This window comes from Pseudophryne corroboree, chromosome 3 (genome assembly GCF_028390025.1).
Source record: "Pseudophryne corroboree isolate aPseCor3 chromosome 3, aPseCor3.hap2, whole genome shotgun sequence".
NCBI classification, from domain to species: Eukaryota; Metazoa; Chordata; class Amphibia; order Anura; family Myobatrachidae; genus Pseudophryne; species Pseudophryne corroboree.
In genome coordinates this window covers 548,081,331-548,195,161 of record NC_086446.1, presented here as the reverse complement: position 1 = coordinate 548,195,161, position 113,831 = coordinate 548,081,331, and the positions used below count along the sequence as shown (strand labels likewise).

The 113,831-nt window shown below is 46.1% G+C and overlaps 1 protein-coding gene and 1 pseudogene across 1 annotated transcript; both read left to right on the top strand.

Moving 5' to 3' along the window:
• The first annotated feature begins 9,253 nt into the window (after window positions 1–9,253).
• LOC135058009 (nicotinamide N-methyltransferase-like) lies at window positions 9,254–66,055 on the top strand. Its single transcript, XM_063963672.1, has 3 exons — window positions 9,254–9,450; window positions 64,382–64,589; window positions 64,982–66,055. The coding sequence occupies exons 1-3, from the start codon at window positions 9,303–9,305 to the stop codon at window positions 65,412–65,414; spliced, it is 789 nt and encodes a 262-aa protein (XP_063819742.1). The 5' UTR covers window positions 9,254–9,302; the 3' UTR covers window positions 65,415–66,055.
• A 47,028-nt stretch (window positions 66,056–113,083) lies between these two features.
• The window catches only part of LOC135057336 (nicotinamide N-methyltransferase-like), a 30,567-nt pseudogene continuing 29,819 nt past the window's right edge, over window positions 113,084–113,831 (top strand).

Genomic DNA, 113,831 nt, shown 5'->3' with positions numbered 1-113,831 from the left:
AGATGAGCGCCTGAAATTTTTCGGGTTTTGTGTTTTGGTTTTGGGTTCGGTTCCGCGGCCGTGTTTTGGGTTCGAACGCGTTTTGGCAAAACCTCACCGAATTATTTTTGTCGGATTCGGGTGTGTTTTGGATTCGGGTGTTTTTTTCCAAAAACACTAAAAAAACAGCTTAAATCATAGAATTTGGGGGTCATTTTGATCCCAAAGTATTATTAACCTCAAAAACCATAATTTACACTCATTTTCAGTCTATTCTGAATACCTCACACCTCACAATATTATTTTTAGTCCTAAAATTTGCACTGAGGTCGCTGTGTGAGTAAGATAAGCGACCCTAGTGGCCGACACAAACACCGGGCCCATCTAGGAGTGGCACTGCAGTGTCACGCAGGATGTCCCTTCCAAAAAACCCTCCCCAAACAGCACATGACGCAAAGAAAAAAAGAGGCGCAATGAGGTAGCTGTGTGAGTAAGATTAGCGACCCTAGTGGCCGACACAAACACCGGGCCCATCTAGGAGTGGCACTGCAGTGTCACGCAGGATGGCCCTTCCAAAAAACCCTCCCCAAACAGCACATGACGCAAAGAAAAAAAGAGGCGCAATGAGGTAGCTGTGTGAGTAAGATTAGCGACCCTAGTGGCCGACACAAACACCGGGCCCATCTAGGAGTGGCACTGCAGTGTCACGCAGGATGGCCCTTCCAAAAAACCCTCCCCAAACAGCACATGACGCAAAGAAAAAAAGAGGCGCAATGAGGTAGCTGTGTGAGTAAGATTAGCGACCCTAGTGGCCGACACAAACACCGGGCCCATCTAGGAGTGGCACTGCAGTGTCACGCAGGATGGCCCCTCCAAAAAACCCTCCCCAAACAGCACATGACGCAAAGAAAAAAAGAGGCGCAATGAGGTAGCTGTGTGAGTAAGATTAGCGACCCTAGTGGCCGACACAAACACCGGGCCCATCTAGGAGTGGCACTGCAGTGTCACGCAGGATGTCCCTTCCAAAAAACCCTCCCCAAACAGCACATGACGCAAAGAAAAAAAGAGGCTTTTTACTGATATTTGGTGTTTTGGATTTGACATGCTCTGTACTATGACATTGGGCATCGGCCTTGGCAGACGACGTTGCTGGCATTTCATCGTCTCGGCCATGACTAGTGGCAGCAGCATCAGCACGAGGTGGAAGTGGATCTTGATCTTTCCCTAATTTTGGAACCTCAACATTTTTGTTCTCCATATTTTAATAGGCACAACTAAAAGGCACCTCAGGTAAACAATGGAGATGGATGGATTGGATACTAGTATACAATTATGGACGGGCTGCCGAGTGCCGACACAGAGGTAGCCACAGCCGTGAACTACCGCACTGTACTGTGTCTGCTGCTAATATATAGACTGGTTGATAAAGAGATAGTATACTCGTAACTAGTATGTATGTATAAAGAAAGAAAAAAAAACCACGGTTAGGTCACTGGTATATACAATTATGGACGGGCTGCCGAGTGCCGACACAGAGGTAGCCACAGCCGTGAACTACCGCACTGTACTGTGTCTGCTGCTAATATATAGACTGGTTGATAAAGAGATAGTATACTCGTAACTAGTATGTATGTATAAAGAAAGAAAAAAAAACCACGGTTAGGTCACTGGTATATACAATTATGGACGGGCTGCCGAGTGCCGACACAGAGGTAGCCACAGCCGTGAACTACCGCACTGTACTGTGTCTGCTGCTAATATATAGACTGGTTGATAAAGAGATAGTATACTCGTAACTAGTATGTATGTATAAAGAAAGAAAAAAAAACCACGGTTAGGTGGTATATACAATTATGGACGGGCGGCCGAGTGCCGACACAGAGGTAGCCACAGCCGTGAACTACCGCACTGTACTGTGTCTGCTGCTAATATATAGACTGGTTGATAAAGAGATAGTATACTCGTAACTAGTATGTATGTATAAAGAAAGAAAAAAAAACCACGGTTAGGTCACTGGTATATACAATTATGGACGGGCTGCCGAGTGCCGACACAGAGGTAGCCACAGCCGTGAACTACCGCACTGTACTGTGTCTGCTGCTAATATATAGACTGGTTGATAAAGAGATAGTATACTCGTAACTAGTATGTATGTATAAAGAAAGAAAAAAAAACCACGGTTAGGTCACTGGTATATACAATTATGGACGGGCTGCCGAGTGCCGACACAGAGGTAGCCACAGCCGTGAACTACCGCACTGTACTGTGTCTGCTGCTAATATAGACTGGTTGATAAAGAGATAGTATACTACTAATATTATATACTGGTGGTCAGGTCACTGGTCACTAGTCACACTGGCAGTGGCACTCCTGCAGCAAAAGTGTGCACTGTTTAATTTTAATATAATATTATGTACTCCTGGCTCCTGCTATAACCTATAACTGGCACTGCAGTAGTGCTCCCCAGTCTCCCCCACAATTATAAGCTGTGTGAGCTGAGCAGTCAGACAGATATATAATATATATAGATGATGCAGCACACTGGCCTGAGCCTGAGCAGTGCACACAGATATGGTATGTATGTGACTGAGTCACTGTGTGCTGTGTATCGCTTTTTTCAGGCAGAGAACGGATTATAAATAAAAGTGGTGGTCACTGGTCACTATCAGCAAAACTCTGCACTGTACACTACTGAGTACTCCTAATGCTCCCCAAAATTAGTAAATCAAGTGTCTAAACGGAGAGGACGCCAGCCACGTCCTCTCCCTATCAATCTCAATGCACGTGTGAAAATGGCGGCGACGCGCGGCTCCTTATATAGAATCCGAGTCTCGCGATAGAATCCGAGCCTCGCGAGAATCCGACAGCGTCATGATGACGTTCGGGCGCGCTCGGGTTAACCGAGCAAGGCGGGAAGATCCGAGTCGCTCGGACCCGTGAAAAAAAACATGAAGTTCTGGCGGGTTCGGATTCAGAGAAACCGAACCCGCTCATCTCTAAGTAAAAGGTACAAAATGTGTCATCTTGAAACATTCGTCAGCAAAGCCTAATGTGGTCAGCTCTTTAAATGGAAGAAATTTGGTCAAAAAGTCAAGAAAGATATTTCAAGGAGAAAAGGGAATTAACAGAGGTTATAACTGTCCACTGGCAGGATCATGGGATTGCTTATTTTGGGCACAAATTGAATTGTTGGATAGTTTTTTTTGAACTGTGGCAACCAGTACTGATGGACAACCCGCTCCAAAGTCTTAATAATGCCTGAGTGACCAGCTTTGCAACTGATGAGTTGGAACATTTAATCAGATTTTACAGTTAAACATCAGTCCTGTAATTCTTGACCTCATCTGAATAAAAGTGTCTTTCAAATATCCCTTTTAATTCTGCAAGTGATCATAGTAATGCATTTTCTAAGAGTCTGAGGTCAAAGTACTGACAAAAAAAAGCCAAAAAAGCAAGGTAGATAAATAAACACTATGTGAAAGTACAATATGACAAACTTTGATTGATATACACACATATATATATATATATATTCAAAAAGTCATACCGGCACTCCCAGAGGTAAACACGAGTTCCTTTGCTGCGGTGCCCTCCAAGTCAGCAATGTGACAAACATAGGTAGTGGAAAACGGCGGCACTCAAGCAGGCTTAATCGTTATGAAGATAAAATTTCCTTTAATCACCTACATGTTTCGGGGAAAATCACCCCGTCCTCAGGGCTCAGACAACAATAAAAACATATGCATATAACACTTAAATACACCACAGACAAAACGACATTAGTGCAAAGATTGTACTCACCTGTCCTCACGGCGCTGCCGCCCATCCACACATGCTGCACGCTTCCGTGTCGCTTGAGTGATGACGTCACGGTGCACCGCGGGACAGGGAGATCGTCATAGAAACCAACAATAAACAATTGCAGGCATCCAAAGGGCCTGTACAAAAAGCATAATACATTAAAAGACAACACATTTAAAATACATATAAATCATCGCTTATGGAGAGGTCCCAGCAACGTCTAATCCGAATAATGTAACTACCTCAATAGTAACATGTTAAGTGCTTCTGTTATTAATCGAACAGAGTATTAGTAATGAATAATTAGCAATTTAGCAAATAACAAATAACAGCAGCTTGGCTGCTGATGTTCTAATGATGATGTGACAGCTCTCTGATGCTCTTTGTGTCCCCTGATGACGGTCTGGATATGACCGAAAACGTTTGGGCTTTCTACAATGTTATTGGACTGTAGTAAACAGTCACGCTGTGCTGTCTGTGCTGTCTGGAGAAATAAAATTTCGTTCTGATACTCAAATCTATGAAAAGACTGGTGAGTGCTCCATCTGCTTTTTTCTTTAATTGGATCTTCTGGAGGGGATCTGTGGACGACACCCCAGCTGCTGCGTTGAGGATTTTTAACGTGAGTGCGACCTTTCTCTTCTATATATATATATATATATATATATATATATGTGTGTATAAGGAGCCGCGCGTCGCCACCATTTTCACTCGTGCATTGGAGATGATAGGGAGAGGACGTGCAGCGTTCTCTCAGTTTCTGTGTTCAGTGTGCTGCAAATATCTGTGCTCAGTGTGCTGAAAATATCTACGTTCTCTGCCTGAAAAACGCTCCATATCTGTGCTGCATTGCAGTATATAGTAGAAGGACAGTGCAGAATTTTGCTGACCACCAGTATATATATAGCAGTACGGTACAGTAGTCCACTGCTCTACCTACCTCTGTGTTGTCAAGTATACTATGCATCCATACCTGTGCTGCGTTTTAGTTGTGCGCAGTATATAGTAGGAGGGGACAGTGCAGAATGTTGCTGTGACCACCAGTATATATATAGCAGTATGGAACAGTAGTCCACTGCTCTACCTACCTCTGTGTCGTCAAGTATACTATGCATCCATACCTGTGCTGCATTTTAGTTGTGCGCAGTATATATAGTAGGAGGACAGTGCAGAATTTTGCTGACCACCAGTATATATATATATATATATATATATATATATATAGCAGTACGGTACAGTAGTCCACTGCTCTACCTCTGTGTCGTCAAGTATACTACAAAAGTTCAGTAAAATGACCCAAAAATCAAAATTAAAAGCGTCTGATGAGAAGCGTAAACTTGCCAATATGCCATTTACAACATGGAGTGGCAAGGAACGGCTGAGGTCCTGGGCTATGTTCATGGCTAGTGGTTCAGATTCACATGAGGATGGAAGCACTCATCCTCTCGCTAGAAAACTGCAGTGCCACTCCTAGATGGGCCAGGTGTTTGTGTCGGCCACTTGGGTCGCTTAGCTTAGCCACACAGCTACCTCATTGCACCTCTTTTTTTTCTTTGCATCATGTTCTGTTTGGGGACTATTTTTTAAATCTGACATTCTGTCTGACACTGCAGTGCCACTCCTAGATGGGCCAGGTGTTTGTGTCGGCCACTTGGGTCGCTTAGCTTAGCCATCCAGCGACCTCGGTGCAAATTTTAATACTAAAAATAATATTGTGAGGTGTTCAGAATAGACTGGAAATCAGTGGAAATTATGGTTATTGAGGTTAATAATACTATGGGATCAAAATGACCCCCAAATTATATGATTTAAGCTGTTTTTGAGGGGTTTTTGTAAAAAAACACCCAAATCCAAAACACACCCGAATCCGACAAACAATTTTCAGGGAGGTTTTGCCAAAAGGCGTCCGAATCCAAAACACGGCCGCGGAACCGAATCCAAAACCAAAACACAAAACCCGAAAAATTTCCGGTGCACATCACATATATATAACAGGCAAGATAGAAATGTAACCTTTTAAGAGCTCTTGAATTCCTTTAAACTGTCTGGAAAGAGCATCCACTTTCTGATTCCTAGAACCCATGTATATGTGACAACAAAATGAAAATGTTTGCAGAACATTGCCCGCCTGCTTGCCATTTAGTCATTTAGTGGATTGTTGCAACTTCTGGATGGAATCCTGGATCCTGACCCATACCTTGTGATGGGCAGATACCCAGAATAGAGACTCGGGAGTATATTTACTAATGTTCGATTTTGGGTGATTTTACATTCGATTTGCATCCAATTTTGTATATGGAGATTTATTAAAGGCAAAATCAAATTTAAAATTGAATATAAAACCAAATCCAACTCAAATATCAGCAAAACATCAATGTTTTTTCATAGTTTAATATAGGATCCCCTGATTTACTAACATTCAACTTGAAAATCGAAAACAAATCCCCAAAATAATAGACTAATAACAGACAGGCAATTTGAGCTTCTAAATAACATTCTATTACCTAAACCTTCATTATGATGTCTCTAAAAATAGAGATGATGGATGATATGCCAATGTATGTCAGGCACCGATTGTGGGTGTTGATGGGAGAGTGGTGGCAAAAATGCAGGTGTGTTGTGGTCATTTTTGGGGTGTGTCACTCACTGGGTACATCTGCGAATCTGTACTCAAGCAGCGTGCCTCATGCATCTCTGTTCAGGATGCCATGCTGCTAATTTACGTGATAATCTGGACAGCTAAAGTTTTGGAAGCCTTGAACCTCTTAGTTCTAGGCCAAGGCTCCCACTGATGACTATCTGACTTCATCTCTAATAGGGGCATATTCCTCATTAAAATATTGTGCAATGAGAATTTTTTAATTTTCAATTCTCATTGTAGTCTTTCACAATTTTTCATAATTTATCATTGCCCCATCATAAAATTATCCCTTCTGAGAAACTGGTCTTTTTGCAAAGACAGTTTTTCGGAAAGTGATAATCTGGCAGGGCGGCTGCTGCTCCACTACCTGCCTGCTCTCCCCACATTCTCACCCCCGTGTCTGCTTCCTCTCCCCACATCCTCCCACCACTGTCAAGCTGTAGTGTCTGCCCAGTGATCGCTACCCTCCTCTCCCGCAGCCTATTCTCAGTGTACACACAGCCTTCCCCCAATGTCCAGCACTCCCTCCCTGTAGAGTCTGCCCAGTGATCGCTCCACGCATCTTCCGCAGCCTATTCTCAGTGTCCCCGCAGCCTTCCCCCAACGTCATTACCTGCAGTGTCTGCCCAGTGATCACTCCCCTCCTCTCCCGCAGCCTATTCTTAGTGTCCACGCAGCCTTCCCCCACTGTCCAGCGCTCCCTCCCTGTAACTTCGGCCCAGTGTTTGCTCCCCCTGCTGCCTCTCCGCCACAAAGTGGAGGCCACTGCTGAAGCCGCTTGCAAAGCCACAGATGGAGCCTGTGTGCCCAGCTCAAAAACTAAGCCCTGCGCAGACGCCAGTATCTGTCTCCTGCCGCCGCTGCAATGACCGCTTCCATGCCCGCGGCTCACAGGAGGACTGCTCGGGAGCCAGGGGAATCTGCCGAAGGTAAGAGGACACTTCAGGAAGGGATCTTTTCAGACCCCTCTGCAGCATCTGGAAAATTTTCACCATTTCAGGATGGCAAACCGTTTCTCTTTCAAACTCTAAAAAAAATGATTTTTCAGAGTTTGATGGATGTCACAATTTCTACATCTCCTGAGGAATTACAAATAATTAATATGCCCCGTAGTCTATTTACCTATTTCTCAATACACGCATTGACTCTCCTTTCCCCCCACCCCTATTCCTACAGTACATTGGGCCTAAATCAGACCTGATCGTAGCAGCAAATTTTTTCTCTAATGGGCAAAACCATGCGCACTGCAGGTGGGGGAGATGTAACATGTAAAAAGAGAGGGGGTAATTCAAAGTTGATCGCAGCAACAAAATTGTTAGCAGTTGGGCCAAACCATGGGCGTCATTCCGAGTTGATCGTAGCTGTGCTAAATTTAGCACAGCTACGGTCATCTTCCCTGACATGCGGGGGGATGCCCAGCACAAGGCTAGTCCGCCCCGCATGTCAGTCCAGCCTCCCCGCACAAATACAAAAGCATCGCACAGCGATGCAGTATTTGTCGAGTAACTCCCGTCCAGCGCAGCTCCTGCAACTGGCCGGGAGTTGATCTTCGCAGCCACTGGCCGCATCGGCTGCATGAGACGTCACGCAGCTGCCGCGGCCCACCCCCCAACGGTCCGGCCACGCCTGCATTGGCCGGACCACGCCCCCTAAACGGCGGCTTAACGCCGCCGTCCAGCCCCCTCCCGCCCTGCGACCACCTCTGCCTGTCAATCAGGCAGAGGCGATCGCTACTGAACGACGGCCTTCAGCCGTCCGGCATGCGCCACCGCACTTGCGTGGCGGCGCATGCACAATTCCGACCCGATTGCTGCGCTGCGATAAACTGCAGCGAGCTATCAGGTCAGAATGACCCCCCATGTGCACTGCAGTGGGTGGTGAGGGGGGGGGGGGGGGGCAGATATAACCTGCAGGGAGAGTTAGATTTGGGTTGGTTATATTGTTCCTGTGCAGGGTAAATACTGGCTGCTTTATTTTTACACTGCAATTTAGATTTCAGTTTCAACACACCCCACCCAAATATAACTCTCTCTGCACGTTACATCTGCCACACCTTCAGTGCAACATGGTTTTGCACAACTGCTTACAAATTTTCTGCTGCAATCAACTCTGAATTAGGCCCTAAGTTAGATTTGGGTGGGATGTGTTCAAACTGAAATCAAAAATTGCAGTGTAAAAATAAAGCAGCCAGTATAACCCACTGAAATCTAACTCTCTCTGCACATGTTATATTTGCCCCACCTGCAGTGCACATGGTTTTGCCAATTAGAGAAAGATTTTGCTGCTGCAATCAGATATTAATTAGACCCCTTGTTGTCTCTTCTCCTTTTGCATCTCCCCTCACTCATCCCCTTCCTCCTCATTCTTTTTGTTTGCATGTCTTTTGTTGTGTTTTAATGTAAATCATCTATATTGTTTTATACAATAATGTTCAATAAAAAGTATATTTGAAAAAAAAAAAAAAAATCTGTGTAAATCTAAGATGATTTAAAAATAGTGCTCCCACACCATTTTTTCATTATATCATACCATGGTTGCTGAATTACATGCGGGCACACCTAAATAATAGATTTAAGGGTGCACATGTATAAAATGCATATCATTCAAAATACATATATTGAAATACAAGTGTGCAGACACATCTTTGCTCTAAGACCGAGCCTTCGTGGTTAAGTACAGCAGAACAAAGTCTGCTGCTGTTACAGTGTCAGCATTGAGTCCAGCTGTATTGTTTTCTGTGGGTTTTATAATCACATAAATCATTAGCTTAACTTGGCAGAACAAGTTGTTTGCATATATTTAGAAAGACCAGCATTGTAGTGAGCACATTCCTCACTGTGAGAGCACAGCCATTTCAGAAAGAGTCTACAGAGAGATAACTATGTCTAACTTCACTGGAAAGGAAGATTACCAGAAATTATTTAACCCAAAGGCATATCTACACAGTTATTTTCGTTTTGGGGAAGGGACTATGGGAGATGAATTCCTGCAGTTTGTACTGAAACACTTAGCAGATGTATTTACTTCAGGTAAGATGACATTTATTTTTCTCTTCTCTGAAGCTGTAAAGAGACTGCACCATACTTACCTACTCACCCGCAAGGCTGCAACATCTGGGAGACATCCAATCTATCATGTAGTCCACCGGAATCTAGGGAAGTGGGCAGGATAGGGAATGTCAAGCCAGGAATAGCAGATCTGTGGGTAGGTGGTGGGACCGATATGGCAGAATTATGCTCCAGTGGGATGAGAATAATTGGGGTGATTCCGACCTTATCGCTGGGCTAACTTTGCTGTCCTGTGTTGAGATAGTCGCCGCCCCCAGGGAGAGTGTAAATTCGCCGTGCAAGTGTGCGATCCCATGTGTACTCCGAGCTGCAAAAATCCACTGTGTGCAGTCTCTGCGCAGCCTAGGACATACTCTTCCAGTGAAAAAGAATCAGGCTGATCGGGACCGGAGCTGACGTCTTACACCCTCCCTGGGAACGCCTGTGTTTTTCCGGACACTCCCAGTAAACTGTCAGTTACCATCCACAAACGGCCTCTTCCTGTCAATCACCTTGCGAATACCTGTGCGATCAGAATTTTTGCACCATCCTGTCGCTGACCAGCGATGCCCGTTGTTGTTGTCCGATGTGCGTGAAAACGCACAACAATGATTAGGTTTGAATCACCCCCCATGACACAAAGCGCTCCTCAGCACCTGGCTCCACACCCACAGTGGTCACTTCAATATTCAGCAAGTATGGAGTGGACTGCACCTCTGTGCACATACAGAACACCTCCTTTGGTACATCTTCACATACAGATTATACTACAAGAGGGCAGGCTTTTATTTTAGGGGGGGGTTATGAATGAATCCTGACCCCTCCCCCTCCACTCATTACTCCTCCTACTTATCATCCCAGACAGAGAGGAAGACATGGGCCAGAGAGAGATCAATGGAGAGACAGGGGTGAGAGAGACACACAGGGGTCAGAGAGAGAGAGAGAGGGGTCAGAGAGAGAGACACGGGGCAGAGAGAGAGAGAGAGATCAGTGGAGAGACAGACAAGGGTCAGTGAAAGAGAGATCAGTGGAGAGACAGACAAGGGTCAGAGAGAGAGAGAGAGAGAGAGAGAGACAGGGGTCAGTGAAAGATCAGTGGAGAGACAGACAAGGGTCAGAGAGAGAGAGATCGAGAGAGAGATCAGTGGAAATACATACAGGGGTCAGAGAGAGAGAAATCACTTGTATCTGATGCAAAGACAGAGCTGGCATCTACAGTGTTCAGACACAGGCAGTCACACACCTAAAGATGAAAATTGTATAGACTAAATCCACCCCTACCTAACCACATGTGCTGATGACTGTCAATCATAAGATATTTGTACATGCAGAAACAAATTGTGTACCTCACCACACAAGTGAACCTAAGGATGACATATAAACACAATTTACTTTAATTTTTCTTTCAAAATTTCTCTAACGTCCTAGTGGATACTGGGTAATAGTATATTGCCATGTGGTATAGATCAGGTCCACTGGAGCCTGGCACTTTAAGAAATCAATAGTGTGTGCTGGCTCCTCCCCTATATGCCCCTCCTAGCAGACTCAGTTTAGAAAATATGCCCAAGGAGCCGGGTGCATTCTGTTGCTTTCCAGAGAGTTTTCTCACATCCCCAGGTTGTGAGCCCACGCCAGCAGCATTCCGCCACCTCTTAACAGATGCTGAAGTCGACATAGTGCGGTGAGTGTTACACCGGGGACCCGGTTAGTGGGTCCCCAGTGCAAATTAGCGGCATGATCACCCAGCTCCGGGCCGCGGTGCCCACTGGGTACCCAGCCTGGCAGAATGGTGAACGGGGGTTGAGTACACTCGTTTTCACAGTTCATGGAGAAAGCCAGTATAAATAAAATGCAGGGACTGCGCCCCATTATGGGAGCGGGACCAGAGTCTAAATGGCGCCATTTCCTGCTGTTGCTGATACAGGCTGCATGCGGAGACTGCTCCTCCACAGGATCCACTGAATCACCATTGTAACTAGTACCAGGGGGTTATAGTGAAAGGGGGAGCTCATAATCAGCGGTTCTACCACTGTGTGGAAAATTACACATAGAAAACACCTAGCGGGGTGCTGCTCGGTCTGTGGTGTAGTGTGCTGGTTCCAATTCTCTCTGTCACTCCATTTAGGGTAGTCTGGGATAAGTGTGCATATCTCACTAATACTGCACTGTGTTATCATACTAACTGTGTGTTTTCTGCTCAAGCATGTCTGTAAATAAGTCTGTGTACTTTATGCAAAGCGTTCCGCACAGGGGTCCCATATGTGTACCCAATGCTCAATTCCTTCACAGGGTAGTACTGTTCAGGAACCTGAGTGGATGGAATCATTTAAAACTATGATTTCCAGTATTAATTCAGAGTTAGCTATGGCTAAACAAGAAAGACAGACCCTGAAACAAACTAAGGACAGGGTCTGTCCACAGACATGCTCTTCATCCCCCCCCCCCCATTGGTTTCTCATAAACACACACTTATTATAATCTGATGAGGATAATTCCCTGTGCACAGCTGTTAAGGCCCTCATTTATGCCATTAGATAGGTGCTCAATATCCCTGATAAGGAGGAAGAACAGACTGAGGAATTGTTTTTAATGTGAAACCAAAGTCCTCTGCAACCTTCCCAGTTTCTAAAGATTTAGATACCCTGGCTAAGGCAGCATGGCTAAATCCTGACAAAAAATTTATTACCCCTAAACGGGTGTTAAATTCATTCCCTTTCTCTACAGAAGATAGGAAAGTCTGGGAAACCCCACCGACAGTGGATATTTCTGTGTCCAGGCTGTCACGTAAGATTGTTTAACCTGTACCTGGGGCAGTTTCCCTTAAAGACCCAGCTGATCGCAAAATTGAAACCACTCTAAAATCAATTTACTCTGCAGCGGGTGTATCCCAACGCCCTACCATAGTATGCAGCTGGATTCCTAGAGCCATGGTAAAATGGTTTGATGAGATTCTGCTTACACTACCTCGGGAAGAGATAGTTACATTACTAAAACACATCCAAGATGCTACAAACTTTATGAGTGAGGCTGTTAAGGAACTTATTATCATTAACGGCCATACCACTGCTATGGCAGTATTGGGTCGCAGAACCCTGTGGCTGCGACACTGGCCAGTGGATGCCGATTCTAAAAAAGGGGTTGAGAACCTTCCTTTTACGTGTGATGCCTTGTTTGGGGAAGAGCTGAACAAGTGGATATCTCAGGCAACTGCAAATCTACATATCTTCCGACTACCCCGCCACCTGTCAGACGTCCCTATCCAGGACCCTCCCTGCAGTCCTTTCAGGTGGCCAGATTCAGAGGCAAAGCCAAAGTTGCCTCCAATGCTGCTAGAGGATCTCGCGTTAAGTCCCGTAAACCAGCAGCTGCTGGACCTGCTGACCAGGCCTCAGGATCCTCTTCCACGAAGCCCTCCGCATGATGGTTGGCCCCAGCAGCAAGGCGACTTTCAGGTACTGTAGGTGCTCGCCTTCAGCACTTCGCCCACATTTGGGCAGAGTCCTGCCGGAATCTTTGGGTGAGGGACCTCATATCCCAATGATAACGGATGGATTTCCAGGAACTCCCTCCTCTCAAATTCTTCAGGTCAGGCTTACCAGCTTCACAGGAAGCAAGGGTTTCCTTACAGCAGTCAGTGCAAAAACTGCTTTCTACAGGATTTACTGTTCCAGTGCCTCCTCAGCTACACACAAAGGGGTTTTACTCAAGTCTCTTTGTGGTTTCGAAGCCAGGCGGCTCTGTACGACCGATCTTGAACCTCAAATTCCTGAACCCGTATCTTCAGGTGTTCAAATTCAAGATGGAATCTCTAAGAGCAGTGATAGCGAATCTGGAGGAGGGGGAGTTTTTGGTGTCCCTGGATAAAAAGGATGCATACCTACATATCCCAATTTGGCGCCCTCACCAAGCGTTCCTCAGGTTCGCAATTCTGGACCAGTATTTCCAGTTTCAGGCCTTACCCTTCGGTCTCTCCACAGCCCCAAAGGTATTCACAAAGGTCATGGCGGAAATGATGCTACAACTGTGCATGAGAGGTGTCCAAATAATTCCGTACCTGGACGATCTCCTGATAAAGGTGGTGTCCAGGGAACAACTACTGCACAGTATCGACTTGACTACTCGCTTGCTTACGGATCACGGATGGATACTCAATTTCCAGAAATCTCACTTGGAACAGTCTCGGAGAATTCAGTTCCTGGGGATGATCCTGGATACAGTATCTCAGAAGCTTTACCTCCCCATGGACAATGCCTTGACTATTCAGTCTATGGTCCATTCAGTGCTGAAACCTCGCGTGGTCTCTATTCATCTTTGCATCTGCTTGCCGGACAAGATGGTGGCCTCCTACAAGGTGATGCAGTACAGCAGGTTCCATGCATGACCGTTTCAACTGGATTTGTTGGACAAATGGTCGGGATCTCACCTGCACATGCATCAGCATATAACCCTGTCACTGAAAGCATGGCTATCCCGGCTATGGTGCCTACAAGTTTCCCATCTGGTGGAGGGTCAGAGTTGCAACACCCAGTCATGGACACTGTTGACAATAGATGCCAGCCTCCGGGGTTGGGTGGCTATGACTCAGGGAGCGCAGTTCCAGGGGACATGGTCTTTACAGGAATCTGCTCTTCCAATCAATATCCTAGATCTCAGGGCAATTTACAATGCTCTAATACAGGCCTCATCCCTCCTTCGGAATCAGGCCATACAGGTGCAATCAGGCAATGCCACGGCAGTAGCGTACATCCACCGACAGGAAGGAACAAGAAGCAGGGCCGCAATGCGAGAGGTGTCAAGAATACTCCTCTGGGCAGAAGCCAACACAAGGGCCATCTCAGCTGTTTACATTCCAGGAGTGGACAACTGGGAAGCAGACTTCCTCAGCAGGCACAACCTCCATCCGGGGGAATGGGGCCTCCACCCTCAGGTGTTTCAACAACTTGTTCAATGGAGAGGTTGTCCACAGATAGACCTGATGGCTTCTGGTCTCCACAAGAAGCTCCATCATTACTGCTCCAGAACGAGGGACCTGCAAGCGGTTGTGGTAGATGCTCTGAGGATGCCATAGCCTTACCAGTTTGTATACCTGTTTTCTCTAATTCCCCTAATCCCAAGAGTTCTTAAAAGACTCACAAAGGAAAGGGTTCTGGCAATTCTAATTGCCCCGGATTGGCCTCAATGGGCCTGGTATGCAGACCTCCTGACCCTGTCGTTGGAGAAACCCTTGCCTCTGCTGCTTCTCAAGGACTTTCTTCAACAAGGACTGTTCATCTAACCAGACTTACAGTGACTGCATTTGATGGCATGGAAGTTGAGAGGGAGATTTTAACCACAAAGGGTTTTCCATCCAAGGTGGTTTCCACTATGGTTCAGGCCCGTAAGGTGGTTACCTCCAATCATTACCACCGTATTTTGAAGAAATATGTTTCTTGGTGTAAGAGTCGCAAATGTTCTCCTGTGGAATATCGTCTGGGACGGTTTCTACTGTTCCTAAAAGTAGGAGTGGATAAGGGCCTAAGATTAGGCTTCATAAAGGTTCAGATTTCGTCTCTATCTTCTTCCAGAAACAACTGGCGGAGCTCCCTGAAGTACAGACCTTTTGTAAGGGGGTGTTGCACTATGGCGCCGGCGCATGCGCAGTTCCGACCTGATCACTGTGCAGTGAGCGATCGGGTCGGAATGACCCCCAATATTGTTTTTAGGCCAAAAGGTTGCACTGAGGTCACTGGATGACTAAGCTAAGCGACACAATTGGGCGGCACAAACACCTGGCCCATCTAGGAGTGGCACTGCAGCGGTAGACAGGATGGCACTTTTAAAAACTTGGCCCCAAACAGCACATTATGCAAAGAAAAAAAAGAAAAAAAGGTGCAAGATTGAATTGTTCTTGGTCCCTCCCACCCACCCTTATGTTGTATAAACAGGACATGCACACTTTAACAAACCAATCATTTTAGTGACCGGATCTGCCACACGACTGTGGCTGAAATGATTGGTGTGGTGTGGCCCCACAAAAAAATAAGCAATTAATCCCCCCACCCAAAAAGAAGCAATTAATCTCTCCTTGCACAAACTGGCTCTAAAGAGGCAAGATGTCACAGAGTATTAATGCGTCCCCATTGGAATCCACCACCACAGGTCCCTGTGTACTTTCTGGAGGCAATTGATGGTAAATGTCTTCCTGGAGGACTTTATAATTCATTTTGATGAACATCATATTCTCCACATTTTGTGGAAGTAACCTCCTACGCTGATCACTTACAAGGTTAACGGCTGCACTAAACAGTCTTTCGGAGTACACACTGGTGGGGGGGCAACTTAGGTAAAATAAAGCCAGTTTCTGCAAGGGCCTCCAAATTGCCTCTTTATCCTGCCGGTATACATACGTACTGTCTGACATGCCTACTTGGAAGCTGTCACTGATTTAATCCTCCACCATTCTTTCAATGGTGACAGCATCATATGCAGTGACAGTAGACATGTCGGTAATCGTTGGCAGGTCCTTAAGTCTGGACCAGATGTCACCACTTGCTCCTGACTGCCCTGCATCACCGCCAGCGGGTGGGCTCAGAAATTTTATCCTTATCCTTGCAGCCCCAGTTGCAGGAGAAAATGAAGGATGAGCTGTTGACGGATCACGCTCAATTTGAGTTGACAATTTTCTCACCAGCAGACTTTTGTCTGCCAGAAAGAGAGATGCAACGTACTTTTTAAACCTGGGATCGATCATGGTGGCCAAAATGTAGTGCTCTGATTTCAACAGATTGACCCCCCTTGAATCCTGGCAAAGGGAATGAAGGGCTCCATTCACAAGTCCCACATACTTAACGGAATAGCTCCATCTTAGTTCCTCCTTAAATTTCTCCAGCTGCTTCTGCAAAAGCCTGATGAGGGGAATGACCTGACTCAAGCTGGCAGTGTCTGAACTGACTTCACGTGTGGAAAGTTTGAAGGGTTGGAGAACCTTGCACAACATGGAAATCATTCTCCACTGTGCTTGAGTCGAGTGCATTCCCCCTCCTTTGCCTATATCATAGGTGAATGTATAGGATTGAATGGCCTTTTGCTGCTCCTACATACTTTGAAGCATATAGAGTTTTGAATTCAACCTCATTACCACATCTTGCGTTAGGTGATGGCAGGGCAGGTTCAGGAGTGTTTGGTGGCATTCCAGTCTTCGGCACGCAGTGGCTGAATGTCGAAAGTGGCCCCCAATTATTGGGCCACCGGCAGCATCTCCTGCACGCCCCTGTCATTTTTCAAAAAATCTCCCAGACTTCCTGATTTAAACAAACCACATCACCATCAGAATCCTCCACGTCAACTTCCTCCTCAGTGCCAGCAACACCCATATCCTCATCCTGGTGTACTTCAACAGTGACATCTTCAATTTGAATATCAGGAACTGGACTGTGGGTGCTCCTTCCAGCACTTGCAGAGGGCGTGCAAATGATGGAAGAAGTCACTTCTTTCCATCCAGTGTTGGGAAGGTCAGGCATCGCAACCGCCAACACATTTGGACTCTCCTTGGGGATTTGTGATACCATCTTAGAACGCACAGTTCTTTGCTGTGCTTTTGCCAGTTTAACTCTCTTCATTTTTCTAGCGGGAGGATGAGGGCTTCCATCATCATGTGAAGCTGAACCACTAGTCATGAACATAGGCCAGGGCCTTAGCTGTTCCTTGCCACTCCATGTTGTAAATGGCATATTGGCAAGTTGACGTTTCTTCTCAGACGATTTAAATTAAAAAAATTTGGGTCATTTTACGGAACTTTGGCTTCTTTGATTTTACATACCCTCTACTGTGATATTGGGCATCGGACTTGGCAGACGACACTGATGGCATTTCATTGTCTATGCACAAAATGGAAAGCTGCGCAATCAGATTGTAATGTCACTCAGGTGCTAAAAGGGAGGGGTAATTCTGTGTAGGAAAAAACAATGTGTTCCCTAATGCACACCGAGTGAAAAATATTACTACATAATAGTCAGATAATACGGAGATCTTAGTTGCGTATATCTGCAGATATAGGGTTAAGACCCCAAGCCAATCGACAAGGCTTCTCCGTCACTGGGGGTCCCTAACACTAGGTAGGGGTCCGGGGTGCAGGACCCCATGATGTCGGCACAGGCCGGCCACCCCAGGTCAGCACACAGGTGAGAATTAATAAGGGTTAATAAGAAGCACAGAAGTGCTATGTAAGTGGTGTGATTAAAATAATATATACAAAGTGATAGGGAAAATCATAAGTGTTAATAAAGTGTTAGGGTGTGCCGACCTGAAGCAGCCCAGCCGACACAGGGGCCACCGCACCCCACACCCTCCCCATAAATAATTACAAATATGTCTGGGTTAAATTCCCAGTGTAAGGCCACATGGTAATGGCTCCTACAGCATCTGAGAGCCAGCTTACCTGGAGATACCCCTGGCTTTCCCTATGGCACTCTGGAGTCAGCAATCTTTCCTAATGCTGACCCATCCATGCCTCTCTAAATACAATGCACAAAATGGAAAGCTGCTCAATCAGATTGTAATGTCACTCAGGTGCTAAAAGGGTGGGGTAATTCTGTGTAGGAAAAAACAATGTGTTCCCTAATGCACACCGAGTGAAAAATATTACTACATAATAGTCAGATAATACGGAGATCTTAGTTGCGTATATCTGCAGATATAGGGTTAAGCCTCCAGGCCAATCGACAAGGCTTCTCCGTCACTGGGGGTCCCTAACACTAGGTATGGGTCCGGGGTGCAGGACCCGATGATGTCGGCACAGGCCGGCCACCCAAGGTCAGCACACAGGTGAGAATTAATAAGGGTTAATAAGAAGCACAGAAGTGCTATGTAAGTGGTGTGATTAAAATAATATATACAAAGTGATAGGGAAAATCATAAGTGTTAATAAAGTGTTAGGGTGTGCCGACCTGAAGCAGCCCAGCCGACACAGGGGCAACCGCACCCCACACCCTCCCCATTAATAATTACAAATATGTCTGGGTTAAATTCCCAGTGTAAGGCCACATGGTAATGGCTCCTACAGCATCTGAGAGCCAGCTTACCTGGAGATACCCCTGGCTTTCCCTATGGCACTCTGGAGTCAGCAATCCCTCCTAATGCTGACCCATCCATGCCTCTCTAAATACAATGCACAAAATGGAAAGCTGCTCAATCAGATTGTAATGTCACTCAGGTGCTAAAAGGGTGGGGTAATTCTGTGTAGGAAAAAACAATGTGTTCCCTAATGCACACCGAGTGAAAAATATTACTACATAATAGTCAGATAATACGGAGATCTTAGTTGCGTATATCTGCAGATATAGGGTTAAGCCTCCAGGCCAATCGACAAGGCTTCTCCGTCACTGTGGGTCCCTAACACTAGGTATGGGTCCGGGGTGCAGGACCCCATGATGTCGGCACAGGCCGGCCACCCCAGGTCAGCACACAGGTGAGAATTAATAAGGGTTAATAAGAAGCACAGAAGTGCTATGTAAGTGGTGTGATTAAAATAATATATATTCAAAGTGATAGGGAAAATCATAAGTGTTAATAAAGTGTTAGGGTGTGCCGACCTGAAGCAGCCCAGCCACACCGACACAGGGGCCACTGCACCCCACACCCACCCCATAAATAATTACAAATATGTCTGGGTTAAATTCCCAGTGTAAGGCCACATGGTAATGGCTCCTACAGCATCTGAGAGCCAGCTTACCTGGAGAAACCCCTGGCTTCCCCTATGGCACTCTGGAGTCAGCAATCCCTCCTAATGCTGACCCATCCATGCCTCTCTAAATACAATGCACAAAATGGAAAGCTGCTCAATCAGATTGTAATGTCACTCAGGTGCTAAAAGGGAGGGGCAATTCTGTGTAGGAAAAAACAATGTGTTCCCTAATGCACACCGAGTGAAAAATATTACTACATAATAGTCAGATAATACGGAGATCTTAGTTGCGTATATCTGCAGATATAGGGTTAAGCCCCCAGGCAAATCGACAAGGCTTCTCCGTCACTGGGGATCCCTAACACTAGGTATGGGTCTGGGGTCCAGGACCCCATGATGTCGGCACAGGCTGGCCATCCCAGGTCAGCACACAGGTGAGAATTAATAAGGGTTAATAAGAAGCACAAAAGTGCTATGTAAGTGGTGTGATTAAAATAATATATACAAAGTGATAGGGAAAATCATAAGTGTTAATAAAGTGTTAGGGTGTGCCCTAACACTTTATTAACACTTATGATTTTCCCTATCACTTTGTATATATTATTTTAATCACACCACTTACATAGCACTTCTGTGCTTCTTATTAACCCTTATTAATTCTCACCTGTGTGCTGACCTGGGGTGGCCGGCCTGTGCCGACATCATGGGGTCCTGCACCCCGGACCCATACCTAGTGTTAGGGACCCCCAGTGACGGAGAAGCCTTGTCGATTGGCCTGGAGGCTTAACCCTATATCTGCAGATATACGTAACTAAGATCTCCGTATTATCTGACTATTATGTAGTAATATTTTTCACTCGGTGTGCATTAGGGAACACATTGCTTTTTCCTACACAGAATTACCCCACCCTTTTAGCACCTGAGTGACATTACAATCTGATTGAGCAGCTTTCCATTTTGTGCATTGTATTTAGAGAGGCATGGATGGGTCAGCATTAGGAGGGATTGCTGACTCCAGAGTGCCATAGGGAAAGCCAGGGGTATCTCCAGGTAAGCTGGCTCTCAGATGCTGTAGGAGCCATTACCATGTGGCCTTACACTGGGAATTTAACCCAGACATATTTGTAATTATTTATGGGGAGGGTGTGGGGTGCGGTTGCCCCTGTGTCGGCAGGGCTGCTTCAGGTCGGCACACCCTAACACTTTATTAACACTTATGATTTTCCCTATCACTTTGAATATATTATTTTAATCACACCACTTACATAGCACTTCTGTGCTTCTTATTAACCCTTATTAATTCTCACCTGTGTGCTGACCTGGGGTGGCCGGCCTGTGCCGACATCATGGGGTCCTGCACCCCGGTCCCCTACCTAGTGTTAGGGACCCCCAGTGACGGAGAAGCCTTGTCGATTGGCTTGGGGTCTTAACCCTATATCTGCAGATATACGCAACTAAGATCTCCGTATTATCTGACTATTATGTAGTAATATTTTTCACTCGGTGTGCATTAGGGAACACATTGTTTTTTCCTACACAGAATTACCCCTCCCTTTTAGCACCTGAGTGACATTACAATCTGATTGAGCAGCTTTCCATTTTGTGCATTGTATTTAGAGAGGCATGGATGGGTCAGCATTAGGAGGGATTGCTGACTCCAGAGTGCCATAGGGGAAGCCAGGGGTATCTCCAGGTAAGCTGGCTCTCAGATGCTGTAGGAGCCATTACCATGTGGCCTTACACTGGGAATTTAACCCAGACATATTTGTAATTATTTATGGGGTGGGTGTGGGGTGCGGTGGCCCCTGTGTCGGTGTGGCTGGGCTGCTTCAGGTCGGCACACCCTAACACTTTATTAACACTTATGATTTTCCCTATCACTTTGTATATATTATTTTAATCACACCACTTACATAGCACTTCTGTGCTTCTTATTAACCCTTATTAATTCTCACCTGTGTGCTGACCTGGGGTGGCCGGCCTGTGCCGACATCATGGGGTCCTGCACCCCGGACCCATACCTAGTGTTAGGTACCCCCAGTGACGGAGAAGCCTTGTCGATTGGCCTGGGGGCTCAACCCTATATCTGCAGATATACGCAACTAAGTTCACTGTATTATCTGACTATTATGTAGTAATATTTTTCACTCGGTGTGCATTAGGGAACACATTGTTATTTCATTGTCTATGTCATGACTATTGGCAGCAGCTTCAGCGCTAGGAGGAAGTGGTTCTTGATCTTTCCCTATTTTATCCCCCAAATTTTTGTTCTCCATTATTTTTCTGGAGTTATATAACACAATATGTGGCACAGGAGAGCGTACCCCTACGCCACACAGGACCAACCCCGTAAAAAATATTTGGATAATAATAACCCTTTTATTTGGAGTTATTATAAAAATATGCGGCACAGGAGAGCATAGCCCTACACCACACAGGGCAAACCCTCAAAAAATTATTTGGATTAAATATTAATAACCCCTTTAGTTGGAGTAAATAATATACAGCACAGGACAGCACCACTGGACTTATACGGCAATACCCCTGGAGTTATACGGCAGTACCCCACTCGACTTACAGGGCAATACCGCTGGACTTATACGGCAGTACCCCTGGACTTATACGGCAGTACCTCTGGACTTACACGGCTGTAACGTTGGACTTACATGGGTAAAACACTGGACTTACATGGCAGCACCACTGGACTGGACTTATATGGCAGCGTCACTAGACTGGACTTATACAGCAGCACCACTGGACTTATGGCAGCACAGGTCACCACCACTGGAGTGACTGGGCTGATGCAGCACAAGACAGCACCACTGGACTGGACTTATACAGCACCACTGGACTTATATGGCTGTACCGCTGGACTTATACAGCAGAACCCCTGGACTTATATGGCAGTAACCTTGGACTTATACGGCAGCACCACTGGACTGGACTTATACTGCAGTACCCCAGGACTTATACGGCAGCACCCCTGGACTTATACGGCAGCACCACTGGACTTATGGCAGCACAGGACACCACCACTGGAGTGACTGGACTGATGCAGCTCAAGACATTACCACTGGAATGGACTTATACAGCACCACTGGACTTATACAGCAGTACCCCTGGACTTATACAGGCAGTACCACTATACTTATACAGCAGTATCGCTGGACTTATACGGACTGGACTTGACATATATTGGATCGGACTTATATGGAAGCACCACTGGACTGGAGTTATTCGGCAGTACCGCTGAAGTTATACGGCAGAACAGCTGGACTTATACGGCATTAACCCTGGACTTATGGCAGCACAGGACACCACCACTGGAGTGACTGGACTTATGCAGCACAAGACAGCACCGCTGGACTGAACTTATACAGCACCACTGGACTTATACGGCAGTACCCCTTGAGTTATACGGCAGTACCTCTGGACTTACACGGCAGTATCACTATACTTATACGGCAGCACCACTGGACTGGACTTATACGAAAGCGCCACTGGACTGGAGTTATACGGCATTACTGCTGGACTTATACGGCAGTACCGCTGGAGTTATACGGCAGTACCCCTGGACTTATACGGCAGTAACCCTGGACTTATGGCAGCACAGGACACCACCACTGGAGTGACTGGACTGATGTAGCACAAGACAGCACCGCTGGACTGGACTTATACAGCACCACTGGACTTATGCAACATTACCCCTGGACTTATACGGCAGTACCCCATGACTTACATGGCAGTACCACTGGACTGGACTAATACAGCAGCACCACTGGTCTGGACTTCTACGGCAGTGCCGCTGGAGTTATACGGCAGTACCGCTGGACTTGTACGGCAGCAACCCTGGACTTATACGGCAGTACCCCTGGACTTATACGGCAGTTCCCCTGGACTTATATGGCAGTACCCCTGGATTTATATGGCAGCACCACTGGACTGGACTTATACAACAGTATCCCTGGACTTATACGGCAGCATCACTGGACTTATAGCAGCACAGGACGCCAACACTGGATTTATGGCAGCACAGGACACCACCACTGGACTACTGCAGCACAAGACAGCACCACTGGACTGGACTTATACAGCAGCACTAGACTTATGGCAGCACAGGACACCACCACTGTGACTGGACAGATGCAGCACAAGACACCTCCACTGGACTGCTGAAGCACAAGACAGCACCACTGAAATGATACAAAAGAGCAGGTCGCCACCCCACATGCCATGCCACTTTCCCACACAGACACAGAGGAGACACGTCCTCTCGCTACACTCTCCAGGACTGGAGTGAAAATGGCGGCGACGTGCGACTCCTTATATGGTATCCAAAACCTGCAAGAATCCGACAGCGGGATGATGATATGCCTCGTTCTAGTTTCCGAGTCTGGTGGAAAAACCCGAGCTGGACTTGGATCTGGACTTGGAGCATGAAGTTCGGGGAGGTTCGGTTCTCAGGGAACTGAACCCGCTCATCTCTAATCTGTAGTTGATTATGTGCTCATATTGCTTATTATACTAATGTATAACCTGTGACTGATTGCTAGTGTGATTGCTGACTTTACTATAATTCTGTCACTTTCTGTGTTTTCCGATCCTCAATGCTGGTGCAAAGCAGGGAGGGATCGGATTGTATGTCACTATAACAAAAGTTAAAGTGATTGCAGTCACAAATTGTGTAGTTAACACTGTACAGGTGTGTAATTTATTTATCACGTCTAAGAGAGGGTGAGGAGGATACACTCTCCACAGCAGTACCAACTCTCATTTCACGTTTGTCTTTGCAAAGCTGGGTTAACCTCTCAGGATCTGGTTTAAAATAGAATATGTGCAAATTGTTTTAGCTTCCATCAAAGGGACTAAGGGGGTCATTCCTACCTGATCGCATACTGCCGTTTTTCACAGTGCAGAGATCAGGTCACTACTGCGCATGCGTTTGCACCACAATGCATAGGTGCATCGCATGTGTACAAAGCGGATCATTGCTGGGCGATGGATTTAATGAAGAATCCATTCGCACAGCCGATCGCAAGAAGATTGACAGGAAAAAGGCGTTTATGGGTGTCAACTGACCGTTTTCAGGGAGTGGTTGGAAAAACGCAGGCGTATCCAAGCATTTGCAGGGTGGGTGTCTGACGTCAATTCCGGGACCGGACAAGCTGAAGTGATCGCAGCGGTTGAGTAAGTTTAGACCTACTCAGAAACTGCACAAACTGTTTTTGTACTGCTTGGCTGCACACTTGCAAAGCTAAAATACACTCCCCAGTGGGCGGTGACTATGCGTTTGCATTGATGCAAAACGTAGCTAGCGAGCGATCAACTCAGAATGACCCCGTAATTCAGACCTGATTGCTGCTGTGCATTTTTGCATGCGCCGGTGCTGCAGTGTGCCGGCGCATGCCAGACAGCCGACTGCCATCTCAGTCCTGCGATCACCTCTTCCTGATTCACAGGTAGATGCGGTCGCTGGGTGGGAGAGGGTGGTCCGGCGGCGTTTGGCCGCCATTTTAGGGGTGCAATCCGGGCAATGTAGGTGTAACTGAACCATGTGGGGGGCAGGCCGCGGTGGTTGTGTGAGGTCAAACGCAGCTGCTGCGACCCGGACAACGATGAGTAGCTCCCTGACAGTGTGCAGGAGCTGTGCTGGTAGGGAGCTACTCTTCAACTACAAAAGCTTCACCGTTGTGTGATGCTTTTGTACTTGTGCGTCGGGGTAGGGCCTGAAATGTGGGGCAGTCTAACCCTGTGCTGGGTGTCCCCCCAAATTTCAGGGAAGCTGATCGTAGATATGCTAAATTTAGCACATCTATGATCAGGTCACATTAGGCCCAAAGCCTCTTGAATAATCCAAGCAAGGCTCAGGTTCAGGTTGATCCCCCATGGGCTACTTTTGCACAGACATTATCCAGTATAGCTGAGCGGATAATGCCACCTCCAATACCAGGGATAGGTTACCCTATTAACCCTTATGTGCAACATTCCACCTGGGGTCTATGACATCCAGTACAGGAAATGAAGCCTCTCAACAAAAACAGGCTGAAAGGCTGGTGGTAATTAAATAACATAGACATGAAACAACACAGTCTACACATGTTTCAGATTAGGACTTGTCAGAGGATGAGGACTCATCGCACTCAGGGTCTGCATACAGAGACGAGGATGAAGGCCTCAGCTCAATTAGTGCTATAAAAGTAGTGATGTGCACCGGACATTTTTCGGGTTTTGTGTTTTGGTTTTGGATTCAGTTCCGCGGCTGTGTTTTGGATTCGGACGCGTTTTGGCAAAACCTCCCTGAAATTTTTTTGTCGGATTCGGGTGTGTTTTGGATTCGTTTTTTTTTTACAAAAAACCCTAAAAAACAGCTTAAATCATAGAATTTGGGGGTCATTTTGATCCTATAGTATTATTAACCTCAATAACCATAATTTACACTCATTTTCAGTCTATTCTGAACACCTCACACCTCACAATATTATTTTTAGTCCTAAAATATGCACCGAGGTCGCTGGATGGCTAAGCTAAGCGACCCAAGTGGCCGACACAAACACCTGGCCCATCTAGGAGTGGCACTGCAGTGTCAGGCAGGATGGCACTTCAAAAAAATTGTCCCTAAACAGCACATGATGCAAAGAAAAAAAGAGGTGCACCAAGGTCGCTGTGTGACTAAGCTAAGCGACCCAAGTGGCCGACACAAACACCTGGCCCATCTAGGAGTGGCACTGCAGTTTTCTAGCGAGAGGATGAGTGCTTCCATCCTCATGTGAATCTGAACCACTAGCCATGAACATAGGCCAGGGCCTAAGCCGTTCCTTGCCACTCCGTGTCGTAAATGGCATATTGGCAAGTTTACGCTTCTCATCAGACGCTTTCAATATTGATTTTTGGGTCATTTTACTGACCTTTTATTTTTTGGATTTTACATGCTCTCTACTATGACATTGGGCATCGGCCTTGGCAGACGACGTTGATGGCATTTCATCATCTCGGCCATGACTAGTGGCAGCAGCTTCCGCACGAGGTGGAAGTGGATCTTGATCTTTCCCTATTTTAACCTCCACATTTTTGTTCTCCATTTTTTAATGTGTGGAATTATATGCCAGTATCAATAGCAATGGCCTACTACTATATATACTGCGCACAACTAAAATGCACCACAGGTATAGAATCTAGATGGATAGTATACTTGACGACACAGAGGTAGGTACAGCAGTGGCCTTCCGTACCGTACTGCTATATATATTGGTGGTCACTGTCAGCAAACTGCAAAACTAAAATGCACCACAGGTATAGAATGTAGATGGATAGTATACTTGACGACACAGAGGTAGGTACAGCAGTGGCCTTCCGTACCGTACTGCTATATATACTGGTGGTCACTGTGTCAGCAAACTGCACAACTGAAATGCACCACAGGTATAGAATCTAGATGGATAGTATACTTGACGACACAGAGGTAGGTACAGCAGTGGCCTACCATACCGTACTGCTATATATACTGGTGGTCACTGTCAGCAAACTGCAAAATTAAAATGCACCACAGGTATAGAATGTAGATGGATAGTATACTTGACGACACAGAGGTAGGTACAGCAGTGGCCTACCGTACCGTACTGCTATATATACTGGTGGTCACTGTGTCAGCAAACTGCACAACTGAAATGCACCACAGGTATAGAATCTAGATGGATAGTATACTTGACGACACAGAGGTAGGTACAGCAGTGGCCTTCCGTACCGTACTGCTATATATACTGGTGGTCACTGTCAGCAAACTGCAAAACTAAAATGCACCACAGGTATAGAATGTAGATGGATAGTATACTTGACGACACAGAGGTAGGTACAGCAGTGGCCTTCTGTACCGTACTGCTATATATACTGGTGGTCACTGTGTCAGCAAACTGCACAACTAAAATGCACCACAGGTATAGAATCTAGATGGATAGTATACTTGACGACACAGAGGTAGGTACAGCAGTGGCCTTCCGTACCGTACTGCTATATATACTGGTGGTCACTGTGTCAGCAAACTGCAAAACTAAAATGCACCACAGGTATAGAATGTAGATGGATAGTATACTTGATGACACAGAGGTAGGTACAGCAGTGGCCTACTGTACCGTAATGCTATATATTATATACTGGTGGTCAGCAAACTGTGCAAAACTGAAATGCACCACAGGTATGGATGGATAGTATACTTGACGACACAGAGGCAGGTACAGCTGTGGCCTACTGTACCGTGATGCTATATATTATATAGTGGTGGTCAGCAAACTGTGCAAAACTGAAATGCACCACAGGTATGGATGGATAGTATACTTGACGACACAGAGGTAGGTACAGCAGTGGCCTTCTGTACCGTACTCCTATATATTATATACTGGTGGTCAGCAAAATTATGCACTGTACTCCTACTATATACTGTCTACAATGCAGCACAGATATGGAGTGTTTTTCAGGCAGACAACGTATACTGGTGGTCACTGGTCAGCAAAACTCTTCACTGTACTCCTCCTATATAATATTATACTGGTGGTCCCCAGTCCCCACAATAAAGCAGCACACTGAGCACAGATATGGAGTGTTTTTCAGGCAGACAACGTATACTGGTGGTCACTGTCAGCAAAACTCTGCACTGTACTCCTGCTATATAATACAGCTGCTCCCCAGTCCCCACAATTAAGCAGTGTGAGCACAGATATATGCAGCACACTGAGCACAGATAAGGAGCGTTTTTTTCATGCAGAGAACGGATAAAACTGGTGGTCACTGATCAGCAAAACTCTGCACTGTACTCCTCCTATATTAATATACAGCTGCTCCCCAGTCCCCACAATTAAGCAATAAGTAAAGCAAGCACAAATATTTGCATCAACAATACACGGAGAGGACGCCAGCCACGTCCTCTCCCTAACATTTCCAATGCACGAGTGAAAATGGCGGCAACGCGCGGCTGCTTATATAGAATCCGAATCTCGCGAGAATTCGACAGCGGGATGATGACGTTCGGGCGCGCTCGGGTTAACCGAGCCATACGGGAGAATCCGAGTATGCCTCGGACCCGTGTAAAATGGGTGAAGTTCAGGGGGGTTCGGTTTCCGAGAAACCGAACCCGCTCATCACTATATTGATAAAGTCAAATATTTACCTTTCAACATAAGCTATGTATTAACAACGTGAAGCCGTTATGGCCGCTAAACCACATGCACGTGCTACGCACTTTGTATGCTATTTGCATACAAAGACTTTGCACGTGGTACGCACGTAACGTACACACGCTGCGCTGGGTGTACGGAATACACACACAGCGGGCGCACACACAGTTGATAACCTTTAAACCTTTTAAATGAACGCAGTAAGGGTATGCTTATACTGTAAACCTTGGCAATGTAAAACCACAATGATGTAATGCTTAAACCTTTAACGATGTGAATATGGTATGAGCGGTTAATACGCTAAGAGAGAGACCCTATATAATAACTGGTGAAACACACAAGACCTGGTAAGGTTCCAACACCTTCTTAGAAGATTCTTTAGTATATATATATATAAAAGGGGAAAACAATTACAGCTTATACACTACAAACCTAACATCAATATCTAAACAGAATAACAAGAAATAAGATTTAAACATTAGCAATGCGATCGCAAATACAAGCACACAGAGAGAGAATGAATGGCATACACAAAGGGAATAAATGGCTACAGTGAACTTACACACATGGGAATGATTCGCAAGCGCTTCTGGAACCAGCCTCCAGCCTTCAGTGTGAAAACCTTGCAGAGAGTGAGTGACTGCCCCAGCAATGGTGGTCCTTATATTTACAGCATACATTCACAATACAATGGTCCCTACAATCTCATTGTTCATTGGACACAGGAATGTGTCTCCACATTATAGTAAAGGTCATAGGTGGGTTTAAACAGGTGGGCTGTGTCCTTCTCCAACTGCCCAGGTGGGAGGTATCCTCTGGATTCCCCCAGCATGTGTAATAAACTGCAAATACATTTAATGTTCCAAACATACTTTTGTGCATAACTATACGCAGCAGTGAACAATATCTTCCTAACCAACACTGAAATGTTACTATTAAAATACTCTACAGCTGGATACTAAACACCACCTTCCAACCTTTATCTGACCCTTCCTATCATGTAAAGAGGAATCTCTCTGTCCACAAACCATTTAAACTAAACATTTTTACTGACATTGTTAAGGGAAATATTATCTACAAAACACACTATATAGGTTAAATATGTTACGATCGAGTCGCCCGCTACACGCTCACAAACTCTACCGTAAATGCGCATAACACGCGCGTGATCGCCGGAGCGATCTTACGCAATTTGCGGATATGCACACGCACCGCAGACTGGGTGCACGTGCAGCGGGCATGTGCATGGGGTTAGTACAAGGCATGTGAATCAATATATTTTTCGACTTTGACAGTCCACCCTTTGGCAGTCAACAATAACTGCCACTATCTAAATAATCAAACAGAAAAATATACAATTCAATGAAATACCTATAAATGATTGGGTGGAGGGAGGAGAGGAGAAGGTGGAAAATTTATGTCCTAGTGAGATAGTAAAAGCATGTATGTATGAAATCCATGTCTGAGGGGCATGTATCATCGTGCCGTACATGTTTTAAATAAGCTTTGAGGTATTGCGAAGTATACATTGAATCCTTCTTATCCCGTATTAAGGGTCTGTGGATGGGCTGTCAAACTCTACCGAGCTCTTTTCGGCTTTTAGTTCCAACAAATGGGGTGCACATTAGTTGATGATACATGAAGGGGGAAAATATGTGAATGCTAATATGTGAAAGTCACCTGTCGACTATGTGTGGTACTACCTGGAGGTTGTAGAGATGAAGATAAGAAACATGCGTTATAAATGCATTCATATGATTATGTATGTAGTCATCGATTGGAGTCTTGTTTATGTCTTGTCTGATGTCTTGTCCGGATTGTCGTATCTTTGCTGTAACTTTGCTGTAAGTGGCAAGCAAAGCTCTTCAAGTGTCCATAAAATTACAGTCTCTAAAAGCTCATCAGGTGTTTATAAAATTACAGTCTCTAAGGGTCCATCAGGTGTCGGTGACACAGTTCATCAGTGGTCTGTATAAAGGGTCATCAAATTCTTCTTCCAAGTGGAGGTCTTTGTACCTTGGAGAAAACCAAAGGAGAAACGGGTGAAAGAAACGGACCGTGGAATCACATTTTATCACAACATTGTCTCGATTGACGGGTCATAAATCACTTCAGGCAACACTTTTCCAATGTAACACAATCCCTCTGAGTTTGGGGCAAGGAACCTATACACCTTCCTCCCACATATGAAATATGCGTCATCGGGGAGGACATATGGGACAGAATATGACATAACCATATTACAAACCTTCCAGGTGAAAAATCCTATCCCTAACTCTCTCATCTGTCTAGTACACGTATCAGGTTGTATGATATGTGCACAGTATCCGGGTGATACTTCTCCAACTCGCATGGGCCTATTCCCTAGAGTGTACCTATATTGGAAATATCTTCCACTGTTGGCTATTTGGCGTATAAGCTCTGAGTCGATGGGCATTCTATCGGCTCTGTGTGAAAATGTCATGGTTTGGTTGTTCCATGACACTTCCCAATTTCCCGGCTTTCGGGGATTGGAAATGTTAAAACATATTAAGGACCTATCCACATGGTATTGGTGGAGCTTCAAACTAGGAGGACTAGAAATATTAAATTTCTTGTCCACCGGTCTCCCACCCCTTAATTCAAGTACCTCATCTATCGTTAAAGAGTATGGCACTAGTCCTGACTTTCTATGACCTTGAGGTACTTGTGAGCACACCCAGCATTCTGTTTGGTTTAAAACCTTACCCACTAATGAGTGATAGTCACTCAATGGTTGACGGTCCATATCGATATTAATGCTGGACTGCCATCTCTGGATGCACCGGTCCTCAATTATATTTTCACAATTCCTACAGATGCAGTTCTCTTCAGCTAACAATCCTTCACAATGTCTTTTAATGTCATGGCTACCAGATCGTTTTCTGATACTCGCCTTTGCTCGGTGATTGTGTGGTTCTTGGAATTCTACGAGTCCGTCCTGATCATCAGAATCCATTCCAGATCCTTTCTCGACCTTACTGGTACTCTCACCGAAACAGACTGCTCTGGTCAACAACAGGGTCAACAGGAAAACACGGACTGCAGTCTCTTGAGGCGAGTCCATCTTACAGGAGGAGAAAGGGAAAGTTGTAATGGGGTACAGAAAATAATTGAAGGGGAAAGAAACTTGTTACGATAATTTGTCCTCTAGTCTTGTTGTTCTTCTTGCTCGGCTGTCATCTCAAAGGTGCTGTCTCTCAGTCTTCCCAAAACGAACACTCCGGTGATACAATATTCTTTCCAAATCAGCGATCTTTCTGTAAGGAGCATAAATCTTGCATTACCATTTGTCTAACTGAGGTGTGACATACTATCCGTACAACATGAAAGAACAAAAAGAGAGAGAGAACAAATAGAAAAGAAAAACATTGTCAGATTCATCAACAGGCTGTCGCATCAACATGTCCACCAGTATCTCTGCACAGTCTCCCCCACCAGTATCTCCACTCTCCACCCTTTGCGTCTGACCAAACACAACGATGCTGGTAAGATATACTGGGGTTGGGTAGACCTCTGAAAAGACCAAGTAGTCATGTGACGTTTAAGTTCCGTTGGTGAACGTTAGAGATGAGAAGAAAACATTTAAAGATAAATTACAAAGTTTACCCGGCCGTCCCTGTGTCTACAAGGAACTGACCTCCCAATTACATTGACTGTAACCTCAGGCTTACTATCAAGGCTAATGATCAACTTTACTGGCTGCAAATTACAGGTGCGGCCCAAAATTCTTCATATATGATCCCTGATTATAATTACGTGTGTCATAACTTTGCTCATGTTCTTGTCTAGGGGGTCTGACTTTATGTGGGCTGTTACAGTTGCTGGCATAATGCCCTTCCCTTTTACAAAGATAACAACCCTCGGCTTCCTCCATTTGCTAGGGGCCTGGGGTTTTGGTCGATTTGATGCCTCCTCTGGTGCTTGGATGCTCATCACCATCAACCGCTCTCCCTGTGCTTCCCTGGTTCTTTGGATATTATGGTCATGTTGTTGTCTAAGGGGTTGATATACCTGGTATGTGTCTTTAAACATACAATTTCGTGCATAATGACCTTCCCTCTGGCAACTATAACATCTTATCACATTTGACTCACCAACAGGGGACTGGGGTTTTGACTGAGGTAGCTTACTTATGGTCATCTGCTTACCGCCCTGTGTCTCCCTGTGTTTGCTGATGTTCCGCTCGTGCCCAACAGCGGACTTTCTTAACGCAGTCACCAAGATACTTCTCCAGTTAGGTTGAGTGGTCTGTACCCTTGTTCTCAACACTTTTGTTAAACCTTCCATCAATACATAAACTGCTACTTTTCTATGATGTACATTTTCCTCAATGTCCGCGATCCCAGTGTATCTAGCCATTACTTGCAGTGCTCGATTGAAATAATTAGAAGCAGTTTCACCTTCTTTTTGTCTTATGGAGAAGATTTTGTTCCACTTGACAACAGTTGGGAAGTATACTCCTAATTGACTGTTTATCTGCTTAACATTTTCCTGATTGTATGCATCAGTGAGAGGTCTCTCTTCGTCTAACCTACAATCAGAAATGAATTTCAAGGGGTCAATAGTAGAGGGCAAACATGCCCGCAGTACTGTTCGCCAACCTTTGTTAGTGGGTTCAGTGGCGATACCTAGTTCTTTAATGAAACTTTGGCATGCAGCTAGATCGCTCCTGGGATCGGGAAATTCAGACGTAATTGTCCTCAATTCTGTCCGGGACCAGGGACAATGCATAGCAATGTCTCTGACGGGAGTTACTCCCTGAGCGTCAGTCCTCCCATTGGGGACTGTGATCACCCTGACAGAATTTAGTTCAATTACACCATCTTGTGTTGACTCTACAATGTGAGGTGCAATTGTCTGTGCATGATATACAATACCGTACTTACCTGTGGACATGACCTCACCTGACCCTCCGTTAGGGGGCTTGACTACTGCCTTTACCAATTGGGCCGTGCCCACCTGGGTGTCTCATATGATGGCTGCTGGAAAAGGTGCCGACATCGTGCTGGGCTCACTTTCTTGCTTGTAATACTGAGGGAAGTTTAACATGGGGTGCAACTTGCACGGGTTAGAATTTGTACATTTATCAGTTTTCCTTCTATCATTATTAGATTTATTACATTTATTACATTTACTCTTATCATCGTTAATACAGTTACTAAGTGCATTATTATCATCATATCCCAGTATGCCATTCTCTGTAGCCATTGTTTCTCCAGTTGCCATGTGTTTCCTGCTAAAGTGAGAACAAGCTGTGTAAGTTAATACCCTTTGTATCTCACTTTCCTGTTGCCATAAATGTAAACAATTATAATGTCTATTCGGTTGCTTTCCGGATTTTATGAGTCCTATCCTTCTCCTTAAATTTTGCAACACCTCAGGATCAAAACTGCCCACCCTGGAGAACTGTTCTCCATCGTTCACAGTCATACGTTCCCACTCATTGCATAAAACCTCTGTGTGTGATCCATATTTTTCACACATTATATACCTCGCCGACCCAACTGGTCGTGGTACTAAATCAACCTGAACCTTAGTTGATCGTCCCTTACTTGAGCAACTGGCCCCCATTATTTGCAGGTATTGCCTTCTTAGCGAATTCCTACAAAAAACCAAGTTGCCTGAGGTAAGGCGACGGTGAAAGCTCAATGAGTGCCTTCACCCACTCTCGCCCACATTGACCAATACACCCAGAAACTGCATTAGCGCTGCTGTACTCAACCTAGGGCCCCTATGAACCCCTATTTACTGGGGTGTGTGGGAGTATGCTACCCTCCCCAGTAAGTATTGGCCGTTGAAGAATTCCTGAGTGAACAGCGAACCTCCCTTAAAATAAAAAAACCTACACAAATTATGTTAGAATGTACAAATAGCGTTTATGATCCCACAAAAACTGAATGGGTATCAAGGTAACCAACTAATGCACACAATTACGTGCGGTACAGTCGCACTTCGTATAAGTAACTATTACTTATCCGCCTTACAACCAGCGGAATCGGTTGTTTAGGCTGCGAAACCTTCAGCTGGAGCGTATTCTCAACACGGGCCTATATGGGTTTTGCGCCAACCCCCCTCTGGGTTGCGCTCACTTACCTCTGACTTTTCTTAAGTCAGGGTCTTCAGAACTTCGTATAGGTACTTTTAACGGATTTCTGACTTTCGCGGACCTCCTGGTCTGCTGTAACACTAATTGCTCCTCTTACCTTATGGACTTTTAACGTGAGATGGCCTTCTCCCATGCCACCACGTGTTCACTTCACGGGTATCCTTCTACGAGATCTCGATTTTTCTCAAGGTTCACCCAAAGAAAAATTCACTTGCATACACACGCTTCTTTCACTTCATATATACTTTGATTTTTCTGTACAGAAAATTACTTTCATTCAGGTAACACAGGTTAATCCTAGAGGAGATGCAGCAAGAGAAGGATCTTTTTTTTTTAACTAGTTTTAGGAAACTGAAAGAAATTGTGCTATTATCTCGAGGCTTCCGTATCGCCTAACTAAAACAATGCTATCATGTGATTTGTATCTAGTGGGCGTATCTGAACGCACGTTGCGTAATTTACGCCACGTGTGTAGGCCTTTGCGTTGCGTACGCTTGACTCGCACTCGGTGAGAGACACGTGTACACAGGCCGGATACGTTCACAGTAACACAAATAACACGCTTCTATAAATGTAAGCGATATTTCACTATAAACGCTTACCAAACACCACACAGTATCTTCTATGCTGCATGCGTGTTTTTACAATTACTCCCTTAAGTATTACTCTTTACTTTTAACTAAAATAGCAACCAATTTTCTCTCAGCACGTTTATCAATGCAAATGGCAAACAGGAAGGTAGATATGTGAAAATACACAAATGAAAATTCTAAATTAATCTAATAATCAATGCTTCCAATAGTATAATTCATATTGGATAGCCATCTTGCAGAACATACATTGATGTAAACACACACATAATTATAATATTATATCTATGTACCATCCACTGGTTTCCTGAGACTCATTTACTTATTCAGTGCTTCTAATTTGCATATGAATATGCTTTTGACTGTCTGTGAAGGTGATTTTTTCACTGCTAGGAAAAAAAACCAGTTACACAGGTTAATTTGCATTTCAATGGCCCATCTCACAAGCAGCAGAGTTCAACAGAATCTTGGAGGTAAAGAAGAGAGAAAAAGAGAAAAAAAAACAACAACTTTGTTTTATCTCTGTGTGTCATTCATTCAAATATTCATTTTACTATTAACTTTCATTAAGCCCCATCTAAACTATTTATAATTGATTATGACATGGGTTAAATAAATGCATTGGAAACTCATATGGTGATTTCCTTTTTGACCATGGTCGGCTGATTATTCCTGAGTAGACTGAAAATCATCTATTTTAGAAAAAAATGACTTTCCCCAAAATGGCCGCTGCTCCTCCCCCTTCCACATCCATGAGGGTTACACAAAATGGAGGACAGACCATGCGGCTTCCTTTTTCACAAAAAAAAATCACCATGCAAGCCCCTGAAGTTATTTTAGGCCTGGGTTAAAAATAAAACTATCAAGCTATGCAAATCTTTAAAAAATACTTTTAAACCTACTTAAACAGATAAGCAATCCAATCTGAATCAAACACAATATGACTCATTTGAACCTTGTTTTGCAACAATATGATCAGATATGCAGAGTACAGGTGTGTGCGTGTGTTACGTGTCTTGCGTGCGCAGTTGGCACCAAACAGAAATTAAACAGATTAAAAACAAAACAAAAACAAAGCTTTACGTTCTTACCTTCTGGAACCGGATTCCACCAGCATCCCTACAAATCAAGCGAAGCAGACGTAGACGGTTATCTGATCAGCACTACCGTATCCCCAACCACAAACACGGATACAGGGGATACTACCTTTCCGCCCTTTGCTGACGGATAAAGTCTGCCTGGTTTCGCTTGACTGCAGATATGAGGTGAACTGGACGAGCCGCCAATTGATAAAGTCAAATATTTACCTTTGAACATAAGCTATGTATTAACAACGTGAAGCCGTTATGGCCGCTAAACCACGTGCACGTGCTACGCACTTTGTATGCTATTTGCGTACAAAGACTTTGCACGTGGTACGCACGTAACGTACACGCGCTGCGCTGGGTGTACGGAATACACACACAGCGGGCGCACACACAGTTGATAACCTTTAAACCTTTTAAATGAACGCAGTCAGGGTATGCTTATACTGTAAACCTTGGCAATGTAAAACCACAATGATGTAATGCTTAAACCTTTAACGATGTGAATATGGTATGAGCGGTTAATACGCTAAGAGAGAGACCCTATATAATAACTGGTGAAACACACAAGACCTGGTAAGGTTCCAACACCTTCTTAGAAGATTCTTTAGTATATATATATAAAAGGAGAAAACAATTACAGCTTATACACTACAAACCTAACATCAATATCTAAACAGAATAACAAGAAATAAGATTTAAACATTAACAATGCGATCGCAAATATAAGCACACAGAGAGAGAATGAATGGCATACACAAAGGGAATAAATGGCTACAGTGAACTTACACACATGGGAATGATTCGCAAGCGCTTCTGGAACCAGCCTCCAGCCTTCAGTGTGAAAACCTTGCAGAGAGTGAGTGACTGCCACAGCAATGGTGGTCCTTATATTTACAGCATACATTCACAATACAATGGTCACTACAATCTCATTGTTCATTGGACACAGGAATGTGTCTCCACATTATAGTAAAGGTCATAGGTGGGTTTAAACAGGTGGGCTGTGTCCTTCTCCAACTGCCCATTTGGGAGGTATCCTCTGGATTCCCCCCGCATGTGTAATAAACTGCTAATACATTTAATGTTCCAAACATACTTTTGTGCATAACTATACGCAGCAGCGAACAATCTCTTCCTAACCAACACTGAAATGTTACTATTAAAATACTCTACAGCTGGATACTAAACACCACCTTCCAACCTTTATCTGACCCTTCCTATCATGTAAAGAGGAATCTCTCTGTCCACAAACCATTTAAACTAAACATTTTTACTGACATTGTTAAGGGAAATATTATCTACAAAACACACTATATAGGTTAAATATGTTACGATCGAGTCGCCCGCTACACGCTCACAAACTCTACCGTAAATGCGCATAACACGCGCGTGATCGCCGGAGCGATCTTACGCAATTTGCGGATATGCACACGCACCGCAGACTGGGTGCACATGCAGCGGGCATGTGCATGGGGTTAGTACAAGGCATGTGAATCAAGATAGTTTTCGACTTTGACAATATAAAAGCCTTTCTATTCTTAGAAGAGGCAGCAGAGCCTTTGTTAAAATCTAAGGCACCTGTGTTTAAACATCCCAAAACAGTTAGGACTGAATTTCCTGGGTCAGAACAACTGATGGAAATTATGCAAGTGGCTTGGGTTACACCCAGTAAGAAGTTTAGAATTCCAAAGAAATGGAATTCCAATTGCCCTCTTCCAGCTGGGGAGTGTTTAAAAATGAAGGTGGTTTCCATAGTAGATACACACGTCATTCGATTGGTGCGAAAATCTACATTATCTGTGCCTTCAACATCATTAAATGATGTCACGGATAGGAAAATAGATGTTTTTTTAATAACAATTTTCTCCTTGTCTGGAGCAATCGTAAGGCCAGCCATGGCTTCAGCTTGGATGACAAATGCAGTGGCAGCCTGGGCTGATGCATTGGAGGATGATCTTTGAATGGCATCTAGAGAGCATATTGCACATGTTAAGCAGGCGGTTATTTTTGTAGAAGAAGCAGCCTTGGATATGAGTACAATTGCCTCTCAAGCATCAGCCGCAGCAGTAGCAGCTCGCAGAGCAGTTTGTCTGCTTACATGGAAAGCTGACTCAGAATCTAAGAATGTTCCAGAGTCTTTGCCTTTTTCTGGAGATATTCTTTTTGGTAAAGAATTAAACAGTATTTTGTAATCAGAAGCTGACTCAAAGAAAGTGAAGTTTCCTTCCACATACTAATCAAAGCCTAGAATTCCAGCTTTTCTGTCCTTTCAGACTCGAGGAAAAGCAAAAGGAAGGGTTATGGCAAACAGTCTCAATCTGACAAGTCTGGTAGGTAAGACTAAAAAGCATTGGACTACCAGAGAACCGGCTTCCAAACCTGAAGATAAGCCATCAGCCTGTTGGTGTTGGCCTCAACCTGGGGGATCCCAGGGTGGGAGGTTGACTTTTTCATTTTGCAGAGATCTGGCAGCAGTCCACCACAGATGCCTGGGTGCAAAAAGCGGTATCCCGCGGTTATGCGTTTGCTTTCAAGAAGCACCCTCCTCAAAGGATTTTTTTGTACCAGCCCAACTTCAGTGGAAACAAAGGCCAGGGTTTTGCAAGAGGCAGTCCAGTAGTTGCTTCAATCAGGGGTGATAATTAAAGTTCCTCCTGTGCAATAAGGACAAGGTTTTTATTCCAACATGTTTCTGCTTCAGAATCAAAATTGGTCATTCCGGCCCATACTCAATCTCAACGTGCTAAAAAAGTACATTTGGGTGCCTTGGTTTCATATGAAGATTTTCAGTTCCATTATTTTGGCCATGGAGCCAGAGGATTTTATGGTATCCCTGGATATCCAGGATGCTTACCTATATGTTCCTATAGCACTGTTCCATCAGCGCTATCTCAGGTCTTCTATTCTCCAGCACCATTTTCAATTTCAGGCCCTTCCATTTGGACTGGCCACAGCTCACAGAGTGTTCACCAAAATTATGTTGGTAATGGCAGCTTATCGCCGTCAGGAGGGGATAAGAATTTTTTCATACCTCGATGACTTATTAATCCTTGCACAGTCTCATGAATTGCTTCAGTGTCATCTGCAACAGACAACAGCTTGTTTGCAGAGACACGGTTGGCACATAAATTGGGCAAAGTTGTCCCTGGTTCCGGCACAATGGATGACTCAATTGAGGGCTGTGTTGGATTCGGGTCTTCAGAGAGTAATTTTACCTCTGAACAAAATATCCAAGATTCAGTCAAGGATTCAGGAGCTGCTACTCAGTCAAAATATCCATTCATGCAGCAATGCATGTGATGGAATTGATGGTGTCAACATTCGACATGGTGGAGTATGCCACTCGAGGCCTCTGCAACATCTGATCCTTTCCAAATGGAATGGGTTACATCAAACAATAAATACTCAGACTTTGGTTCTCACTTTGGAAGTAAAGAGGTCACCTGGTGGCTACAGACATCCCATCTGGACAAAGGGAGACCCTTTTGGATATTAGATTTGGAAATTCTAACAACGGATGCCAGCCTTCAGGGCTGGATAGCGGTGTCAGGAAGGAGTTGCTTCCAGGGGCAGTGGACCAAGGAAGAAAGTTGCCTGCCAATAAATATATTGGAACTTCAGGCAATATATATGGCACTTATTCAGGCAAAGGACATCCTTCAGAGGAAACCAGTTCAGATCCACTCGGAAAATGCAATGGCAGTAGCATACCTCAACCATCAGTGAGGAACTTGCAAACAAAACGCAATGAAGGAGGTAAGTCACATGTTAAAGTGGGCAGATCTTCATCATCCAGCCTTGTCCGCAGTGTTCATTCTGGAAGTCCTAAACTGGGAAGTGGATTTTCTCAGTCGACAAGCCATTCATGCAAGCAAATGGGCTTTACACCCTGAGGTCTTCCAAACTCTTGTGTGACAACTGGGGGTTACTGGAGATAGATCTCATGGCATCCCCCGTCAGAACAACAAAGATCTTAAATGGTTGACAGCTAAAGTTCTCTTTCTACTGGCTATTGCGTCAGCTAGAAGAGTTTCAGATTTAGGGGCATTGTTATGTCGCCTTCCTTTTCTGATTTTTTTTTATCCAGACAGAGCGGTTCTCAGAACCAAATCTAGGTATCTTCCTAAGGTGGTATCTAAATTTCACCTTAACAAGGAAATTGTAGTCCTGGCCTTCCAATGGCCGGACCTTTCTGTGGGAGATGCATCATTGGACGTAGTCCATGCCTTAAGGATCTACGTGGTTCATACCTGTGCCATCAGAAAGACAGACACTCTGTTCTCTACAGATTTCACAAGAGAGGATGGCCTGCTATTAAGCAGATACTGGCGAGGTGGCTTCCGAGGACTATTTCAGAAGCATATTCTCAAGCTGATCTTCCTGTTCCGACTAATGTCTCTGCTTACTCTACTTGTAAGGTAGGTCCGTCATGGGCAGCACAACGTGGTGCTTCAGCAGAACAGATATGTAAAGCAGCCACATGGTCTTCCATTAACACATTTATTAGACATTATGGGGTATATGCAATTGCTGTCAAATTGCCGAAAATGTCGAAAAACGGGGCATTTTCGATAAAAAAAAAAATCGACAATGCAATACAGTACTTTTCATCAAAAAACTGACTTTTCAGATTCGACTTTTTCAAATTCGACAGTTCACAAATTCGACATGTCTGCAATGGTAAAAATGCGGCTTTTCAACAAAAGTATTTTCAATTGAAAAATGTCGATTCGACAACAGTGCTTTTTGACAGTAAATTCGTCCATTTCATTCCGCCTCACTTTGCTGGCGGAATCTAATAAAAAAAATGTAAAACGTTTTTTTTGTGTGTTTTTTTTTATTGCTAATAGCATATCTATTTATATTAGAAGGGATTAGGTACTTGGTTTGTCTATTAAGATTTTCAACTATTATTTATATATTTTTTAAAATAATATATTTTTTTTAACTGACTAAAATTGAGAGAGCATGGTTTTCAGTGGGAAGGGGTGGGAATGGGTTAAAATTCTGCCCCCCCCTCCTAAGCATAACCAGCCTTGGGCTCTTTGAGCCGGTCCTGGTTGTAAAAATACGGGGGGGAAATGGACAGGGAATCCCCCGTATTTTTAGAACCAGGACCGGCTCAAAGAGCCCGATGCTGGTTATGCTTAGGAGGGGGGACCCCACGCAACTCTTTTTGGGGTTTTTTAACGATTTTTGTGCCATCCGAAAAGTCGAATCCAGGACGCACTTATCCGTCAATTGGTCCGTTTTTCGACAGCGGGACTGTCGAATCCGTTTTTTATTGAATATGTCGAATTCCGGCACCCACCGGCCGGAATTCGACGGTCGAATTGTGTTGAATTTAAAAATGAGCGAAAAAATGCCGCAAGTCGCCCGGAATTGCATATACCCCTATGCCTTTGATACCTTTGCCTCTTAGGACACTGAATTCAGGTGAAGGATTCTCTTGTCCAATCAGGAGCGTCCCCACCACTAAATTTGCTATGGGACATCCCAATGTTATCCTGTGGATAACCTGTAGACCCTGCAGGAGAAATATTCATTATGGTAGACTTACCGTTGATAACTCTATTTCTCCTAAGTCCACAGGTTCTACAGGGATTCCACCCTGATGCACCCGATTTGAGGATCCTTTCACTTACTAACCTCTTCCTTCTTGTACGAAAGGGTGTGCATGTGTGTTCTTATCGCTTGATTAGGGCTCTCTATGATGCTCCTGCCTTTAGCTTTGAAAAAATAACTGGATTACCAGAGACAGGAGGCGGGGATATAGTGACGGGTCCGTTGCATTCTGGTAGGCCAAAAGCTTTGATCATTGTAGACTTTTTGCTCCAGAGTTTTGGCTATAAAAATTATTCGAATAATGCGAAGAAGATATTTCAAACATATTCTTTGTATTTTTCATATACTTTATACAATCAAAACTCTGGCAGAAACGTTAGTATGACAGGAAAGGCTCTGCCTCACCTGCCTCACCCCACTGCACATCACTGCATGATACCCACAGTAGTAGTGCCCCTTACGCACATAGGGGGTTATTCAGAGTTGATCACAGTTTATGCTAAATTAGCAAAAACTGCGATCATGCTACTCACAATTTGGGGGCCACCCAGAAAAGGGCATGGCTGCTAAGGCATGTATGGTGCCACCCCATGATGCGATCGCATCGTGAAAACCTCAAGTAGAGTTTGACTCCTGTCTATGCAGCATGGCTGCATATGCAGGGGTACCACCTGTGTCGGACTGGCCCATAGGGGTACAGGGGAAACCACCGGTGGGCCCCACTGCCTGGGGGCCCCACCCTTTCTTCTAGTGATCAGATTTTGCACTTGAATTACACATTATTCATATGTTACATTATACTGCACAGGACTATGGTGTACTTTCTACAGTGTTATTAATCTGGTACATTATCGTGCATGAACTAGCAGTATTTTCTATAGATATATATGTATCAAGGGGCCCAGAACCTGCACTACTGGTTAGCCAAGACTCTAAGCATGGGCCCCTATCACTGAATTTTCCCGATGGGCCCTCCATGCCCCAGTCCGACACTGGGTACCGCTGCTATGTTTCCACTCACAGGAAACGTAGGCGTCTCATATCAGTTTCAAGGCCAGCTGATGACGTAGCCTGCGTTTCCTGCGAGTGAAAACATGGCGGCGGTAACCCTGTGTACGCAGCCATGCTGCGTAGGCAGGGGTTAAACGCTATTTGAGGTTTACCCGATGCATCAGCTGGCTCCGAAAACGGCCATGACTGCTTTTCCCGCTGTCCTCCCCCGTTGCCGCCCACAGACGCCTGTCGCCTGTCAATCACTAAACGATCGCATCCTTCCGGGATGCGATCGCATAGTGAAGGGTCGCGCATGCGCACTACAGCAGCTGTGTGTTCGCAGACCTTTTGGATGTGGCTGTGCGTGCAAACACAACGACTGCGTCTAACTCTGAATAAGGGGGGTCATTCAGAGATGATTGTAGCTGTGCTAAATTTAGCATAGCTACGATCATTCACACTGACATGCGGGGGGGATTCCCAGCACAGGGCTATCCCGCCCCGCATGTCAGTGCCGCCCCCCCCCCCCCCCCACAGAAGTGCAAAGGCATTGCACAGCGGCGATGCCTTTGCACTTCAAGAGCAGCTCCGACCAGCGCAGCTTTAGCGTGCTGTGGCCGGGAGCTACTCATCGCTCCCCGTGTGATGTCACGCAGCCACTGCGGCCCGCCCCCCCCCCCCCCGCTCGGTCCGGCCACGTCTGTCAATCAGGCAGAGGCGATCGTAGCGCCCGATGGCGTTCGGCCGTCTGGCATGCGCCTGCGTACTGCGGCGCCGTAGCATACGCAGTTCTGTCCCGATCGCACCGCTGCAATAAACTGCAGCGTGCGATCGGGTTAGAATGACCCCCAAGGTCCATAGTGCAATAGTAGCGCCCCTTACACACATAATACCCACAATAGGAGAATTAAAGACACAGAAAAAGTGCAGCGTGGAGCTGACAGTGGAAGATTTGATGCACAGAGGAAACTGGTGGGAAGCAATGAATCATGAAAGTGCAGAGATCTGAAAAGGGGATATAAAACAAGCAGCTTTCCTCAACTTACCCTAACCAGGGCAGGGGAGCCGCAGGCCGCGGAAGGGGCGGGGCTAGCGGAAGAGGCGGAGCTTAGGCTACTAGATGGTTACTCTGAGTCTGCTCCTGTAGCAGGAAAACACCTCCTATCTACAGCAACAGCACTGGGGGATCGGCACTGAGGAGCCTTGATGCTGCTGCTCTTCTGCCTGTCAGTTTGACAGGCACAATAGCAGTGGAAGCTGTAGCTGTGTAGCAGAACAGCTGAGCGGGGAGAGCGCCTGTGTAGTTCAGTGCCTCCCTACATTGCTGACCTCGCTGAGAGCTTTGCGCGGGCTCTGATCATGGCCCAGCAGCAGCCCAGTCTCCACCAGTAGTGCTGATGGGACAAGAGGTGCCGTTCCTGGTGCTCCCCGATGTATGCCTCCTCTATCAGCCACTTCCTGCACTCCTGCCCCCGGTGTCTCACATGGGCCGCCGCACACACTGCAGCACGGCCACTACTCCACCTCGCCTTACATACAACAGCTCAGTACACTACAGGGAGCCCAAAATAAGCATCAGTGTGGCCGGCACCAGTCAGGGGGCTCCCTCTCTCCCGGTGCTTGAGAAACTTTATGCCACCTGTGTGAGGTGGTCAGCGGGAGCGATCCCGGGGCTGCTGCTGCTGTTTGTGCGTGATCCTTCCTGCCCAGGTCACCAGCATCAAATTCAGGAGGAGTAAGTGGGCGTGGCTTTGGGCTGTGTGTAGGGGGGCGTTCACCCTTATCGCCCCCCACTGAATCCGCCACTGCAAGAAGGTGTCTAATATTAAAAATTCACAATGTGAACAAACACATTTGAGAACTAATATATTCTTAACACTAACTATTTTTTAAAAGTGTGGTTTATCTACTGCTCAATAAGTAGGAATACAATGGATAAATATGACTGCAACATTAAGTTTTTATTGTGCATGCGTGTCGTGTCATAAAGAACATCTATTGTCCTGTTCTTGGTCAAAATTTGTAATTATTCTAGAATGGGTTGGAGGGGGAGTGTAGATGTGACCAAAGTACACTAAAGTCATGTTGTCATGAATTAAATCATTATATGGCCATCTAATAGGTACAAATGGAGGGGGAAGCCTTGTGGGTGGTCGACCTTTGGTGCCAGGGGCAAATGCAGGATTTTCATGAGGGGGTTTACGCACATAGGGGGTCATTCTGAGTTGTTCGCTCGTTGCCGATTTTCGCTATACTGCGATTAGTCGCTTACTGCGCATGCGTTAGTTATTTTACACAAAAGTTAGGTATTTTACTCACGGCATAACAAAGCTTTTTCATCGCTGTGCTGATCGTAGTGTGATTGACAGGAAGTGGGTGTTTCTGGGCAGAAACTGGCCGTTTTATGGGAGTGTGCGGAAAAACGCAGGCGTTCGAGTTGCAAAACGCAGGAGTGGCTGGAGAAACGGGGGAGTGGTTGGGCAAACGCTGGGTGTGTTTGTGACGTCAAACCAGGAACGAAAAGGACTGAGCTGGTCACAATGGCTGAGTAAGTCTGGAGCTACTCAGAAACTGCTAAGAAATTTCTATTCGCAATTCTGCTAATCTTTCGTTCACACTTCTGCTAAGCTAAGATACACTCCCAGAGGGCGGCGGCTTAGCGTGTGCAATGCTGCTTAAAGCAGCTAGCGAGCGAACAACTCGGAATCACCCCCATAGCATACACACACTGCATATACATGCAAACACACACACAAACACAGCATATACACACACACAAACAGCATACACACATATACAAAGAAACACACACACAAAGCATACACACACAGCAAATACACACATAAACAGCATACACACATAGAAACACAGACACAAAGCATACACACACAACACATAAACACAGAAACATACACACAACGCATATACACACATACAAAACAGCATACACACATATAATACACAAAAACACACACCACATACACATAAACACATACAGCATATAGACACACACGTCGCATATACACACACAAACAAACATAGCATACACACAGCATATACCATATACACACAAACAGCAAACACACACAGCACAAATCCCCCCCCAAACATCAGAACAGTGAATGCTACTACACCAAGACACCATAATAACTGTGGGGGTCATTCTGAGTTGATCGCTCGCTACCTAGTTTTAGCAGCAGTGCAAACGCTATGCCACCGCCCACTGGGGAGTGTATTTTAGCTTATCAGAAGTGCGAACGCTTGTGCAGCCGAGCTCTACAAAAACAGTTTGTGCAGTTTCAGAGTAGCTCTGAACCTACTTAGCACTTGCGATCACTTCAGCCTATTCCTGTCCGGATTTGACGTCATACACCCGCCCAGCGAACGCCCAGCCACACCTGCGTTTTTTTCAGACACGCCTGCGTTTTTGCAAACACTCCCTGAAAACGGTCTGTTGACACCCAGAAATGCCCCGTTCCTGTCAATCTTCTTGCGGCCGTCAGTGCAAAGAAAAATTTCGCTAAAACCTGAGCACAACCACAACGGGCTTTCCGCTTTTTCACCTGATCGCTGCGCTGCAAATATCGGCAGCGAGTGATCAACTCGGAATGACCCCCTATTCCCCTAGCACCTGGTCAGCTGAAGAGGACAGTCACTGCCTCAGCCTCACCCGTCCCTTCAGCACTGTCCTGAAGTCACATGGGGTCTGCCTGGGAAGAGCTGCACTCTGCCTCTGCTGCTAGCTCCCGCCCCCACATTCACATGATTCATCCAGAGGCCAGCCTGTGTCTCCGTGATTGAGACGGAGGCAGCTGCTAGCTGCACTGTTTTCAATGGAATAAACATCGGACAGCTAATCCGATAGGTCGGCGGGCAGGGGGGGTTTCTAGGTACTCAGAACCCCCCCCACGTGCGCGATTGGGTGCAAGTAGAAAGCTGATGATAAGGATGGCCATGTTTGATTCACTGAACTTGTCTAAGACATTCAGATGTGCAGATATAGTATAACTGCTGCTGTAGTTCTAATAGCAGGGACGTGCAGTCAGGGGAGGCAGTGCCTCCCTTGTCATTCCCCAGACATTAATGATTAAGATAATACAAAGAAGATACTTATGACACATATTCTGTGTCATAAGTATCCTCTTTATATTATTCTAATCATTGTAACAAATGAAAGTAGTTTGGGAGGCACTGAAGGCAGTGCCTCCCGTAGTCAATGAGAACGGGATAGAGAGGAGGGAGCGAGGCCAAGCGCTGGGCTGTAAAAGCCCATTGACATATTTTTAAAAAGCGGCACTTATAGAAGTGCCTCGTTGACAAGAAGCACGTCCCCTGTCAGTGAGGCACATGTGATTGGACAGCGTATCCAGTGCTGGATCCGCTGTCCAGTCACCCGTAAGCGGCGGCGGGACAAGGTTCTCGGAGCTGCCAATAATTATCACTTTCCCCTGACTCCTCACCTGCTGCTGGTGGTGGGAGCCTGCAGCCGCCTGCACCCGGTTATCACCGTTACCCCGCAGACTAGCCGACAGCACCGGGGAGCGGGAGAGCAAAGCGCAGCAGCGGCAGCCGGCGCACGGGGGTGGCGGCGGTAAGCCCAGAGAGAGCAGCGGCGTCCGGCACTCTCCTCCTCCTCTCAGGTGGGACATCCGCCGGCAACTGCAGCATTTGTGCTGCCTAAGGTCCGGCGCTGCCCGTCTCCATTGAGATCGGACAGCAGCTGGCAGGACAGCTCACACAGCTGAGCTGAGCCTGCAGCGGGAGGGAGCTCCGGAGAGGCTGCAGATTTCAAACATGCAGCTGAGGCCGCCAGCAGGGGAGCTTATTAAGCTGACCTGAGCCGGCAGCAGGGGGGTTCACAGCTGGCAATACCTTCCTGCCATTGCAGAGTAGGGTGGGGGAGGGCTGGCTGCCACTAACAATAACTGGGTCGGCTGCCATTAACAAATATGGCTGCTGGTCCTGGGGGAGGGCTGCTGCACTTCTGCACTGCACATGCCTAGATGCAGCATCCTTTGTGCAGTCAGCCAGCCACCGCATGCAGCGTGGATCCTCCTTCTGCCGACCTCCTCTGAGCTGTACCTGGGTCCGCAGGCTTCCCTCAGTCACACCCTGCAGCAGTGCAGCTCATCCTGCATGGTGAGTAACCTAATAACTTTGTGTGTGTGTATGACCCCCTGTACCTCCTTACCCCATACCTCCCAACATGACCCTCTCCAGGAGGGACAGAATGCTCTGCTTCTGGACTTTTCTCTTAATTTATGATTGCCAGCACCTGTGCTGAACATGTCAATGGATTAGAAAGGTGTTTCAGCACAGGTGATGGCAATCATAATTTAAGAGAAAAGTCCAGAAGCAGAGCATTCTGTCCCTCCTGGAGAGGGTCATGTTGGGAGGTATGCTCACCCTGGTGTGTGACCGCCTATACCCCTCTACCCCTGTGTGTGTGACACCTTGTACCCTCTAGCCAACCTTGATTGACACACTGTTCCCATTACCATTGTGTGTCTGTCACCATATTATACAGTACCATATGTTGGCCTTTTGCTCTTCTATATGCATGCGGGTGTAGTATGGTTTGCCGGCGGTCGGGCGCCCAGCATACAGTTGCCGGGATCCCGGCCACCGACATGCCGACAGTGGGGCAAGCGCAAATGAGCCCCTTGCGGGCTCGCTGCGCTCGCCACACTGCTGGCACGGTGGAACCCCCAAGAGGGAGAATAGTTGTCGGTATGCCAGGTGTCAGGATTCCGGTGCCAGTATGCTGAGCGCCGGGATTCCCACAGCCGGCATACTGAATACCACCCATGCATGCTTTTATCTGTAATATATACACTTACAGCAATGGACCTGTGAAAGGAGTTACATTGGATATTTTATTGTATTCCCCACCCACCCTCTCTCGACTCATACCCCCTGTCCCTGGCTCCCAGTCAGCATCCACAAATTCCTGTGTCCCCTGGTCACAACCCGTCACCCACACCCATTGTCCCCAATCACAGCTCATCACCCATAATCAATAATGTATTCACCTCTGTCCCCCGGCCACAGCTCATCACCCCAAAACCTCACAGTCATAGCTTGTCACTCCACACCCTCTACACCTGTTCACATGCTATCACCTCACACATTATGTCACCCGCTCACAGCCTGTCACCCCACACATCTACCCACTGGTCACAGTCCGTCACCCCACAACCTCTGTCCCCCAGCCTGTTACCAGACAACCTTTTTTACTTTGAACTGTATTTTTTATGTAGATCTGTTTTTTTTTGTTTTTTTAATGTAGTTTTATATGGATCTGTTTTTTTGTTTATGTATTTTCACTGGATCTGGTATTTTCAGTGTATTTTTTTATGTGGATCTAGCTTTGTCAATGTAGGCCTGAGTTTTGCATACTCTGCCATCCAGTCCAGGTTTTAAGGATAGCCATACTTGAGCATGGTGATTTAGTAACTCAGTCGATCTGACTTAACTATCTGGACTCAAGCATGGATATCCTGAAAACCTGGACTGTAATGGTGGAGTTTGGGAAACTCTGATGGGACCCATAGTAGTGGTGTCATCAGTTCAAATGAAAGGGGATGAGATCAATCATCACTCTTCAAGTCAACGGTGAGCTGCTGTGGCTAACTCTCTGGCCGTGCACAGCATGCTGGGAGGAGGGATGGGATTATCTGCTAGGAGGCACCAACAAAAATCTTGCCTAGTGCATCAAATTATCTAGGGCCGTCTCTGAGCAGCAGCACCGTGCCTGCTGCACTCTCCCACCGGGGGGGGTTAGCTCATACCCACATCCGAGACAGGGGGCACTACATGTAACTGGCACTACATGTAATTGGCACTACAGGACACATTACATGTAACTGGCACTACAGGGGAGCAATACATGTAACTGTCACTACAGGATGCATTACATGTAACTGGAACTATAAGGGGCACTACATGTAATTGGCCCTATGTGTAACTGACACTATGGGATGCATTGCGTGTAACTGGCACTACAAGGGGGCAATACATGTAACTGGCACTACAGGGGGGCACTACATGTAACTGGCACTACATGGGGGTACTACATGTAACTGGCATTACAGGGGGTGCTACGTGTAACTGGCACTATACTGGGGGCACTACGTGTAACTGGCACTATTCTGGGGGCATTACGTTTATCTGGCACTATACTGGTGACATTATGGGTAACTGCCACTATTCTGGGGGCATTACATTTGTCTGGCACTATACTGGGGGCATTATGTTTATCTGGCACTATACTGGGGGCGTTACTTGTAAGGAGTACTGCTGTGGGCATTATGTGTAATACTGCCAATTGTGTGTGTAGGGGGGCTGATAATACGGTATATATATTTATAAGTTGATTTCATAATATATAGTTGCGAGGCCATGCCCACTATTATAGGAGCGAAGGCGCGCACATTGGGGAGAGGGGGGCACTTCAAATGATCTTACTCAGGGTTCTAGTAGGCCTGGAGCCGGCATCTGGCCTCTCTCTGGGTACTTTGGAGTCTGTCCTGTAATCACAGTATATACACAATGGCTGCAGTACCAGCCGACCCCCCATATACCATAATGTATCTGCTGTTCCTAAAAAGTGAGCTGAGGTTTGTGTTCTTGTCCTGCTGGGGATGTACTGGAGAAGCCAGTGCCTCCGCAGCCATTGACCTCACCGCACGTCACTGGATAACAGTCTGTTCAACATTCATTTATTTAAAAAAATAGGCTGCTGACTATTTGCTTATTACACTGGCCATACACTGATTTTTACTAGAGATGAGCGGGTTCGGTTTCTCTGAATCCGAACCCGCCAGAACTTCATGGTTTTTTTCACGGGTCCGAGCAGACTCGGATCTTCCCGCCTTGCTCGGTTAACCCGAGCGCGCCCGAACGTCATCATGACGCTGTCGGATTCTCGCGAGACTCGGATTCTATATAAGGAGCCGCGCGTCGCCGCCATTTTCACACGTGCATTGAGATTGATAGGGAGAGGACGTGGCTGGCGTCCTCTCCATTTAGATTATAAGAGACTGAGAGAGATTTACTGGAGCTGACTAGGAGGAGTACTGTTACTGTAGAAGTGTAGAGACTGAGTGGAGAGAGTTTACTAGTGAGGACAGTGCAGTTTACTTTATAATCCGTTCTCTGCCTGAAAAAAGCGATACACAGCACACAGTGACTCAGTCACATACCATATCTGTGTGCACTGCTCAGGCTCAGGCCAGTGTGCTGCATCATCTATTATCTATATATAATATTATATATATCTGTCTGACTGCTCAGCTCACACAGCTTATAATTGTGGGGGAGACTGGGGAGCACTACTGCAGTGCCAGTTATAGGTTATAGCAGGAGCCAGGAGTACATAATATATTATATAGTGAGTGACCACCAGACACACAGTGCAGTTTATTTAATATATCCGTTCTCTGCCTGAAAAAAGCGATACACACAGTGACTCAGTCAGTCACATACCATATCTGTGTGCACTGCTCAGGCTCAGGCCAGTGTGCTGCATCATCTATTATCTATATATAATATTATATATATCTGTCTGACTGCTCAGCTCACACAGCTTATAATTGTGGGGGAGACTGGGGAGCACTACTGCAGTGCCAGTTATAGGTTATAGCAGGAGCCAGGAGTACATAATATATTATATAGTGAGTGACCACCAGACACACAGTGCAGTTTATTTAATATATCCGTTCTCTGCCTGAAAAAAGCGATACACACAGTGACTCAGTCAGTCACATACCATATCTGTGTGCACTGTGCAGTGCACTGCTCAGGCTCAGGCCAGTGTGCTGCATCATCTATATATATTATATATCTGTCTGACTGCTCAGCTCACACAGCTTATAATTGTGGGGGAGACTGGGGAGCACTACTGCAGTGCCAGTTATAGGTTATAGCAGGAGCCAGGAGTACATATTATATTAAAATTAAACAGTGCACACTTTTGCTGCAGGAGTGCCACTGCCAGTGTGACTGACCAGTGACCTGACCACACTGACCACCAGTATAGTTAGTAGTATACTTATATTGTGATTGCCTGAAAAAGTTAAACACTCGTCGTGTGACTTCACTTGTGTGTTTTTTTTTTTTTTATTCTATAAAAATAAAACTCATTCTGCTGACAGACAGTGTCCAGCAGGTCCGTCATTATATAATATATAATATATACCTGTCCGGCTGCAGTAGTGATATATATATATTTTTTATATCATTTATCATCCAGTCGCAGCAGACACAGTACGGTAGTTCACGGCTGTGGCTACCTCTGTGTCTGCACTCGGCAGGCAGTCCGTCCATAATTGTATACCACCTAACCGTGGTTTTTTTTTCATTCTTTATACATACATACTAGTTACGAGTATACTATCTCTTTATCAACCAGTCTATATTAGCAGCAGACACAGTACAGTGCGGTAGTTCACGGCTGTGGCTACCTCTGTGTCGGCACTCGGCAGCCCGTCCATAATTGTATATACCACCTAACCGTGGTTTTTTTTTCTTTCTTTATACATACATACTAGTTACGAGTATACTATCTCTTTATCAACCAGTCTATATTAGCAGCAGACACAGTACAGTGCGGTAGTTCACGGCTGTGGCTACCTCTGTGTCGGCACTCGGCAGCCCGTCCATAATTGTATATACCACCTAACCGTGGTTTTTTTTTCTTTCTTTATACATACATACTAGTTACGAGTATACTATCTCTTTATCAACCAGTCTATATATTAGCAGCAGACACAGTACAGTGCGGTAGTTCACGGCTGTGGCTACCTCTGTGTCGGCACTCGGCAGTCCGTCCATAATTGTATACTAGTATCCAATCCATCCATCTCCATTGTTTACCTGAGGTGCCTTTTAGTTGTGCCTATTAAAATATGGAGAACAAAAATGTTGAGGTTCCAAAATAGGGAAAGATCAAGATCCACTTCCACCTCGTGCTGAAGCTGCTGCCACTAGTCATGGCCGAGACGATGAAATGCCAGCAACGTCGTCTGCCAAGGCCGATGCCCAATGTCATAGTACAGAGCATGTCAAATCCAAAACACCAAATATCAGTAAAAAAAGGACTCCAAAACCTAAAATAAAATTGTCGGAGGAGAAGCGTAAACTTGCCAATATGCCATTTACCACACGGAGTGGCAAGGAACGGCTGAGGCCCTGGCCTATGTTCATGGCTAGTGGTTCAGCTTCACATGAGGATGGAAGCACTCAGCCTCTCGCTAGAAAAATGAAAAGACTAAAGCTGGCAAAAGCAGTAGCACCGCAAAGAACTGTGCGTTCTTCGAAATCCCAAATCCACAAGGAGAGTCCGACTCCAATTGTGTCGGTTGCGATGCCTGACCTTCCCAACACTGGACGTGAAGAGCATGCGCCTTCCACCATTTGCACGCCCCCTGCAAGTGATGGAAGGAGCACCCGCAGTCCAGTTCCTGATAGTCAGATTGAAGATGTCAGTGTTGAAGTACACCAGGATGAGGAGGATATGGGTGTTGCTGGCGCTGGGGAGGAAATTGACCAGGAGGATTCTGATGGTGAGGTGGTTTGTTTAAGTCAGGCACCCGGGGAGACACCTGTTGTCCGTGGTAGGAATATGGCCGTTGACATGCCTGGTGAAAATACCAAAAAAATCAGCTCTTCGGTGTGGAAGTATTTCACCAGAAATGCGGACAACAGGTGTCAAGCCGTGTGTTCCCTTTGTCAAGCTGTAATAAGTAGGGGTAAGGACGTTAACCACCTCGGAACATCCTCCCTTATACGTCACCTGCAGCGCATTCATAATAAGTCAGTGACAAGTTCAAAAACTTGGGCCGACAGCGGAAGCAGTCCACTGACCAGTAAATCCCTTCCTCTTGTAACCAAGCTCACGCAAACCACCCCACCAACTCCCTCAGTGTCAATTTCCTCCTTCCCCAGGAATGCCAATAGTCCTGCAGGCCATGTCACTGGCAATTCTGACGAGTCCTCTCCTGCCTGGGATTCCTCCGATGCATCCTTGCGTGTAACGCCTACTGCTGCTGGCGCTGCTGTTGTTGCTGCTGGGAGTCGATGGTCATCCCAGAGGGGAAGTCGTAAGACCACTTTTACTACTTCCACCAAGCAATTGACTGTCCAACAGTCCTTTGCGAGGAAGATGAAATATCACAGCAGTCATCCTACTGCAAAGCGGATAACTGAGGCCTTGACATCCTGGGTGGTGAGAAACGTGGTTCCGGTATCCATCATTACTGCAGAGCCAACTAGAGACTTGTTGGAGGTACTGTGTCCCCGGTACCAAATACATCTAGGTTCCATTTCTCTAGGCAGGCGATACCGAAAATGTACACAGACCTCAGAAAAAGAGTCACCAGTGTCCTAAAAAATGCAGCTGTACCCAATGTCCACTTAACCACGGACATGTGGACAAGTGGAGCAGGGCAGGGTCAGGACTATATGACTGTGACAGCCCACTGGGTAGATGTATGGACTCCCGCCGCAAGAACAGCAGCGGCGGCACCAGTAGCAGCATCTCGCAAACGCCAACTCTTTCCTAGGCAGGCTACGCTTTGTATCACCGGTTTCCAGAATACGCACACAGCTGAAAACCTCTTACGGCAACTGAGGAAGATCATCGCGGAATGGCTTACCCCAATTGGACTCTCCTGTGGATTTGTGGCATCGGACAACGCCAGCAATATTGTGTGTGCATTAAATCTGGGCCAATTCCAGCACGTCCCATGTTTTGCACATACCTTGAATTTGGTGGTACAGAATTTTTTTAAAAACGACAGGGGCGTGCAAGAGATGCTGTCGGTGGCCAGAAGAATTGCGGGACACTTTCGGCGTACAGGCACCACGTACAGAAAACTGGAGCACCACCAAAAACTACTGAACCTGCCCTGCCATCATCTGAAGCAAGAAGTGGTAACGAGGTGGAATTCAACCCTGTATATGCTTCAGAGGTTGGAGGAGCAGCAAAAGGCCATTCAAGCCTATACAATTGAGCACGATATAGGAGGTGGGATGCACCTGTCTCAAGCGCAGTGGAGAATGATTTCAACGTTGTGCAAGGTTCTGATGCCCTTTGAACTTGCCACACGTGAAGTCAGTTCAGACACTGCCAGCCTGAGTCAGGTCATTCCCCTCATCAGGCTTTTGCAGAAGAAGCTGGAGACATTGAAGGAGGAGCTAACACGGAGCGATTCCGCTAGGCATGTGGGACTTGTGGATGGAGCCCTTAATTCGCTTAACAAGGATTCACGGGTGGTCAATCTGTTGAAATCAGAGCACTACATTTTGGCCACCGTGCTCGATCCTAGATTTAAAGCCTACCTTGGATCTCTCTTTCCGGCAGACACAAGTCTGCTGGGGTTCAAACACCTGCTGGTGAGTAAATTGTCAAGTCAAGCGGAACGCGACCTGTCAACAACATCTCCTCCTTCACATTCTCCCGCAACAGGGGGTGCGAGGAAAAGGCTCAGAATTCCGAGCCCACCCGCTGGCGGTGATGCAGGGCAGTCTGGAGCGACTGCTGATGCTGACATCTGGTCCGGACTGAAGGACCTGACAACGATTACGGACATGTCGTCTACTGTCACTGCATATGATTCTCTCACCATTGAAAGAATGGTGGAGGATTATATGAGTGACCGCATCCAAGTAGGCACGTCACACAGTCCGTACTTATACTGGCAGGAAAAAGAGGCAATTTGGAGGCCCTTGCACAAACTGGCTTTATTCTACCTAAGTTGCCCTCCCACAAGTGTGTACTCCGAAAGAGTGTTTAGTGCCGCCGCTCACCTTGTCAGCAATCGGCGTACGAGGTTACATCCAGAAAATGTGGAGAAGATGATGTTCATTAAAATGAATTATAATCAATTCCTCCGTGGAGACATTGACCAGCAGCCATTGCCTCCACAAAGTACACAGGGAGCTGAGATGGTGGATTCCAGTGGGGACGAATTGATAATCTGTGAGGAGGGGGATGTACACGGTGATATATCGGAGGATGATGATGAGGTGGACATCTTGCCTCTGTAGAGCCAGTTTGTGCAAGGAGAGATTAATTGCTTCTTTTTTGGTGGGGGTCCAAACCAACCCATCATATCAGTCACAGTCGTGTGGCAGACCCTGTCACTGAAATGATGGGTTGGTTAAAGTGTGCATGTCCTGTTTATACAACATAAGGGTGGGTGGGAGGGCCCAAGGACAATTCCATCTTGCACCTCTTTTTTCTTTTCTTTTTCTTTGCGTCATGTGCTGTTTGGGGAGGGTTTTTTGGAAGGGACATCCTGCGTGACACTGCAGTGCCACTCCTAGATAGGCCCGGTGTTTGTGTCGGCCACTAGGGTCGCTTATCTTACTCACACAGTCAGCTACCTCATTGCGCCTCTTTTTTTCTTTGCGTCATGTGCTGTTTGGGGAGGGTTTTTTGGAAGGGACATCCTGCGTGACACTGCAGTGCCACTCCTAGATGGGCCCGGTGTTTGTGTCGGCCACTAGGGTCGCTTATCTTACTCACACAGTCAGCTACCTCATTGCGCCTCTTTTTTTCTTTGCGTCATGTGCTGTTTGGGGAGGGTTTTTTGGAAGGGACATCCTGCGTGACACTGCAGTGCCACTCCTAGATGGGCCCGGTGTTTGTGTCGGCCACTAGGGTCGCTAATCTTACTCACACAGCTACCTCATTGCGCCTCTTTTTTTCTTTGCGTCATGTGCTGTTTGGGGAGGGTTTTTTGGAAGGGCCATCCTGCGTGACACTGCAGTGCCACTCCTAGATGGGCCCGGTGTTTGTGTCGGCCACTAGGGTCGCTTATCTTACTCACACAGCGACCTCGGTGCAAATTTTAGGACTAAAAATAATATTGTGAGGTGTGAGGTATTCAGAATAGACTGAAAATGAGTGGAAATTATGGTTTTTGAGGTTAATAATACTTTGGGATCAAAATGACCGCCAAATTCTATGATTTAAGCTGTTTTTTAGGTTTTTTGGAAAAAAACACCCGAATCCAAAACACACCCGAATCCGACAAAAAAAATTCGGTGAGGTTTTGCCAAAACGCGGTCGAACCCAAAACACGGCCGCGGAACCGAACCCAAAACCAAAACACAAAACCCGAAAAATTTCCGGCGCTCATCTCTAATTTTTACATCACATCAGCAATAGGTTTGACAGATGCAAAAGATCACTGAGCAATAATTTGTCAGATATGACAGATATGAACAAATGTATGAGGAACACAGCCATTTCTCTTTGCAATACAGGAAGCTTTACTGCTGGAATGTACTAGTTGTGGGGAGCAAAAAGTCACACATCCATCGATGTAGGCACTTCCTGTATCAAATCAGCATAGTGCTGATGTGAAACATAGTGGGTGATTCAGCCCTGATCGCTGCTATACGTTTTCGCACAGCGGGCAATCAGGTAATAACTGCGCATGAGTATGCACAGCAATGCACACACGTGTCGGACAGCAACATAGGGCATCGCCGGTCAGCGACGGGATGGTGCGAAAAATCCAATCGCACAGGCGTTCACAAGGTGATTGACAGGAGGAAGCCGTTTGTGGGTGGTAACTGACAGTTTATTGAGAGTATCCGGAAAAATGCAGACGTGCCCAAGCATTTTCAGGAGGGTGTCTGACGTCAGCTCCGACCCCGATGAGCCTGTCGTGATCACACTGTAGGAGTAAGTCCTGGGCTGCGCAGAGACTGCACAAAGTGGATTTTTGTACACATAGGATCGCACACTTGCACAGCGAATTTACATTCCCTCTGGAGGCGGCGACTATCTGAACGCAGGACAGCAAAGTTAGCAGCCCAGCAATCAGGTCTGAATCACCCCCATAATTTGCTCCTCGGCAGCTTTGTTATGCATCTGCAAGGATGTCCAGAGATAGGAGGAGGGCATGTAGCACCATCCTCAGATAGCACTATGTCTTATTAGACAAGTGATGAAAAGTTTAGCTTTATGCCACTTAGTAAGTGGCCATCACACTTTGCCACTGCAGAGTTAGGGTTAAGGGGTCTTATCATGAAGCAGTGAAAAGAGTGGTGAAGTGAGCCTGTGGAGAAGTTGCCCATAGCAACCAATCAGCTGCTCTGTACAATTGTATAGTATGCAAATTATAAATATAACTTCAATTCTGATTGGTTGCCATGGGCAACTTCTCCACTGGCTCAATTATCCTCCCTTTTCACTGCTTTATGAATAGACCCCAGTATTTGGGTAGGGACTAAACTATTGTAGTAGGATTATCTTGAAAGGATAGACTTCCTTCCTTTTACTTGTCTTCCAAGAACAAAAATGGACTGTGATAGTTCCTATTTTATGGTATGGTTTAGGTTTTTATTACACTGAAGCCTTCCAAAGCCTGTTGTACTGGTGAGCAAAGGTTAGGTATAATAATGGTCCTTAGTGTAGGTTACATGACAAGGCGGTTAAAATAGGATTTTAATACCTACTGGTAAATCCTTTTCTCGTAGTCCATAAGGGATATTGGGGACACATTAGTACAATGGGTATAGATGGGGTCCAAAGGAGCCAGTACACTTTAAATTTCTTCAACTGGGTGTGCTGGCTCCTCCCCTCTATGCCCCCTCACAGGCAGTTATAGGTAAAACAGTGCCCGAAGGAGAAAGGACATACTCGAGAGAAGGATCATTAGCAACAAAAAACAGTGGTGAGATTTATACACCAGCACACCAACAACACGAACAAGACAAGAAACGGCTGGTCACAAAAACAGCAACCGGTGAACAGATAAGACCAGCAACAGCTGGCAACCAAACAGCAACCCGCTGAACAGGGAACCACCAATAGACAACCTGCAGAAAAGTCAACGCACAGTGGGGGTCATTCCGAGTTGTTCGCTCGCAAGCTGCTTTTAGCAGATTTACTCACGCTAAGCCGCCGCCTACTGGGAGTGAATCTTAGCATCTTAAAATTGCGAACGACGTATTCGCAATATAGCGATTACACCTCTCTTAGCAGTTTCTGAGTAGCTCCAGACTTACTCGGCATCTGCGATCAGTTCAGTGCTTGTCGTTCCTGGTTTGACGTCATAAACACACCCAGCGTTCGCCCAGACACTCCTCCGTTTCTCCAGCCACTCCCGCGTTTTTCCCAGAAACGGTAGCGTTTTTCCGCACACACCCATAAAACGGCCAGTTTCCGCCCAGAAACACCCACTTCCTGTCAATCACACTACGATCACCAGAACGATGAAAAAGCCGTGAATAAAATTCCTAACTGCATAGCAAAATAACTTGGCGCAGTCGCACTGCGGACATTGCGCATGCGCACTAAGCGGAAAATCGCTGCGATGCGAAAAAAAATACCGAGCGAACAACTCGGAATGACCCCCAGAGGCGGGTGCCCAATATCCCTTAAAGGACTACGAGAAAAGGATTTACCGGTAGGTATCAAAATCCTATTTTCTCTAGCATTCATAAGGGATATTGGGGACACATTACTATGATGGGGATGTCCCAAAGCTTCCAGAATTGGCGGGAATGTGCGGAGACTGCTGCAGTATCGCCTGCCCAAACTGGGTATCCTCTTTGGCCAGGATATCAAACCTGTAGAACTTCACAAATGTGTTCTTCCCCGACCAGGTAGCAGCTTAACACAGTTGCAGGGCCAAGACTCCAGGGGCAGCTGCCTAAAAAGTCAGAAAGACCCCACTGATCTTGTAGAGTGGGCCTTCAGAGATTGTGGAACAGGCAAGGCTGCTGACATATAGGCTTGTTGGATAGTGAGCCGAAGCCAACGAGCAATGGACTGCTTGGAAGCAGGGCAACCTTTTTTCTGCGCATCATACAGCACGAACAAGGAATCCGTCTTTCTGACTCAAGCTGTTCTCTTGACATAGATCTTCAAGGCTCGCACAGCATCCAATGCCTCTGGAGGAGTAGAAGCGCCAGAACTGGACGGAATTACAATAGGTTGATTCAAATGGAGACGACCTTTGCAGGAACTGCCGCTGAATCCGGAGCTCCGCTCTGTCCTCGAAAAAGACCAAATACGGACTTTTACACAATAAGGCACCCAATTCTGAGATACGTCTAGCTGAAGCATGGGCCAGTAACATCACCGTCTTCCACGTGAGGTAATTGTCTTCTACCATCATCAGAGTTTCAAACCAGGAAGACTTTAGAAAATTCGACACCACAATCAAATCCCAAGGTGCCGTGGGTGGTACAAATGGATGTTGTATGTGAAGCACCCCTTGCAAGAAGGTCTGAACTTCTGGCACCACTGCCAATTTCTTCTGGAAGAAAATTGAGAGGGCGGAAATCTGGACCTTAATGGAACCCAGACGTAAGCCCTTATCCACACCAGCCTGCAGGAAACAGAGGAAGCATCCCAAGTGGAACTCCGCAAGTGGATACGAGCATTCCTCGCACCAAGAGACATGTCTTCTCTAGATATGATGGTAGTGTTTTGATGTCACAGGTCTCCTGGCCTGAACCATGGTAGCAGTGACCTTCTTGGAAAGGCCCTTGTGAGCTAGGATGTTCCGCTCAACCTCCATGCCGTCAAACGAAGCTGCCGTAAGTCCAGGTAGACGAATGGTCCCTGCTGAAGAAGATCCCTTCTTAGTGGCAAAGGCCAAGGGTCTTCTACGGACATGCCCAGAAGATCTGGGTACCAAATTCTCTGTGGCCAATCCAGGGTAATGAGGATTGCCTGAACCCCCAGGTGTCTGATCCTCTTTAGTACACGGGGGATCAACGGGATTGGAGGAAACAGGTAGACCAGCCAATATGGCCAAGGCGACGTTAGTGCATCCACTGCGCTCACCTGAGGGTCCGTGGTTAGCGAGCAACAGTAGTGAAGCTTCTTTTTGAGGCGAGACGCCATCATGTCGATATGAGGGCAACCCCACCGGTCGATGAGCTGTTGGAACACCTGAAGGTGTAGTCCCCATTCCCCTGGGTGGAGATTGTGACGACTCAGGAAGTCCGCTTCCCAGTTGTCCACTCCCGGACTGAAGATTGCGGACAGTGCTCTTACATTTCTTTCTGCCCAGAGGAGTATTTTTGATACCTCTCGCAAGCAGGCCCTGCTCTTTGTCACTCCTTGTCGATTGATGTATGCCACCACCATGGCGTCCGACTGAACCTAGATTGCCTGATCCCTGAGTAGAGAAGAGGCCTGAATCAGAGCATTGTAGATTGCCCAAAGTTTCAGAATGTTGATCGGAAGTAGGGCTTCTTGGGCAGACCACCTGCCCTAGAACTGAGCCCCTTGGGTGACAGCACCCTATCCTCTCAGACTCGCATCCGTTGTGCGGAGGATCCAATCCTGAATCCCAAAGCTTCAGCCTTCCAGTAGATTGGATGACTGCAGCCACCACAGGAGTGAATCACCCGGTGCATCTGAAGATCTGAACTGGACCACTTGCTCAGGACATCCAACTGAAATGTTCTGGCATGGAATCTTCCATACTGGATTGCCTCATACTAGGCCACCATCTTCCTCAACAATCGTATGCAAAGACGGATGGATATTAGAGCAAGTCGGAGAACCATGCAGATTATTTCCTGGAGTGTTCTCGCTTTTTCCTCTGGGAGGAACACTTTTTGCGCCACAGTATCCAGTAGCATTCCCAGGAACAGGAGCTACTGAGATGGCTCCAGGTGTGACTTCTGTAAATTGAGGATCCACCCATGGTATGACAGAAGCTGGATAGTGCAATCTATATGGAGAAATCGAAGCTCCATGGATTCTGCCTTTATCAGGTAAGGGACAATTTTGACACCCGGGGCCGTAGACAGGCTGAAGGTTAACGCCTGAAACTGGTAGTGATTGTTCAGCAGGGCAAACCACAGATAAGCCTGATGAGGAGGCCAAATCAGGATATCAAGATAGGTGTCCATGATATCCAGGGAAACCAGGAATTCCCGTTCCTCCACGTCTGCAATCACTGCTCATAAAGATTCCATCTTGAACTTGAAAACCTTCAGGTAAGGGTTCAAGGACTTCAGATTCAAAATGGGCCTTACTGGCCTGTCTGATTTTGGCACTACGAACAAATTGGAGTAGTAACCTTGTCCTTGTTGTTGCAGTGGCATTGGAACAATGACTTGTGACTGAGCCAACTTTTCGATGGCCAGCAGCAGCGTAACACGCATATCCTCCAAAGCTGGTAAGCTTGATTTGAAAAATCGTTGTGTAGGAGCACCGTCAAACTCCAGCTTGTATCTGTGAGAGATGAGATCTCTTACCCAGGCATCCTGGCAGGAACTGTCCCAGATGTGGCTGAATTGATGCAACCAAGCTCCCACCTCGAGATTCCCTCAGGGTGGGCGTGCACCATCATGCTGAGGCTTTAGTGGAATCTGAACTGGTGTTCTGTTCCTGAGAGCCGGCAGTGGCTGTTTTTTTAGGCTTACCTCTGGTGCCTCTAGCTGTATTGAAGGCACCTCTGGCCCTAGATTAAGATCTGGAGGACCGAAGGGACTGAGTAGATGGCCCCGGGTAGGTCCTTCTAGCTGATGGGGCCCCAGAGGGGAGAAACGTGGATTTCCCTACAGTAACCATAGAGATCCACGTATCCAGTTCACCCCCGAAGAGCCATTCCCCTGAAAAGGGAAGAGACTCCACATTGCGCTTGGATTCTGCGTCCGCAACCTACTGACGCAACCACAAGGCCCTGCGTGCAGACACTCCCAAACAGCATACCGAAAATAACAAAGGTTGAAAATAAATTGAAGAAAATATCCTCTGGAGCTGCAAAGATGTGCATCCTGTCCTGAGGGCACTTTTTTCTAAACTGCTTGTGGGTGGGAGCATAGAAGGGAGGAGACAGCACACCCAGTTGAAGAAATTTAAAGTGCATCGGCTCCTTTGGACCCCGTCTATACCCATTGTACTAATGTGTCCCCAATATCCCTTATGGCTGCTAGAGAAATATCAATTTGCTTTTCCGCTGTTGCCAAATGAGAGCAGTCATAAGGGAGGGACTGGAGGGGGGGGGGGGAGGGGATCAGGGGTTTAAGATAGAGTGGGGATATGAGTAAAAAAGGCAGAGGCATTTCTAGAGAGGAGGGGACCTGTGTGCAGACTCCTCTCCTGTAGCCATCATCGCTGCGATTAGCTCTCTCAGCACTAGAGACTCTGGCACAGTGCCAGAGTTTACAGTGCATTATTATTTATTTATTAACAGTTTCTTATATAGCGCAGCAAATTCCGTTGCGCTTTACAATTGGAAATAATGATATAACAAGCTGGGTGATAACAAACAGTCATAGAGGTAGGAAGGCCCTGCTCGCAAGCTTACAATCTATAGGGAAATAGGCATGTATACACAAGGAAAGGTGCTATCTATTGCATAGTTGTCCACCAGATTGCAAAGGTTCTTGGTGTGCTGTATGATATGATCATACAGCAATGATGAACCGGGTTCAAGAGGAAGGGAAAGTGAAGAATGAGAATGTGAGGATATGTGTGGACTGTACAGAGTGGATGCAATTTGATAGGAAGGTTTATGAAAGTTATGTGGGCATTTCTGGAATTTAAATTTGCTTGCCTAAAGAGGTGAGTTTTCAGGGAACGCTTGAAGGCTCGGAGACTAGAGGAGAGTATTATTGTGCGTGGTAGGGCATTCCACAGAGTGGGTGCAGCCAGATGAAAGTCCTGCAAACGTGAGTGGCATGCGCAGGACTCCGAAAGAAATGGCCATCGTAACATTTTTTTGGAGTCCTGCGCATGCGCTGTAGACTCTGGCACTATGCCAGAGACTCTAATGCTCAGTGCGCTAGCAGCGGTAGTGACTGCTACAGGAGAGGTGGGGGCCCACACACAGTCACCGATGGACACCGGAAAGGTGAGTATAGAAGAAATGGGTGCAGTGTGTGCGGTGTGGCCCCCCTCTGGACCCAGGGGCCCGTGTGCACCGTACACACTGCACCCATTATAGATACGCCAGTGAAAAAAGGGCATGTACTTAAAGCCCTGAGACAAGATGAGAAAAAAGAGAAGGTCAGATGAAGTGGGGGAGGTAGGAGTGGATATGGGCTTGATGTTGTGTATAGAATACATTTTGGAGGTCAAGTAAGAGGATATAAGAGACTTAAAGTCTTACTGCTTAGAAAAATGCAAAACTCTAGATGAAGAAAATTAATTTTAAATACAGGAAGTCCACAAGAGAGTGTGATTTCCTCCAGAGACACTCAGCAGAGCAAGAGTATTTTTGGAGATAGCAGGATAAAGTGTAATGACAAGTTGAGAGGCGCTGACCTGTGCTGATAGCTACAGCTTTGGTTGAGGAAAGAGGTGATGACATGGTCATAAATAGAGAAAGCTGTGTTAGAGCAAAAGTGGTCAGTGATAGAGAGAAAAATGTCAAAGGTTAAACTGATGGAGTTAAGATTATCAACATTTTGCCTAGTGGGTGTAGCCCTAGGAGAATGGGGAGGACTAGAGAGATGATAGATGTTGAAAGAGAGGAGTTAATGGTCATGGGAGGTGGGGGTAGTTAATGAAAGTGACAGTGCAAAGGACCTGGCTGTTGTGGTGGGAGGGGGAAGAAGTCCATTGCTTAATTTTGTTAATGACTCAATGTTCACAAGCAGTTTGTTTGTCAAGCAACTTTTTTTTCCAATACACAGCTACATTCAGTTTAATAGATATGAAATTAAATCAGTGTCTGAAAATATTGCATCCATATTTACAAACGTTTTCTTTTAATTTAATTTATCATGTGCAGGGAAAGTGAAAGGTGAAACTCTAATAGATATCGGGACCGGTCCAACCATCTACCAGCTCCTGTCAGCATGTGAAGCCTTTAAGGACATCACTGTCTCTGACTTTACTGATAAAAACCGAGAGGAGTTTAATCTATGGCTCATGAATCAACCTGGAGCATTTGACTGGAGTGCAGCTGGGAAATATGTGTGTCACCTGGAAGGAGACAGGTACAGTGCAATACACAACATGCCACACTGTGGCTCAGACTACATCCCAGAGCAGCATTTCTTTTATATAAATAAGGCTAATTATTCTTATCTAGAATTTCCATAAATAACTGTAACCTTTACACCTTAGAACTGGGATTTACGGAATTGAAAAATTTGCACCAGCACTGCATTGTTATGGCTAATGTATTCTATTAAATGTACTGTTTTACAAGTGTAAATACATATTTAAAGAACTGTGAAAGATAGATACAGTAATATCTTTACAACTTTTTTGGCTTCACTAGTCAAAGATAACATCATAAGGTCATTAAATTCAGATTAAATGCAGCATACTCATAATTCTAATCATGTACAATAAGAAATAATTAACTTAGAGTCTTCTCTTCTAGGACAACTTGGCTTGAAAAGGAAGCACGATTGAGAAAGACCATCAAACAAGTCCTGAAGTGCGATGTTTTCAATAGCAATCCCTTGGAGCCTGTTGTTCTCCCACAAGCTGACTGTGTCCTGAGCTGTCTGTGCCTGGAAGGAGCCTGCTCAGACTATGAGGCTTATGTTACTGCTCTAAAAAATATAACAAAATTATTAAAACTAGGAGGTTACTTAGTGCTTGTTGGTGCTCTGGGCAACACTTACTACATGGTAGGCAATGTGAAGTTCTCTGGTCTTTCTTTAAGTGAGGTTTTTTTGAAGGAATCTTTAATTGGAGCTGGGTTTGTTATTAAAAATTTTATAATTTCTAACAAACCAGCAGAAATCTCAGAAGAAGCAGATTTCTTGGCTAATTATGTTATAGCTGCTCAAAAAGAAAGAGATGTGTAAGCAATGTAAATAGAAATAGCACTGTTTATAAGGTATAGAGGGGGTCATTCCGAGTTGATCGTAGCTGTGCTAAATTTAGCACAGCTACGATCATGAACTCACTTGATGGAGCCGGGTGGACACTGCCGTGAGCAGCGCGGCTGTGAGACATCCTGCTGCAGCATTGTGCTGTAGCGCTTCTCTCCCCTTTATGCCCGCGGATCCCCCCGTCTCCCCGCGGTTCCCCCCCCCCCTCCTCCTCTGGGTCCCACATCTCAGTCCGACATTTTTTAATGTCGGACTGATATGGTCGAAAAGGGGGCCAAAACCTGTCGGTTTTGGCGCCGTTTTCGACACAAGGACGTGGATCGGCAGCTATTCCGCCGATCCACGTGCTTTTCGACAAGTCGAATTCCTTGACTTGTCGAATATAATGAATAGATTGGAACCCCTTCCGACCTAAAAGAAGTCAAAAACTAACGTCTTTTCGACAGACGGCAGCTTTCGATGTCAATTGAATAAGACTTCTAAACAAATGGACATTTTAAAGATTAGCATAAATATGTAACACGGTGTGGCTGAATACAAAAGATTCTGGACTGCCAGAAATGTGTAGAGCGCTCAAATTGCTAAACACTTGATAAAGAATTTTTGAAAATGCATGCTTAGATATTTTATTTACTGTCTTAAATTCTTTTTACATCATCTTTATTTGGTATGGATATCCAATACTTAATAAGAATATTTGAATACCCTCTTCAGTAATAAAACTATTTGTGACTGTAGGTTATCATGTAAAAATATATTTAAAGATTAAATCATTTCATCTTTGAATAATTAAAAATGTTTCTACTCAACGCCAGCATTTTAGAAATGATCTAGAATGATCAATATTGATTTGTTAATTAATCAAAAGGGCAACACTTCTTACACAGAGACAAGGAAAAGAAATATATGTTATATATGGTGTTTTAATTATATTCTGAATAGTTTTTTTTATATAAAAACAAAAAAGTGAAAACTAAAAGCCAGAGAAAGAGATTTATATGAAAGAATAGGAAATTAGACTATAAAGTAGAATCATATATGAAAAAATAAATAAACACTGAAGCCGTGTGTATGCGTTCTACAGTAGCTGCTTCAGAGCTAGGCAGCAGAGATGTCAAATAGAGAAGCAACCTTTCTAGAGGAGTACTGTACAGCAATCAGATTCCATATCTAAAATACTGTAGTGCAGTAGGGTACCTCTGGTGGAAAGCAGCACTGCAGCTAGATTTCAGACTGTCACAGTGATACATTTTAAAATAAGTTATAATGCTTATTAAATTCACACTATTATAACTGGAGCAGGTTCCTAGAAACCAAACCCCCCTGAACTCTGGCATTATCCAAGTCCCGGCTCAGGCCTTCCCACCAGATTCATGGGGTCTATCCTCTGGTCTTGGATACATACCGTAGGCACTGATGTGGGCACCGGTCCGTTTGCGACCTCACTAGGCCACCAGGGCATAACTGTACTGGTGCTGGGGTTCAAAGAGGCCAAGGTCACCTCTCCCCCAGCGGCCCTTGCCCCAGCTCAGAGTAGGTCTCCACTGTGGCTTCCCCCTCTGAGCTGCTCCTCCTCCCACATAGAGATGCTCAGCAGTCCTCTTTGCAATACAGTAAAGCTGCAGATCTCTGGGAATGCTGGGTACGGTCTCCCTGTATACCTCTCCTAGAAGCCAGGTTATACAGCACTAAAATCCTACCTGCCACTGCGGTCTGAGTAGTTAATATAAGTGCTCATTGCAAGTGAAAATTGTCTATGCATTGAATGTGACTTGTGCTAGCTCTGCTGTTTTTTTTCTATTCTGTACAGCTATACCTATCCTTTTATTTCCTAGAGCCCTGCATACCAGTGTGCAAGGGGTCTCAGTACTACTCACGTGCAGTGTATTTCTGAAGGTTGTCACATTGCTATACTTGCTATACATTTATTGTGTACTGTTGTGTTACTGCTAACATGTCTTCCAAGGGCATGGGTAACAAGGAGACTACTGCCCTTGTGCTGGTCACATGCAGATCTTGTTCCATGGGATTATCCCCTCAGGAACATCTGAAGGATGGTTTATGTATGCCCAACCAGCCCCTGTCTAGGAATCATCCTGGGTGTCTTCCTTCTCACAGGTATTGATGCAGACAGTGGACCGCGTATCAGCCCCAGCTATGCCTCCCACTATGGGGTTTCCACAGCAATTACAACCTGCTGTACCAGCCCCCTTTATGCATCATTCCTTGATAGATGTACTTTCACATTCAGTCCAGAATCTAGCTCATACTTCTGTCACCCTCCAGATAATGTTACACGCTTACAGATCTTTACCCACCAAAGCACATAGCAGTAGCGGATCTTGCCACGGGCAAGCAGGACTTTTGCCCGGGGCGCCGCCTTCCGGAGGGAGCTGGCGCCGCACCATGGCAAGATCCGCCACTGCTGCCCGCTGTGTCCCCCGTCCGCCTCCGCTGCCCGCTGCCGTCCCCGTCCGCCTCCTGTGAAGGGAACTAGACGCTATGCGTCTAGTTTCCCTTCGTGGACAGTAACTTTGCTGAGCGGTGCGCGATGACGTCATCGCGCACCGCACAGCAAAGGTCCTCTCCACGAAGGGAACTAGACGCATAGCGTCTAGTTTCCCTTCGTGGAGAGGACCTTTTGCTGTGCGGTGCGCGATGACGTCATTGTGCACCGCTCAGCATTCAAGCGGCGCTAGCAATGTACAGGGGGCGTAACTGACCACGCCCCCTGTATTAGGTCACGCCTCCTTTCCTGCCCGGGGCGCAGAGCGCCCTTGAACCGGCCCTGCACATAGGCATACTGCGCCATCCTCATAGTCCATGCAGCTTTCTGATCTGAGGGAGCAGATGACGCAGACGCCTCTCTCCCTGAATCACCCTCAGATGAGGAGGAGCGTCATTCTATGGTGGATGTACCTGCATTAATGCGGGCAGTGAAATGCATTCTAGAAATACAAGAGGAGGAGCCAGCTCCTAAGCCAAAAACCACAGTGTTTAAATGTCAGAAGGTTGTTAAGGTTGTATTCCCTCAGTCAGATCAACTTTTAGCCCTTTCAGTCTGACAGAGCCGGGTAACACCCCGGAATGTGTTCCGGGACGCATCCCGGGATTGACCCCTTTCAGACTGCACTTAGACCTGGGATCGACCCGGGACAGCCACATTCACACTTATCCCAGGAAATCCCTGCAAATGCATGTGTATGTCATTAGAAATTAAAATTTTTCTGGCCAGCTCCATTCTTTTTACGGTTGTTGTCATGCACCTTCAAGAACTGCTTCTTTAGAGTCTTAATTTTATTTACAACTTGCTGTTGTGTATGTATAATGCCTCTTGCTTCAAGCAGCTTTGCAATATTTTTATAAATGACTGTATCCTTCACTGTGCCTTTTTTAATCTCCTCCTCACCCCTTATGCTGAGCAGCTCTTTCACCTCATGATCTGTCCAGGTCGCCATGACTGTCTCCTCCGCTTCCTGGATGCTTCCCCAGGATCTGGATGATGACAAAGCTCCAGTGAGAGGCCTTTTAACAGTCTCGGGTACTGCATACCGGGTAGGGCCCATTCACACTACACTGCATCCCAGGACGATCCCAGATTCAGCCCTGGTCGAGACCTGAGATTAAATCCCGGGACGCTCGTCCCGGGATATTGTTCCTGTACCCTTTCACACTGAGCAATTTCCCCGGGTTGATGTGCGTTCATGTGCAATAACCTGGGAAATTTTCGTCAGTATAAAAGGGGTATAACTGTCCTTATGCGTGAGGCATGGAATATCCCTGGTAGGAAGTTTCAGATACCAAAAAGACCAGCTTTCTTTTACCCTCTCCCACTGAGAGAATGTACTAAGTGGATTTTCACGTAGCACGTTTGGTTACAAGCTCTACTTTGCCTATACCATCTGCATCTTCTCTGAAAGATACTACAGACAGAAAATTGAGACTTGCCTTAAGTCTATTTATTCACTTACAGGGGCTATTACACAACTGGCTATGGCTTCAGCCTGGGTGGCCAGAACTATTGAGGCCTGGGCAGATGACCTAGAAGACAGTCTCCCCTCTGATGCTACCAGACAGCAGTCGTCCCACATCTCTCAGATCAGAGAAGTGGCATCTTATCTAGAAGAAGCAGTCTTGGATATGGGTCTCCTGGCTTCCATGGCATCTGCTACCTCTGTGGTAACCTGCTGAGTCACCTGGCTATGCTCGTGGATTGTGGATACTGACTCCAAGAATGCCCTGGAATCCCTGCCCTTTGCTGAGCATATTCTATTTGATGAAGAATTGGATAAAATAGTGGCTACTATAGCACCATCCAAATCTGTGTTTTTGCCTTCGGCTACTACCCCAAAGCAGGGGCCATCGTCCTTTCGTCCCCAGGGTATAGCTAAAGGACAATCCTTCCTATGGCATTCACCCTCTAGTAAGACCTTCAGGCCCAAAGCTAAGCAACCAAGGCTGACAACAAACCCTCCACCTGATGGGACAGGCCTCTTCCTTGGGGTACATCAAGGTGGGAGGCCAACAGTTCACAGAGTCCTGCCATCAGTCCACCGCAGAAACTTTGGTACAAGAAGTGGTCTCTCAAGGGTATGCTCTCACTTTCCTGGGGAGCCCCCTCCCCAGCAGTTCTTTTGTACAGGTTCCTGGGTATTTTATGATCTCTCTGGACATTCAAGATACCTACTTACATGTACTTATTACGTCCACTCATCAATGGTTTCTCAGGTTTGCTGTTTGTCAGCAACATTACCAGTTTTGGGCACTGCCGTTCAGTCTGTCTACAGCTCCTCGGGTCTATAACAAAATCATGGCAGTAATGGCGACCCAGAATTATCATCGGTGGGTCTGAATACTCCCATGAAACAAGAGAGAGAAAAGACTTTGCTGCGCCTGTGTTTAACCCTAAACTAGCAATAAAAAATATGTATAAATGAATATATAAAAATATAAATATAATGAGCCTGAAAATTCTGGTGCAGGGGACACGTTCGCCACTATGAGGAGATGTGTAATGCTCCTAAATGGTTAATCAGATGCAAGGGGTTAATAGGGGCGCTCATGAAAAACCTACACACCAGAATCTTACAGGTTCAAATAACAGCCAAGGAATCAATTACATTAATAAAAAACATACATGTTTATTAACAACAATACTCTACTAAAATAAAATCACTGCTTGGATACAGAAACTGATACACATATAGATTATAATCAACTTCGAAAAAAATGCTCACATTAGATAAGTTGACACTGAACTGAGTCTGTATAAAGGATCAAGGAAAATGTATCCAATTGTTACTGTCCTTTTTAAACAATGTAGCTGCAGCTACTATTTGGATGCCTTTATGAGTCACAGTGACTGGCTACACGCATAAAAAAATTGTTGTCAGCTTCTATTAATTTAGCAGATGTAAAAAATTATTATCTCACCGGGAGGGCTGGTGTGCCCGAGCGTCCTCGGGTTAATCCAGAAATGTGTCCGTGAGGTGGAAAGCTGAAAGGTTCAAATGGATAAGCCGTCTGCAGGCTTTTATCTTTCAATAGACCTGTTAATGTCACCTTTAAAGTGCTGTGCAGATAGATGGTGTAGAGCAGGTATGCGGCCACTGGTTCAGACGCCGTCTGGGGGATCCAGCCGTGTAGAGACTGACCTCCAAACTACCTGGACGTGCACCGTCCGCCGGTAGTGTACGAGATGGAGGGTGTTGAAGACAATTGTCGGGGCCGTGCGGCGTCTGCGGCTAGATGCAAGGCCAGGTTAAAATCACTCGCGGCTGCTGTGCACGAATGCCGGACGAAGCAGCTGTGACCCGAGATGGAAGGCGCTGGAGACAATTGTCGGGGCCGTGCGGCGTCTGCGGCTAGATGTCAGGCCAAGTTTAAATCACCCGCGGCTGCTGTGTATGAATGCCGGGTGGAGTAGCTGTGACCCAAAGGCGTCCAAAGGATAGATGTTCAGTGTACGAGCATAAGGGGAGGAGTCCTGACGCGTTTCGTCACGTGACCCGTGACTTTTTCAAAGATGACCATGGTCATCTTTGAAAAAGTCACGGGTCACGTGACGAAACGCGTCAGGACTCCTCCCCTTATGCTCGTACACTGAACATCTATCCTTTGGACGCCTTTGGGTCACAGCTACTCCACCCGGCATTCATACACAGCAGCCGCGGGTGATTTAAACTTGGCTTGACATCTAGCCGCAGACGCCGCACGGCCCCGACAATTGTCTCCAGCGCCTTCCATCTCGGGTCACAGCTGCTTCGTCCGGCATTCGTGCACAGCAGCCGCGGGTGATTTTAACCTGGCCTTGCATCTAGCCGCAGACGCCGCACGGCCCCGACAATTGTCTTCAACACCCTCCATCTCGTACACTACCGGCGGACGGTGCACGTCCAGGTAGTTTGGAGGTCAGTCTCTACACGGCTGGATCCCCCAGACGGCGTCTGAACCAGTGGCCGCATACCTGCTCTACACCATCTATCTGCACAGCACTTTAAAGGTGACATTAACAGGTCTATTGAAAGATAAAAGCCTGCAGACGGCTTATCCATTTGAACCTTTCAGCTTTCCACCTCACGGACACATTTCTGGATTAACCCGAGGACGCTCGGGCACACCAGCCCTCCCGGTGAGATAATAATTTTTTACATCTGCTAAATTAATAGAAGCTGACAACAATTTTTTTATGCGTGTAGCCAGTCACTGTGACTCATAAAGGCATCCAAATAGTAGCTGCAGCTACATTGTTTAAAAAGGACAGTAACAATTGGATACATTTTCCTTGATCCTTTATACAGACTCAGTTCAGTGTCAACTTATCTAATGTGAGCATTTTTTTCGAAGTTGATTATAATCTATATGTGTATCAGTTTCTGTATCCAAGCAGTGATTTTATTTTAGTAGAGTATTGTTGTTAATAAACATGTATGTTTTTTATTAATGTAATTGATTCCTTGGCTGTTATTTGAACCTGTAAGATTCTGGTGTGTAGGTTTTTCATGAGCGCCCCTATTAACCCCTTGCATCTGAATACTCCCATACCTGAATGACCTGATGATTCTGGCACACTCTCTGGAGGTGCTTCACCGCCATCTTCAAATGACCAATCCTTGGATCTGGGACTTTGCTTGGTATCTCTGAAAGTGCATGTTTCCGGCTTGTCAGTCTGGTTCCACTGCAGAGTCGCTCCACTGGCAAATGTTCATACCTTTCATCAGGGTGTCCTGCATATTCAGCCTCCCTTTATCCCTCCAGTGGCTCAGTGAGATCTGTCTTTAGTTCATTGGGCTTTACAAAGGCCCCCATTCAAACCTATGACCTCAGTGGACATCAAATGGCTAAAGACACTTTATATTCTGGTTATTGCCTCTGCCTGCAGGGTGACAGATTTAGAGGCACTCTCCTGTAACTCCCCCTTCCTGATCTTTCATCCAGACAGAGCTGTTCTACATACCCGTGCCAACTACCTCCCCAAGGTGGTGTCCAGATTCCAGCTTAAGGAAGAAATTGTATTTCTGGAATTCCACTCTCCAGACCTTTCAGCTGGAGAGGCATCCTTGGATATAGTTTGAACTCTTTGCATTTATGTGGATCGTACCAGCGCAATCATGGAAACAGATTCACTCTTTGTCCTCTTTGGTTTCCAAAAGAAGGGCTAGCCAGCTAACAAGCTGACTCTGGCCATATGGCTTCCCTCACAGGCATATATGCAGGGTGATCTTCTTGTGTTGGATTCAGTCTCTGCCAACACTACTTGCTCTGTGAGTCCTTCGTGGGCAGCCTGCTGTGGAACCTCTGCTGAACAGCTGTGCAAGGCAGCCACGTGGTCTTCTGTCCATACCTTTCTCAGGTGCGACACCTTTGAATCATTTGCTTCTCAAGATATTTCCTTTGGTCACAAAATTCTCCTCTCTGCTCAGGAACATCCCCTTAAGAAACTACTTTGGGACATCCCCGATGTAATCTCTGTGGATCCTTATGGACCCTGAAGAAGATAACAAGAGTTATTGAAGACTTACCTGTGTTAACACTCTTTCTTTGAAGTCCATAGGGTACACGGGGTGCCCAACCTGATGCACCTGGCTTCTGTGGGTTATGTCTTCTTGGTCACCAGTACCGTTCTCTTGTATGAGAGTGTGTTTCTTGTGTGTACCATTCTTCCTTCTCACCTCTCCTGCTCCTGCCTTGGGCTTGTTCGCAAAACTGCCTGGCCCAGGCTGGGGGTGGGGTATAGGGGAGGAGGGGCCAAAGCATATTGGGACTGAAAACCCAATGTCCTCCCTGTAGACCCTATGGACTTTGAAGAAAGAGTATTAACAAGAGATAAGTCTAACATAACTCTTGTTTTTTTCAATCGATTTACCTGTCTGCCACTACACATATTCCACCTCCATTTACCACCTCCATTTATTTTAAAACATTATTTCTATGGGGTCGTATAGTTTATTAAATTGCCATCCTGTAACTGCCATGTATTTGTAAATTACTGCCCTGCCCGGGTTTTACAGCCCTGATACTGTAATAACAAAATCATCTCCAAACTACATGATTTTAGCTATTTTTAGTTGGAAAAAAAAAAGAAAAAATCCAGATCCAAAACCAAAACACATGAGGGTGGTTTTGCCAAAACCAGAAAACTAAGCACAGGGGGTAGTTTTGACAAAACCAAAACACGAGGATCCGAGCAGATTTTTAATCATAGCAATGTGAACTAATAAAATTATAACAATCAAGACATGCAGATGGCTATTTATTATGAATACAGGTCCCTCACTTACTAAATTACATATCCGACAGTAATTATGAAATGTAAAGATATTATATAGTCAGTTATTTACTTTTCATTGTTAGTTTTATATTAAATATTACTACTAATGATATTGCGGGCCTAAAAATAATGTATTATTTATTTACTGCAAGTTATCTATATAGAGCTCACATATTCTACAGCACTTTACAGAGAATATTTGAAAATACACATTAGTTCCTGCTCCTGTGGTGCTTACAATCTATAGTCACTACCATATGTACACACAAACACTAGGGTTAATTTTTTGTGAAGAATCAAATTATACCAGTATGTTTTTGGATTGTGGGACAAAACCCACACAAGATTGTGGCTGAAATGCCGTTGTTCAGAATGCCAGCAGTCAGAATACCGACCAAGGCATCCTGATGATTAAAATCCCAACAGGGGCTGGAAAAGTATGCTAACCCTCCCCCCTGCCCATGCAGCCTAATCCTAACCCGCCCTTCCCACAGCATAAACAGAACCCCCCCCCCCTGCAACCTAAACCTAAACCCCCTTCCAACAGCCTTACCCTATCTCTTCCCCCACAGCTTAAACCTACCACATCCCCCCGCAGTTTACCTCTCCAGAAGCCTGGCAGGCACACAATCGGGATACCAGCTGTAAGGATGCTGGTGCTGGGATTGTGATCTCAATCGGGATGCCGGTGAGTAGTGTTGGTATTTTGACTGCTGGAATGCCGGCTGGATCCCTACTCAAGCACAGGGTGAATTTACATAATACAATTGTGAATGAGGTTTAGCGAAGTATAAAAACTTGTGTACCTCTTGCCCAGTATGCGCCATGATGCAGAAGAAACAGCTTTGGAAGGTGAGTAATTACAGACTAATTAATGTTATTAGAAACTTCTAATTGCTTAATTATTCCAGGGTGCCACCCTGAATAGTTAAACCCTACAAATAGCTAAACCCTACGGCTACAGGAAAAACAAGGGGCTGTTTCCTCAGAAGTGGCACTTCCGAGGAAACAGGCCCTTGTTACAGGCTCAGAAACGTGTCAAGCCACGCCCACTGGATGACGGGCCTTAAGATTGTGGACACAATTTTAAATAACTGATCCTCCGAAGAGTAGGACTAAGAGCTGACACTCACTCAATACCCCAAACACAGCAGCATCGTGGGACAGTGGGGACAGATGAGCATGGAAGGAGCCTGTATAAGCATTCCAACACCGCCGAATGCACACTGCCGTTGATATTGACCCTGGATGTATATCATTCTAACAGTCTGGAGAACTGGTAAAGTTATATAATCTATATGCTAATTAAGGTGCACCTTGAATAAGAGGCAGCGTGCTCTGATTAAAAACTGCCAAAACATTCCTGTAAATTTAAGGGACTGAGTACACTAATAAAGGTCCTTCGAAAAAAGTTCTTTACTAATTCCCTGCTGTGATAAATATCTCTATGGAAGTTGTTACTTAACAGCTACAAATTTTTAAAGCTGTGCTACACTAAAGGTGTGTACACACGATGAGATCCTTGCTATGTCCGATTTTGACTATGGGGGTCATTCTGAGTTGATTGCACGCTGCAACTTTTTGCAGCCTGTGCAATCAACTAGACGCCACCTATGGGGATTACGCCTGCATTTGGATCTCCATGCCCAGAAAACAGTGAGTTGATGCCCAGATCCGCCTTCCTTCTGTCAATCTTCTTGCGGTCGCCGCCGCGACCGCTTTCTTCGCTAGCGACGGGCAGCAGTGCATGCGCAGTTCCGACACGATTGCACGGGTTGGACTGACCCCATATGCAATGTCCCTTGAACTCCCCCAGAGCCCAGATAGCATAGATAGTACAGATTTTGACTATCTGTTCTTGAGATTTTGTCTATGGGGGTCATTCCGAGTTGATTGTAGCTGTGCTAAATATAGCACAGCTACGATCGATAACTTAGACATGCGGGGGGACGTCAGTGCTGGCCCCCTGCACAAATACAAAAGCATCGCACAGAGGCGATACCTATGTATTTGAGGAGGTCACGCAGCCGCCCCCCCAATGGTCTGGCCATGCCTGCGTTGGCCGGACTGCTCCCCCTAAACGGCGGCTTGACGCCGCCGTTCAGCCCCCTCCTGCCCAATGACTGCCTCTGTCTCAGAGGCGATCGCTAGGTAATGAAAGCTGCCATGCTCATGCGCACTGCGGTGCCGGAGCATGTGCAGTTCCGACCTGATCGCTGCGCTGCGGCAAACTGCAGCGAGCGATCGTGTCGGAATGACCCCCTATGTACGATTTTGACTAAGTGCCAATTTGGACTATACTTTGTACTAGATAGTCAAAATTGACTTGCCTGCACAGTCTATCTAGCAGGGCCGTAACTACGTGTGTGCCAAGTGGGCTTGGCACACAGCGCAGTTGCCCTGAGGGCGCACGGCCAGCGGCATGTAATGATTCAAATTGACTCATTACATGCCGCCTCTGCTGTGTGCTGTGTGCTGTGTGCGCCGCGCTGTGGAGGGAGAAGAGGACCAGCGCCGGGCAGCGGAGAAGGAGGAGGAGGGAGGGGGTTCCTCCATCCCAGCATCCACAGCAGCGCCGGGCAGCCAATACGGAAGGAGAGGGGGATGCTGCAGCGGCGCTTACTACCAATGACATAGCGCTGCTGCGGCTCCCTGCTCCCCCTCCCTCCTCCTCCTTCTCACCTCACTGCCTGCACCGAGGGAGCTGCACGAGGAGCCTGACTGCCAGCAGGGAGATGGTAAGTATATCTCTCTTTCTCTCTCTCTCTCTCTCTCTCTCTCAGGGGGTCACCGTCTGCCGCAATGTGTAAAAAGGGGGATGGCTGCCGCAATGTGTAAAAAGGGGGACTGGCTGTAAAAAGGGGGCCTGGCTGCCGCAATGTGTAAAAAGGGGGCCTGGCTGCCGCAATGTGTAAAAAGGGGGCCTGGCTGCCGCAATGTGTAAAAAGGGGGCCTGGCTGCCGCAATGTGTAAAAAGGGGGACAAAAGGGGGCCTGGCTGCCGCAATGTGTAAAAAGGGGGACTGGCTGCCGCAATGTGTAAAAAGGGGTCCTGGCTGCCGCAATGTGTAAAAAGGGGGACTGGCTGCCGCAATGTGTAAAAAGGGGGCCTGGCTGCCGCAATGTGTAAATAGGGGGCCTGGCTGCCGCAATGTGTAAAAAGGGGGACTGGCTGCCGCAATGTGTAAAAAGGGGGACTGGCTGCTGTAATGTGTAAAAAGGGGGACTGGCTGCCGCAATGTGTAAAAAGGGGGACTGGCTGCCGCAATGTGTAAAAAGGGGGCCTGGCTGCCACAATGTGTAAAAAGGGGGCCTGGCTGCCGCAATGTGTAAAAAGGGGGCCTGGCTGCCGCAATGTGTAAAAAGGGGGACTGGCTGTCGCAATGTGTAAAAAGGGGGCCTGGCTGCCGCAATGTGTAAAAAGGGGGCCTGGCTGCCGCAATGTGTAAAAAGGGGGCCTGGCTGCCGCAATGTGTAAAAAGGGGGACTGGCTGCCGCAATGTGTAAAAAGGGGGCCTGGCTGCCGCAATGTGTAAAGAGGGGGCCTGGCTGCCGCAATGTGTAAAAAGGGGGACTGGCTGCCGCAATGTGTAAAAAGGGGGCCTGGCTGCCGCAATGTGTAAAAAGGGGGACTGGCTGCCGCAATGTGTAAAAAGGGGGACTGTCTGCTGTAATGTGTAAAAAGGGGGACTGTCTGCTGTAATGTGTAAAAAGGGGGATGCTGTCTGCTGTAATGTATAAAAGGGGCTCTACCTGGTGTAGTGGCGCTACTGTGCAGCGTAATTTGAATAATGTAGACTACTGTGCACCGTAGTATGAATTGCTATTATTTTGTGGCCACGCCCCTTCCCCATGAAACCACGCCCCTATAAATTTTTTGCACGCCTACGGCGCCCACTGCCCCTATCTTACATGGGGGGTGGGGCGCCACTGTCGTTTCTTGCACACAGCGCTAATATGCCTAGTTACGGCACTGCTATCTAGCCTTACGATACCGACTCCACGGGAGAGCGCATCGGGATTGAATCTGTATCGCAAGCAGCCTAACACCTTGAGATACACACTAACTTTTCATAAGATTTTGACTATATAGTCAAAATCTTACAGATTTATCTCACTGTGGGGTACATTTACTAAGATTCGTATTTTCCAAATTCATGTCCAAGTTCAATCACGAATGACATCGACAGTGTAAAATTGCAACTTTTTGAATTGATTACGATGGATTTACTAAGCTGTCGTATTCGGGTTTTTCTTTTGTTCCGATGTCGATGTCATTCGTGGTTTTTTACCTATTTTTACGGCAGTGATTAGCAAAACACTGCCGACTTTTTTTACAATCAATCTCGGCCGGATCTGTGTGATCCGTGCTGGGGTTTATTTTTTTTTATTTTTTAATTAAACACTGTAAAATAATTAAAAAAAATGCGCGGGGTCCCCCCTCCTAAGCATAACCAGCCTCGGGCTCTTTGAGCCGATCCTGGTTGCAAAAATATTGGGGAAAAAATGACAGGGGTTCCCCCATATTTAAGCAACCAGCATCGGGCTCTGCGCCTGGTCCTGGTCCCAAAAATACGGGGGACAAAAAGAGTAGGGGTCCCCCGTATTTTTAAAACCAGCACCGGGCTCCACTAGCTGGACAGATAATGCCACAGCCGGGGGTCACTTTTATATAGTGCCCTGCGGCCGTGGCATCAAAAATCCAACTAGTCACTCCTGGCCGGGGTACCCTGGGGGAGTGGGGACCCCTTCAATCAAGGGGTCCCCCCCCCCAGCCACCCAAGGGCCAGGGGTGAAGCCCGAGGCTGTCCCCCCCCATCCAATGGGCTGCGGATGGGGAGGCTGATAGCCTTTGTTGTAAAAGAAAAGATATTGTTTTTAGTAGCAGTACTACAAGGCCCAGCAAGCCTCCCCCGCATGCTGGTACTTGGAGAACCACAAGTACCAGCATGCGACGGAAAAACGGGCCCGCTGGTACCTGTAGTACTACTACTAAAAAAATACCCAAAAAAAGACAAGACACACACACCGTGAAAGTATAATTTTATTACATACATACACACATACATACATACTTACCTTAAGTTCCCACGCAGGTCGGTCCTCTTCTCCAGTAGAATCCAAGGGGTACCTGTTGAAGAAATTATACTCACGAGATCCAGGGGTCCAGGCTCCTCGGGAAATCCAGGGGTAATCCACGTACTTGAAAAAAATAACAAAACGGTGTCCCGACCACGAACTGAAAGGGGACCCATGTTTGCACATGGGTCACCTTTCCACGAATGCCAGAAACCCACTTTGACTTCTGTCTAAGTGGGTTTCTGCAGCCAATCAGGGAGCGCCACGTTGTAGCACTCTCCTGATCAGCTGTGTGCTCTTGTCCTCACTGACAGGCAGCATACGGCAGTGTTACAATGTAGCGCCTATGCGCTACATTGTAACCAATGATGGGAACTTTCAGCTCAGCGGTGACGTCACTTTAGGTCAACCGCAGGGCAGAAAGTTCCCATCATTGGTTACAATGTAGCGCATAGGCGCTACATTGTAACACTGCCGTGTGCTGCCTGTCAGTGAGGACAAGAGCACACAGCTGATCAGGAGAGTGCTACAACGTGGCGCTCCCTGATTGGCTGCAGAAACCCACTTAGACAGAAGTCAAAGTGGGTTTCTGGCATTCGTGGAAAGGTGACCCATGTGCAAACATGGGTCCCCTTTCAGTTCGTGGTCGGGACACCGGGTTTTTTTTTTTTTTCAAGTACGTGGATTAACCCTGGATTTGCCGAGGAGCCTGGACCCCTGGATCTCGTGAGTATAATTTCTTCAACAGGTACCCCTTGGATTCTACTGGAGAAGAGGACCGACCTGCGTGGGAACTTAAGGTAAGTATGTATGTATGTGTGTATGTATGTAATAAAATTATACTTTCACGGTGTGTGTGTCTTGTCTTTTTTTGGGTATTTTTTTAGTAGTAGTACTACAGGTACCAGTGGGCCCGTTTTTCCGTCGCATGCTGGTACTTGTGGTTCTCCAAGTACCAGCATGCGGGGGAGGCTTGCTGGGCCTTGTAGTACTGCTACTAAAAACAATATCTTTTCTTTTACAACAAAGGCTATCAGCCTCCCCATCCGCAGCCCATTGGATGGGGGGGGACAGCCTCGGGCTTCACCCCTGGCCCTTGGGTGGCTGGGGGGGGGGACCCCTTAATTGAAGGGGTCCCCACTCCCCCAGGGTACCCCGGCCAGGAGTGACTAGTTGGATTTTTGATGCCACGGCCGCAGGGCACTATATAAAAGTGACCCCCGGCTGTGGCATTATCTGTCCAGCTAGTGGAGCCCGGTGCTGGTTTTAAAAATACGGGGGACCCCTACTCTTTTTGTCCCCCGTATTTTTGGGACCAGGACCAGGCGCAGAGCCCGATGCTGGTTGCTTAAATATGGGGGAACCCCTGTCATTTTTCCCCCCATATTTCTGCAACCAGGATCGGCTCAAAGAGCCCGAGGCTGGTTATGCTTAGGAGGGGGGACCCCACGCAATTTTTTTTAATAAAATAACAACTTTCCCACCCCTTCCCACTGATATACATGCACGGATCTCATGGATCCCTGCATGCCTATCCAATCACGGAAAAAAAAAGTAGGTCTGTTTTTTTTTAGCACTTTTTTACGAGTTGTAATTTTTCACGGCAGTGTTTGTTTGTTTTTTGCTTTGCACTTCTTAGTAAATGACCGAGATTCATACTTAAACAGCCGCGTTTTGACCGATGGTGTATTCATTCGTAATTTTTTACCTGAACTTGCAAAAAATTACGAATGCCCTCATCACTGCCGTGATTAGTGCTTAGTAAATTACCGAGATGACACTTTGATGAAAAAACGGCATCTCGGTCAAAATCGGGAGCTTAGTAAATTTCCCCCTGTGTGTACACACCTTAAGCTTTAGGCTTGAGGTTGCATTTGATGAACTGCTACAAATCAGCTACTGCTGCATGCTCCATAGGAGGAATTATTATTGTGGTTTTTTTAATTCTGTTCTGTGTACACATCTTTTGGCTCAGAAATCACTACTTATAATGTCATATATTATTTTATTTTTTTTATTGTTGCCAGTGAATCAATTTTAACAGTGTGTGAAAAATCTTTTATATATATGGTTTAATAAATACCAAATGCAATCAGATAGCGCTCTTGGTATATTTTAATAGTGTCTTTTTGAGGGTCAGCTCCTTAGTGGAGCTGTAGTCTTGCAATACAGTGTGATTTAAGAACAAGTGCAGTGTTTCTTTGCCATATTTTTTCCTTTAGCGCTTTTCTTACTTATTGATATTCAACTAGTCACAGATGCTTCCAGCAAAGGCATTGGACCTGAAGCATGAGATGTCTTCATTCGGTCCACTCTGCAATCAAGTAAACAAATGCCTCATTTTGATAACAAATCCCAATTCACAATGTAAACACTGATTATGATCATATCTTACGCATACTTATGTGTCTTCTTTAAACCCGACTATGGGCATTATTCAGAGTCGATCGCAGCAGCAAATTTGTTAGCAGTTAGGCAAGACCATGTGCACTGCAGGGGGGCAGGGGGGAGCAGATGTAACATGTGCAGAGAGAGTTACATTTGGATGGGTTATACTGTTTCTGTGCAGGGTAAATATTGGCTGCTTTATTTTTACACTGCAATTTAGATTTCAGTTTGAACACTCCCCACCCAAATCTAACTCTCTTTGCACATGTTACATCTGCCCCTCCTGCAGTGCAAATAGGGGGCAATTCCAAGTTGATCGCAGCAGGATTTTTGTTAGCAATTGGGCAAAACTATGGCCCTCATTCCGAGTTGTTCGCTCGTAAGCTGCTTTTAGCAGCTTTGCACACGCTAAGCCGCCACCTACTGGGAGTGAATCTTAGAATAGTAAAATAGTGAACGAAAGATTCGCAATATTGCGAAAAGACTTCTCTGTGCAGTTTCTGAGTAGCTCGAAACTTACTCTGCCAGTGCGATCAGTTCAGTGCTTGTCGTTCCTGGTTTGACGTCACAAACACACCCAGCGTTCGCCCAGACACTCCCCCGTTTCTCCAGCCACTCCCGCGTTTTTCCCAGAAACGGTAGCGTTTTTTCACACACTCCCATAAAACTGCCAGTTTCCGCCCAGAAACACCCACTTCCTGTCAATCACATTACGAACACCAGAACGAAGAAAAAACCTCGTAATGCCGTGAGTAAAAAACCTAACTGCATAGCAAATTTACTTGGCGCAGTCGCACTGCGGACATTGCGCATGCGCATTAGCGACTAATCGCTCCGTTGCGAGAAAAAAATAACGAGCGAACAACTCGGAATGACCCCCTATGTGCACTGCAGGGGAGGCAGATATAACATGTGCAGAGAGAGTTCGATTTGGGTGGGTTGTGTTCAATCTGCAATCTAATTTGCAGTGTAAAAATAAAGCAGCCAGTATTTACCCTGCACAGAAACAAAATAACCCACCCAAATCTAACTCTATCTGCACATGTTATATCTGCCTCCCCATAACTTCTCAGGTCCCTGGACCCATCACACATTCAAAATGTTGCAACATGCCCCTGTTTTGAGGAATGGTGCCAGGTGTTGACCCCGCTCTGCCCTGTAAATGCTGCAAATTATGTTTTTGTAGTTAGTTTAATAGTGCATATTTATGCCACAGTGCTTTGGTCATTCACATCAGTTACACCTGCTCCTTTTCCAGTAGCGGATCTTGCCACGGGCAAGCAGGACTTTTGCCCGGGGCGCCGCCTTCCGGAGGGCAAGATCCGCTGCTGCTGTGCCCCCCGCTGCCCTCTGCCCCCCGCTGCCGCTGGCCGCTGTGAAGGGAAACTAGAGTTTCCCTTCGTGGAGAGGTCCTTTACTGTGCAGTACGCGATGACGTCATCGCGCACCGCACAGCAAAGGTCCTCTCCACGAAGGGAACTAGACGCTACACGTCTAGTTTCCCTTCGTGGAGAGGACCTTTGCTGTGCGGTGCGCGATGACGTCATCGCGCACCGCCATTAAAGGACCTCTCCACGAAGGGTTTCACAGCGGCCAGCGGCAGCGGGGGGGCACATTTCAGTCTGTACAGGGGGCGTAAATGACCATGCCCCCTGCACGAAGCCACGCCCCCATTGCCGCCCGGGGCGCGCAAAGCCGCAGAACCGGCCCTGTCCTTTTCCCATCCCAAGTACACACAACAGGGTTAAACTTTTTGAAAATGCCAGTTAACCTACCAGTATATTTTTTGGATTGTAGGGATTAACCAATACAAACATGGTGAGAACACACAAAATACAACACAACCTTGGGGGGGATTGAAGCCCAAGACTGTAGTGTCATGAGCAGCAAGCTTACCATTGCACTACCATGCTCCTTTGAGGACAGGAAAAGGCCCAGACAATACAATTTCAAGTTGTTCCTCCACTGGGATGTTATATAGGTGCAGGTGCATAGGACATTTTTTTTTCATGGGGTGGGGGCAAAAGGCCATGGGCTACTATAGGCCTGGAGCCCCTTTTTCTCGCATTTGGTATTCTGTTTATGACAATGTAACAATTACTGTACATACAAATACTCCCAATCCTATGCTAATTTTTAGCAGTGTGTCTGGGGTTGGCCAACCCATTTCATTGTTTATTTTACTATAAAAATTTATTTAAACATTATTAAAAATAGATATTATTATTTTTCTATTAAATATCAATTAGTACAAAAGCTGTAAGATAGATAGATAGATAGATAGATAGATAGATAGATAGATAGATAGATAGATAGATAGATGTTTTGTGGTACTGAGAGGGTGAAATGATGGTAGAATGGAGATGAATAGGTTAGTGGATTCTCAGGAGGGGATTGATGGCTTTTTGACGGATTGGTTTCATAGGGCGTTAATTGATCTGTGATGTGTCATGTGTGTCACTGTTTGTATGGGGGGATGCTGTGACATGAGCCTGCTCCAGGCTATATGGCTCTATGCCTCTGCAAAGGCAACCATAGCCTGTCATGCTCGGCGTAAGTTGGGGTTCCGACAACCGAGTTTTGGCTGAAAGGACAGCTACCTGCGAGGAGCGTAAACGAGGTGGCTGAATGTAATTCCTCCTTATGGGGTGGAGGCCAAACTGAGTGTTAACGTTGGCTAGAGGGTGTAAAGAAAAGGAGGACTCCGTAAGATGATAACTGTAGCTTTAATGAATAACAGGCTGTACACGAATATGGGAGAAATTGACAAAACTGGAAGAATTAGAGTCTATGGTTAAATTACTTGAAGAGTGAAGCTGAAGAACTCCAGTAAAGAGGAGCTGAAGACTGTGAAAAAAAGACAAGGCTGAAGAACTTGGACTTTGAAGAAATGAAGACTTGTGATTTGTGATTGAAAGATGAGTCTGAAGAACTTAGAAGAAATGAAGACTTCTGCGAGAGCCGCAGTTAGCACCTGGAGCTCCTCTATGACCTGGGACCCCTTGAGCACTTCCACGAGTGGCGATGGACTTAGACAGCAGGACTGCAGCAGCGTTTAGGTAACCGATAGATGAGAGCAACCAGGACCAGGGCACCAGAAGTAACACAGCTGTAGAACCTTTCACAAGGAGGTAACTTGAAGCACTGGCACTCTCCCTCTGAGCCAGCCCCCTTTTGTAAAGGGAGAACATGCAGGATTGGCTGGACACAGAATGGGAACTTCATTGGTAATACTCTGGTCTCCAACATGGCTGCCCCCAGCACAGAAGACATACTCAGCTGTTAGCACACAGCTTTAGCCAGCTTCTGTCTCTGACATACTATACTGTGTCACCACTAGAGGACCTTACCGCAGCAATCCCTGCCGCAGTGCCCGGCTCTCCAGACCCCCAGTCCTTGGCAGCTGCACATCCATACAGGAGGACACACCAGCAGCAGCTCCATTCCGCCGCAGCCACGCTAACCAGTGGGACGGCAACCCCATGGGAGCACCAGCCAGAGGTAAGGCTCTGGAGCCTGACAGTACCCCCCTTTTTAGGGTGGCCTCCGAACACCCTTGTGCTTTCATCGGGTTCTTGGTATGAAAGGCTCAGACTAATCTTGGAGCGTGGACGTCCTGTTCAGAAACCCATGACCTTTCCTCTGGTCTAATCCCTTCCAATCAAAAAGATATTGGAGACGACCATATCGTTTACGACAGTCAAGGATCCTATGAACTTCAAATTCTTCTCCTTGAGCAGCTTGCACCTTTGGAGGTCTAGGGAGCACAGCCTGAAAACGGTTAAGTATGAGAGGATACAGTAAGGAGATGCATTTGGGATTTTCAAGTATGGAGGCAACATAACCTTGTATGCTACTGGATTCAATACTTTTTAAATAGGATATGGTCCAATGAATCTGGGGGCAAATTTCTTGGAAGGGACCTTGACTCTTAAGTTTCGAATACAAATCCAGACTTGATCACCCACTTTGAGACTAGGGACAGCCTTCCATTTCCGATCTGCAATAAAATTTTATTTATTGGATGTTTTAAGCAAAGTCTCATGAAATTGTCTCCACATCTTAGTGAATTGCTGAAGGGCTAACTCTGCGGCAGGTACTTCGAGAGTTGGAAGAGACTGGAAAAAAGGAACACGTGGATGAAGTCCATAATTCACATAATAGGTTTTGAATGGGTAGCAGAATGGTAAAGATTATTGTGAGCGAATTCAGCAAATGGAAGATAGTCCAGCCAATCGTCCTGAGAAGAAGACATCAAGAGTTGAAGGAAAGTCTCTAAGTCTTGGTTCACTCTCTCAGTCTGGCCATCTGATTGGGGATGATATGCAGAGGAGAAACTTAATTTCATTCCAAGGGCTGAACTCAGTGCTCTCCTTAATTTAGCCACAAATTGATGCCCTCGATCAGAAACTATCTCTTGTGGAAGTCCATGTAACCGGAAGATGTCTGATATGAACAATTTCGATAGCTGTGGAGCGGTTGGAAGACCTGTGAGTGGGACAAAGTGGGCCATCTTGGAAAATCGGTCCACAATGACCCAAATGGTGTTGTGTCCTCTGGAGACAGTCAAATCAGTTATAAAATCCATGGAGATGTGTGTCCAGGGTTTTTGTGGAACCGATAGCAGATGAAGAAGACCAGATGGTGATCCTCTTGGACTTTTATGTTGAGCGCACTTTGGGCAGGCAGCTATGAATTCCAAAACATCCATCTTTAGATGAGGCCACCAATAGGAGTGTTGGATGAACTTAAGAGTCTTGAAGCTACCTGCATGACCCATACAAGGTGAGGTATGAGCCCACGTGAGCAGTCATTTTTGGAGTTATGGTGCGTCTCGGTGGAGGAAGTGAAGTAGTACGAGTTGCAGCAAAGGAGGCAGGATCTAGGATGAATTGTCTGTCCTGAAGATCTGTGGACTCATCTGAATTCAATGAACGAGAAAGTACATCTGCTTTCCGATTAAGAGACCCTGGACGATAACTGAGCTTGAAAGAAAAACGGGAGAAGAACAGTGCCCACCTGGCTTGCCATGGGTTTAAACATTGGGTGGTCTGAAGATATAAAAGATGTTTGTGATCTGTGGTTACAGAGATTGGGTGCTGAGCTCCTTCCAGCAAGTACCTCCACTCTTCAAAAGCAAGTTTTATGGTAAGCAATTCTTATTCCCCAATGGCGTAGTTTTGTTCTGCCGGAGAGAATCTTTGGGAAAAATTAGCTTTCTGATCCTCGAAGAACTGGGATAAGACGACCCCCATTTCTACTGAAGAAGCATCCAACTCTACCTGAAAAGAACGACTCAGATCAGGTTGCCGAAGGATAGGAGCTGACATGAACGCTTCTTTCAGAAAGAAAAGGCATTTAGTGCCTCAGGTGGCCAAGCTGCAGAATTAGACCCCTTTCTTGTTAGTGCTGTAATCAGAGCAATGATGGAGAAGTAATCTTTAATGAACTTCCTATAGAAATTGGCGAAGCCCAAAAAATGCTGGATTCCCTTCAGAGTGGTAGGAAGGGTCCAATCTCTGATTGCTTGGACTTTGGCAGGATCTATCTGTAATTCACTTCCCGAAATTATGTAACCTAAGAAGGTGATGGAGGACACCTCAAATGTGCAACTTCTCCAGTCGACTTTTCCTTAGACGTCTCAAGACTTCTCTGACCTGTTCCCGATGGACCTTCAGATCTTTGGAAAATATTAGAATATCGTCCAGAAACACAATCAGGCACTTATAGAGGAGATCTCGAAATAATTAATTGACATAATTCCGGAAGACTGCTGGAGCATTGCATAAGCCAAAGGGCATCACCAGATATTCGTAATGCCCGTCGCCAGTATTGAATGCAGTCTTCCACTCGTCTCCCGCGAAAATGCGTATTAGGTTATAAGCTCCACGCAGGTCCAATTTGGTAAAAATGGTAACCCCTTTACTCTGTCAAATAGTTTGGGAATCAAGGGCAAAGGGTATCTGTTCTTAACTGTAACTTCTTTGAGGCCCCGGTAGTCGATGCAAGGCCGTAGGCCCCCATCCTTCTTCTTAACAAAAAAGTCCCCTGCCCCGGCTGGAGAAGAGGAATGGCGAAGGAATCCTTTGGCCAAATTCTCCTGTATATAGTCAGACATCATTTGGGTTTCCAGGACAGATAAACGGTACATTCGGCCTCTGGGAGGTGTTTTACCAGGCAGTAAATCGATAGGGCAGTCCCAACTTCGGTGGGGAGGCAAGTTATCCGCCCCCTGCTTACTGAAGATGTCCAGAAAGGGATGATAGGCATCCAGGAGATTAGTGGAGTGTAGGGTAAGGAGTGGCTTGACAGTGGATAAACAGCTTTGAGAACATGACTCCCCCCAAGTGAGTACATCCATAGTTTGCCAATCCAAGCGGGGGTTGTGCTCCTGTAACCATGGGAATCCTACGATTATTTTTTGAGAGGCTTTGGGAATTACCAGGAAAGAGATAGCTTCAGAATGGAGAATACCAACTTTCATCTTCAGAGGAACCATACGGTGGGTGATGATCCCTTCAGGGATATAACTTCCATCAACTGCGGTGATAGAAATAGCTCACTCGGAACGAATGGTTGGTATTTCAGACTGTCGGACAAAGGCGGAAGTAATTAAACTTTCTGCAGCTCCAGAATTCAAAAGTGCTGCAACATGAAGGGAGATAGAGGGAAGTTCCAGACATACAGCTAACAGTGATTCCTTCCTGATAAATTGGTTGGGGAATGCTGCTAGCTTAACCTCTCCTGCGTAAGCTAGGAGCGGGAGTTTCCCAGTCATTGAATACAAGACTTAACGAAGTGGCCGGCCGGCCCACAAATACATGCAGAGGTTGCCCTGTATGCGTCTTTGACGTTCCTCATTGGTGAGACGAGAGCAGTTGACCTGCATAGTTTCTACAATAGATGGTGAGGGTGGTCTAGGAGTGGGGTTGCTCGAACCTTGTTCTCTCAAGACAGCGCTCCTTGTATCTCAGATCAATCTTGTTACATAAAGAAATTAGCTGATTGAGCTTAGCTGGCACATCCTGAGTGGCCAGGTCATCTTTAATTTTGTCAGAGAGACCATTCCAAAAGACGGCAATGAGAGCCTCTTCGTTCCAGCCCACTTCGGAAGACAGAGTACAGAATTGGATCACGTACTGGGCGACGGAACGGGTTTCCTGACGCAGACGCAGAATCTCCAAAGAGGCAGAAGTGGTCCGGCCTGGCTCATTAAAGATTTTACGAAAAGTTACCATGAATTACGGGTAATTCGAGAGTATGGGATCAGTTCTCTCCCACAAGGGTGAAGCCCAATCCATAGCCTGTCCGGTCAAAAGTGAAATGATGTATGCAATTTTGGTCCGATCAGATGGAAAGTTAGCTGACTGAAGCTCACACTGGATCTCGCATTGATTGAGGAACTATCGGCATTGCTTTGGACTACCATCAAATTTACTGGGTGGCGGTAGTTGTAAACGATGAACTGGAATTGACATAGGAGGATTAGGTGCTGGTGGATTGGAAGCTGGAGTCGGAATCCGAGATGTGAATATAGCTGCATGAAGAGAATCCAAACGAGTGGACATATTCTGCATGAACTGTACAATCTGTGCCTGCATGGCCTCCTATTTATTTAGACGAGTTAGAATATCCTTAGAGGCATCGCCCCCGGTAGCCTCCTTACTTGACAGATCCATTGGGCCAGTGCTTACTGTCACACTTGGCGTAAATTGGGGTTCCGACAACCAAGTTTTGGCTGAAGGGACAGCTACCTGTGACGAGAGTAAACGAGGTGGCTGAATGTAATTTCTCCTCATGGGGTGGAGGCCAAACTAAGTGTTAATGTTGGCTGGAGGATGTAAAGAAAAGGAGGACTCCATAGGAAGATAACTGTAGTTTTAATGAATAACAGGCTGTACACGAATATGGGAGAAATTGACGAAACTGGAAGAATTAGAGTCTATGGTTAAATGACTTGAAGAGTGAAGCTGAAGAACTCCGGTAAAGAGGAACTGAAGACTGTGATTAAAAGATGAGGCTGAAGAGCTTGGATTTTGAAGAAATGAAGACTATGGTTTGTGATTTAAAGACGAGGCTAAAGAACTTGGACTTTGCAGAAATAAAGACGTCTGCGAGAATCGCCGTTAGCACCTGGAGCTTCTCTATGACCTGGGACCCCGTGAGTGCTTCCACGAGTGGTGATGGATTTGAACAGCTGGACTGCAGCAGCGTTTAGGTAACCAATAGATAAGAGCAACCAGGGCATCAGAAGTAACCTGGGAGCACAGAGCTGGAGAACCTTTCACAAGGAGGTAACTTGAAGCACTGGCACTCTCCCTCTGAGCCAGCCCCCTTTTGTAAGGAGAGAACACGCATGATTGTCTGGACACAGAATGGGAACTTCATTGGTAATACTCTGGTCTCCAACATGGCTGCCCCCAGCACAGGAGACATACTCAGCTGTTAGCACACAGCTTTAGCCAGCGTCAGTCTCTGACACACTATACTGTGTCACCACTAGAGGACCTTACCGCAGCAATCCCCGCCGCAGCACTTGGCTCTCCAGACCCCTGGCCCCCAGCCCTTGGCAGCCGCACATCCGTCTAGGAAGACCCGCTGCCAGCAGCACCCTGCCGCCACAGCCGCGCCAACCAGCGGGATGGCAACCTCCGGGAGCACCCGCCGGAGGTAAGGCTCTGGAGCCTGACATAGCCTACCCTATGATATGGAGACAATAATACTGCTGCTAACATTTTAAACTGTCCACAGGCTACAATAATTTCCTCTCTTTGATCCATTGTTGTACAACTTACAACAACAGTTAATGGGAAGTGCAACTTCCGGGTGTCGTGTGTTTGCTTATGCTTACTGCAAATGGTGATAGCAAAATGAGTGGTGCTTCTAAGAAAGATAAAAAGGCATTTGCAAGAAGAAAATGTATGCAGAACAACCATGAAAATAACAACAGTTGGCAAGTTCAAACAAAGCTATTGTCGGTTCATCCCCATTTTAATTTCATTCATCCTTATTCGCTTTTGTATAGAAGTTCATAGGGGGAGGGGCAAAACACAGTATTTGCCCACCCAACAGTAGTCAGGCCCCATCTGCACCTCCCTTCCCACCCCCAGTTCCAACTTACCTGTATAGGTGTAATAGAGATTGTTTGATACTTTTAGGAAAAACAAACAAAGACTTGGCTACATTCTGTTGTCTGATGCATATCCAATTGTTTTAGATATTAATAATACCGTAGGAAGATAAACAGGTTAAAATTACGTGTTTTAGCTGTTTTTATCTATTTTTAAAGAAATCTAAAACCAAAAGAATTGAGAGTGATTTTGCCAAAACAAAAATATGATGATGATTTAGAACCAAAACTGCGCTCATCTTTACTATCTACATGTCAATTATTTTCCTTTATTTATATGATGCCACAAGGGTTCCGCAGTACCAAAGTACATAAACAAATGAGCAAACCAAGACAACAGTACAAAACAATGCAGGACAATTATATGGTTTATTAACATTTCTGCATCAGTGGTCATAACCAGTGGCGGATTTTACCTATGGGCCCAGGTGCGACAAAATGCTTTGGGCCCCCCCCCCTCTCTCATCCCATCCAAGTCCACCCCCTCACCCCTGGAGAGGATCTGGTGAGGGGTACCTGCTCAGGGCCAGAGAGAAATGGATACCTAGCAACAGTGCCATAACTAGACATTTTAGCACCGTGTGCAAGAAACAGCATTGGAGCCCCAGCCCTGCATGCAAAACAGGGGCAGTGCGCGCCGTAGGAGCGCGCAAAAATACATAGGGGCGTGGCTTCATGGGGAAGGGGTGTGGCCACAAAATAATACCAATTCATAAAACGGTGCACAGTAGTCTCCATTATTCAAATTACACCGCACAGTAGCACAACTACACCAGGTAGAGACCCTTTTACACCTTACGGCGGACAAATTCCCCTTTTTACACATAACGGCAGACAGCGTCCCCTTTTTTACACATAACGGCAGACAGCGTGCCCTTGATACACATTACGGCAGACAGCGTGCCTTTTTACACATTACGGTAGACAGCCCCCCCCCCAGCCACAACATGCGCCCCCTGCAAATAATTGATCGTATATTGAGGTGTCATGAAATAACCAACGTTTCAGGGCCCATGTGACAAGCTCTAGGACAAATAGGCAGATTTGAGCATAATGAACATCTGTGCACATGTGCATATTCTGGGTGTATAACTGAACTATACCATAATGCACAGACCTATTTTACCCCCCCCCCCCCCCCACACACACACACACACACACACACACACACACACACACACACACACACACACACACACACGTATGCACTGCTGCTTTGATGGATTAATTCATCTGATTTTATGGCTATTGGCAGGACTAGGAAACCCGTTGAATCTTCTCTCCAGCACTAGGGATGCTGCCTAGAATGATGACATCTCCTCCCCACAGGCCCGCGAATCGCGGGTAAAATGCTGCGAGTGGGCGGAGCCTAATGCCGTGAATGGGCGGAGCTACGATCGTGACCCACAATCAGAAAAAAAACTTTTAAGTTAATCAGGGGGGTTTCTGGTTACGCATGCGCCAGTGAGAGGGACAGCAGCAGCAGCGCCGGCCCTCAACCTATAACACAGTGCTGCTGCGGCTCCCTCCTCCACCTCCCTCCTCCTCCTTCCCCCCGTGTCCGCTGCCTGCGCTGCTTTCCTCTCCTGTCCGGGCGGCTGTGTGCTGCGGGCAGCGTTTGCCCGCAGCACACAGCGGCATGTAATGAGTCAGTTTGACTCATTACATGCTTTGGGCCCATGGACAGTGGCGGTAGTTCCGCCTCTGCTCCCAGGTAAAATCTGCCCCCTAAGCTCAGTGTTAGTGAAGCCAGATGCAGTCTGTGAGACTGCACTGGCTTCACTGTAACTAGCAGTGACTTCCTATTGAAAGTCCTACCTGCCAGTCACAGACACTACAGGCAGTCCTATTGGGAGGTGTTTCCTCTCTCCGGGACAGCCAGACCGGGCTGCAATAGGCAGAGAGCTGGCTTCCTGTAGGGATTTAAATCCCATTGCCAGGAGGTCACCAAGCTGTGCATGAAGTTCCAGATGTCTATCCTTAGCCATGTGGCCACTGATGACAATGTACCCAGTGTAGTGATGAACTGCAAACATATTATTCTACTAGAAACCAAATGTTGATAAATGGTGAACCGTAAGCTATATATCCATAGCTTCACGATCAAACATGTCCTGTCTCCTCTGTACAGCACTTTGTCATCACCATGTTTCAGATGTAACCACCTTTCTCAAGACACGGACGTGTTTGACTGTTGCCGGGTTCATCGAGACTTCCCAGCCACAGTGCACAGCCTCTTTCCAGGGAGGGTATGACTCACTCTGTTCCCCTCGTTTTACTGTTTTATCTATATGTATTTTATGGTTGTATGAATAAATCCTTTCTGACTGAGATCAACCTTCTATGCCCTGCATGATCCCTGTGAGGTTGGGTCGCTGGCTCTGCAAACACTTGCTAGACAGCTGTTTGCTTTGAAATTGAAAGATACCTTTATGTGAAAGCGTCCAGCTTATTAAAGTAAGTGTTGCTTCATTAGGAGAGTATTTCAATTGGCTTGAGGTGTACATCGAGATATAAATCTTGTCACTTGTGAAGATTTGGCTATATAGCTTACGGTTCACCATTAATCAACAGTTTAAGTAAACGCAGCGCTGTGGTATCTTTTCCCATTTGGTTTCTAGTGTATACTGTGTGGGTGTAGGTATACACCTAAGGGTTAAAGACCCGCTGCAGCCTTTGGGCACAAGAGAAGAAAACCTTCTTTTTCTTTGTGACATTATTCTACTACCAGGGATATTTACTGAGCAGGGTAGTGGCAGATTTCATGAATGACCCGTGCCACTCCAACCTGCAGAAATGTGTATACAAGTCTACATTAATAACAGCATACAGTATTGGTAGATTTTCAACAAGGCTGTGCAGAAAGCTGTGTATATTAATGTGATTCCACCCCCACATCCCATTCTCCAAGTATTTAATGTGACAATCTATTGATCCATACAATAAATGGCAACTACAACTAGGCAAATAGGTCACATGTTTTAAAAAGGTGGCCCACCACTCTCATTTAAAAATGCCATAAAAAGCTGGGTAGCATTCACGTGTACTAAACATTTCTTTATTGATTACTAGGATAAAGTTAAGTGTGGCAATAGTCCAGTTCTTTGTTATCAATATAAGACTAATATTGCCGATTGGTTCCTAACCAGATTTAAAAAAACAAGCAGGGAAGAAGTTTGTTATTGGAATTGCTTGGAGAGGACCACTGGGAAATGTTGGCAATCTGGCCTTTGGAGACCAGCACCAATTGTGCTCTCATGGAACTAATAACCATGTTCCCAGAGCATAGAGAATGGACATTGCCATTGCAAAAGCATCCATTAGAAAACGTGCCTGTGATACCAAAGAGTCCCCAGCACAAATCATCCAGTATGTGACATCAGAAATGCCCTCAACAAGTTCAGCTTTTATGTGCAATAGGGTTGCACTGAGACACCTTCTGAAAAGAAGAGTTTCCTCCTGAGCCAACCTCACTGGAAGAAATCCAAATACCACAGGAGTTCTCTGAAATTAATGGCATGTGATTTTTTGGGCACAGACAGTAGGTTCCATAATGAGAAAATCCTCTTATTTAGTACAAAAGTTAAAATTAGGAAACTCTAGGAGTCACCGAAGTGGATAATGGATGGCATATTCAAAACCTGTCCCATGTTATTTAGACAAATCTCCACAATACATGCAATAGTTGGCATGGATAAATCAAGTGAAAGATTTCTCTCACTGGTGTATGGTTTGCTAAGCAACAAAAGTGAAGAGTGTTACTCCTGGATTTTGCAAGACCTCAAGGATTATGAGCAAGAATTCAACATCCAATTTGCCTCTCAGTTCATCCTGACAAAATCTGAATTGTCAACAATTTAAACCTCAAGAAGGGAATTTGTTGGAAGCATACACAAATGTTGCCTATTCCATATTGGACAGAATCTCTGACGAGCATATAATCTGCAGGTCTAGCCCCTTAACATGGAACAGAAACTGTATTTGCTGTAAAAAAGAGAGGCAATTGCAAGCCCTAGCTTTTCTGCATGCAGATGACATCCCTGTAGTCTTTGCACAATTAAACTCACTATTTTCACCAAATGCAATACCTTTGGTGAAATATTTTTAAGACACTTACAGAATTATGGCCAGATCACCCCCTTTTTTCCTCATCTATTATGTGGTCAGCTCACAAAAACATTATCAGAAGTATTCCAAGAACACATAATAAGTTTGAGGGTTGGCATACAGTAGGTGATGGAACAAATTAATAGGTGAGTGTACAAATTAATAAATTGTAGATCACAGTACCATTGTTCTTCTGCAGTGTGGTTTCATCTTTCTTCTGTGTTGTGGTTCCATCTTTCTTCTGCTCTGTGGTTACATCTTTCTTTCTTTTTTTGTTTTTTTGTGTAGCTGTAGCATAATCCCATCCCCCCTCAAAGAAACAAAACAAAAATCTAATGAATGCTTAAAGTAATTTTACCTTGTGTGATGGGACCAGCCATCTCTAAATCCACAACTAGATTGAAGTCATGAATCTTCTGCTCTCATACTTTCAACTTTTATTGGCCAATATGAATCTTCTTATTGGTGATCCTCTTGCAATCATGAAGCCTCTGCTTGAAGCTTTAGAGGGTTCCTTTTGGTAATGCCAACTAAGCATATGATTTGTGCAATATGGTTCCAGGTGGAATTCTTGATCTAGTGAGTAATGTTATGTGCCTGGGATCCAAAAAACTGATGGCTACGGTTAATTACCTGATCAATGAGAGTCTCACTTTCTTCTGTGAAGTTGTGAGCTCTGCTGATGCTTGTTCCTTCTTTCACCGAATCAACATCATGGTCATCCTCTTGCTCTCCTCCTGCACAGTATATAGTTGTGGTCTTGGCACAGTGTTAGGGTCTCCTGCCCTGTGCTGCCACGTCGTCATGGCAACCGGGAGACAAGTGCTAGTGGAGTAACCTGAGCGCAGCTGATACTCCGGTTCGGGTCTTTTGCTGTGCAGTGGTTATAGGCTCTGTGCACGGCAGGGGATCCGGTGCTGGTTTTTGTGCTCACAGTCTGTGAGGTCTGAGTGGGGCGTGGACAGCACCTGCTTTATAAGGCCTCTTTTCAGGGTAAGCAGATGCTGCTGAATCTTTGTTGGTTAGTCAGTTCATGAAAGTTAGCCAGTACTGTGTAGCTTTGTATTTGTTTGTTGCTTACTGCAAATAGGCCTGGGGATTTGGTATTACACTCTGCCAATCCAGACATAGCAGTAAGACTGGAGTCAGTCGTTTAGCTTGCTGGGGTTCTGTTACTACTCTGTGAACTTAGCAAGTTTGCGGCTGTATTCTAAGACTTGCCTGTCTAATCCTGTCTCACTGTGCTAGGTGTCAGGGGTCAGTTTAGTGGCAGTAAGCTAAAACCTGTGCACTGCAAGTGAGAAATAGGATTGTGGAGACTCTCCTTGTGTCTATCATTCCATCTCTGACCAAGGAGTTTACTGCCACACCCGTTGGTAACCCTTTAGGGTTTTGCTGTTGCCCTTAGCAACAGCATTTCGGGTTCTCTATGTATTAAAACACAACATCTTGCTTTTTCCATCTGTGCAGTTCTAATACAAGGGAGATACCCAGTTCCTTAGCCTCTGGGCTTCTCTGTTCACTTTGTGTGTATTTTGTTACCCTATTACCTTCTGTGTACGTTATGTCATATTCCCCAGTTTGTCTGTGAGTCCATTTGTTTTGCATAACAGTTCAAACACCAGTACATTCCTGCAGACACTGGAGTGCATAACAGTTCTGACACCAGTACTTTCCTGCAGGCACTGGTGTGCATAACATATTCAGCAGCCTAATACTCCTGTTGAAATTTTGTGGGAATATGGAGCATACCCCTCAAAATACGTTGCAACAGGTGGTCGATCAGGTGCAGGTCCTGACTCGACAATTTAATGATTTGTCCATTAAAATGCACACCTCCCAGGCTGCTGGTGGAGCTCCCGCAGCAGCAGCACCTGCAGGGGTTAAGGAGCCGAAAGTAAATCTCCCGGATCGTTTTTCTGGAGATCGCTCGCAGTTCTTTTGTTTCAAGGAGAGCTGCAAGCTATACTTCCGGCTTAGGCCTCAGTCTTCTGGGTCGGAGATTCAGCGGGTGGGCATAGTGATTTCCTTGCTACAAGGAGACCCACAGGTCTGGGCATATGGGTTGCAGCCTGACTGTCCATCGCTTAAAAGTGTTGATGCTTTTTTTACGGCACTGGGCATGTTGTATGATGACCCTGACAAGACGGCCTCAGCCGAGGCTCAGATTTCGATCCTTAAGCAAGGGCGAAGGCCAGTTGAGGTTTACTGTACGGAGTTTCGGAGGTTGGCCCATGATACCCAGTGGAATGACCCAGCCCTGAGACACCAGTACCGAAGAGGTCTTTCTAACCAGATAAAGGACCAACTGGTACAATATCCCTTGCCTGATAGCTTGGATCAGCTCATGCAGTTATCCATCCGGGTGGATAGACGGCTGAGAGAGCGTAGGCTTGAAAGGGAGACTGAGATTTCCTTCCTTCCCAAGGGAACCTCAGACTCTGAGGAATTTTCTGAGGAGCCTATGCAGATTGGGGCTACCCGCCTCTCCTCGCGTGAGAAGACGCGGAGGAGACAGCAGGGGTTGTGTTTGTACTGTGGGAATAAAGGTCATGTGGTAGTATCATGCCCAGAAAAGCCGGAAAACTTCAGGGCCTGAGGGTGATGGGAAATATCCTGTCAGGCCAGAAGTCAGAATTTCCCAAGAAGACTTTTATCATTCCGGTGACCTTGAAGATCCTCGGTCAAACTGTCAAGACTGAGGCCTTTGTGGACAGTGGGGCCGACGGGGTTTTTATGGACCGCCAATTCGCCCTGAAACACTCTGTTCCCTTAGTACCCTTGGCATCGGAAATTGAGATTTGTGGGTTAAACGGGGAACCATTATCCCAAGGTAAAATTACCTCTTGCACTAGCCAGATTTCTTTGTTTATTGGAGCCACACACTCTGAAAAATTGTCCTTTTATGTGACTGTCTGTACTTTTGCCCCATTGGTGTTGGGGTTACCCTGGTTAAGGGCCCACAATCCTCAATTTGACTGGGTCTCTGGGGAGATTCTTAGTTGGGGTACTGATTGTTTCAGGAGTTGCTTGAGCCTTCCAGTCAGGCTCTCGCAGCTAAGTTTGCCAGGATTGCCAGGTGTTATGCAGATTTTGCGGACGTGTTCTCCAAAAAAGTTGCAGAGGTACTACCTCTCCATCGCCCCTATGACTGTGCCATTGATTTGTTGCCAAATGCTAAGCTTCCCAAGAGCAGGTTGTACTCCCTGTAACGTCCTGAGACTCAGGCTATGGCAGAGTACATTCAGGAGAACTTGGCTAAGGGATTTATCAGACCTTCACAGTCTCCAGTTGGGTCGGGGTTCTTCTTCGTGGGTAAAAAGGACGGTTCGTTGCGACCCTGCATCAACTTCAGGGAATTGAACCGTATCACGATTAAAAACTCATACCCACTGCCTCTCATTTCGGTCTTGTTTGACCAGCTTCGTACTGCCACCATTTTTTCTAAGATTGACCTACGCGGTGCGTACAATCTAATCCGAATAAGAGAGGGGGATGAATGGAAGACTGCCTTTAATACCCACTCAGGGCATTATGAATATTTGGTGATGTCTTTTGGGCTCTGTAATGCCCCGGCAGTCTTCCAGGATTTCATGAATGATGTGCTCAGGGAATATTTGGATAGATTCTTAGTTGTATACTTAGATGACATCCTAATCTTCTCCCATTCCCTGGAGGAACATCGGAAGCATGTACGCTTAGTCCTCCAGAAACTCAGAGACCACCGGCTTGGGGCGAAGCTGGAGAAGTGCGAATTTGAAGTTCAGCAAATCGCATTTCTAGGATATATTATCTCCCCAGAAGGTTTCCAAATGGAGGGTTCCAAGGTACAGGCAGTCCTGGATTGGGTGCAGCCCACTAGTTTGAAGGCGCTTCAGCGTTTCCTGGGCTTTGCAAATTTTTATAGACGATTTATCGCTGGATTTTCGTCTATAGTGGCGCCCTTGGTGGCACTCACTAAGAAAGGGGCGGATGTTGCTCACTGGTCTTGTGAGGCTAAAGCGGCTTTTGCCCGTCTCAAAAGGGCATTTGTTTCGGCCAAGGTGCTGCGACACCCAGATCCAGAGCGTCCTTTTGTGGTGGAGGTGGATGCCTCTGAGATGGGTATTGGGGCAGTGCTTTCTCAGATGGGAGTGTCTGATAATCGCCTTCATCCCTGTGCTTACTTTTCCCGTAAATTTTCGCCTGCCGAGATGAATTATGACGTGGGTAACCGGGAATTGTTGGCTATTAAGGATGCACTCGAGGAGTGGAGACACTGGCTTGAGGGGGCTAAGTTTGTGGTCTCAATTCTCACTGACCATAAGAATCTGGCATATTTAGAGTCAGCGAAGCGTCTCAATGCCAGGCAGGCACGATGGGCTTTGTTTTTTGCTCGCTTTAATTTTTTGATAACATATCGCCCTGGGTCAAAAAACATCAAGGCTGATGCGCTCTCGCGGAGTTTTGCTCCAATCCAGGAGACCACCGAGGAGCCGTTGCCCATTGTTTCCCCATCATGTATTAAAGTGGGCATTACCCAGGACCTCTTATCATTAGTCCTTAGAGCACAGGAGCAGGCTCCTCCAGACCTTCCGGAAGGTCTTTTGTTTGTGCCTCCTAGGTTAAGACAGCGAGTGTTCCTGGAATTCCATGCCAAGAAGTCGGCAGGTCACCCGGGTATTGCCAGAACTCGGGAGTTGCTATCTAGGGCGGTGTGGTGGCCCTCGGTGGCTAAGGATGTGGATCAGTGGGTTCGGGCATGTGACATCTGTGCCCGAAATAAGACTCCTAGAGGGGTTCCTGTTGGCCCATTACATCCACTCTCTATCCCATCTAAGCCATGGACCCACATTTCAATGGATTTTGTGGTGGACTTGCCCAAATCCTCGGGGATGACAGCCATCTGGGTTGTCGTTGACAGGTTTTCGAAGATGGCGCACTTCGTTCCACTGGTTGGGCTGCCATCAGCCAGACGCCTGTCTGAATTATTTATGCTGCATGTTGTGCGTCTCCACGGGTTGCCACTTGATGTGGTCTCTGACCGCGGATCCCAGTTTGTGGCCAAATTCTGGAGGGCATTTTGTTCCGATCTCCAGATTTCTGTCAGCTTGTCGTCAGGCTACCATCCGCAGTCTAATGGGCAGACTGAAAGGGTGAACCAGTCCTTGGAGCAGTTCCTCAGGTGTTATGTCTCCAAGTGTCAGACTGACTGGGTTGCTCATCTGTCCATGGCGGAGTTTGCCTATAACAACGCGGCTCACTCTGCTACAGGGATCTCTCCCTTCCTTTGTGTGTATGGGCATCATCCTAAGGCCAATTCTTTTGACCCCCTGGACTCCACGCCTGGTGGTTCCTCTGTGGTTTCGGTCCTTAGAGGTATTTGGCGGAAAGTGAAGAAAGCCCTTGTGTCTGTGTCATTAGTGACCAAAAGGGTTTTTGATAAGCGGAAAAGACCCTGCAGCTTCAAATTAGGAGACTTCGTCTGGTTGTCTACCAAGAATTTGAAGTTGAGACAGCCATCTCATAAGTTAGGGCCCCGGTTCATCGGCCCTTATAAGATCACCAGGGTTATCAATCCGGTGGCATTTCAGTTAGATCTGCCCCGTTCTTTGGGTATCAATAAAACATTTCATTGTTCCCTTTTAAAACGGGCGATTAGTAATCCTTCTTCCAGTGGAAGACCTTCCCCTCTTCTGATACGTGGCCAGAGGGAGTTTGTTGTTGAAAGGATTCTTGACTCCAAGGTGGTTCGGGGTCGGCTGTCATTTTTGGTGCACTGGAAGGGGTATGGCCCGGAGGAGCGGTCGTGGGTGCGCAGTTGTGATCTTCATGCCCCCAGACTGATACGCTCTTTCTTCTCGCAGTTCCCCGATAAACCCGGTGGTAGGGGTTCTTTGACCCCTCGTCAGAGGGGGGGTACTGTTAGGGTCTCCTGCCCTGTGCTGCCACGTCGTCATGGCAACCGGGAGACAAGTGCTAGTGGAGTAACCTGAGCGCAGCTGATACTCCGGTTCGGGTCTTTTGCTGTGCAGTGGTTATAGGCTCTGTGCACGGCAGGGGATCCGGTGCTGGTTTTTGTGCTCACAGTCTGTGAGGTCTGAGTGGGGCGTGGACAGCACCTGCTTTATAAGGCCTCTTTTCAGGGTAAGCAGATGCTGCTGAATCTTTGTTGGTTAGTCAGTTCATGAAAGTTAGCCAGTACTGTGTAGCTTTGTATTTGTTTGTTGCTTACTGCAAATAGGCCTGGGGATTTGGTATTACACTCTGCCAATCCAGACCTAGCAGTAAGACTGGAGTCAGTCGTTTAGCTTGCTGGGGTTCTGTTACTACTCTGTGAACTTAGCAAGTTTGCGGCTGTATTCTAAGACTTGCCTGTCTAATCCTGTCTCACTGTGCTAGGTGTCAGGGGTCAGTTTAGTGGCAGTAAGCTAAAACCTGTGCACTGCAAGTGAGAAATAGGATTGTGGAGACTCTCCTTGTGTCTATCATTCCATCTCTGACCAAGGAGTTTACTGCCACACCCGTTGGTAACCCTTTAGGGTTTTGCTGTTGCCCTTAGCAACAGCATTTCGGGTTCTCTATGTATTAAAACACAACATCTTGCTTTTTCCATCTGTGCAGTTCTAATACAAGGGAGATACCCAGTTCCTTAGCCTCTGGGCTTCTCTGTTCACTGTGTGTGTATTTTGTTACCCTATTACCTTCTGTGTACGTTATGTCATATTCCCCAGTTTGTCTGTGAGTCCATTTGTTTTGCATAACAGTTCAAACACCAGTACATTCCTGCAGACACTGGAGTGCATAACAGTTCTGACACCAGTACTTTCCTGCAGGCACTGGTGTGCATAACACACAGTCTCTGTTCTTGCTGGCGTAGTCTGCTTTTCTTCCTCCTCTTCAAAGACTGCACTGTATCTTCCACCTCTGCAGAATGAAGATCATTTCCTACGCTTATGGACATCCTGAAAAATCCTTTAAATTTTGTATGATTATTTATGGTTTGTCTTATTTGTAAACATTTTATCTATGTTATCAGTTTTACTAAAAACAAATTATATTTAAGTTTCCGTAGTATAATGCATTGCAATAAATCACAGCAAACAGTTCCTGCATTTAATTAATCCAAATTGCATAGCTAGTAATCAGTGCAATAAATACATACGGGATGGTATCAGGATCCCAGCACGTGGGATGCAGGCAGTCAAAATGCTGACATTGGCATTCTGACAATCAGGATCCCAACACCTAGCAGGTAACTTTATTATACCTAATCCCTAACCGCCCTAACCCTCCTTCCCCACATCCCAACCTTAATCCCCCCCCACCTGTAGCCTGACCCTAACTCCCCAGTGTTGCCTAACCCAAACCCCCCCACCCCACAACCTAACCCTAACACTCCCAGGTGGTGTCTAATCCTACCTCCCCGAAGTCTAACCCCTCCACCCCGCAGCTTAACCCTAACAGCCCCCCACAGCCAGAGGCGTAGCGTGAAGACATGACACTCAGAGCAGGGACATGTCACGGCACCCCCACCCACCACCACCACCGCACATACATAGATTCACACACATTTAGGCACAGACATACATAAACACATGCATATACATCGATATATGCACATATTCACAAACATACACAAATACACACAGACATACATAAACACAGACATATACACACAGACATACATAAATGCACAAACTGTATAAAAAGATATATACACATAAGGACACACATATACATGTATACCCATAAACACAGACATATACACACATTTACACACACACACAAACACATACATACATACATACATACATACATATACATACACAGACATATAAACATAAACACACAGTATACACAGACATAAACACATACACACACAGCATACACACATTAATTCTCACCAAGAGGGCAGCAGCAAAGCAGCTCCTCGTTCTAGCCTGGAGGGGCGGAGTTTCTATGTGATTGACCTCCGTGGGTAGAAGGAAAGGACTGAGGAATGGGAAGGGGTGGCCACCACACTGCCTGCATGTTTCATATCACTGAATGCAGATACCTGACAGCCAGGAAAGTTCTTCTGACAAGCCTCCAAACCTCCCCTCTTCCCTTACAACACACCCCACTGCACTGCACTGGACTCTGCACTGCAATCAGTAATATGGAACATGCAGGCAGTGTGGTGTCCACCCCTTCCCTCTCTCCCAGTCATCTCCTCCTACCCTGAGTACCGGCTCCCAGCTCTGTTACAGAGAGCCGGCGTGTTCTGTCCCCAGCGGCGCCTGGAGCTCAAGCTCCTTTCGTTCCACCCTTGCTATGTCCCTGCCCACAGCATAAACCTAATATCTCCCCATGGCTTACCTCTGTGCAGTGCCTGCAGTCCTTCATTCAGAATCCTGGCGTTTGGTATTCCGGCACCCACATTGCGATCTATGGGGGTCATTCCGACTGGATCATAGCTGTGCTAAATTTAGCACAGCTACGATTGCTTACACTGACATGCAGGGGTACGCCCAGCACAGGTCTCCGCATGTCAGGCCGCCCCCCCACCCCAACACAAGTACAAAAGCATCGCACAGGGGCTTTTGTACTTGAACAGTAACTCCCGGCCAGGGCAGCTCCTGAGGCTTTCCGGGAGTTACTTGTCACTGCCCTGGGTCACAGTGGCTGCGTGTAACGTCACGCAGCCACTGCAGCCACCCCCCGCACAGTCCTGCCACGCCTGCATTGGCCAGACCACGCCGCCCCCTCCCGCCCAGCGACCGCCTCTGTCTATCAATCAGGCAGAGGCAATCGCTAGGCAACGATGACCTTCGACTGTCTGGCATGTGCTGGCGCACTGCGACGCCGCCGCATGCGCAGTTCTGACCCAATCGCACCGATGCGTACAACTGCAGTGTGTAATCGGGTTGGAATGACCTCCATGTTGGGATCCGGGCATCAGCATTCCAGGCAGTGTCGGTATTCCGGCGTCAGTATTCCAACTGACGGGAACCTAAATGCTGGGATCCTGACCAGATCCCATACATACATAATGCATTACAAAATCATACTTCCAGCAGTTCATGCAAATATTAAAAAGATAAGGCATTACAGAAAAAAAACCCCACATGCATACTTCCAGTGCACAATAACGCAATAATGCATAGCTAGCAATCATTGCAAACAGTTCCTGTAAACAATACATGTATAATGAATTGCAAAAACACAATACAAACCTTAAAACCATAATGCAATGTGAAGAAAAACATGTACAGTTCCTACACACTATAAATCCATAATGTATTGCTAACAATCACTGCAAGTTCCGGCAAACAATGCACACTGGTGGTCATTCCGAGTTGTTCGCTCGTTATTTTATTTTCGCAACGGAGCGATTAATCGCTAATGCGCATGCGCAATGTCCGCAGTGCGGCTGCACCAAGTAAATTTGCTATGCAGTTAGGTATTTTACTCACGGCATTACGAGGTTTTTTCTTCGTTCTGGTGATCGTAATGTGGTTGACAGGAAGTGGGTGTTTCTGGGCGGAGACTGGCCGTTTTATGGGAGTGTGTGAAAAACGCTACCGTTTCTGGGAAAAACGCGGGAGTGTCTGAAGAAACGGGGGAGTGTCTGGTAGAGATGAGCGCCGGAATTTTTTCGGGTTTTGTGTTTTGGTTTTGGGTTCGGTTCCGCGGCCGTGTTTTGGGTTCGACCGCGTTTTGGCAAAACCTCACCGAATTTTTTTTGTCGGATTCGGGTGTGTTTTGGATTCGGGTGTTTTTTTCAAAAAACACTAAAAAACAGCTTAAATCATAGAATTTGGGGGTCATTTTGATCCCAAAGTATTATTAACCTCAAAAACCATAATTTACACTCATTTTCAGTCTATTCTGAATACCTCACACCTCACAATATTATTTTTAGTCCTAAAATTTGCACCTAGGTCGCTGGATGACTAAGCTAAGCGACCCTAGTGGCCGACACAAACACCGGGCCCATCTAGGAGTGTCACTGCAGTGTCACGCAGGATGGCCCTTCCAAAAAACACTCCCCAAACAGCACATGACGCAAAGAAAAAAAGAGGCGCAATGAGGTAGCTGTGTGAGTAAGATAAGCGACCCTAGTGGCCGACACAAACACCGGGCCCATCTAGGAGTGGCACTGCAGTGTCACGCAGGATGTCCCTTCCAAAAAACCCTCCCCAAACAGCACATGACGCAAAGAAAAATTAAAGAAAAAAGAGGTGCAAGATGGAATTGTCCTTGGGCCCTCCCACCCACCCTTATGTTGTATAAACAGGACATGCACACTTTAACCAACCCATCATTTCAGTGACAGGGTCTGCCACACGACTGTGACTGAAATGACGGGTTGGTTTGGACCCCCACCAAAAAAGAAGCAATTAATCTCTCCTTGCACAAACTGGCTCTACAGAGGCAAGATGTCCACCTCATCATCATCCTCCGATATATCACCGTGTACATCCCCCTCCTCACAGATTATCAATTCGTCCCCACTGGAATCCACCATCTCAGCTCCCTGTGTACTTTGTGGAGGCAATTGCTGCTGGTCAATGTCTCCACGGAGGAATTGATTATAATTCATTTTAATGAACATCATCTTCTCCACATTTTCTGGATGTAACCTCGTACGCCGATTGCTGACAAGGTGAGCGGCGGCACTAAACACTCTTTCGGAGTACACACTTGTGGGAGGGCAACTTAGGTAGAATAAAGCCAGTTTGTGCAAGGGCCTCCAAATTGCCTCTTTTTCCTGCCAGTATAAGTACGGACTGTGTGACGTGCCTACTTGGATGCGGTCACTCATATAATCCTCCACCATTCTTTCAATGTTGAGAGAATCATATGCAGTGACAGTAGACGACATGTCCGTAATCGTTGTCAGGTCCTTCAGTCCGGACCAGATGTCAGCATCAGCAGTCGCTCCAGACTGCCCTGCATCACCGCCAGCGGGTGGGCTCGGAATTCTGAGCCTTTTCCTCGCACCCCCAGTTGCGGGAGAATGTGAAGGAGGAGATGTTGACAGGTCGCGTTCCGCTTGACTTGACAATTTTCTCACCAGCAGGTCTTTCAACCCCAGCAGACTTGTGTCTGCCGGAAAGAGAGATCCAAGGTAGGCTTTAAATCTAGGATCGAGCACGGTGGCCAAAATGTAGTGCTCTGATTTCAACAGATTGACCACCCGTGAATCCTTGTTAAGCGAATTAAGGGCTCCATCCACAAGTCCCACATGCATAGCGGAATCGCTCCGTGTTAGCTCCTCCTTCAATGTCTCCAGCTTCTTCTGCAAAAGCCTGATGAGGGGAATGACCTGACTCAGGCTGGCAGTGTCTGAACTGACTTCACGTGTGGCAAGGTCAAAGGGCATCAGAACCTTGCACAACGTTGAAATCATTCTCCACTGCACTTGAGACAGGTGCATTCCACCTCCTATATCGTGCTCAATTGTATAGGCTTGAATGGCCTTTTGCTGCTCCTCCAACCTCTGAAGCATATAGAGAGTTGAATTCCACCTCGTTACCACTTCTTGCTTCAGATGATGGCAGGGCAGGTTCAGTAGTTTTTGGTGGTGCTCCAGTCTTCTGTACGTGGTGCCTGTACGCCGAAAGTGTCCCGCAATTCTTCTGGCCACCGACAGCATCTCTTGCACGCCCCTGTCGTTTTTTAAAAAATTCTGCACCACCAAATTCAAGGTATGTGCAAAACATGGGACGTGCTGGAATTTGCCCATATTTCATGCACACACAATATTGCTGGCGTTGTCCGATGCCACAAATCCACAGGAGAGTCCAATTGGGGTAAGCCATTCCGCGATGATCTTCCTCAGTTGCCGTAAGAGGTTTTCAGCTGTGTGCGTATTCTGGAAAGCGGTGATACAAAGCGTAGCCTGCCTAGGAAAGAGTAGGCGTTTGCGAGATGCTGCTACTGGTGCCGCCGCTGCTGTTCTTGCGGCGGGAGTCCATACATCTACCCAGTGGGCTGTCACAGTCATATAGTCCTGACCCTGCCCTGCTCCACTTGTCCACATGTCCGTGGTTAAGTGGACATTGGGTACAACTGCATTTTTTAGGACACTGGTGAGTCTTTTTCAGACGTCCGTGTACATTCTCGGTATCGCCTGCCTAGAGAAGTGGAACCTAGATGGTATTTGGTAACGGGGGCACACTGCCTCAATAAATTGTCTAGTTCCCTGTGAACTAACGGCGGATACCGGACGCACGTCTAATACCAACATAGTTGTCAAGGCCTCAGTTATCCGCTTTGCAGCAGGATGACTGCTGTGATATTTCATCTTCCTCGCAAAGGACTGTTGGACAGTCAATTGCTTACTGGAAGTAGTACAAGTGGGCTTACGACTTCCCCTCTGGGATGACGATCGACTCCCAGCAGCAACAACAGCAGCGCCAGCAGCAGTAGGCGTTACACGCAAGGATGCATCGGAGGAATCCCAGGCAGGAGAGGACTCGTCAGAATTGCCAGTGACATGGCCTGCAGGACTATTGGCATTCCTGGGGAAGGAGGAAATTGACACTGAGGGAGTTGGTGGTGGGGTGGTTTGCGTGAGCTTGGTTACAAGAGGAAGGGATTTACTGGTCAGTGGACTGCTTCCGCTGTCACCCAAAGTTTTTGAACTTGTCACTGACTTATTATGAATGCGCTGCAGGTGACGTATAAGGGAGGATGTTCCGAGGTGGTTAACGTCCTTACCCCTACTTATTACAGCTTGACAAAGGCAACACACGGCTTGACAAATGTTGTCCGCATTTCTGGTGAAATACTTCCACACCGAAGAGCTGATTTTTTTTGTATTTTGACCAGGCATGTCAATGGCCCTATTCCTCCCACGGACAACAGGTGTCTCCCCGGGTGCCTGACTTAAACAAACCACCTCACCATCAGAATCCTCCTGGTCAATTTCCTCCCCAGCGCCAGCAACACCCATATCCTCCTCATCCTGGTGTACTTCAACACTGACATCTTCAATCTGACTATCAGGAACTGGACTGCGGGTGCTCCTTCCAGCACTTGCAGGGGGCGTGCAAATGGTGGAAGGCGCATGCTCTTCACGTCCAGTGTTGGGAAGGTCAGGCATCGCAACCGACACAATTGGACTCTCCTTGTGGATTTGGGATTTCGAAGAACGCACAGTTCTTTGCGGTGCTTTTGCCAGCTTGAGTCTTTTCAGTTTTCTAGCGAGAGGCTGAGTGCTTCCATCCTCATGTGAAGCTGAACCACTAGCCATGAACATAGGCCAGGGCCTCAGCCGTTCCTTGCCACTCCGTGTGGTAAATGGCATATTGGCAAGTTTACGCTTCTCCTCCGACAATTTTATTTTAGGTTTTGGAGTCCTTTTTTTACTGATATTTGGTGTTTTGGATTTGACATGCTCTGTACTATGACATTGGGCATCGGCCTTGGCAGACGACATTGATGGCATTTCATCGTCTCGGCCATGACTAGTGGCAGCAGCTTCAGCACGAGGTGGAAGTGGATCTTGATCTTTCCCTAATTTTGGAACCTCAACATTTTTGTTCTCCATATTTTAATAGGCACAACTAAAAGGCACCTCAGGTAAACAATGGAGATGGATGGATACTAGTATACTTATGGATGGACTGCCGAGTGCCGACACAGAGGTAGCTACAGCCGTGGACTAACGTACTGTGTCTGCTGCTAATATAGACTGGATGATTGATAATGAGATGAAATCAATATATATATGTATGTATATATAATATCACTAGTACTGCAGCCGGACAGGTAGATAATATATTTATTAGGTAATGATGACTGATGACGGACCTGCTGGACACTGTCAGCTCAGCAGCACCGCAGACTGCTACAGTAAGCTACTATACTATAGTAGTATGTACAAAGAAGAAAGAGAAAAAAAAAACCACGGGTAGGTGGTATACAATTATGGATGGACTGCCGAGTGCCGACACAGAGGTAGCTACAGCCGTGGACTACCGTACTGTGTCTGCTGCTAATATAGACTGGATGATAATGAGATGAAATCAATATATATATATGTATGTATATATAATATCACTAGTACTGCAGCCGGACAGGTAGATAATATATTTATTAGGTAATGATGACTGATGACGGACCTGCTGGACACTGTCAGCTCAGCAGCACCGCAGACTGCTACAGTAAGCTACTATACTATAGTAGTATGTACAAAGAAGAAAGAAAAAAAAAAAACCACGGGTAGGTGGTATACAATTATGGATGGACTGCCGAGTGCCGACACAGAGGTAGCTACAGCCGTGGACTAACGTACTGTGTCTGCTGCTAATATAGACTGGATGATTGATAATGAGATGAAATCAATATATATATGTATGTATATATAATATCACTAGTACTGCAGCCGGACAGGTAGATAATATATTTATTAGGTAATGATGACTGATGACGGACCTGCTGGACACTGTCAGCTCAGCAGCACCGCAGACTGCTACAGTAAGCTACTATACTATAGTAGTATGTACAAAGAAGAAAGAAAAAAAAAAAACACGGGTAGGTGGTATACAATTATGGATGGACTGCCGAGTGCCGACACAGAGGTAGCTACAGCCGTGGACTAACGTACTGTGTCTGCTGCTAATATAGAGTCTAGACTGGATGATAAATTATTGATAATGAGATGAAATCAATATAATATCACTAGTACTGCAGCCGGACAGGTACTATATATATTTATTATGTAATGACTGATGACGGACCTGCTGGACACTGTCAGGTCAGCACAGCACTGCAGACTGCTACAGTAAGCTACTATAGTAGTATGTATAAAGAAGAATGAAAAAAAAAAAAACCACGGGTAGGTGGTATACAATATTATATATATATATATATATTATATACAATTATATATATATATATATATATATTAAACTGGTGGTGATTGATTATTAAACTGGTGGTCACTTCAGGTCACGTTGCAACTTGCAACTAGTACTCCGAGGCCTAAGCAGACAATCACAAAATATATTATTATACTGGTGGTCAGTGTGGTCACAACAATGGCAGTGTGGCACTGACTCTGGCAGCAAAAGTGTGCACTGTACGTTATATGTACTCCTGAGTCCTGCTCTCAGACTCTAACTGCTCCCCACTGTCAGTGTCTCCCCCACAAGTCAGATAATACACTTACAGTCACACTATCTAATCTATAAATATCACTTCAGCAAGTAGTATAGTAGTATACAGTATAGTAGTACTCCTCCTAATAATGCTCCCCAAAATACTGTGTCTCTCTCTTCTCTAAACGTAGAGGACGCCAGCCACGTCCTCTCCCTATGACTCTCAATGCACGTGTGAAAATGGTGGCGACGCGCGGCTCCTTATATAGAATCCGAGTCTCGCGATAGAATCCGAGCCTCGCGAGAATCCGACAGCGTGATGATGACGTTCGGGCGCGCTCGGGTTAGCCGAGCAAGGCGGGAAGATCCGAGTCGCTCGGACCCGTGTAAAAAAAACTGAAGTTCGGGCGGGTTCGGATTCCGAGGACCCGAACCCGCTCATCTCTAGTGTCTGGGCGAACGCTGGGTGTGTTTGTGACGTCAAACCAGGAACGAAACTGACTGAACTGATCGCAGATGCCGAGTAAGTGTGGAGCTACTCAGAAACTGCTAAGAAGTGTCTATTCGCAATTTTGAGAATCTTTCGTTCGCAATTTTGATAAGCTAAGATTCACTCCCAGTAGGCGGTGGCTTAGCGTGTACAATGATGCTAAAAGCAGCTTGCGAGCGAACAACTCGGAATGAGGGCCACTGTACACAATGCATTCCCTCCAACTGTACATTTTTAATAGGTACAGTACCTTTCTTTATGGTCTGTACCGATTTTTGGCTCTCCAAACTTGCATTCGAAGTATAGGAAAAGGGGCGTGGCCACAACCCTTACCCATATCCACGCCCACTTTTCTAATTTGTACCGATTTTTATGTGTAAAATGTTGGAGGGTGTGCAAAATGCATTGCAAAAAACACACTGCAAACATTAAAACAATAATAAAAAAACTGCAAAAAAGTTCCTGCTAATATTAAAACCATAATACAAACCTCTGAGGGCTCCTCCATAGTGACAGGGAGCAGGGTGCTGCACGGTGACATTATTGTGCAGCACCCAGCTCCTGCCAAAGAGTACGTGCCAGTAGTGCAGATAAAGTAGTCTCCGGGGCCATCCCAGCATCTACAAGAATGCTGGTTACACCCATGGGATGATGAAAATGGGGTCTTCCATGAGGCCACATCATCTGCCCACGAGCCCATGCCCATATTTGGCAAGGCTGTTTACCGCGCTAGGTGTCGCTGACCCCAATGATGCCCTGGATCTGCTACAGTATTTTAAATGACAGTTAAATTGGTGATTGGTTGCTTTAGGCAACTACTCCACTGTATCTTTCTCAAAGACTGCCTTAACTCATTACATATCACCATAATAACCATATAGACCTTATCAACTGTTGATGTAATGACTGTCAACCTTCCAAATATCAACATTGAAATAACATCTGTCATAATTGTTAGATATCGACCTTCTGACTGTTGACATTGAAATAATACCTGTCAACCAGCTGTCGGCCTTGACTGCAAACATTGCCATCTTGTCGAATACCTAACCATGTAGACATTGTTCAATGTAGATATTTAGGACTGAATTCAAGTGTTCTCCCCTGCTCCCTCCCGCTATTCTAATGTTGCTGCAGACTGACGCGTCAAGTTCATTTCAGCTCACTACCCAATAGGTAGAGAGCTGAAATGTGCGTAAAGAGACCTGTTTGGGCGCCCAAACGGGTATTTTCACGATCGCACCCATCAGTTTAGTTGGGTTTAGGTGCTTTGCATGCCTAAACCCGACTGAACTGTGCACGAAAGGGGTGATATTGGGGGCCATTTGAATATCGGCCCTCTATCTTCCATCGCTAATTACTGACTGTGCATTCTAAATTCAACATTTCAGTTGATAACAATTTAACCATTATAACTGTCGACCTAGCATTAATGTCAACAATTTCATTGTTAACATTGTGTCCCATTTGGCATTTTGGTGTTGACCTAATTACTATATACATCCTGACTGGTGAAAAATCATACCACATTTCTGCACAGCTACAGTACTCCTCAGACAGGAATACAGAGTACATTTCAAATACATTTCACACTTTGGGGTCTATTCATGAAGCAGTGAAAGGTGTAGAGAAGTGAGCCAGTGGAGAAGTTGCCCGTGGCAACCAATCAGCATCACAGTAACATTTATAATTTGCATACTATACAATTGTACAGAACAGCTTCTCGACACTTGTCACTGCTTCGTGAATAGACCCCTTTGTGTGCATCAATCGCTACTATACTCTGTGCATCTACACCAAGGAATGCATGCTGTATGCAAGTTTTTAGGGATTTTTGTGCATCCACCATAGCAAAAAAAGGCTAAACTCCATGAAAATTGGCATTGCGTGATACTCAGAATCAGGCCCTTAATTTGATTTCTACAGATTAAAAAAGCATTAATTACAAGATTTGGAGAAAAATAAAGTGGATGGAGATAAAGTACAAAAACAACCAGCTCCTGCCATGTGTCCAACACAGGGGTCTATATACTAAGCCTTGGGGAGACATAAAGTGGACAGAGATAAAGTACCAGCCAATCAGCTCCTAACTGCCATGTTACAGGCTGTGTTTTAAAAATGACAGTTAGTTGTTGGTTGGCTAATACTTTATCTCCGTCCACTTTTTCTCTCTCCAATGTTTAGTACATAGACCATAAGTCCTGTGACATGATAGTTAGGAACTGACTGGCTAGTACTTTACCTCTGTCCACTTTATCTCTCTTCAAGGCTTACTACATTGACCGCTTTAATTTTAATCTTACATAAACTGGATGCAAATTTACGAGCTGATGATGATAATCATCTCAAAATAAATTCTTGAAAGCTCCAAAAATCCAACCTAATTTTTGATCATGCTTGCACTTGGTCAAATGTTTAAATACAAAATCTCTAGTTGTTACACAGTCACCAGGGAGTCCATTTGTTGCTTTGGAATTTTGGATCACGTCATCATTAGCTTAACTTGGCAAGCCGTTGCATACATTAGGAGCACCAGCATTGTAGTGAGGACATTTCCCACTGTGAGAGCACAGCCATTGCAGACAGAATCTACAAAGAGATAACTATGTCTAACTTCATGGGAAAGGAAGATTACCAGAAATTATTTAACCCAATGGCATATCTACAAAATTATTTTTGGTGCAGGGACTATGGTAGATGAATACCTCCAGTTTGTGCTTAAACACTTAGCTGAAGCATTTAATTCAGGTAAGTAAAAAATATTGTTTGCTTTCTTCAGCATCTAATGTGGAGATAGAAACACTAAGGCAGGGCTGAAACTAGGATGTTCGGCACCTGGGTAAAGGAAGTAATTTTGCACACACATACACACACCCTCTTCCCCCACATACAAAAAAAAACCCTCAAATGACACCACACATTATGTCACACAATAGGGTTCCTTATTCACAATATGCCAGTGCCACACAATAATAATGCCCTTTATAGCACATTATTCCACATATTAGTATCCCTTATAGATCTACATACAGTAATACATTATAGTAATGCACCTTGTATACATAATGCCTCACAGTAGTAATGCCCTTTGACCAGTGGTGGGATTCAGCCGGTTCGCACCGGTTCCGTAGAACTAGAGACGTGCACCGGACATTTTTCAGGTTTTGGATTTTGGTTTTGGATTCGATTCCGCGGGCGTGTTTTGGATTCGGACGCGTTTTGGGAAAACCTCCCTTAAAAATTTTTGTCGGATTCGAGTGTGTTTTGGATTCAGGTGTTTTTTTTTTCAAAAACCCCTCAAAAACAGCTTAAATCATAGAATTTGGGGGTAATTTTGATCCTATAGTATTATT

Bases quoted from the DNA above. Each gene is read 5' to 3' on its own strand.
- LOC135058009 (XM_063963672.1), top strand. From the start codon at position 9,303: ATGTCTAACTTCACTGGAAAGGAAGATTACCAGAAATTATTTAACCCA. The intron at 9,451-64,381 runs GTAAGATGACAT...TATCATGTGCAG, and splicing joins AGCAGATGTATTTACTTCAG to GGAAAGTGAAAGGTGAAACT. The intron at 64,590-64,981 runs GTACAGTGCAAT...CTTCTCTTCTAG, and splicing joins TGTCACCTGGAAGGAGACAG to GACAACTTGGCTTGAAAAGG.